Genomic DNA, 107071 nt, shown 5'->3' with positions numbered 1-107071 from the left:
GTGTGTTTGTTGGAGGGCTCCCAGCAAAGTGCCCGTCCCGGGACGGGCACTTTGCTGGGAGCTGGGGGCTCTGTTAGCGTTGCACAATACCTCGTTGACTTCTAATTGGTCATTTAGAATTCAGCTGTCAGTCAACCTTTTGCCCCGTAGAGGCTGGGCAGTGGGGCAGTAAACATTTTAAAAAGCAGAAGGAGACGAGACCCTCCAGCCACCACGGGCTTTCATGTGTTTCATGAAACCAGACACAAGCAGCTGAGAAGTGATCACAACACTTGTCCTGTCACAATATAAATCCCTAATTCAATCCCCTGCTACTTAAATGGCTATATTTAAGCAAGTCACTAAACTTGTTTGTTTAAGTTTAAGTTTATAAAATAGCAGATCTACAAGTCACAACTTGGCGCATTGGGACACGTCGTGACCTTGACGTACATCTGCTAATTTCAGCTTGCAGCACCATTGTACGACAAAGGATAATTAAATATAGTCCCAAGAGCATCATCAGCTCATAGATTAAAAAGTCATAGCTCTATATCACAAAAGTAATCATTGCTATAGAGCGTTTGTTCAGTCACTGGGGTCTCCCTGTTCTAAACAGATTTTTTTATTCCAGGTACCAATTTTATCTCCTCAGGAGAACTTCAATTTAACTTGTTTATCCTGTATGGGTTCTCTCTCCTGATTGAATAACATTGATAGGATATCCCAAACTGAAAATGTATTTTCTTATCACCAAAGAGCTGTTGAGATGGGGAGACTGAACAAACACTCTATGGCAATGATTACTATCAGAATTAAAGAAAGACATTTCACAAATAAATATCAAAATCTAAAATGCAGGTTAGTTATTGCTTGTTCTGACCACTAGATGGCGGACAGGAGGTCAGATATACCACTCTGCCAAGACAGGAACAAGTGGATGACCCTGGCTGTGAAATCACAGACAAGGAAAAGCCACAGATAGTGAAGGGGAAACGTCTTTGGCTTCTGCATGCGGTTCAGTGAAAGTGACAGTGGAAAAAAGTTGAACCAAATAAAAAAGAAGCCGCAGTACACTGTCACAGAGAAAACAGCAGTGTTTTCAGTCAGAAAAAAAACACAGAGCGGCCTGTTTCTTTATATATACAGAGTTGGAGGTGTGCCAATCTTGATAGGAGAGGAATGATGGGGATAGCTAAACCTGTGGGTGTCATATAGGTACAGTTAAAGTGTACATAGAGAGAGAGAGAGAGAGAGAGAGAGAGAGAGAGAGAGAGAGAGAGAGAGAGAGAGAGAGAGAGAGAGAGAGAGAGAGAGCACAGAGGCTGGCAGGGGGACAGAGTAGGGAGAGAGAATGCAGTAGTGTGAGGGGGGGGGGGGGGGGGGGGGGGCTAGGAGGAGTGGTTCTCTGTGCCTGCCTCTATATAGAGGAGGAGACAGGATCCGAGCCACTAGAGCCAGTGTGTGAGAGAGTGAGAGACACAGACAGACAGGCAGGCAGACAGGCAGACAGACACACAGACAGACAGACGGGCAGACAGACAGAGAAAGGAAGGGACTGACTTTCTCCAAGCCTTCTTCTTCTACCTGGGGATTGAGAGTTAATACCTGAGGAACAGCAGAGGAGACCTGAAACTTTTATTAAAAAAAATATTGACATCTTGGATTTACAGTCGAAACCCAAGGGGATCTTTTAACCTCACAACCCAAAAAGGTAAGGGAAGTTTTTGATGTCCTTTTTCTCCCTCTCTGCAGTTCTCAACTCTCCTTCCTCTGCCTTCCTCTGTCTGGATTCCTCTGTCTATGCCAGGTTCCAGGCAGGTGCAGCCTATAGCCTGCCCTGCCTGCCTGCCCCGTCACCCACCCACTGACTGGCACACTGGTGCTTTTTGTCATGTCACTACTTTAAAGAAGATCTCTCAACACATTCCAGGATTAAGAAAGACAAGAATGTATTTGGACTTCTACAACAACACTTGCCGATCACAATGTTAATTCTAGCCAAGTAAATTCCCCCCCATGTCTGTGCCAAGATGTGTTGGTACCAGTATTTATGAGGTTCATGCCAACGTCTTCTTTTATGGCACTGTGTTATGGAAATGTTTACCTTGTGGGTGTGTGTGTGTGAGCGTGTTGTGTGCGACACAACAACCCAACGCACACCGGCGTAACTGTAATTACAGTAATGGATTTGAGGTGATGTGAAACCCTGTACCCTGAATTAGAAGGCCGACCTAGAAGATTTGCACAGTAAAAAAAAATCCTGGCGCGTTACTTTAACTCAGAGAGTGTACAAAGGGAGCCAATGAAGGGTCCATTTGGTTCCCTTTGTACACTCTCTGAGCTTACAGTATTAACAGGAGGATTTCACTGTGTGTGTGCCAAAGGTTATTGAGGCTATTCCTTCTGTGCGTGTGTGCGTGTGTGTGTGTGTGTGTGTGTGTGTGTGTGTGTGTGTGTGTGTGTGTGTGTGTGTGTGTGTGTGTGTGTGTGTGTGTGTGTGTGTGTGTGTGTGTTGTGCGCTGATAACACATCAGGAGGGCTAATCCGTTGCTCTCACCTGTGTTTGTTGTGTGGTGGCGTGTGTGCGTGTGCCACTGCCAGTGTGGCACTCAGGATGTTTACTGTTAAGGTGTCCAGTGGCACACCTGTATACAGTATTCTACAGCAGTGGTTCTCAACCAGTGGTCCGGGGACCACCAGTGGTCCTTGAGGGGTTTACCAGGTGGTCCCCAGCTAAATGATGGAGAGTTGGTAACCAAATGGAGCCTTAATAGTCTAGATCTTTAACTCTTTGAGAGCGTAAAATGAAACCAAATGGACCCTTACGGGTCCATTTGGTTTCATTTTACGCTCTCAAGAGTTTAATTATTGTTAAACATCTGCATTACTTAATTAAAGAATTGTTATTTTGATCAACGTTTGCCTGTCATCTCTCCTATGGTACCAACATCAATACAGCATGGAATTGTGTATATAAGTTTTGGGTCTGAGAGTCTAAATCTCATCAAACGGTGGCTCCTTGGCTCTAATGCCGAATAAATAATGGACCTTGATATGAAAAGGGTTGAAAACCACTGTTCTACAGTATTAAGTGGTACAGTATCCTATTCTATAGTATAAATATCTCAGAACTGTGGAGTTTTGTTCCTTTATGCTCTTTCTTGGGGGGTTAGTCTGTTCTTGTTATGGTTTTGCTGTTGCTATGCGATAGGACTGTGGTGTTATTAGCTCTTTGAGTCTTTTATGGAAGATTCGTCTGTTTGTTGTTTAGTTTTTTTACTCTGATGTTCTAATGTCCAGTTAATGGCAAGGCTGTCATACACCGCTCTGCACTGTTACTGTGACTACATCTACTTTTATTGTTTTGCCTTCATCTGTCCTCCAGTGTCTCCTTCTTTACTGTTGTAACTGTCATTAATGACTGATTAAAGGTCTATCTATCTACAGTACTCTACAGTATTCTGTGATACAATATTCTACAGTTTTAAGTGGTACAGTATTGTACAGTTTCATGTGGTATAGGGTACAGTATTGTACAGTTTCATGTGGTATAGGGTACAGTATTGTACAGTTTCATGTGGTATAGGGTACAGTATTGTACAGTTTTATGTGGTATAGGGTACAGTATTGTACAGTTTCATGTGGTATAGGGTACAGTATTGTACAGTTTTGTGTGGTATAGGGTACAGTATTGTACAGTTTTGTGTGGTATAGGGTACAGTATTGTACAGTTTTGTGTGGTATAGGGTACAGTATTGTACAGTTTTATGTGGTATAGGGTACAGTATTGTACAGTTTTGTGTGGTATAGGGTACAGTATTGTACAGTTTTGTGTGGTATAGGGTACAGTATTGTACAGTTTTATGTGGTATAGGGTACAGTATTGTACAGTTTTGTGTGGTATAGGGTACATGTTACAGTATTGTACAGTTTTATGTGGTATATAGGGTACAGTATTGTACAGTTTTGTGTGGTATAGGGTACAGTATTGTACAGTTTCATGTGGTATAGGCTACACGCTACAGTGTTGTACAGTTTTGTGTGGTGCTTTGGCTTACCCCATGGGGGCCTTGAATGTGAGGTTGAGGTGAGAAGCACTCTGTGTTGATAATGTTCAAGGACTGTGCTCTTCTAGAATGATCCACTGAGTCACTGCCGTGCAGACTTTTTATCTGCTGTCCAGAGACACAAAGCACTGTTACAGAGTTCAGCTCTTCTTCTCACAGACTCAACGAGTGGCTCTGCAGATAGCTGTGAGAGAGGGAGAGAGTAGAGGTAGAATTCATTTTTTTTTTAAATATACTTTATTTACATTTTTTGTCAAATAGTACACAACAATGCACAACACCAAATATTTTTTTTCTATCGATTAGTCACCCCATGGAGACTTGAATTCATGTTTTTTTCTTTGTTTTCATCAAAGCCAATAATTTGATGACCAGCGGACCGGTAGGAGACACTGCCGGTCATCAAATTATTGGCTTAGGAATGCGACAAAAACAAACAAATGAACAAAATTCAATCTCCATGGGGTGACTAATCAATAGAAAAAAAGTCATTTTGGGGGTGAACTATCCCTTTGACAATACATACAGAAAGAAGAACAACTAGACAAAAAGGAACAAAAGACACAAAAGAAAGACACATGGGTGGGATGGATGACCATCAGAAAGCAGATATAGTTAAGAGTCTATTAGTGAAAGAAGCACCATAGCAGCCAGATATCCAGGTCACACACTCAACTATTGTCAAGCAATGCCAGGAATGGCATCCCCATTTTTTGGAACTATTAGCTTGTGTATTCTGTCCGTCATGACGGATCTGTTCCATCTGAGCAATGGAGAGCATCTCCTTGAGCCATCTCTTGAAACATGTAGAGGTAGAATTCTGACCGTGCATGCGTCTGCTTGTGTGTGTGCGTGTATGTGTGTGCACGTGTATGCGTGTGTGTGTGTGTGTGTGTGTGTGTGTGTGTGTGTGTGTGTGTGTGTGTGTGTGTGTGTGTGTGTGTGTGTGTGTGTGTGTGTGTGTGTGTGTGTGTGTGTGTGACATACTGTATAGGGTGGGTTCATCTGTCCTGTGAGCAGCTGTCTGTCTGCAACACTGATGATGAGCCATATGGCACAGCCTGTGTGGACAGTAAAATCTGTGCTGTTCATTTAACTCTGACAACGTACTGATGTAACCAAATGGACCCGTAAGGGTCCATTTGGTTACATCAGTACGTTGCCAGAGTTACAGATGGCTAAATGAACACTGAGGATTTTACTGTGTGTGTAATGCAATCATTGTTGTATAATCTAGTTTCATATGGATGCTCAGAAGGAGCGGGGACACCATGTGCATTATGTATTGAGGACCATATGCATTCAAATCCGGACCCTTATGGGTTAACTTTTTATAGTTTCACAGTTAAAGCTGCAATCCAGAACTTTTATTTTAATGAACATTTTATTCTAACCAATCACTATGGTGGAGTATGTTAGTACAACATACATGTGTCCTTGCTTACTGTAAATCGCTCTGGATTAAGAGCGTCTGCTAAACTGTAAACCGTAAACATAACTAGTACATGTGCAGTGCTTGGAGGTGGTAGGGTAGGACACCTACTGGTTGAAGTACTACTGCCTGAAGCTCATACGCGTAATTTATTCCGTGGGCCAAGCAGGGATTTTTGTCTTGGAAGAGCGGTGGACGTTTTGGTTCAAATAGAAGGATGGGAAACTTACAGATTGCAGCTTTAATTTAACATTAAATGTTAGCACATAATTATTATGACCTATTCAATATTGTAATATTTCCCATATAAAGTGCAAAATAGTGAATCATTTAAATTGATACCTTTACTGAACATTTGTACAGGGTGTTAGTATGGCTGTACATTGAACAACGTGCTTTATATATCTCATAACAACTCTGTCGTGTGGAAAATGTCGAAAATAGCAAAAGTAGCAGATGTACAAGCTCAAGCTATGTGTGACGCTGTAGTATGATCAAGTAGGGCGTTAATGTACGAATAAACACTAAAGTTTTATTCTAGGTGTAGTTGGAAGATGTTTTTTTTTTTTACAATAATGACATGCACAAAATAGGGCTGCCAGGTTGAAATTATTCATTTTCTAACATTCCTCTCCTTTCCAATTGGCAACCCCAGACCCCTGGTGAGCTGTCTGTGTGGCCTCTACTGTTTACTGTTGACATGATAAACATTAATGGTGCTCAATGAGGAACTGCTGTTGACAGCCAGTGTTGTCATCAACACTTGGTTAATGTCACTGAGGTGTTAGTTAGTTACACCATTGGTTCTCAAAGTGGAGTCTGGGGACCCCCAAGGGTACCTGGGGGTCCCCAGCAAGACTAATTAATATGGCGTCACAATCATTTTAACCACTTTAACCATATTTTTTACTTACTGGTTATTCAAAAATACCAGATATACAAGCTCATATCGCGTCACTTCGTGCCGCGATATGAGCTTGTAGATCTGCTATTTTTGAAAAATCTTCGCACAAAAATATTTTTTGAGACAGGGGGTCTGCAGCCAAAAAAAAACCATCATTCTGGGCGGTCCTTGACAACTCCTCCTAGAGACTGTACTGGGTGTTACGCCCCACAGTTTGACCCCCAGGCGCTAGTAGCTGGTTCTAGAGGCTATAGCTGTGCTGGATGTGTTATTGTCCTGCGCTGCTCAACAAAAACACTTCAGACCAGTCCAAAGAGAGGGACCGGCCCATGCCACCATGCGCCACTGAGCAGTGTGCATGTGTACGTGTGTGTGTGTGTGTGTGTGTGCGTACGTGCGTGCGTGTGCACATGTAGCCATGTCAACTGAAGGTGCAGTCATGTAGAGAAAACAGCACAGCAAAAGAGCTTTTTTTCCGGAGTGTGGCTTTATATGCTGCCCGACTCGAGGGTCCATTGTGTCCTGAGGTCCTGATTGGGTAATTAATAATGTTTCTATTTATGTAAGCGGTGGCCGACCCGCTCCTTTTGTTTTCCGGGCCCCTCGTCTGGGTCCCCTGTACAGTAACCTGAGCCCCCAAACACACCCACGCACGCACACACACACACACACACACACACACACACACACACACACACACACACACACACACACACACACACACACACACACACACACACACACACACACACACACACACACACACACGATGACTTGTTTGTCCTTTGTTGGCCTTCGAAAGTGAGAGTTGGGAGTTTGCACACAAACACATCACTAATCCCTGCTTTACTGCACAGTGCTATGCAGAGTGACCCTTATGGGACCTTTTTTTTACACTCTGAGAGTTAAATAAAAGCTCCAGCTTTGACTGTGTGGCCACTGAGATGAGGACAAACAAACAAAGCAGGCTGCAGAGCTGTATTCAAAGCAGGCTGCAGAGCTGTATTCAATGCACACAGGACAGACTTTTAATGTCATTCCAACACACCTACACTGCTTTGCAGTGGTGGAAAGTAATTAAGTACATGCACTTAAGTACTGTACTTAAGTAAAAATGTTTAGGCATTTGTACTTTACTTGAGTATTTCTAATTTCCAATACCTTTACTTCTACTCCACTACATCTCAGAGGCAAATATTGTACTTTTACTCCATTACTATTATTTGACCACTTTAGTTACTACAGTAGTTATACTTTGTAGATTTAGCTTACAAAACATACACACAACTTCAGCCCTTAAAACTTTGGCTATTTGAAAATAGCCGAAATACAAACTCACAACGCGTCGCATCGCGACGCGTTGTGAGCTTGCCAATACTTTTGTACTTTTACTCAAGTACATTTTGAATTCCGGACTTTTACTTGTAACAGAGTATTTCTACATTGCAGTATTGATACTTTTATTTAAGTAAATAATGTGAGTACTTTATCCACCTACACTGCTTTGGAAACCAATCCTGATGCCACTATATATGCCAATATGAAGGACTGCCCTTAATGTCTTTGTTTGTTTTTAAATCTCCAAATAGTTTTCACCCACTTTTAGCTAATACTGTACATTGAATCTAGACATCACCAGATGTATTGCTAGGAGATCTCTGATGGTCTATGGCTATGTGAGACTACATCAAGTGGTGGGGATGTTAATGCAAGTGCTATGCTATCATGCATGTCAGCAAGTGTGATCACAAGCAGAGTTGTGCAGGAGTCTTTCCGAGTATATGAAGACATACAGTAAAGCCTAATTTACATGTTGTGAATCGTAACTTGCCATGCATTGTGGGCTTGTACGTATAGATATTATCGGCATGGGACACGACACGTTGTACGATGGAGACTCAACTGAGCAGAACTCCCTCCACTTAATTCCAACTGAACACGACAATTTGTCAATTATGAACATGTATTAGTCCTGATAATTGAGGACGGTCCAAATGCAAGATCACCTTTTGCTCACTCCTCCCTCTTTCTCTCCTCTATCCCTCTTTTCTCTCCTCTCTTTTCCTCTAATCTTATCTCTATCCCTCTCTCTCTTTCTCCTTTCCTCTCTCTCTCTCTATCTGTCTGTCTGACTGTCTCTCTCTCTCAGCTGATTCTATTGATGTGTTCAGTTCACCATGCTGCCCAAGCATGGCATCACATTATATATATATATAGATAGACTCTCATTATCTGTACGCTCCCTAAATACACAGAGAGTAATTGTTCAGCGGAGGACACACACAGTGAGGAGTGTTTCTGTGTGTGCGTATGTGCGTGCATGCGTCTATGTATGTGTGTGTGTGTGTGTGTGTGTGTGTGTGTGTGTGTGTGTGTGTGTGTGTGTGTGTGTGTGTGTGTGTGTGTGTGTGTGTGTGTGTGTGTGTGTGTGTGTGTGTCTGTCCGCAGTCAGGTTTCTTTTTCAGTGTGACAGATTATCTCTGACAGCAGGAAGTTACTTAGTTTCCTGTCAGTGTGATAGCATTCTAATCTTGGATGATAATGTCACCTCTCATGTGTTATCCTAATTACCCTGACCGGTCCCCTAGCGTCCCTCTATTCTGGAGAACATGTCATCTACAAGCTGACATGTAGAGGGACAAAAGGACATTCATCATGCATGAGACCTGCCACATTAACTGTATAAAAGTCCCGTCCATCGGCTGGTTGTTATGTCACTGTAGCACGCTGAGTGCTATACTGTGGGGTCTCGCCGACACAAATGATAAGACTTGTTTGGTAATTAAAGCTTCTGCGCATGGCCACACACGTACATATCAGTGCTCCAGTTCCATAGGTATACTATAGGCCAGGGGTCTTCAACGTTTTCAGGCCAAGGACCCCCTAGCTGAGAGAGAGATGAAGCAGGGACCCCCTACTCTATATTGTATAAAATTGTGTTTCAGATTATTAATTTTTAGCGGTGCCAACCGCTCTACACTTGACTTTGTCCGTATGTCCGTCCGTCCGTATCAGCACGGGATGATGAGCACGGGATTTTACACAGCTATAACTCCAGTTTGCAGCATGCCACCAAGTCCAAATATGGTATGTGGACTTAGACCACCAATAGGGACGGGCATGAATTGCTGAAGTTATCACAGCGGGGTCCAGGGACCCCCGCGTATGTTCTGTTCGTCCGCCCGTTTAGGGCACGGGATTTAAAACAGCTATAACTCCAGGTTGAAGCCTGCCACCAAGTCCTAATTTGGTATGTGGACTTACACCACCAATAGGGACGAGCATGAATTTCTGAAGTTATCACAGCGGGGTCCAGGGACCCCCCGCGTATGTTATGTCCGTCCGCCCGTTTAGGGCACGGGATTTAAAACAGCTATAACTCCAGTTTGCAGCATGCCACCAAGTCCAAATTTGGTATGTGGACTTAGACCACCAATAGGGACCAGCATGAATTGCTGAAGCCCCGCCCCCTCTGTCTTCCCATTGGCTGGCCTTTAAACAGCCATAACTCACGTTCGCAGCATGCTACGGAGTACAAATTTTGTGCATGGACTAAAACCACCAATAGGGACAAACTGTAATTACTTAAGCCCCGCCCCCTCTGTCTGCCCATTGGCTGGGCTTTAAACAGCCATTATTCCAGTTTGCAGCATGCTACCAAGTACAAATTTGGTAAGTGGACTCAGACCACCAATAGGGACGAACTGAAATGAGTTACGCCCCGCCCCAAAGGCACCGCTTCCTTCACACAGGGTGTGATTTTTTTTACTTAGTCTGCTGTTTTTCCCCTCTACACCTATAGCCTCTTTGCCGAAAATAGCAGACCTACAAGCTCTCAACGCCTCGCACTGCTAATGTTTCCCTCTGAAAATTAATTTTATGGTTCAAGTGGTTAATGTAAAAAAACTAAATCCTATCACACAAAAATTTGGCGGACCCCCTATAGTAGCTCTGAGGACCCCCTTGGGGTCCCGGACCCCCTGTTGAAGACCCCTGCTATAGGCTATGTGCAGCAGTGTTGCCAGATGGTAAATGTTGAATTATCGTACAGGAGGCTTAACATTATCGTATTTGAAAGAAAACTATCGTACACAGCCAAAAAAAGAGAAATCACACGTCGTGTAAAAATGTAATTTCACAAAACATTGTGTATTTAGTGTAAGAAACAACCTTGTTTGAGGCTCCTACAGTACGTGACAAAAACGCATCACTTTATGCTGCGTGGAAGCAGGCAACCTCCTGGACCTTACACAAATAAAAGTCTGAAACTGGACTGGAAAGACGCGACCGGTGTTTTTAATGCCTCCAAGTACAGATCTAGGGTCAGATTTACTGATTTCCTGAGTTATTTTCAAAAGCCAAATCGGCAGCCAGCTCGGGAATTTAGTAAATTCACACCCTTTTTTGTGATATGGCAAAATGATCGTACATTTGGGCATTTTTGGGTATTGATCGTACAGAGGGTAACATTATCCTACAAATACGATAATTATCAAACATCTGGTAACACTGATGTGTAGCCAAGTCTTGCTGGGACTTGCATTGTTGAGCCCAGCTCTCTCTCTGCTGGCATCATTCTCTGATGGTGTGTGTGCGTGCAAGCGTGCGTGCGTGCGTGACACATGTGTGCGTGTGTGTGTGTGTGTGTGTGTGTGTGTGTGTGTGTAGCTCTGAGCCCAGGTACAACATGCTACTATAAAGGGGAGAGCACAATTAGACAATTGGAAACACTTGCTAATCATTTAACACACTGGCATTGCTCCCAGGAGTCACTCGCCCCATCTCTCTCTCTCTCTACCCACAGCAGTGAGAGTTCACAGAAATGCTTCCTCACTCCCTTCATAGATGCATTTCCAGACAACGTCACACCGATAAGAACCAGCATGCGCGCGCAGGTCGGGGCCAACAGAACCCGACCTCTCATTAGATGCAATGTAAAAGTGGTCACAGCCTCACGTGTAAAAATGCATTCCATCAAACTTTCAGATGCTGTTTTCCTCCCATTGTTAGTTAGTTAAAGTTTATTTCGGTCATAACTCATAAACCATACACACATATGGCATTTTGTACAATAAAAGACAAAACAATTAAAAACAAAAACAAAGCAGCACAAAACTGCAAGTGTGGAAGAAGGAGGTTTAGGATGGATGTAAGGATGTTTACTGTGATCTCTGCCTCTTGAAATATATGCCGTGGTTTATGTTGGGTCAACTTGTGTGTAAACAATTATAGCGATTCTCAAAGCAGTTGTCCCCCAAACCCCACGTCCAGTCGCAGAGGGAGCGCTCTATGATCACGGCACCAGAGCCTGCTTGATCACGCAGCTCAAACCTAAGTTATACTCCGCCGTGCAAAGGTGTTGCGTGCAGAGAACGGCAGAGAATAGCAGACCTCCAAGCTCACAACGGTCGCATCCGCGACGCGTTGTGAGCTTGTATGTCAGCTGTTCTCGGCGCACAATACCGTTGCGAGGTGAAGTACATAATTATGTCTCCTGGCTGGTAAGACGCCAACACACAGAGGAGGTTGAATGAACTGAAACCAGCGCTCGCCAGAGTGATCCCCAAAACAACAGGTTTGGGGATCTGTTGGGAATAGATTACATGAAACGGGCACCTGTGCCTGCAGTCTCAAAGTTGGTAAACAAGAAATCTGTCTACATGCCAATGGTCAATGCACATGCGTAAGTTCAGACTGATTGATTAAACCACTGAGGAGTAAAATGGACAGACAAACAAAGGTTTCTTCAATTCATAGCAGGATATCATTTTAGCAGCAGGTCTACAGATCTTTTTTGTTTTCACCAACATGCCCAACATAGTGACACCAGGTTTAAAGTGGTTAAAAATGACCAAAAATGAAGGGAAAAAAAGGGAAAATGTGTTGCTTTATTCTTGGGAAAAGGTTTATAAAAACAACACAATAGTTGTACAAAATGAGCAAGAGGCACCCGGGGGCCAGGGACACAGATGAAAGGCCTGGCCGTGAGGCCCTGCTGGGAGCTGAAACAAGGAGCTGAAGAAGCTGCCTTTGGTCCCAAGACCTCACATGACCCGTCAGTAGATCACACACAGCATTAGAAGGACTTTGTGCTTTGTCACCACGCAGTCCTTGGGCCTGAACTGAACTTGTCTTTGTCTCTCTCTGTGTTATTGTCACTATCTAACTGCTCTCTCCTTGGCTGTTTCAAAGTGCGCTAGAGAAAAAAAAACATAAGCAGATGAACGTGTCTCCAAGAATCATGTGGATTTCTATTTGGGACCGACTGCCAGCTTAGTTTAGACTCTTCCGCTGTGCTGTGCTGCGCTGTGTGTGTGTGTGTGTGTGTGTGCGTGTGTGCGTGCGTGCGTGTGTGTGTGTGTATTACTATACTTGCGAGGACCAAGTATGGTAGAATTTGAAGAAATCTACATTGTGAGGACCGTTTTCCTGGTCCTCACAAGACAAAAGGTTGTTTTATTGTTAAACAAACATTTTTTAGACATACGTTTACAATTAGAAAAACATTCAGGTTAGGATTAAACATTTAGAGGTTAGGTTTAGGGATCGGAATTAGAGTTAAACATGATTTATACTTTGTTGCGCGCCAGTGTCATGCACCGAAAAATAACCGATCTATAAGCTCACAACGCGTCGCAGCGCGACGCGTTGTGGGCTTATAGATCTGCTGTTTTTCGGCTTTAGGCTTACAGTTAAAACTAGCAAAATATATGTATTTTTAAATTACATCCATAAAATCGCTTTCCTAAAGCGTTGATGTCCTCACAAGTATAGTAATACAAACGTGTGTGTGTGTGTGTGTGTGTGTGTGTGTGTGTGTGTGTGTGTGTGTGTGTGTGTGTGTGTGTGTGTGTGTGTGTGTGTGTGTGTGTGTGTGTGTGTGTGTGTGTGTCTCTAAGGATCAAACGGCGGGCGGTGGACAAAGTACTCATACTTCAATTACACCTCTCACCCCGGAACCTCTTTGCCTTTTCTCTCAGCGAAGTGCGAACAATTTTGACTGACTAACTGCTGGGTCTGGTGTTTTTTTTTGTGTGTCTCTTATAATATGGCTCAGCTTGTCAACTTTAACAAAACCTTTGTCATTGAACTTCAGAGGAATATCACCAGACTATACCATGTGATGTTGTCTTGTCATCCACAAATACCTGACACCTATTTCCTCTTTCTGCTGAAAGAGGACATTTCCACTGAAATTTTGCTGATTCTACACAATCAATCTTTGAATTCATCTTTAACTCATTCACTGCAAAATAAATACGTACATAAATCATCCACTGCCAGTAATTTTTTTGATTTTCTTACCTTTTCAAGTAGTCACAGAATATTTATCTCCAGTATGATCGATCCCCCATGATGGTTGCTAATCACGGAGGGTTTCACTGTGCTTCTGCGAGAAAAAAAAAGAAATACATTGTTAACCAGGAAGTGAATGGAGCCGTTGTACATCTTGGGATCACGTGATCTCCTGGTTCTGTGTGTATCTGGGGATGAAATGGTCACTTCATGTGTTAGTGAAGAGCACCATCTAGTGGAAACGCCAAAAAACACAAAAAAGTCGTCCTTGGCAGGCTGGGCCTTTGGGAAAAAATGTCATCAAAATCGCCCTTGGCAGTGAATGAGTCAATATTACGCAAAGAGGAGTTCAACATCTCAACCGTGCGTTTCACAGAAACAAGCTATTCTCTGAAACACCAATCAACCTATCTGTTGTTTCAATATTCCTCTGTACAGATTAACGATGAAGCTCACCCTGGTGTCCGTGGCAGCGTTGCTGCTCCTAGTGGTGGCAGATGGGAGTGCAGCAGACAGAGCGGTCTCGTCGAGGAGGACCAGGAGGGAGCTGGCCAGCCCGCTGCACATGAGGGGCATCCGGGACCCGTTCGGGGCCTACTGCCAGAGGAGGCCGGGCCCCTGCTGTCCCGGCAGAGACGACCTGTGCACGGTGCCCTACCTGGACACCATCTGCTACTGCGACCTGTTCTGCAACCGCACCATATCCGACTGCTGCCCCGACTTCTGGGGACACTGTCTGGGGATACCACCACCCTTCATCGGTAAGCAAGAGGGCGAGGGGGAGTGGTGCAGTGTGTGTGTGTGTGTGTGTGTGTGTGTGTGTGTGTGTGTGTGTGTGTGTGTGTGTGTGTGTGTGTGTGTGTGTGTGTGTGTGTGTGTGTGTGTGTGTGTGTGTGTGTGTTGTATGTGCAAGAGCGCCGTGTGGTTCTCAAATGTTTTCGTGTCAAGGACCCCCAAATTGATATGTATTTGGCCACGGACCCCCATCTGAAAAGGTTTTGAGCGAGGGACCGCCAGAAGAGAAGATTTATGTAAAAAGAATATGGTACAGAAAACAAAGTGAAGCGCTGTGAGCTTGTAGATCTGCTATTTTTGAATTTTGATAAAGTGGGTTGAGATGATTGTGGTGCTTGAGGTGATTGTGTGCGTTCAGGCGTGCGGGAGTGCACAGCTGGGGTTCAATTAGCATGTGTGTGTGCGCGCGTGTGTGTGTGTGTGTGTGTGTGTGTGTGTGTGTGTGTGTGTGTGTGTGTGTGTGTGTGTGTGTGTGTGTGTGTGTGTGTGTGTGTGTGTGTGTGTGTGTGTGTGTGTGTGTGTGTGTGCGTGTGTGCGCGTGTGTCAGTGCGTGTGTCAGTGCGTGTGTGTGTGTGTGTGTGTGTGTGTGCGCGTGTGTCAGTGCGTGTGTGTGCCTACATGTCTGTGCCACTGTTCATGCGTGTGCTAATGTTGTGCTGAGTGTGTGTGGGCCAGGTCTGTCACACAGGATTAAGCTCCACTCAGGTCACCATCGTCCCCCTAAAGGACAGTCTCCCACAGACAGGTCAGCAGCGTGCCACAGACACAGGCCATGCTGCATGGGACCCAACACTGAATTGCAATCACAAGTCAGGTTTTTTTTTTTTTTACACACAGAGACTCTCACTGTGTTTCAAACCCAGCAATGAATGTTCTTATGAGAGAACACTCTCAGTGGGATCTCAGCTAAGAAAATGATTAGCTTGTGGAATGGACTATGGGCTTCCCACAACTTATGCAGATAGTAAAGATTATGCCTGATTTATAGCGCTGCAACTAAGTCCCAACTACAAGTAAAAGTCCGGAATGAATAATGTACTTGAGTAAAAGTACAAACGTATTGGCATAAAAATGTACTTTAAGTACCAAAAGTAAAAGTAGTCATTATACAGAATGTCCCATTTCAAGTTTTCAAATGTATTCACAATCTTTTGAAAATAGCAGATCTACAAGCTCACAATACGACAACGGTACGTTGTCCCTACACGGTAAGATTGGGAGGGCAAAAATTAACCTTAACCTTAAAGGGACGCCACTGATTTGACTGTGTGTGTGCAGAGGTGTAAAATGTGCCAGCAGTAGCAGCAGTCCTACCTGAGAACGGAGCGGAGAGAGAACAGTAGATGTCTTATAAGCCTCAGACAGAGCAATGGAGGGAGGAGGGGGGGGGGGGGTAGAAGAGGGATGAATGGAGGTCAGGCAAAAGAATGCAGGCTATGTGAACGAGGGGGGAGAGAGTCAGCGGTGTGGCAGGAGAGAGGTCACAACAGGTATGTGCTGCCGTAGACAACAGAGGTGGCGGGCCATGCAGTGTGGGACATGTATGCACTTGCACTGCCGTACACGCTTTTTGCACACGCATGCATGCACGTGCACGCACGCACTTCAAAAAGGGGAAAGAGTTGACCTTTTTCTTTACAATACCAGCAGGTCATTTTGTCTCTCTCCTGCTTTGTTGTGCAGGAAATTACTTCTTAGAACAGTGGTTCACCACAACCTTTTCAGGCCGTGACCTCCAGAAATAATCATATTTGAACTGGGGACCCCACAAAATAATCATATTCGAACTGGGGACTCCCCAAAATTATCATATTTGAACTGGGGACTCCCCAAAATTATCATATTTGAACTGGGGACTCCCCAAAATAATCATATTTGAACTGGGGACTCCCCAAAATAATCATATTTGAACTGGGAACTCCCCAAAATAATCATATTTGAACTGGGGACTCCCCAGAATAATCATATTTGAACTGTGAACCCCCACCCTGTCAAGCACTTGGCATTGTAAGAGTTGAGACATTACATTTTGTTTGACTCGGTTCCACAGATAAATATTGTGAAAATAGCAGATACAAGCGCACAACGACTCGCAACGGGAGGCGTTGTGAGGTTGTAGATCGGCTATTTTCACAATTGTGTCCGCTTTCTTATATTAGACAATGTGGCTTTTTTTTTTTAATCAAATAGGTATTACAAAAAAGCAGATCTACAAGCACATAGCCACGCTATGAGCTTGTATATTTGCTATTTTTTTAAACAGTAGTATATTATAGTGGGTGTGCGTCGCTTGGAGCAAGCTGAGGCAAGTGGGAGCGAAGCAGAGCAGGTGAAGTGAGGTACTGTGGCACAGGGGCCAAAAACACACAGCAACACAAACAAGCTCGCAAAAATCACACAAAACTGCAGCATTAGGAGAGAGACTATTCCTTAGCTGGAGCGTCACCACAACACAGGGCTGATAAGCGTTCCAAGAGGAAAGAAGAGCAGGGTTTAAATACTGTGGAGGTTGATGAGTTGATGGCAGGCAGGTGAGAGAGACGAGGGAACCTGTAACAGGTGTGCCACGCTGGAATCTGCATGGAGCCAAGCCTACGCCCACACACACAGTCACACACGCCAACTCACTAAGACACAGATAGAAGTTTGACATATAAGTTTGACATACAAGTTATGTTGCTGCTGTTTTTTACTTTAATTGATACTGTAGGTCGGGGGTCTTCAACAGGGGGCCCGGGACCCTTACGCGGTCCTCAGAGTTACTACAGGGGGGCCGCCAAATCTTTGTGCGATGGGAACTTTTTTTTTACAATAACCACTTGAAACCTAGCCTCTTGTGAGCTTGTAGATCGGCTATTTATTTCGGCACAGAGGTTTGATCTAGAGGGAAAAAGGAGCGAACCAAGTACAGAGCCAAAGGTCAGGTTTACTAAGTATTGAAGGTTTAAGTGGTTAAATGTCTGAAATGAACAAAATAAAAACAAAGTTACACCAAAAAAAGCAGAAAGAAAGGAGAAAAAAGACAAAGACACTGACACAGACACACACAGACAAGACAAGACAGACAGACAGACAGAAACACAGAGCCACGCCGTAAAAGTCATCAAATCGTGAACTATATGAGGGTTGAACATGTGGAGGAGGCGGACTTGTGATGTCATTGATTGTATAGAGCAAACCCTTTTTATCCACCTGTTTCCTAGGCTTTTCACTGTGTCTTTTGGATCCAATGAAATCCAATGAAACCGGTCAGATGACTAATGATATCCAATGAAATCCGACAGGAAGTGGAAAACATAAGCCTAGGAAACAGGTGGATACAGTACCTACTTTGACACGTTTGTTTTAGGTTCCTTCCTTGTCGGTTTGAGTTATTTATTTTTTTGTCTGGTCACAGACTGGTAGTTTATCATGAAACAGAGCCATCCTCCAGAGGCTGAGACAGCTATGATGGGGAAAATTGGTGTCTGACAGATTGAGACATATATTATGGCCGTAAATCAAGCTGCGCCGTCTCCTACAGTACAAGGCCTCTCCCTCTACGCACCGCAAGCCTGGAAACACATGTATAAGTCTTTATAATTCATAATTCCCAGTCAGTCAGCGTATGTACGTACTATGCCCTCAATCCCGGGTGGAGTTGGTTCGGAGAACGCCCTTTTCTTGTAAATATTAATATCCCGTATCCACCGCAGTGTCAGAGTGTCGCTGGGTAAATCAAAACAGTTTACACAATCCATATTCAAGCGTGGTTTAAAAGGCAGATTGTTATCGGCCACATACCACAGGGCTCTGCTCTGTGCTGAGGCTTAACCCATTAGTGCACTGACCACATCATCAAACCAAACGTTGCTCTTTCCAATCCCTCTCTGGACATTATAAAGTATAATGACATTCCTGGACCTGGAGGTGTAGGCAGAAACACAGTGACACTTAGCACCTAATAACATTTTATAGTGACCAGTGGTGTAAAGTAACTAAGTACATTTACTTTAAAATTCTAAGTAGCCTACATTTTGAGGTATTTTGTTTTTACTTTACTGGAGTATTTCCAATGTGCAGTTCTTTAACTTCTACTCCACTACATCTCAGAGGGAAATATTATACTTTTAATCCACAACAATTATTTGAAAACTTTTTACTTTGAAGATTTTTATTATTATTACAAAACATACATTAACCACTTCAGCTCTATATACATTTCGTCCATTTGAAAATAGCCGATTATCCCTTATCCACTTAAACCCTCTAGTCTTAGTAAAACTGGACCCGAGTTGTCGCTGTACTTTTTTCCAGACCAAATCTCTGCCAAAAATAGCGTATCTACAAAGTCACACATTGAGTGACCTTGTAGATCTGCTATATTTTGGCTAATGCTCCCCCCAGAATATGGAACGCTTTGGTTCAAGTGGTTAAAAGCACGGTGAGGAGGCCCGGACCCAGGGGCGCAGCGCGGCGCGGCCCACCCACATAGAAAGCTGGCCCACCCAATCGATTTAGCAAAAAATAAATAAATAATTGATTTACATATTTATAATATTTTTTTTGATAATAAATAAAAAAAAATCAGGCAAAAATAAGAATTAAATAACATAACCCTAACCTAACCCTAACCCTAAAACTGAAATAAAGTAACCAAAAAACGGAACAAAAGTATCAAAATCCACCCAAAACCCGTGACACGCGCGCACGGGGCGGGGACAAAAAAGGGGGGAAAAAACACTAAGGAAATTAAATTCTTACCCCACGTGGTCACATTTAATTAATTTTGATTATGATGTAATGTTTAGTGTAACAAAAAGAGCACAGGGCTGTATGATTTTGTGTGGGAGCATGGGGGGACAGGGCCAGCTTTGTGGGGGCCCCCCCAGCACGGCCCCCCCCCCCACCCGGCACAGGCCCACCCATGCCATGGGCCCCATGAAGCCCTGGGTCTCGGTGGAGGCCACAAAGCAGTAGGTAAGCCGGTTAAGGGAGTGACGTGGGCCCCCGGGACGTTTTTTTTATTTTTTTTTATTTAACCTTTATTTAACCAGTAAAACACATTGAGACAGAGTCTCTTTTACAAGTGGGAATTGGCCAAGGGGCAGATTAAAAATTTCACATCTCTGCAAAAACAAACATACAAATCAGTACAACAATAATATTAATACATCCATGACTCCCAGGAACCCTAAAAACAAATCTCCCAGTGAAACTAATTAATTACTCAGCTCAACCAAGTCGGTTAACCTACCAGCAAGTTAATCCAAAATTATTACATGTAGCAATTCATAGAATTTTACCCACATGTACAATGACATAGTGTTTCTTTTTTTTTTTTTTTTTAGACATCCAAACAATTACGTTAGAACAGAAGCCAGCCTGGTGGATTATACTGGAGATCACAGTCCACTATACAACACTAGCTCTCTATGTGGGGGTCTGGGGACCCACAGGGGCCCTTGAGGTTCGTTCCAGGGGGTCCCCAAGCTAAACGATACCGATACTGTAGTTGAGAGTCAAACGGATCAAATTAACACTGAGGATTTTACACTGTACAGTAGATTGGGGTCCCGGACATAAAAGATTGTATCAAATGGGGGGGTTGTGACTCGTGGCCAAACGCATATCAAGCTGGGTCCTTGAAATTAAAAAAAACTTTGATAATCACTGACTTACCGCACGGATTCTGCACCAGTGTTGATTTTGACAGCAAATTTTGTTTTAGTTTTAGTCTAGTTTTAATCGACTAAATATCATAAGATCAAATGTATTTTGGCGGTGTCTTGATGGCGTCGTAATGGCTGATTTTACACTTGGTTGCATGCTGAAAATAGCCGATCTACCAGCTCACATTCACGCGTTGTGAGCTTGTAGATCTGTAATTTTTAGACCCACCCACGCGCAACGAAACATAAAATCACTTGTCTTTTAGTCCTACTAGATCTCTTCTATAGTGCCCCCCTAACATTGTTTGTCTAGTTTTTATTTGTTGAAGAAATTGTCAATATAGTTAGTCTTAGTTTTAGTCATCGTAGCTCAGTTTTTATGTTGTTTTTTCGTCAGTGAAAAAAGGTAGGCGACGAACATTTTTCGTCATAGTCGTCAAAATCAACACTGTTGCACACTGAATGCACACACGGACAAACCACACCATCAACAGACAGTGCAGCAAACACACACACATACAGAGACACACTTCCAGCGGCACCCATATAAAGCAGGTTACAGGTGGGGTGTGGTGGGGGGAGGCGTCAGGCCAGCGTGTGTTGGTACACGGAGGGTTTGAGTGTCTTGGAGAGGCAGACAAAGAGGAGAAGAGAGGGAGAGAGAGAGAGAGAGGAAGAGAGGGACAATACATTGAAAAGAAAGCTTGTGTATTATGTTGCCTTGGGGCGTTTATGTGTGTGTGTGTGTGTGTGTGTGTGTGTGTGTGTGTGTGTGTGTGTGTGTGTGTGTGTGTGTGTGTGTGTGTGTGTGTGTGTGTGTGTGTGTGTGTGTGTGTGTGTGTGCAGCACACGCACGCACGAACAGTGCAACCAGTTTTTTTCCGGGCTGGTTATTAACTTGCCCTTCTTGTCTTCCCTTCAGGTACTTGTGACAGAAACGGACAGCAGTTCTTTTCAGGACAGACGTTCAGAGACAACTGCAACCTTTGGTATGTCACCCATCTGTCTCCACGTCCTGCTATCCTGATGTCTGCATCAGAAGCTGTCGCCATCCTCTCTCTCTCTCTCTCTTTCTCTCTCTCTCTCGTCTCCTTGTCTTATGTCTTTTCATTTGACTAACGAGTGTGTTCTTTGGACTGCTGGCGACATAACCTTTGTGATTGGCCATCAGTTCATTTAGGCAGGGGCTTGGGCACGTGCACGGTTGCACGCACACCCACAAAATTCCACTTTGACCTGTCTTAAACACATGCACACATAAACACATGCACGCACACACACATAAACACATGCACACACACACACATAAACACATGCACGCACGCACACAAACACGCACACACACACGCACATACGTGTGCTCGCACCTGCCCCTATAACAACATTCCAGTTTGGCTTGTAAACCCAACCCCTGTTGTTTTACATTAAAGGGATAGTTCACCCCAAAAAAATACTTTTTTTCCTATCGATTAGTCACCCCATGGAGACTTGAATTCATGGATATTTTTTTGTTTTTGTCGCATTCCTAAGCCAATCATTTGATGACCAGCGGACCGGTGGGCAGCGGTTCCGGTAGGAAAGACTCTTTGTGTCTCCTATACCGGAACGGCTGCCAGTCATCAAATTATTGTCTGGAATAGACCCCTTAACAGACGACGTCACACTGATAAGAACCAGTATGCGACTATGCACGGGCAGGCCGGCACCAAATGAACCCTATTCTGTCGTGTCTCGCTAGGACGCGCCTCACTAGCCAACACACAAGAGGAGGTTGAATGAACTGAAACCAGCGAAACCCCGAAACAATATGTTGGGAATTGATTGCATGAAACAATCACCTGTGCGTCCAGAATTCAATATGAAAAAGTGCATTCAAGTCTCCATGGGCTGACTAAATCCATAGAAAAAAGGTTATTTTGGGGGTGAACTATCCCTTTAACGACTCTGGGTGGGTGGGTGGTGGTGTTACAGTATTGCACAGTAAGCATGGTGGGTGGTGTTACAGTATGTACAGTATGTGGGAGGTGTTACAGTATGTACAGTATGTGGGTGGTGTTACAGTATGTACAGTATGGTATGGTACCTCTGTGACGGTAGACACATTCCTCAGAACTCCCCTGACTCTTCTCCTCCTCCCAGCTACCGTCTGTTTATCCTTTACAGCTATGTGTCACACACGCACACACACACACACACACACACACACACACACACACACACACACACACACACACACACACACACACACACACACACACACACACACACACACACACACACACACACACACACACACACACACACACACACACACACACACACACACACACACACACACACACACACACACACACACACACACAGAGCAGGGGGAGGTTGAGAAAATGAAAAAGTGCCAGGCTGGTTTTTGCCAGACACAGTGTTTGCGTAGGTCTTAGGACCGTGATCACAGTGGATTAACTCTATCCCTGGAGCCCCTGAGAATAATATTACCCTCATAGCCATGAATAACTTGGCTGTGGAAGGAGGAGGGGCGGGGCTTGATCTGAATGTTCAGCGATGATGAGAGAGAGGGCAGCAACACAAATATGGCTTAAAGGATCAACCCGGTTATTTTGCTTAATAATAACGTAATCACGATTATCGATGATGTTTTTACGACGCCGTCTATAAGAGGGAGCGCGTCTGTGTGTCCAGAGCTAATTTCACCAACCGCTGCATCGATGGATGTGGAGAGATCAGGTGGCTTGCACAATGTTCTGGTTATTAACCCTTGTGTGATGGTGAGACACGAGGGCAAGGTGCAACCGCCGAGCAAATAAGATGCATCAAGTGTCAAGTTGCACGATTACATAATAAAGTGCAGCGCAAAAACACAATTTTGGATGACTTTTGATTAATTTTGCGGCGCAGTCGGTAGCGCTGTCGCCTCACAGCTAAAAGGTCCTGGGTTTGATTCCCGCCGGGGACGCTGTGGGCGCTGGGGGCATGTTCTCTCCTCCACGTCATCAGTGCCCATACCCTAGGTGGGGTTGGCCAAAGGGCCTTTCTGTGTGGAGTTTGCATGTTCTCCCCGTGTCCCCTAGGGTAGGTAACCTCACAAAAACATGCAGTAATCCTGGTCTCTATATCACCTCCCCCGGGAATAACGTGTTCCTTCCACGCGCTACGTCCTACCGGGGAAAGTCCCCGCCTGTCAGGTGATAAGAAGCAGCCTGCTCACTCCTCATGCATTGAAGGAAGCATGAGCTCAGTTTGGGACTCTCCTCAGGCTGGCAGAGGGAGAGTAGCGCCCAGGATTACAGTTTAGGCAATTGGCACCCGGTGGAAAAAAAGATAGGGAAGCGGAAGGCCATCCGTTCGACCCTCGGCTCTCCCAGTCTACACGTCGAAGTGTCCCTGAGCAAGACATATAAACCCTGACAGCTCAAACCCTTCATTTCCCCTCCGCCAGGGACCAGTAAATACGACCATTCCCTAGATTTGGACATTTTGATGAAGTCAGTTGGGATGTTTCTAGATATTGCTCCTAGGTGAGAACGATGCTTTATAGTCGTCTCTTGGAAGGGACGATTACCGCTCGTCAGGAAGTGAGGAGACAGGGTCTGGTTTGTGTCTCTGGACTCATTTTGTGCTGCTCGTTTTTTTCCGAGGCGAGTGACACGGAGCCGTCCTCACCAACTGTGTCCATGTCAGTGTTCATTTTGACAGCAAATTTTGATATAGTTTTAGTCATATTTTAGTCATCTGAAATGTTTGTTTTTGTCTATTTAAAAAAAAATCTACACTTGATTTTGTCAATATATTTGGTCTTAGTTTTTAGGGGGTTTTTTTCTGTGAAAAAATGGAGTTGACGAACATTTTTCTTCATACTGTCAGTCGACAAAATCAACACTGTACCATGTCTTAGTAAAAACATTACTGGCTAACCCTCAGCCGAATGGGAGCACAATGCGAGTCTCCCGGGCTTCCAAACTGTGGTTACAAAAGTTGCAAAGGTTACGCTGCTCAAAATAGACTCTCTGGCGCCTGTACACAAAATGTGACTCAAAGTGTAAACATTGACCAGTTTTATAGGTTAATTTTATACACAGAGTTAAATGAACACTCTGGATTTCGTTGTTGTAAAGGGTCATTTTCACAGGGTTAAAGGAATAGTTCACCCAAAAAATGATCTATTTTCTATCAATTACACACCCCATGAAGCCTTGGATTTGTGGAGATTATTTTGTTTTTGACGCATTCCTGAGCCAATAATTTGATGACGGGTGTATTTCCGGTAGGTCACTTTGTGACTCTGATTTTGATAGAAAATAAGTAATGTTTTGGGTGAACTATACCTTTAAAGTGAACTGAAATGAATGTATATCATACGTCCGCAGATAGCCACTTGGTTTCTGACCTGAGGGTGACGCCGTGTCTAAATACAGTACATTTGATTGGCTGACACACCGAGCAGCAGAGTGCCTTGTGTAGCCTATCTCTCTGAGACTCTGAGGGCAGTGGGGGAGGGGGAGGGGGGGTGATAATGGCTGTTGTCCATTATTTTCAGGACAGAGGTGGCAAAGATGAAGATAACGGGGGTATTCCTGTAGTAGTCCCACAGAGACTATAGTGAGAGGAAGTGGATGGAGGGAGTGAGAGGAAGTCAGCTGAATGAATGAAATCCTGGGAGAGAGGAAGTTGCATTCCACACCTGTCCTCCAAAACTGTTTCTCACTCCCCTGACATTTTGGCCGTGTGTTTGTGTGGCTTTCCCCCGTGCACCCCTAGCACGTGTGTGTGTGTGTGTGTGTGTGTGTGTGTGTGTGTGTGTGTGTGTGTGTGTGTGTGTGTACTGTATGAGTGCGTACGTACAGTATGTGATTGTGTCTGCGTGTGTGTGCAGTGGTGTGAAGTAACTAATTACATTTACTCAAGTACTGTACTTAAGTCAAATTTTGAGGTCCTTTTACTTTACTGGATTATTTCCAATTGTCTATAGTTTTACTTCTACTCCACTACACCTCAAAGACAAATATTGTACTTTTACAAATATAAATGATTGCATATAAAACATTACCCACTTTAGCCCTATTCTATACCTACTGTAGACTATTTGAAAATAGCCTACAGACGCGTTGTGAGCTTGATCATCTGCTATTTTAAGACATGTTAGTACTTTTACTTTTGGTGCTTTAAGTACACTTTGATACCAATACTTTTGTACTTTTACTCAATTCAATTTTGAATTCCGGACTTTTACTTGTAACAGAGTACTTCTACATGGCAGTGTTGATACTTTTACTTTAAGTAAAACATTTGAGTACTTTTTCCACCACTCTGAGTGTGTGTGTGTGGGTGTGTGTGTGTGTGTGTGTGTGTGTGTGTGTGTGTGTGTGTGTGTGTGTGTGTGTGTGTGTGTGTGTGTGTGTGTGTGTGTGTGTGTGTGTGTGTGTGTGTGTGTGTGTGTGTGTGTGTGTGTATGTGCGCTTGTGTGTGTGTGTGTGTGTGTGCGCGTGCTTGCGTGCGCGCGCACATGCACGCGCGTGTGTAAACACACAGGCACGTAGGCGAGTGTTGACTCTAAATCTCATTCGTACATCCTTACAATATTTATTTTCATGCTACCGCTATAAGCTCGCTGGTTGTTTGTCTTGGCACGTCCGAAGCTGAAACCCCTTCGACCTCCGCTGGTCGCCGCCGCGATCCATCTGCATTAGTCTGCTGCTGCTGAGTGGATCCCTTCTATCTGGATCTCTGTAGTCTTGTCAATCTGACGACGACGATAGCCCTGAAGCATGACTCCTCCGATCAGCGCCGCTCAATTAGGCCTGACCCCGGCCGGCTGATGAGGGACACAGATACGGGGGCCGTCAGTCATAGAGTGATAAACGGCCCGTCCTGTGGTCGCTCTCCCCTCCCGGCGCGTCTCCTTGAAGACAGAGACCCGTGGAGGTTAAGCAAACACACAGTCCCTGCATGGTATAAATAGCCTGCAGTGTTCTGGGACATCGGGAACACCGCTCCACCTCCCGCTGTCAAACAAATGAGCCACCAGCACCATGCACGGGCTCTGGTCTGTCTTCATGGGCACGTCGAAAGCTATTTTAAATGAAGAAGGCTACTTTATCTTATCTTTATCTTAATCTGGACACGACAGGTTAAATGCAGATTGTACGTATGTGCAAATGTGCAGTGATATCCCGAAACAACTAGACAACAACTAAAACCAGCCCCTAAATGCCTGATTCAAAGCCCATGACCCCAACCTGAATCTTGTAGACAAACATTAGCTACACCCTTCTCTCAATGGGGACCAGAAACAGTGGTGGAAGAAGTGCTCAGATATGTTACTTAAGTAAAAGTAGCAATACCACAATATAAAAATACAACTGTTACAAGTAAAAGGCCTGTGTTCAAAATGTTAAAGTACAAAAGTATTGGCATCAAAATATACTTAAAGTACCCAAAAGTAAAAGTACTAAAATGTTTGAAAATAGCAGATCTACAAGCTCACGACAGAACAAAAGTGTTACTATTTTTGTGGGGACTTTTGTTCCGTGCAATAGTCCAAAACAAGACACTCACTCATAGTTATTCTCTAATGTCCCGTGTGTGTGTGTGTGTGTGTGTGTGTGTGTGTGTGTGTGTGTTGTGTGCGTGTGTGCGTGTTGTGTGCGTGTGCGTGTGCGTGTGTGTGTGTGTGTGTGTGTGTGTTGTGTGTGTGTGTTGTGTGCGTGTGCGTGTGTGCGTGTGTGTGCTATTCTGACACTCACAGTCCTCAGTCTCTCTCAGTACGGGGGCTGCTGGGTGGGGAAGCAGTGCTTCCGTAATGAAACGAGAGGCAGCTCCCTCTCCTCTCCTCTCCCTCCAGAGCCTCTCCTCTCCTCTCCCTCCAGAGCCTCCCGGTAGCTGGTGGGTTCGGCCCCCGTTACTGCTTCTTATCTTTTCCTCCCACGTGTCTTGGCTGACCTCACTGATTTCAGCCAGAGAGAAGCCTAGGCTATACAGCACAACGGGCAGCGTGCAATCGACATGGACAACATGTTGCAGCTAAAACCAGTTTCAGTATATAAACTAGAAAATGTGCTCCTCGGAGCACAGGTCTCCGCCAGGTCAGGTAGGTTATTGTGGGCCAGCAATGTTCGGAATTCGCCAATCAGGATGGAATATGAAAAATCAGACGGATCTGTCTTGATCACTTGACTATAGAGATAATGGGTACCGATTTCCGTGATGTTTGGACAAAATTTGTAGGAGTAATATAGTAATTGTAGGAGTAATATATTCACAATGTGAAAAGGGTGGCATTTGTTCCTCAACGTAGTGTGAATGTGCTTGCAAAGTTTCACATCAGACACTGCATTCATGATTTGAGGCATTTTGTTCAAAACGGGCCACTCCTGCAAACTTTAGATGTCACTCTTAGCCAATCAGGATGGAAAATGAAAAAAAACAAACAGATCCGTCTCGGCCATGCCTTTCGGCCTGGTGGAGACAATTACGATCGCCATCAGTTTCTTCAGCCAAGCTGGTTACGCTTTCGGACAGAAGAAATATGCCCTGGGAAACGTCTCGAGCAGAAGGCTATGCCCATTGATATCTAACCCATGCACTTGTGGTGTCGTTAACGATTGGTTATAATCATAAATGCGTGCATTAAGTGTTTGTGTATGTTTTGTTTACTTCCCCGGCTGTCTGTGTGAGAGGATGCGGCTGTGATAAGCCTGGCAGTCTTTTGTCTGGCTGACAGCTGCCTGCCATCTCTCACTCAATGAGATCTTGTTGGCGTGCTGATAACCATCTCATCCCACGGATCTCCAATATGGCGCCTCTTGCTTTACACTTAGCTATATCTCACTGCCTGAAGCACCTACACTATACTGTCTCCTGGTACATTTGGCAAGAGTCCTACTCAGTGGTGGAAAAAGTACTCACATTTTGTACTGTACTTACTGTAAGTAAAAGTACCAATACCACATTATAGAAATACTCTGTCACAAGTAAAAGTCCGGAATTCAAAATTTACTTGATTAAAAGTACAAAAGTATCTGCATTCAAATATACTTAAGTACTGAAAGTAAAAGTTCTCATTTTGCAGAATGTCCCATTTCACAAGTCTCCAAATGTATAATGTAATGTAAAATAGCAGATCTACAAGCTTGTAGATCGGCTATTTTCAAATAGCCTATTGTAGGCATAGGGCTGAAGTGGTTAATGCATGTTTTGTTTTAAAAAGTAACTAAAGTTTTCGAATAATTGTACAATATTTGCCTCTGAGATGTGGTGGAGTAGAAGTAAAAGTATCGAAAAGGGGAAATACTCCAGTAAAGAAAAGAAAATCCTCAAATTTGTACTTAAGTACAGTACTTGAAGTGCATGTATTTAGTTACTTTGCACCACTGGTCCTGCTGCATCTGGTGCACTATGCAGCTCAGGCGGGGCCAAAAGTGGAGGCCTCTCTGTGACTCTGTGCGTCGCTTTGTGGCTCCAAACTAGACATAGATACCAGTATGTCACCGTCCTTCTATGTAGAAGATGAAGAGTTAGTCTTTTTTTATTAGGTGCCAACTGCTCAGCTATTTGCAAACCCTTTGGCAAGCAAAAGGCGACACGTCCGTGAGCACGGCATTGTGAAAGGCGAGCCTGTCTTATAACGTGCCAGTTCATTGTTAGAGGAGACTGTTGATGTATGGTTGATGTCATTAGCTATGTGTGGTGTAAACAGCCATATCCACCTCATAAACATGAGCTACTCTCTCCGCTGAGCGTGTGCGGTCGGCATGTCACGACCACACGATACAATAGGAGATTGTGTGTGTGCGCGACTGCGCGCGTGCGTGCGTGTGCGTGTGTGTGTGCGCACGTGTGTGTACAGTGGTGGGAAAAGTACTCACATTTTTAAAGTAAAAGCATCAATACTGAAATGTAGAAATACTCTGTTACAAGTAAAAGTCCGGAATTTTTAATTTACTTGAGTAAAAGTACAAAAGTATTGGTATCAAAATGTACTTAATGTACCAAAAGCAAAAGCACTCATTATGCAGAATGTCCCATTTCACTAGTTTTCAAATGTATAAATATCCTTTGAAAATAGCAGATCTGCAAGCTCACAACGCCTCGCATTGCGACACATTGTGAGCCAAATATGCGTTGAAGAGCCAAATATGCACTCACTCACACGGGCTTGAATGTTGGACAGAGACAAACACGCGGACACGCTCGCTGGTGTCACGGAGTCAAAGGGCAGAGGGTGAGAGAGGGAGTGAAATATGAAGGCAGTGAGAGTGTTGGTGGGAGGCCATATTTCACATGCTCTGTCACACTTTCCCTATTAGAGAGGGAGTCCTAAGTTAACACACACACACACACACACACACACACACACACACACACACACACACACACACACACACACACACACACACACACACACACACACACACACACACAACACAACACAACACAACACAACAGAAATCAGAAATCACCGCCACGACGTAAACCACGTCCATTACGTCCTTGGCAGTGAATGAGTTAAGGGTCCATTTGTACACTCTCAGAGTTACAGACCTGTAAGGGTCCATTTGGAACACCCTCAAGGAACCCTGAGAGGTCCCTGGACACCACTTCTGTATACTACTATACCAAGAGAGATTGTTGCATTTCTACATTGGTACAGATCCCAATCAGACACAAGAGAGAAGACCAGTAAATTCCCATCAATGGACAAGGGAATATATACAGGGGTGCACATAACTGGTGCGCAGGTGCGCATGCGCACCCAAAATAAAAAATGCGCACCACATCAGGCGACGCGAGGCGCTTTTGCGCACCAACAGCTGGGACAGGAATCTCCAAGCTTTTATTTTTTAGCAAAACTAAAAAATAAAAGCCTGGAGATCGAGGCTAGGAATTTACTTCCTGAAGCCACACTCACACAATCACTCTAAAGCACCCGTCGGCCCCATGTACAGCCATTCGGTACAGGGGGAGAGATATGACTCGCGTCGCGGCCGTCGCCTCGCATTGCCTCGCTGGCTGCGTGCAGCAGCGGCTGTTAGAGGCACTCGTCACCGATGATGAACGCACCGTAATGGTGCAAAATATGCCGTGAACGTCCCAATCTGGCGGATAAAATTAGCGCAGCAGCAGAGGGCACCAACCTTGGGGGCTTTATCTAACAGCGTGAGAAAAAAAAACGGCGAAAATAGGCGGAATTTAGAAGCAGAGCGTCCTTTTTTTCCCCCCCCCCCCCCCGTTGACAAAACTGTCCAGTGGGCACCGTGCTGAACCCCCCCCCCCCCCCCCCGTTGACAAAACTGTCCGGGCTACCCCCCCCCCCCCCCCCCCCGTTGACAAAACGGGACGGGCGCCATGCGCACCAAGTCACATGTCCAGGTGCTCTTCTGCGTACCAGACCGAAAAAGTTATGTGCACCCCTGAATATATATATATAATAGAATGTGAACAAAACATCATCATGACAGAACTTAGTGTTTTCTGGAAAGTTTTAGGTTTTGGAATTTCAGCCCATGTGAAGAGGGGCTGTGGCTCGTAGGCACCATCACTGTGTTCTGATCTGGACATGCCGTTGCCTGTGCACCTCCTGAGGGGAGGGGAGAGAGGGTCAGAGGTCACCGTCCGTTTCCTCCAATCAGAGGCATCGGGCGGGAGCGCCCTGGGGCAAGGCGGTCATGGGTCTGGCTCTCTGCCAGGACCGCAGGATGATGGAGGGGTGTGTGTGTGTGTGCGTGTGAGCCATAGAACGTGAAATATTATGGACAGTGTCACGCCATTGGTTTCTACAGCCTATTTTGCAGCGATTTCAAGTCCGCCATCTTTCTATATCTGATTAATATCCGGTCCGAAATGCGATCGGAAATTTCACTCGCTAGAACCAGTAGAAACGCTAGAAACATACCCTACTTTATCATTAACTTAAAAACAAATGGGACCATAATTTTCCATACGCCTATCATGGTGATTGAAAGAAGACTTTAAACTAGCGACTGGAAGCATATAGTATTTATGACAACTAGACCATACCCGGTCGACGCATCCGTGGGGGGATATGCGCACATGATCTGGCAACCCGGGAGGAAGTTCGTCCCATAGCTGGGCAGCCCTGTAACCATGGCGACATTTTTTGACACAAAAGCGCTAATAAGAAGCTGAGATTTGATGAAAGTGAAAAACGGGCTTCACAGTTAAGTTCAGATGGTAATGGTCAATGGCTGTGTGCAAAATCAGAGCAATTGGTCCAGCCACTGAGGAGAACCGGGTAGCTTCACCTACTCACCTACTCAAGACGGTTACTAGAATTATAGTAGGATGTTTATTAAGGTAATACAATCAAGTGTAAAGTTAGGCTAAAAACCCATCCGCTTAATAGAGCCTCATTGCTTCTGACACCAGCAGGGGTGAAACAGCGAGACTATAGGCCATTCATATGACCTGTCACACTTCCTATTTAGCCTCAATTTACAATCCGGATGCTAGCCCCTTGGTGTGAGTGTGTGCATGCCAGCATGGGTACTTGTATTACTATCCATATGGGGACCAAAAGTCCCCGCAAAGACAGTAAAGACAGTAAAGACAGTAAAGACCTTTTGGGGACTGTTGCGGCTGATAACAATCCCAATGAAAGATCACCCGGCAGACTAAGCCTATGGGAGATTTAACACTGTATGACGCCCATTAAAAGATTCAGGTCCAAACAAATGCTCAAGTTTAAAATGTTTACTGAGTCACCAATTATTACAATTTCCAATAAATAAATATGTAATAAATATGTGCACCAAATAACTTAAACAGTGAGCAAGTAACAAAAGTGGTCTACAAGATATAACTCTCCCAGCTCACCCCGCCTCCATGGTCAAATCAGCCTTAGAGTGAGCAGGTGAATGCCATTATTTATAGACGCTGAGGCCACCCACACAGCGACCCTCCCACCACCAAGGTGCCAATGCGGTGCCTACATCAATCACAACCAATAACCCACTCTCGTGCACATTTGGCTCCCACAGGGACAATGTCATTTTCATGGCTAAGAAAGCTTTTCAGAGCTATGCTTACAATTACTAAAAGTGTGTAGTTAGGGTTAAATATTGCATTTTTAACATAAATTCCCCATGGGGATATAAATACAAATACATTGTGTGCGCGCACATGCGCATGTGTGTGTGCATGCGTGTTTGCGTGTGCGTACATGCGTGTGTGTGTGTGCGTGCCTGCGTGTGTATGGAGGATCCGGTCAGCATGGACGGACTGGGAGTACATAGTAAAGTACATTGGCATGTGACCAGAGGAATCCCCATGCATGGAGGAATGTAACTTGGCAATGATTATGTGTATTGTACATCCCATCCACTGACTGTGACCAAAGGAGAATGTGACCTCCTGGATGCTCTGTGCATTATTTTTGGGTAAATCCTGTGGGACAGGATCTCCGCTCTGCACAGTTGACCTCTAGCGTGCTCGCCCAACGTTACGGTGTGTTTCCAATAAAATACGTGTTTTTAATTTTTATGGAGTGGCTCTGTAGGAGGCAGGCCGCCTAGAAGAGGGTCTGTCTGTCTGTCTGTCTGTCTGTCTGTGCAACCCGATCGCCAGAGGAAACGTTCTCATTGAACGTTTTTCAGCGTTTCTCAAAATCCGTGCATAGACTACTGGAAAACCACAAATTCCGTGCATAGCCGCCTCGCATCTCCCCCATTGTGACTAAACCATTTCGGAGCCGCGCAGTCTCAAGGGAATTGTCGCTTTGTGAAGGACCACCGAGCGCGCTAAAGCGCGCGAGTTGCCGTCCTGAACATAGCGACATTCCCTTGAGCCTACTCAGCGGCGTTTGAGTTACGTACCGATAGGCACAGAATCGTAAATTTTGTTGTGGGGACTGCTCTACTTCCTGTTTTTTCCGGGTTGCGACTGGTTACGCCCACCGTGGGACTCCCCGTACATATGCACGGAATTTGGGGGTTTCTAGGCGACTATGCACGGAATGACGTGCACAAATCCGTGCAATGTATACTAATTCTCTGGCGATCAGGCTGGTCTGTGTCTAATCTCATCTGCGGCACATTTCTTACTGCCAGTATACACTCCATGCATTAACACATTAAATCCAGGAACGCATCATGTGTCATTTTAAGATTTCTTTGGCTATTAAAACATAGCAGATCTACAAGCTCATTGTGCCACGCTATGAGCTTGTAGATCTGCTATTTTTGAAAAATCGTGAAAATGTGTGCAAATCTTTGAATATAATATATTTTAAAGCGAACATTTGTAAAATGTTTTGTTCCAGGGACCCCCTAGAAGCAAAGATTTGAGTTACAAATGTTAGCTTAAAAATATATATATATATATATTCAAAGATTTGCCCAACGATTAAAAAAAAATTGCTGATCTATAAGCTCATAGCACGGCACTCTGTGCCGCGCTATGAGCTTGTATATCTGCTATTTTTTGAATAGCCAAAGAAATCTGAAAATGACACACAGATGCGTTCCCGGTCTTAATGGGTTAATGCAACTCGAACTGCCCCGAGTTGGCAGCGGCAGGCTTCACGCCACTCGGTGCATATTGCGAACCCTCGCTCGCCGAAAGCCTCGCCGCTCGGTTAGCACCTCATGGCGCAGGGCTCGCGGCGCAGGGCTCGCGCCGCAGGGCTCGCGCCGCAGGGCTCGCGCCGCAGGGCTCGCGGCGCAGGGCTCGCGGCGCAGGGCTCGCGGCGCAGGGCTCGCGGCACAGGGCTCGTGGCACAGGGCTCAAGACCACGGCTGATGGTGCACCTGTCTTGCAATGTTGAGATCCAACCAAAATCAGAAACGTACAATGTCAACGTTTCTTCTTTGGCCATTGGGTTGCATATAAATGTTCATTTTTTTAGACCCCCCCCCCCTCCCCCCCTTACCACAGTGCCTCATCATCATCACAATGAGCGAATTCTCTATATTTTGCAACGCGTCCAAGTCAAACATCTCAAACGTCATCATTAATATCCTGCTCACTTATCTCCTACATCAGATCCTTGACTCCTTAATTTGTAGAGCTCTAAAAATGGACAGTATTTAGCATTCCTCATCCTTAAATGGCCTGATGTACTCCCCTTCACTTCTCATTCTTTCTCCCTTTTCCTCGTTCACCCCCCCCCCCCCCCGCTCTGCCTTTCTCTCTCTCCGTCCTCCTTGCCAGCCGTTATTCTGTCGGTTTTATTTCCTCCTCGGGGGGAATTCCACAGCCTTGCATCGCTTTGTTGTTCTCCTCTTCCCGAGACGACACTTCTGTTATGTGTTTGACATCGAAACATTTTTGCATTAACAAGGAAATTCCCTCTATTACTGTTTCTCTGACATGCCGTTACATTACTCTGAGACGTGAACATTCATCAACTTTAACGTGAACCTTCTTTCCTCTCCCCCTATCTCTCTCTCTGTCTGTTTTCTCTCTCGCTCTCTCTCTCTCTCTCTCTCCATCTACAGTACATGTGGAACCACAGGGCGATGGGAGTGTGACCAGTACGCCTGCCTAATGGAGAGCGACATGATTCAAGCTGTCAACAGAGGAAGCTATGGGTAACTCTTCTCTGTTCCTCTCACGTACACAGCTATCACAGCCATTTATACACGCACGCACGCACGCACGCACGCACGCACACACACACACACACACACACACACACACACACACACACACACACACACACACACACACACACACACACACACACACACACACACACACACACACACACACACACACACACACACACACACACACACACACACACACACACACACACACACACACACACTCTTCCCTATCACTTTCACTGGCCGTCCAGCGTACAATACTCAAATGTATTTCAACACACCCTGACACCTACCTAAAGCTCTTTACAACACCTACTTACATATACCTCTCCTCTCCCCTCCCCTCCCAGGTGGAGGGCAGCTAACTACAGTCAGTTCTATGGGATGACACTAGACGATGGCATCCGTTATCGTCTGGGCACACAGAGGCCGTCTAGAGCCATCATGAACATGAATGAGATCCAGGTTGGTACTGTAAGAACCTCGACAGGAAATGCTTTAGACTAACAGAGGTGCTTCATAGAATGCATTGAATGCCCACTGTATCCTCCATGATGGAAGAAACTCCTGTTTTTCACAGTGGGATGTGTTTGACTGGGTATCAGACAACAATACTTAGCCCTGTGTTGAGTTTTGCAGGTCTTAGAGTCCTAATAGAAGGCACAGAGAAAGCTTCACAATTTGGGATTCATACAAGGAGATCCTTGCTTACTGTCTTGGCATTTTTCACATACTATATTAGTACTGTACGTTAAAAAGAAAAAGTTATATTGTAGCAGATTCAGATGCAGAATGCTGTGTTCCATGTTTTAAAACAAACCAGCATTTGGTTTGTAAATGATTTAATAATTTCCCGCAGTTCATCATTTTTATGTTTCCAAAATTCATATGACACAGTCCTGGGAAAATAATGTCATCACCTTATCATCACCTTTCATCAGACTTTTAATCAAAATAAGACCACATTGTGGAATTGTGGTGGAATTTTTGGTATAATTAATGCATAATTATATACTTTTCATTCAGTGTTGAAAAGGCACTGGAATAAATCAGCTTATCTGTCTGGAATCAGTGTGAGATTTGAAGCATTTTAACCAGAGAAGGGAACCCTCTTTCTGGGTGTGCTATGAGACATCTGCGGTGGGGATCTGTGTGTGTGTTGTTGGGTGGTTTAGGTGGGGGGCGGGGGGTGGGTGTGGGTAAGGAGAGGTGGATGTGTGTGTGTTGTTGGGTGGTTTAGGAGAGGGTTGGTGAAGATAAAAAGAGGGTGTTTCTCTGCAGGTGAGAACTCGGACCGGGTCTTGGTTTTTTGTGTGGCTGTTTTCAGTGGTGGAAAGAGTACTCGCATTTTTTACTTCAGTATATTTGAATGCGAATACTTTTGTACTTTTACTCAAGTACATTTTGAATACCGGACTTTTACTTTTAACAATCGGCTTTTAACGATCGGCTATTTACATTTTTGTCGACAAAATCAACTGTAGATTTAGTCAACTATAACTATAGACAAAAACTAAAACATTTCAGATGACTGAAAAGACTACGACTCAAACTAAATCAACGTTTGCTGTCAAAATCAACACTGCATTTTTTACCTTTGCATAAGCCTGCAAGGTCGTCAAGGCCAGGGCAACGTGCTACCTTATGAGTGGTTAAAGGAAAACCTGTTCGTCACACAACAAGAGAGGGTCTGATCAGAGACATTTTTGGGTTAATTATCGGGGCATTGATGTGTGTGTGTGTGTGTGTGTGTGTGTGTGTGTGTGTGTGTGTGTGTGTGTGTGTGTGTGTGTGTGTGTGTGTGTGCGTGCGTGTGTGCTGTTGTATGTCGGTATGTGATGCTGTATCTCCTCTGTCTATGTTTACATACGGTGCAGACAGATTATATAAGACGGAACCAAAACATCAGACGGATGGAGGGAGGGATAGAGTGATGGAATGAGGTGTGTGTGTGTGTGTGTGTGTGTGTGTGTGTGTGTGTGTGTGTGTGTGTGTGTGTGTGTGTGTGTGTGTGTGTGTGTGTGTGGGGGGGGGGGGATAATAAAGAGCCGTCTCTTCCTCGCACTACAAAGCGTTTCCTGTTCGGAACACATTTCTACCCTCATCAACCCACATTCCACCATATGTAACACACACACACACACACACACACACACACACACACACACACACACACACACACACACTTCCATCAGCGTGTCCATACCTGTACCAGGAGCAAGATCACAGCCCTACTCAGCTCATTCATAAATCACACACACACACGCACACACATGCACGTGCGCACGCACGCGCGCAGCCACATGCACACACACAGTTTTGCTCTCTCACTCTTTCACTTTCTGTCTGTCTGTCTGTCTGTCTGTCTGCCTGTCTGTCGTCTCTCTGTAAGCTCAGTGTCGGCTCATAAACTGCGGTTAATTACTGATCCTTCTCCCCACGCCTGAAGGGAAATATGATAACAATAACAAATAGAGATGATCTCCCAGCTCAGCTATCTATCCTACTGAGGGCAGGCTGTCACATACCGACAAACGTAATGTTTTCACACAGCCTATGAGAAAAGCTGCTGTCTGCACCCGCACCGGATGCCATGTTATACGGAACGATAAGATACGGCTTCAGTTTGAGATGATTTTTGGTCCAGCTGCCCTATTTTCCCAAGGGATGCTCAACCAATCAGAGAGAGCTTATCTCACCTCTCTGTCCTTATCAGCCCCCATGAGCCAGACCACCTTAACCCCTCTGCCATCAGCACCCCCAAGAAAGACTCATCTCAATGCACTCAATGGGACATTATCACCTTTAATCAGACTATTGATTGGTGAGATACTGACCTACCGGCGGGGCTCAGTCCCCAAAGATGATTTACGATTCCGTGCCTATCAGTACATAACTCGGAGTCGGCTCAAGTGAACGTCGCAACGTTTGGCACGGCAACTTGCTCGCTTGTGTAGCTCAGAGTTACTATAGGGGGTCCGCCAAACCTTTGTGTGATGGTTTTTTTACATTTACCACTTGAACCCTAAAATTATTTTTCTGAGGGGAACATTAGCCGAAAATAGCAGATCTACAAGCTCTCAACGCCTCGCGCTGCGAGGCGTTGAGAGCTTGTAGATCGGCTATTTTTGGCAAAGAGACTAGGTGTAGAGGGAAAAAATAGCAGACTAAGTAAAAAAACTTTAATCTGAAACAATTTTATACAATATAGAGTAGGGGGTCCCTGCTTCATCTCTCTATCAGCTAGGGGGTCCTTGGCCCTGAAAACGTTGAAGACCCCTGCTCTAGTACGCTTGAGACGGCACGGTCCAAAGCTACACTTTATACAAAACACCTACTCTGTAAGTCAGTATCTCACCAATCAATGGTCTGATTAAATGTGGGTAGGTCAGTATCTCACCTACTCAGACCAATCAATAGTCTGATTAAATCTGATAATGTCCCATTCAGTGCATTGACAGCACCAATACGATTATTGTTAAAGGAGACAGAACAATTATACATTTCTGATGCACGCGTACGCGCGCACACACACACACACACACACACACACACACACACACACACACACACACACACACACACACACACACACACACACACACACACACACACACACACACGCACACACACACACACACAAAAAGTACTCACATTCTTTACTCAAGTAAAAGTATCAATTAAGCAATATAGAAATACTCTGTTACAAGTAAAAGTCCGGACTTAAAAATGCACTTCGGTAAAAGTACAAAAGTATTGGCATCAAAATATACCAAAAGTAAAAGTACTCAAATGTTTGAAAATCGCAGATCTACAAGCTCACAACGCATCGCGATGTGACGCGTTGTGATCTTGTTGGCAATTTTTTTTGCACACGCACAGCTGGAATGTCAACTTCTCCCCTATTTTATGTTTTAACCGCCTCAGACAGTCTCACTAGGTCAAGTATGGGCGAGAGGCAATAAGGCAAGACGTGTCACCAGCGCACGGACTCTGACCTCCCACAACAATACATCATGTCACCTGGCCCACATTCCTGGGAGACGTATCAGGTGGCCGCGTGCGTCTGAGAGAGTCTCACAGAGAGAATAGCTGAGGCATTAACAGCATGGAATGCAGGCCAGGCACAGTGAATGCAGAGTGCAGTAGTCAGTTACAGTAGATATATATTTATATATATATATATATATACACACCATAATATACTCAGTTACGAGTCCTTTCGCTTCCATTATCAGAGTTAATCAGAGCACTATGAGTTAATGATTAACATTGAGGATTTGTACTCTATAAAAATATTGGACGCTTGTAATCTGTAATCACACTTTAGTGGGAGTACAGTATGAGGTCCGAGGCAAATATTGTACTTTTACTCCACTACAATTATTTGAAAACTTTAGTTACTAGATGCTTTGTAGATTATTATATTACAGAACATACATTACCCACTTCAGCCCTATATACATTACCGGCATTTGAAAATAGCCGATCTACAAGCTCACGATGGGTCGCGATGTGACGCATTGTGAGCTTGCAGATCTGCTATTTTCAAAAGATTTTTAGACATTTTATATATTTGAAAACTGAAATGGGACATCCTGCATAATGAGTACTTTCTACTTTTGGTACTCTAAGTACATTTTGATAGCAATACTTTCGTACGTTTACCGGACTTACTTACTTGAAACAAAGTATTTCTACATTGCAGTATTGATACTTGTCACGATAAGGCTCAGGAGCATGTACTGTAAAAGGACCCAAGCACAGAAACACACAGGAAACCAATAATTGATGTTGAGACAAAACTGTACTTAAACATGTACAACAGAGGTACACCTCATGGGGCAATAAAACGGCAGCTAAGGCACTCATACACTAGCCTCGATCTTCAGGCTTTTATTGTTTAGTTTTGCTAAAAAATAAAAGCCTGGACCAGCGCGTCGGTGTACCCGGTATACGAAGTATTTCATTCCCCAACCAACCATGGTGCAGTGGGCGTCGCTCGTAATGTTGTGTTGACGGGGCGGGGGCTGACGGACAGATCGGTGAACCAATGGGATCAGGCACATTTTCTCCGTGCTGATTTTAAACCCGCCCCTCTATACACGAAAGCAGGAAGGCTATAGTGCAGCCTACACACACACTGACTGAAACTAAGTCACAAAGTGAACAGGCAACTCAACCATACACTGAGACCCACTAAATCAGTAGTTCTCAAACTGGGGTCCGGGGACCTCCAGGGGTCCTTATAGGGGTTCCAGGGGGTCCAGGCAAGGTCACAACAACAAGGCAAAAACAGGTCACACAGGACAGGACAGGACAGGACAGGTCAGGACAGGTCAGGGCATAAATGTCAAGGGGAGGGCCCACAGGGCAGGGGGCGGAGCTCCTGTAGGCCATTATGGTGACAGGCTGTTTATCTGAGACAGAACACAACCTATTACTGTCAGTGGTGGAAAAAAGTACTCACACGTTACTTAAGTAAAAGTATCAATACTGCAATATAGGAATACTCTGTTACAAGTAAAAGTCCTGAGTTCAAAATTTACTTGAGTAAAAGTACAAAAGTATTGATATCAAAATGTACTTAAAGTACCAAAAGTATAAGTACTCATTTTGCAGAAGGTCGCATTTCAAAAGTTTTCAAATGTTTCAAATGTGTAAAAATATTTTTGAAAATAGCAGATCTACAAGCTCACAATGCATTGTGAGCTTGTAGATCGGCTATTTTCAAATGGCTGAAATGTATACAGGGCTGAAGTGGTTACTGTATGTTTTGTAATAATAATCAAAATCTACAAAGTAGCTGGTATCTAAAGTTTTCAAATAATTGTAGTGGAGTAAAAGTACTCTTGAAAGAGTGGTTAGATGTTTTGTCTCCCACATGGGAGGATGCAGGGTTCAAAATCCTGGCTGGGTGGGGGCATGATGATCATGTTTTAGTCATTGGAGCGGTAGCCATTACCAAATGATGTGCTACTGTATCAGGGAATCATCACAATCAGAATGATTTCATTCATCAAATAGGAAGGAATTTCACTCTGTGTTCACTGCAGTGGACATTTACACAGGACAATATAGACGGATAAAAATAGACGATTAACACATTGAGACCTGAAGCCGATTCTACATGTCTCCTAAATCTCAACAGTTTTCTGAAAAACGTTTGTTTCTATATCAGTGGTGCTCAATCTTCAAGGGGGATAAGGACCCCCAAAATTATATGTATTTGGCCGTGGACCCCCATCAAAATATTTTGTTACAGGGACCCCCCAGAAGCAAAGATTTTAGTTAAAAATGTTCGCTTTAAAAATGTATATATTCAAAGATTTGCACACATTTTCACGAATTTTCAAAAATAGCAGATCTACAAGCTCGTAGCGCGGCACTCGGTGCCGCGCTATGAGCTTGTATATCTGCTATTTTTGAATAGCCCAAAGTGTAAAATAATGCTTTTTAGCTCAATCTAAAAATGACACAGTTCCAGGTCTTAATGGGTCAAAACAATATTGACAAATGCACCGAATCCATTAGTAATGGATGAATATATGAATGAATAAATATTATTGCACTCTTGTTTGACATAGATGACGAATAGAAGTAAATAAAAGTAGAAACAAAGTAGGTTATGGAAGTTGCAAATGAATATGGATGATATCATGTGCATTATTGCACATTGTTTACTGTATAGATGACACATAGAGGATAAGAACTGTTGAAACAATATAGGCTATGGAAGGGGCATTATGATATGAATATTAATGATATGTATGTACATTATTGCACTTTTTAACAAATATTTACACAGGAGAAGTAGCAGCCGTAAACAGTGAAATCCTCAGTGTTATCCATGTGTAACTCTGATAATGTACAAGAGGAACCAAATGGAACCGCAAGAGTCCATTTGGTTCCACTTGTGCATTATCAGAGTGACATTATCACCGATTATTTCACTGTATATACTGTATCCTATACAGTATACATGGATGAGCCCTGAGAGTCGGTCCACAGGGCTCAGTGTGTGTGTGTCCATATTAGGCATGTGTGCATTGGCTCTCACAGTCAGTGTTGCCAAATTTTGCGAGAGTTATAAGCAACCAGGTCTATAAAAAACAAGCCCAAAAGAAGTGACTACGTGAGCACTTTAAGCCTATATACTGTACCGTACATCGGCTATCAGAAAATAGCAGATCTACAAGCTCAGAACGCGTCGCATCGTGGCGCGTTCTGAGCTTGTCGATCTGCTATTTTCAACAAACAAAATCTGCTGGCACAAAATATTTTCAGACGGGGAATACGTGGACAAACGCATGTTCATTTGGAGGTCCTTGACATGAAAATGGTTGAGAACCACTGGTTTAAACAACATTTAGGAAAGCAATCCTAAATAAGCAACAACACTTTAGAAACAAGCCCAAAAAACCCGCAACCCACCACTACCAATATTTACCAGCCTCTTTACAGAAAAAAACAAGCTCAGAGCCGCTTATAAATAAGCGGACCTGGCATCGCTGCTCGCAGTGACGGAGCCAAGCGGTCTCATGGTCTCGCAGAGGAGAAGAATTCTGTCCGTCTGTCCCACAGCCCTGGTGAGACTGACTGACACCGGGCCAAATGCCCCTAATCGCCTGTAAATAAGTCCCTCTCCAACCGGAACGCCGCTTTGGCACACTTATATACGCCACAATGCTGCTGCTCCTTACACAAAAAAAATCCACTACATCTCAGAGGCAAACATTGTACAGTACTTTTGCTCCACTATAATTATTTGAAAACGTTTGTTACTAGTTACTCTGCAGATATAAATTATTACATTATAAAACATACATTAACCACTTTAGCCCTGTTTTACACCTGGGCTATTTGAAAATAGCCGATCTACAAGCTCAGCTTGTAGATCTGCTATTTTCTAACATTTTAGTACTTTTACTTTTGGTACTTTTAAATACATTTTGATGCCAATACTTTTGTACTTTTACTCAAGTCAATGTTGAATTGTGGACTTTTACTTGTTACAGAGTATTTCTATATTGCAATATTGGTACTTTTACTTAAGTAAAAAGAATTTTAGTACTTTTTCCACCACTGGCAAACGATGCCACCTCTTGGCACAACGGGCACGGCTGAATTGCCAAGTGCCGCTGCCGCGCGAGGGGCCGTTTGGCGGTCTGAACTGTGTCTTTGGCAGCGTGGTGTGTTTTACTATAGATCCGTCAGTTAATGGACGTGATTGCTTTTTTCTCTTTTGTTCAGAGCTGGCCTGGAATTTCATTATTTTACCTCTTGGCCTTTGGTGTTGTTGTCGATTCCTTTGAGAGCACAAAGGCCAAATGCCAGGGCAATACATAAGGCCATCAAATAAAACAAGGAATTTAAATCGACGGAAATAGGATGACTATGATGCTTCTCCATCATGCTGTTCTGTACTTGTTTCCTTCTTCTCCTGTAACCTGTTCAAAACTGTCTTTGGCGCTTGAATTTCCCCCGCGGGATCAATAAAGGTTTTAGTTTTAGTCATGTTTTTGTCACCTGAAATGTTTTAGTTTTTATCTAGTTTTAGTCGACTAAATATCATAAGATTATAGTCGACTAAATCTACAGTTGATTTAGTCGACTAAAATGTATTTTGCCGGTGCGTTGATGGCGTCGTAATGGCTGATTTTACGCTTGGCTGCATGCTGAAAATAGTCGATTGTTGGGAGCTTGTAGATCTGCTAATCTCAGAGCGCAACCAAACATAAAATGACTTGTCTTCTAGTTCTACTGGATCTCTTCTCCACTATAGTCCCTCCCTAACATTTTAGTCTAGTTTTTATTTGTCGACATTGTCAATATATTTAGTCTTAGTTTCAGTGATCATAGCTTAGTTTTTATTTAGTTTTCGTCATAGTTTTAGTCGACGAAATCAACACTGATCTTATCTTATCTTTTATGAATAGAATTTAACGATTAAGGAGGATTTGATTGTTGTATACGTAGTGTGAAATAAATACCAAAATAGGCCAAAGTGAGCGGGTTCACATCAGCAGCCACGGCCACATTCCTGCGCTGGCACGCTATCTCCATTTTTCACATATTGAAACAATGTACACAAACCTGCCTGCATGATAAAGCTCAAGGTAGCTTGTGTTCTTTTTCCACTGTGCCAGCTTGTTAGCTCCACACCAAAACAGGATTTAATCTCACACTGTCTAGTTCAACATTCTTTTTGTTCTTTTTGTTCAGTTATTTTGTAAGCATTCAGCTCCAACAAGGGTTGGCTGTTGTAGCTGAATCATAAGAAACGTTTTTTGTTTAGTTTTTTTGTGGCAGATTTACAGTACGTGCCCATTTTCTGACCTTGTGAAGAAGCAGTACGTGTGTGAACAACACATGGAGATAATGAATTGAAGGATTATTTTTTATTTTAAAACCTTGATCCACAGCACATTCTGGGGGGAGCATTAGCCAAGAAATAGCAAGTCTTGAGGGTTTAAAACGTTAAAGGAGTAGTTCACCCAACAAATGACTTATTTTCTATCAATTACACATCCCATGAAGCATTGATTTTTTTGTTTTTGTCGCATTCCTAAACCAATACTTTGATTACTGGCGTAAAGATGCTAGTGTGTCCGGTAGGAGACTCAAAGGAGTCTCTTTGAGTCTCCTACCGGAAATACAACCGGTCATCAAATTATTGGCCCAGGAATGCGACAAAAACAAAAAAAATCTCCATGAATTCAATGCTTCATGGGGTGTGTAATTGATAGTAAATAAGTCGTATTTTGGGTGAACTACTCCTTTAATATATAGTAGAACTGTCAGTGGAAAAATAATGCGTCGCATCGATTCCGAACTTTTACTTGTAACAGAGTACTTTTTCCACCACTGATTTTAGTTCCTTGGATGACATAGCATAGACCAGGGGTCTTCAACAGGGGGTCCGGGACCCCTAGGGGGTCCTCAGAGTTACTACAGGGGGTCCGCCAAATCTTTGTGTGATGTGATTTCTTTTTTTTACCTTAACCACATGAACCCTAGCATCCCTTTTCTGAGGAGAACTTAAGCCAAAAAAGCGTTGTGAGCTTGTAGATCGGCATTTTTTTGGCAAAGAGGTGTTTGGTGTAGGGGGAAATAAAGAGCAGACCAAGTAAACAAAAAAAGTTAAATCTGAAACACAATTTGATACAATTTAGAGGGGGTCCCTCCCTGCTTCATCTCTCTCTCAGCTAGGGGGTCTTTGGCCTGAAAACGTTAAAGACCCCTGGCATAGACAAATGTATTTGACAGCTGGTTAGCTAACATTATGTTTAACATTAATGTCACAGACATCAGGCTATAATATTTGTCAGACATGTCACACGTCTTAGCCAGCGGGGCAGTGGCATTATGATGTTGAGTTATACTTGTGTTATCTACTATACCTACTATACTATATGTTATCAAACTGTGTGTTACTTCATCTCAGTCAACCTCCTCTTATCAAAAGTTGACCCTGTCACAGCTCTGCAGCATTGGCACATCAGGATGAGTTAGATTAAGTCTCCTGGGTGCAGGAGCGTAGCACCAAATTCTGGGCCCTGGGGACAAAGATTCACTGTGGGCCCCCCTATGATTTGTTTTCTTAAAAAAATACCCCAAAAATATGTTTTTCTTTTTTTTAGCCCCCCCTTACCTGGGGCCCTAGTAACTCAGTCCGACTTACCCCCCGTGACACCCCTGCCTGGGTGGTCCATGCTATATTTGTGTCAACCTATCATCATAAATATAGACCAGTTCAAAGCCATACTGACTAATGGTTGTGTGTGCAGGTGTCACTTGATGTTGCCCAATAAGAATTAAAGGAATAGTTCACCCCAAAAATGACTTATTTTCTATCAATTACACACCCCATTGAAGCATTTTAGCTTTTGACGCATTCCTGAGCCAATAATTTGATGACCAGGTGTATTTCCGGTAGGAGACTTTAAGAGACTCCTTTGAGTCTACTACCGGATACATTAGCATCTTTCCGCCGGTCATCAAATTATTGGCTCAGGAATGCGACAAAAACAACAAAAATCTACATGAATTCAATGCTTCAATCCTTTTTTGGGTGAACTACTCCCTTAAGAATCTCAACAAAAGATGCTCTGGGCCACATCAGGACAGATCATATTTTGAGGTGCATGAGGCCAAACTGAAGGGGCATGGCATGGCGGTCACTCTTGCCCTCATGGTTCAGAGCATTGTTCAATGTTTGCTAGTGGAATTATATGCTCATAGTGACCATGGAATTGCGACCTCTTCATGCTCTCTCTCTGTCTCCCTCACCCTTTGTCCAGATGAACATGGACCCCCAGAACGACCGCCTGCCCCTCCACTTCAACGCAGTGGAGAAGTGGCCGGGTAAGATCCACGAACCTCTGGACCAGGGCAACTGCGCTGCCTCCTGGGCCTTCTCCACCGCAGGTGAGTCTCAGAGGAACAACACAGGGTATAAAAAACTAGAGGAAAAGAGAGAACTCTATGAAGACGTGGTACCAAATATATATGATGTATATATATTTCTGGAAAATACAGTATGTGAACATTAGGACTAAAGTCTTAAGAGTATAAATGCCTCACTAGCAGCCCCTACAGGCCGTGCTGCTCTTTGACCGTACCACCGTTAATAATCACATATTAAATCAATCAATCAATCTCACTAGTGCTATTAGCAGCAAAACTTGAGGGGGGTATTATTATATATATAACACAATCTCTAAAGTAAAATAAAATGAAGTGCCATAATTAAGAAGTTGTAAAGTGACTTAAAACGGATAACACACGGAAACGTTGTCCTGAGGGTGGCGCTGTACTGTACTTGGTCTGCTCTTTTCCCCTCTACACCAAACCTCTTTGCCAAAAATATCAGATGCGAGGCGTTGTGAGCTTGTAGATCTGCTATTTTTGGCTAAAGTTCTCCTCAAAATATGGATGCAAGGTTTCAAGTGGTTAATGTAAAAAAAGTTCCTATAGCACACAAAGATGCAGTAACTCTGAGGACCACCTAGGGGTCCCGGCGGACCCCCTGTTGATGACCCCTGTACTACAGTATGTATAATATGCGTTTCTGTGTTTCTCTGCACTATATAGCGGTGGCGTCAGACCGAATCTCCATCCAGTCCATGGGTCACATGACCCCACAGCTCTCCCCGCAGAACCTCATATCCTGTGACACGCGCAACCAGGGCGGCTGCGCCGGGGGACGCATCGACGGAGCCTGGTGGTTCCTCCGCCGCAGAGGGTAGGGGGGACACATTTCACTGTGACACCCACAGACGCTTACAATGTGCAAACAAAAAACAATTGTAAATGCTAGTTTTTTTTTTTACCAAAACATGGATTTGGACCATTTTGGTAGTTTTTTTTAGTTTTGCTCATAATGATGTGAACTGGGTGCAGACGTGCATTGTCATCGGTTTGGCTGAGGGGGGATAGTCTTCCGGGAATGTACAACTGTACCAGAAAACTCGAGAAAAATGCAGTGTCTTAAGAATGGATTGTTATTGATTTCTACTGGGCAAAATGACAGCGGGGAACATCAGATCTATAGCATTATTTATTCAACAAATGCGTTTTCCATCGCTGTAGCTTACATCATTTATTCATGGACAACAGAAAGCTCAGACTCAAGCAAACATACTGTAGGCTACAGTAAAAAGTGTTTTTTTGTGCCATCTTGAGTAGGCCTAAGTCCCTGTTTTTTGATTGACTGATGTACTTTATTTAGTAAGACATGAGAACAACAGTACATGGAAGTACAAATTCACAATACAAGGTCTACTAAACTGGAAGACTCATTAAAGCACTGAGCTTGTTTCAAATGAGTTCCCCACGCACACAAATCATGATGACATATAAGAGACAGACAGATATACACACTACTATAGAATGTCATACATACAATCAGTTTACAGGTTACTGGTATGAAGAGTGAAAAATATGTACAAAAGAAGAAGGAGAGAGGGGGGGGGGGGGGTAGGGGGGTGGGGTAGGTTAGGACTTGGACAGGGGCCATTTATCAATTGCAGCCTCCTGAAGGTGTATCTTTATGGCAGTTTTGAAAGTGAGTAGGGTTTTACACTCCTTTACTCCTTTTGGTAGGGCATTCCACATTTTTGATGAATAGCATGAGAACGAGTTCATTCCCTTTGTTGAGCCAAATCTGTGTTGAACATGATTTGTGGAGCCGCCTCTGGTGTTATGATCATGGACTTCATTTACATTTTGGAAGTATTTAGACAAATACAGGGAGATCCCAATGTTGTGGCGTATCTTGAAGACCAGGCCCATAGCAAGTTGCTGTACTCTGTCCTCAACCCTAAGCCAACCAATCCTAGCAAAATGAGCATGGGTTAGATGGGTTTTGTGATTGAGGCCAAGTAGTAGCCTTACAAGTTTGTTTTGGGATGTTTGGAGCCTTGTTTTTAAGGCCTTGGAGGTGTTGTGATACCACGAAGTGCATGCATAATCATAATGACCTTGTATGAGGGCCCCTGCAAGAATCTTCAGAGTATTCTTACTGACTAGACGATCAATCCTCCACAAATAGCGTGTTGTCTGTCTGTTTCAATACATCATAATCTACCCAGAAACTTCGGATACTTGTAGCATAATGTTGCTGTCAAGCGGAAACCTTTGGTACGTCCAAAACTGTTACTTTTCAGGAAACGAACAAAAGAACCTGTGTTCTAGTGAATCCAATGTAGTTTAGTCACACGCTCTTGTTAATACTTTCATTGGTTAAATATTTGTAAAACCCACAGACGGACGTAACCACTTTGAACTTGGCTTCCGTATTTTGAGCTTTTCATTATAGGCAAAAAAAACAAAACATTGACATACAAGGAAGTACAAAATAGGGCATTCATTTATGAAAAGAAATAAATATATATACCAGTGTTGATTTCGTTGACTAAAACTATGACGAAAAATGTACGTTGACTACCTTTTTTCACTGACGAAAAAGAAATAAAAACTAAGCTATGATGACTAAAACTATGACTAAACATATTGACAATTTCGTCAACAAATGAAGATGAAAATCTAGTCATTTTATGTTTGGTTGCGCTAAGGTGTTGCGCTCTGAAAATAGCCGATCTACAGTGAGCTTGTAGATCTGCTATTTTCAGCTAAATACATTTTAGCCGACCAAATCAACTGTAGTTGACCATAATCTTATATTTTAGTCGACTAAAACTAGACAAAAACTAAAACTGGAATGTTATTCAAAAGACTATGACTAAAACTAAATCAAAATTTGCTGTCAAAATCAACACTGATATACATTGAGATACAAGGTTTCTGCCTAATAGCGATGATAACTAATGTTCCTCTGTTCTTCCCCCCTCCCCCCTCCCCCAGTGTGGTGACGGACGACTGCTACCCGTTCCTGCCCCCCCAGCAGACCCCCGCGGACGTGGGCCGCTGTATGATGCAGAGTCGCTCGGTGGGCCGGGGCAAGAGACAGGCCACGCAGCGCTGTCCCAACACACACAACTACCACAACGATATCTACCAGAGTACACCCCCATACAGACTGTCCTCTAATGTATGTACACACACACACACACACACACACACACACACACACACACACACACACACACACACACACACACACACACACACACACACACACACACACACACACACACACACACACACACACACACACACACACACACACACACACACTGTACAAACAAACTATCACAATGGCATCTATCAGTCCATATTGTCATACAGCAGTGTGGACTGCCTGTATGACAATATCCAATGCATGTACTGTACACACACACACACACACATATATTAAAGACGCACATGCAGTATACTGTAACAAACACACACACACACACACACACACACACGCACACGCACACACACACACACACACACACACACACACACACACACACACACACACGGACATCAGCTCTAACCCCTGCTTGCTAAACATGCTCCTTAATCTGCCATAACCTCAGCATGCCTTCCTTTGCAGTCTGCTGGAACATAAGCCCTCTCACGTGTCTCTGTCTGCCTCAGTGTGCGTTTTCCTCCTGCACACATGCATACCTGACCGCCGTGTGAACGGCCATCGGAATCCTACATGGATTAACCCATGAAGACCGGGAACGCATCTGTGTGTCATTTTTAGATTTCTTTGGCTATTCAAAAATAGCAGATCTGCTATTTTTTGAAAAAGCGTGAACATTTGTGAAAATATTTGAATATATATATTTTTTTTAAGCGAACATTTTTAACTAAAATCTTTGCTTCTGGGGATTCTACAAATGTCTTCTAAATCCTAATTCAATTTTTTTGGTTGAAAAAACGTATGTTGCTATAATATCAGTGGTTTTCAAACTTTTTTCATGTCAAGGACCACCTATCTCAAAATATTTTGTCCCAGGGACCCCCACCAGAAGCAAAGATTTGAGTTAAAGATGTATATATATATTCAAAGATTTGCACACATTTTCAAGATTTCTTTTCAAAAATAGCAGATCAAGCTCTTTTTTAATAGCCAAAGACATGTTAAAATGACACAGATGCGTTCCCGGTCTTAATGGGTTAACATGAGTCAAGTGCTCCTGGACAGCACTTCCTTTAGGGAGCCGTGCATGCGGCTAAGGTCATAGGTCAAGTGGCCGTACAGTTATGTTATATCTGCGTGTTTAACTGTGTTAACATGGTCCATATGGGCACTGAAAATATTTGGACGGATTTGTCCAAAGATTTGTCCAAAACTGTGATGTTATCAAACATAAACATATGAGACACGGTGTACATTTACCACTACCACAAGTAAATAAATGAATGTATTTACTGTACTTCAGTGTGAGCTGAAGCAGGGATGAAATATATTCCCCAACCGACCAAAGAAGCGAAATCCTCTATGGACGGTGTCAATACTTAACCCAATCAATCCGGGAACGCATCCGTGTCATTTTAAGATTTCTTTGGCTATTCAAAAATAGCAGATATACAAGCTCATAGCGCGGCACCGAGTGCCTTGTAGATCTGCTATTTTTGAAAAATCTTGAAAATGTGTGCAAATCTTTGAATATATATACTTTTTAAAGCCAACATTTGTCAAACAAAAGAGCAAAAGCGCACACCAGTAGTAAGGAGGTGCTGACCACTGGAAATATAAACTAAAAAAGGAAAAAGAGAGGTCGCACAGACTCGCAGCCACGATGCAATAAACTTTTTTATTTATAAGTTACCAACGTTTCGACATATTATGTCTTCATCAGGGTATATGATACCCTGACCTCAAATCTTTGCTTCTGGGAAGGGGGGGGGGACAAAACATTTTGAGATGGGGTTCCGCGGACAAATACATATCTAAATCCTAGCAGTATGTTGCTGAATCAGTGGTGCTCCAACTTTTCCATGTCAAGGACCCCCAAAATGATATGCATTTGGCCGTGGACCCTCCCATCTCAAGATATGTTGTTCCAGGGACCCCCCAAAAGCACAGATCGGAGTTATAAATGTTCACTTTAAAACATATATATTAAATGATTTGCACAAATCTTTTCAGAAAATTGCAGATCTACAAGCTCGTAGCACGGCACTCAGTGGCGCGCTATGAGCTTGTAGATCTGCAATTTTTTTAATAGCCAAATAAATCTTAAAATGACACAGACGCGTTCCCGGTCTAAACGGATTAACATGGTCCATGCGAGGCTAGTTTACCACGAGTAATTTGAACGGGCAAAACAACCCACTGGAGTAACAAAATCACATTCACATGATGTCAGGTACTTTTAAAGTTAGCTCGCCTTCAGCATACCTAAGAGAGGTTGCTGGATTTCTGAGTCATCTCACAATCAACAGGAAACATGAGATGGTGATGAGCGGAAACCTGCTTTTATTGAGGATTCCACATATTTACAAAAGGAAAGTGCTCAAACGGAAGCAAAGCAATCTACGGCGCCAACTCGAAAAAAATAAAATAAAACAATCCGACCTAATCTTATTCTTGATATCCCATCTGCTACCTGACTAAGCCAACACAAAACAAAACAACGACAACCTAATCCTAAACCTAACTACACTACGCCAATCTACAACCCACAATATAACTGACATCTCACATTATTTTGTTCCAGGGACCCCTAGAAGCAAAGACTTGAGTTAAAAAAGTTTGCTTTAAAACTATATATATTCACCTGTTTCCTAGGCTGTGTGTGCATCACTTCCTGTCGATTTGATCCAATGAAATCCAATGAAACTGGTCAGATGACCAATGAAATCGACAGGAAGTGATGCCCACACAGCTTAGGAAACAGTAGGTGAATATATTAAAAAATGTGCACACATTTTCACGATTTTTGAATAGCCAAAGTATAAAATAATGCTTTTTTAGCTCAAATCTAAAATGACACACAGATGCTTCCCCTGTCTTAATGGGTTAAACAAGTACAAGCAGCGAAATGTTGTGACAGACGCTCAGTAAAACCCAGAGAATGAACTGTAGGCCTCCTATACTGCATTAAGAGCAGCATCTATTCTACGGCATAATACATTTAGTAATGTGGTGCTAAATACATATATCAATATGTAAAAAAAACAAAAAAACACTCCCCTTAAGAGAGAAATCTAATTAGCTGAAAAGTGTAGCCACGCGACTTCACAATTCAATAATATGGCACATTAAGGGCAGCTATATTTAGCTCTCCACTGAACTCAACGAGGCAACGTGATCAAAGTTCACCTGAATGAATTAGTTTATCCTCCATTATTCCAGCTGGATTGATGTGTAACACAGCAGAGCGGGGTGGGTGGGGGTTAGCTAACTCACTCACTCACCACCCTAAATACTCTAGATAAGAGTCAGTGTCCCATAACAATCTCTTTAAACCATTAAGACCGGGAACGCATCTGTGTCACTTTAGATTTATTTTGGCTATGAGCTTGTAAATCTGCAATTTTTTAAAGCAAATTGTGAAAATGTGTGCAAATCTTTGAATATATAAAGTTTTTACTTAAATCTTTGCTTCTGGGGGTCCCTGGAACAAAATATTTTGAGATGGGGACGGAGGGAGTCCACAGACCCCCATCATTTTGGGGGTCCTTGTCATGAAAAAAGTTTGAGAACCATGATATACAGCAACATAAGTTGTAAAAAAGAAACTATTAGGATTTAGAAGACATTTGTAGAATCCCCAGAAGCAAAGATTTAAGTTAAAAATGTTCCCTTTAAAAACATATATTCAAAGATTTGCACACATTTTCACGATTTTTCAAAAAGAAACATCAGATATATAAGCTTGTAGCGCAGCACTCGGCGCCGCGCTACGAGCTTGTAAATCTGCTATTTTTGAATAGATAAGATAATGGTTAAAGTGGTTAAAATCTAACATGACAGATGCTTTTCCGGATTGAATAAGTTCACTGTTTCCAGACACATGGCTCTGCACGGCCTGCAGCCACTTATTGTATTGTTTTCTCATCCTATATTCAAGCATGTCGGTGTGTGTCGGCCACCGTCTGTCATTGAAAATAACCGATCTACAAGCTCACAACATGTCGCATCGCATCAGCGATGGGAGCTTTGTTGATCGGCTATTGTCTCCCATGCAACACTGTCACATTACGACGTATAAATCAGGCTTAATGCTTCTAAAATAAATCATTACTGTCTGTGTTCCATCTTCTCGCGGTCTGTGAAGCTAATAATCTATACATTAAGGATGGGGGGGGGCGGGGCCGGGGGCCCCGGGGGGGTTCCACTTTACTGTCCTCTTATCTGTCCATCTGTCCATCTCTGCTTCCTTCACTGGTAAATCTCTCTCCTCTCCTTCTCTCTCCCAGGACAAGGAGATCATGAAAGAGATTATGGATAATGGCCCCGTGCAAGGTAAGATGACGTGTGTGTGTGTGTGTGTGTGTGTGTGTGTGTGTGTGTGTGTGTGTGTGTGTGTGTGTGTGTGTGAGTGAGAGAGAGAGAGTTTCTCCTGTGATTAATGTTTAATTGGAGGAGAGTGTTACTTTTTAACCACATAAGCCCAACTATATACATGGTTGTATGATGCGACAGTTAGCCGAAATAGCAGATCTACAAGCTCACAACATGTCACGATGTGGCATTTTAACTATTTTTGAAGTCTTTGAAGGTTACAAAAAAATGTGTGTCTATACATAACATGCCCAAAATAGATCTGGAAAATAGAGCAGTAAAACACTATAATAGACCCTGGAGGCCAGGGAAAAGTGCAGTCTTTCATGGAGCCCCGCATGCAGACATGCATGAACCCGCCCGTCATCTCTTAGGGTCCTAGGATTGACCTCTGACCCGCTGTGCTGGTCAGAAGTGAAACCTGGTGCTTGTCCTCCTGACTCCACTCACCCTGCATTACTGGCAGTGGTGTAAAGCAACTAAGTATGTTTACTCAAGTACTGTACTTCAGTACAATTTTGAGGTATTTTTTACTTTACTGCAATAGTTCCAATTTTCAGTACTTCTACTCCACTACATCTCAGAGGCAAATATTGTACCTTTACTCCACTACAATTATTTGAAAATAGCCGATCTACAAGCTCACAATGCAGCGCATTGTGAGCTTGTAGATCTGCTATTTTCAAAAAATATATATACATCTCTATTATACATTTGGCGAGCCTGTGTGTGTCGGTTATCAGTGTCCCCTGAATTTGGTTATCGCCATTGTTTTGTTATACAACACAACAAGAACAACAACGTCACATTTCAGTTCAACACTGCTCCACAACGTGCTTGGTTCATTTAGCCATTGTTTGGTCTACTTCTCAATGCTCACTATACAATTGCCTCTTTGGAGCATATTTATTTTCTTTCAACAATATTTCCACCCCCTGGGAACCACACCGGAAAGGAACACCGTTCAGCGTTAGCAACAGTTAGCCGAAATGGCTGATACAAACATAAACATTTGCTACTTACTATGTCTTCGTAGCCACCCTGCTCATGTCCATATTCCCACCCCAGCCACTTTTATATGTCCGTTCTTTTTCTGTCCTACATATCCCAAAGCTAACTTTATTCACCACGTCACACTGTTATAAAGACTCAGTTTAACCCAGGTGTTGTGAGAGAAACAAGCATCCAGGTCTATGAAATAGCACAGTGTTGCCATGTCTGCTAATTATAAGCGACTTTGGCCTATACTTTTATAAAATGGTCTCTCTCACACTGTGAGGTGGTCAGGTGGATGTGCGATGCGAAGTGGACGCTACATCACGCTAGATGTGAGGGCCCGAACTTCTAGTTTTATGCATTCGAAAACTTGTGAAATGGGACATTCTGCACAATGAGTACGTACTTTATACTTTTGTACTTTTACTCAAGTCAATTTTTAATGCCGGACTTTTACTTGTAACAGAGTATTTCTACACTGCATTATTGATACTTTTACTTAAGTAAAAAAATGTTGTACTTTTTCCACCACTGATTACTTGCAGCCAGCCTACCTCTCTGACCTGTGTTCAACACGTGTGTGCATACAGTAGCCTACATGCATCATGCACGTGTGTGTGTGTGTGTGTGTGTGTGTGTGTGTGTGTGTGTGTGTGTGTGTGTGTGTGTGTGTGTGTGTGTGTGTGTGTGTGTGTGTGTGACTGTGTGTGTGTGTGTGTGTGTGTGTGTGTGTGTGTGTGTGTGCGCGCGCGCTTGCACATGTAGCTGTTTTCTATGAGTCGGTGCCAGCCTCTTGTTATATTGTTCAGCACAGGAAACTATTGGCCTCGTGTCAACTTTCCTTTCGTTCTTAGGATGTGTGTGTGTGTCTGTTTGTGTGTGTGTTTATGTGTGTGTATGTACTGTATACTTTGTGTGCTGATAGTAGTTCTGAGAAGGGAGGTCCAGTTGGCAGCTGACTCTAGCTTCTCTGCAGGTATACAGGCTGCAAACGGAGGGAACTCCTCGCCTTGATATCCGCTAGATTGTTATGGGAGAAGTCACAGGGAGTTCAGACACACACGCACACGCGCACACGCACACGCACACACTTAAATACTTGTGAGTGCTGGTGTCGTGCACCCAAGATAGCTGTGCGATAGCATCACATGACACATGAAGTAAATGGCCTGTGTTCAAAATGTTACTTGACTAAAAGTACAAAAGTATTGGAATCAAAATATACTAAAGTACCAAAAGTAAAAGTACAAAAATGTTTGAAAATAGCAGATCTACAAGCTCACAACGTGTCGCATTGTGAGCTTGTAGATCGGCAATTTTCCCCTAGGTACAGTATAAAACGCCTAAGGTGGTTAATGTATGTTTTATAAAATAATAATTTATATCTGCAAAGTAACTAGGAACTAAAGTTTTCAAATAATTGTAGTGGAGTAAAAGTATAATATTTGCCCCCGAGATGTAGTGGAGTAGAAGTAAAAGTATAGATAGTATAGATAATTGTAAATACTCCAGTAAAGTAAAAGTACCGCAAAATTGTACTTCAATACAGTACTTGAGTAAATGTACTTTGTTACTTTGCACCACTGGGTGTTACTCAGGGGGCTCATCGTGCGTTGACGTGGCGAGATGAGGAAATTGCTTTTAGATGAATCGGCCATTTAGTCAAGATGGTTATCTTGCATCCATTGCTGAGTCATGACTCTGTTAGCATGGAGCGCTACAATGTGCAGGTGTGGAGTTGTTGTTGTAGCATGCGTGTACTTATATTGTGTGCGTGCGCGCGCGTGCGTTTGTGTGTATATTCAGGTGTTAGCTTGGAATTTTGGCGCCCCGTAACAACACGGGACCCCTAACATTTAACCACCTTCAAAAATCACAATATGTACAGTGTAAACAGTGGCCCCTTTGCACTCTAGTGTGTGCGTGTGCGTGTGCGTGCGTGCGTGTGTGTGTGGGGGGGGGGGGGGGGGGTTGCACTCACTTACACTTGCGCACATGCTTTCGTACGTGCGTGCGTGTTTGAGCGAGACGTGTTTGTCTGCTCACATGCTCAGTTACATCCGGGGGTGCATTGTGTTTGTATCGGATGTGTATTATTGCATTGGTTCTCAAAGTGGGGTCCGGGGACCCCCAGGGGTCCTTGAGGGAGTTCCAGGGGGTCGCCAGCTAAATGATGGATAGTTACTGTAGGAACCAAATGGACCCTTATGGGTCTGTAACTCTGACAGTGTACAAATGGAACCAAATGACCCGAAAGGGTCCATTTTGTGGACTCTCAGAGTTAAATCAACATTGATTTTACAATATAAATTGGGGTCCCAGAGATAAAAATACCTTTAAATGGGGGTCCGTAGCCTAATGCATGTCAAACTATGGGGGGTCCTTGTAAATTGAAATGGTTGAGAATCACTGCTATAGAGCCGTAAAAATCTTCTCTTATGGGGGTCCCTGGCATATCTTTGCAAATGGGGTCTGTAGGCTAATACGTGTCAATTTGGGGGTCCTTGACATGAAAAGGTTTGAGAACCACTGTATCATTGTATCTGGGGTGTGTGTTAATAATTTGCGTGTGTGTGTGTGTGTGTTCTTCCCACAGCGATCATGGAGGTGCACGAGGACTTCTTCGTCTACCAGAGTGGGATCTACAAACACACAGACGTGAGCCTCCCCAAGCCTCCGCACTACCGGAAACACGGCACCCACTCCGTCAGGATCACCGGGTAAGAGACGGCACTATTATGTCACATTATTTCTTGTTCCCCCGTGGTCTTGTTGTGATTCGTTATGCCACAGAAATGAGAGGCTTGTCTATATTAACCCTGGAAGTATTCACCTTATTCCTAGTGGCTAAGGACATATTGCTGATTTTCATTTGTTTCCCCCACGGTGTTATCCATTGTAATTCAATAACATTTCACTTTTAAATATTTCGAATGCATAAAAAAGAACATTTGTGCTTACAACTGCTCGCAATGTAAAATAGGGTAAACAATAAACATGCCCAGTGTACCTGGATGAAAGACAACGGAATCAAATACCTTTTAGGGTACAGAGTTCTTTAGATTTAGGGATTGAAAAATCCATATTGGATTACCTCTGATCATCTTGGACTCCTGCTTACTTTTTACTCTGTTGGACGGCGATGTCGCGCATGCCGAAAACAGCAAATCACCACGACGTGTGAGCTTGTAGATCTGCTATTTTAGGCATGCAACGCCATAATACGACAAAGTACCAATCAGACCTCACTTACAGTACGTTTTAACAGCGGGCGACTCTCCGGACGATCGCCTGACGACATCGTCCAAAAGATAAATAAAATCCATCTTTTCAGATCGACATCGCCCCGCCGCCCACTTCGCCTCATCGCCCAGCTATCGCCAGTAGTTGCCGGCTCTCATAGACATATAATGCACTTCCGGAGAATACTATCCTGAATCCCCCGCTGTTAGAGCTCATGAGGCGCTATAGAGGTGTGATGGAGTGCTGGATATACTGTACTCTGGACTGTTTTACCTCTACCTCTGTGTGTGTGTGTGTGTGTGTGTGTGTGTGTGTGTGTGTGTGTGTGTGTGTGTGTGTGTGTGTGTGTGTGTGTGTGTGTGTGTGTGTGTGTGTGTGTGTGTGTGTTTGTGTGAGCAAGCAAGCACCCCTCCCAGTCTGTCGCTGTGCGAGACACGCCTTGTCTCCACTCTTCCTCTGTCGATCCAGACGCGGGCCCCCAACACACACACACACACACACACACACACACACACACACACACACACACACACACCTCCCCCCGTTGCAGTAACCAGGAGGGCGACCACAAATATGCAGCCTTGCAGAAGACAGACACACCTGGATCACCTGCCCCCGCCCAACCCCCCCCCCCCCCCCACCGCCACCCAACCTCCCCCTCTCTCTCCCTCTCTCTCTCTCACTCTCTCTCTCTCTCTCTCCTTGATTGCCCCCTTTCTCTCGCTCCCAGCACCCCCATCATGTTATCGTTTGTTTTTCCTCCCGTCAAAGATATGTTCTGTTTGCGTATCAAACCCCCGTGTAAAGTAACCCAAACAACCCCCTTATCCCCCCTAACCCCTGCCTCAACAGCCCCTCCGTAAGCTCCGCTCCGCTCCACCCCCCCCCCCCGACACAGAATTTATCTCCAGAGTAGACAGCGTTCGCTCTCCGTCGTCACTCGCCAATCAGTCGTCTAGTCGTTCACCTACTCCTCCCCTAAATGCCTCTGACCCCCCCCCTCTAGGCTCAGCCAGGTGGGGGTGAGCGGCGTTGTCTGCAGTGAGATGTGTGAGAATAGAATAGAATAGAATAGAATAGTTAATAATTGTTATTGGCATCAATAAAAGACAAACGCCAACGTGAATCTAATCACAAAAACGCTAAGCTTATTTCCACACAAAAACACTCAACGCCCAACCTAAGACAGAACAACAGTGCAAAAAGACAAGAAAAATACTAACATTTAAATAGTTAAAACAATTAAAACAAACACAGCGTGTAGAGGGAATTGCTCAGGTAGCCTACAGAGCAGTGGTTCTCTCCAGGTTCTTATGTGTTGCACCAGGAATACGGCAGTGGCGTGCTCAAACCCAAGACTTAAAGGGTGACAGGCAGCTCTGCTAAAACACAACAGAGGCGCGGCGTCTTAAAGCGGACTTGAGCCACGAGAGGCGAGCGAGCCGCTAGGCGAACGTTGCGAAGTCCGCTTCAGCCAACTCAGCACCATTCGCGTTACGTAACTCATCGTGACTCACCCCCCCCCTTCTTCCCCCTCGTCAACATGTGCCATGGCGGGAAACCCTCCGAGATGTCAAACATTTGACGTCCGGTCAAATCTGTCCCCAAGCCGCCAGCTGTCTTGGGAGTGAGAATGCGTTGCCTAACGCCAGCCAGGATTCAGGCATAGATTGGATAGATCAGTGGTTCTCAACCTGTGGGTCGAGACCCACAGGAGGGTCCCCACATGATTTTGGGGGGGTGGACCCGGTCCCCAGATGACAACAGTAAAGTCACAATTTGAGGACTTTTAATACCTAAAAGGATTACTGCATCAAAAGTAACCGACAAACTATACTGTAAAAACTGGTCAAACATTGTCCAAATTGTCAAATAATAGGCTATAAGAAAGAGGCAAACACTTTGAAAATAACAGATCTACAAGCTCACAACGAGGCGTTGTGTGCTTGTAGATATGCTATTTTCACGATATTTATCTGTGGAACCGAGTCAAACTAAATGTAATGCCTCAACTCCTACAATTCCATGTGCTTATCAGGGTGGGGTGGGGTCCCCAGTTCAAATATGATTATTTTGGGGGGTCACGGCCTGAAAAGGTTGAGAACCACTGTGATAGATGGATGGAGTGAGTGAGTGAGTGAGTGAGGGGAGGACGGTAGCAGAGAGAGAGGGGGGGGGCACAGTTTCAGCCATGCTAAAACCTGACGGCCGCAGCCGGCGGTGTGTTTGCACAGGCCAAATCCCGCCGCGGTGCGCTCCTTTAAGCCGGGACCCTGGGAAAGTTTGTGGAGCGGGCATTGAGGTCCAGTGTGGTGGAAACGGCATTGTCTGGCCCGCTGATCCCCGCCGCACCGGACAGAGGGAGAGGGGCTCAAGCCCCCCCGGAGAGGAGGTCAGGGGTGGGGCGTCGGTGTGTGTGTCTGTGTGTGTGTGTGGGGGGGGGGGGTTTGGGGGTTGAGGGGCGAGGGCGGGGCACCCGCGGGGCGGTGGTATGTTCGTCATTGTCCCCGGGTGAGCATGTGAGCTGATTGGAGAGGTGATAAGAGATCCGCGGTGGTGCGATTGTGTCTGCCTTCTGTCCATATGAATAAACAGGCATGCGGGCAGGCGGGCACAGACACACACACACACACACACACACTCACACACACACACACACACACACACACATCTTTGTGGACATACAAACGCAATGCAATGGTAAAGTGTCAGTTCGGAAACCCACCGTGCTCTGGTCAGTTTAGCGTTTGTTTCTTTGTGACAGTGACCTCTGACCCTAGCCAGGAAACTTGCTGAGCCAATAAGGAGCCTCGCTGGCTGAGCGTTGGCACTGCGGTGGCGGCGGCTGGCAAGCCGCTGAAACCCCCGTCGCTCTCTCTTTCCCAGCATTCCTTTCTTTTCTAAAAAAGATAACAAGCGATTTGGGCACTGGGAGGCTCTTGGGAAACCGAAAAGGCCCCCGGAGCGAAACAAACAGGATGGGAACTGGCCTGAGGTGGATCATTCTGGGCAGAGCCAGCAGAAAATGTCAAAAAAAAAAAACTTGCCCGCTGCCAGCTGAGACCAAAGTGCAAGGCATGATGGGTATTTATAGTCCTCTCGGCCAAGGCTTCCTGAGAACAAGGCGGGCGAAGGCGTCTGCTAAAGATAGGGCTCTAAGTTAAGGTGCAGTGTGTGTGTGCGTGTGCGTGTGCGTGTGCGTGTGCGTGTGCGTGTGTGTGTGTGTGAGAGTGTGCGTGTGTGTGTGTGCGCGCGTGTGCGCGTGCGTGTTTGTACTGTGTGTGTGTGTGGGGGGGGGGGGCAAAGGTCCCCACATAGTATAATTTGAGAAGTAATTGTCCACTCATTGGGTAGACAATTTTCCTGATCCAGATCTGCTATTGAGTGATCGGCCTCCATAGTGTCCAAGTGTCTGGCAATAGGAGATTTAATATCCTTGCGTCTAATGGCACTCATGTGTTCTATAATGCGTGTGCGGACTGGTCTGGATGTTTTGCCTACAGTACATACTGGAGATTACACTTACAGGAAATCATGTAGATTACATTGGAAGAACTACAATTGACAAATTGTCTGATGGTGTATTGTTTGTTAGTGACTGCACTTTTAAATGCGTTAATTTTCTTGGAGTATTTACAAGCTACACAGCAAAGACAGGGGGGGGGGGGTACTGTATGTATAGCAGTCTGCTTTCACCATATAGTCTCTGATGCTTCGAGATCTATAATGGGAGAAAAGAGGAGGCTCAGTTTTGGCACCTTCAGGATCAGCTGACAAATCATGCCAGTGTTCTCCATGATACTACGTACATCATTGCTCAATGGATTGTATAGGTAGGCACATGAATGTTCCCGTTTGGTCTGCACAACCTGGTTCTGGTTGTTCAATTTAGTTAAAGAAGGGTCAAGCCACTGACAAAAATTCCGTACATGATATCTCTCAAAATATTATTTCTCAAAATCTGATTGACTGCTACAAATTTGTTTTAGTCTAAGGAATTGAGAGTATGACAAGACTCTCTTCAAAGCAGGGGGGAGCAGCGCTTACAGTTAGGAAAAAAATATTCATTGGGGTTAAGGTTGAGGTTAGGCATTTATAGGTTAGGTTTAAGGGTTAGGGTTAGTAATGTCCAAGTATAGTAATACAAACATGCATGCGTGCATGTGAGTGTGCATGTGAATGTGCATGCGTGTGAGCTAGAGGTTTCATCCTGAATGCTGTAGTGTGATGATGAGTGTGAGGCGGTGTCCACTTCCTCCATGACCATCCCTCCTCTTCCTGTTTCTCATCTGGAGAGAGGAAGTGGTAGAGGAAGTGGTAGAGGAAAAGGGGCATTCCGCGTCCCGAAGATTGATTAGAATGATTCAAAAGGAACGGTACAGGGTTGGCACGTGTGTCCCGGCCATATATAGCTACTCAGGATGTTGTTAACAGGATGAAAGCAGTTTTTTTCCACTGGAACCCCCCTTATAGCGTCTTCCTCTCTTGTTCCTATAACCAGCCAATGCCAAATATCTCTGAGGAGAACACATACTGGGGTGTTTACATGCTCAGTGGAACATATGTGCACCATATATCATAAATCAGGTTCAGGGCACCTCATAGGCGCCAACAGTTTGCACGCACACTTACACAGTGGACAAACATTTGTGTAAGCATGTTAACAGTTAGTATAACAGTTTAAAAAATTAAAATAAAACTGTTTATAATATTTAATATTTATTTTTGCTGTACTAAAGAAAGCAGAAAATATTTTAAATATCGTTGAAGAAGAAAAGAAGTAGGAAAGTAAGATAAACTCTGACAAGGTATAATGTTATTGGCCGTCCGTCCTTGAAGGGTGATATTATGAGTGTGGACAGACGTGGATGTAAACTGCAGCTGGGTGGCAGAGTAAAACAGCTGCTATGTAGTCTTTCTAGTTGTCTATATTTGGTGTGTAACACGGTTTCTCCTCTGTGCTCAGATGGGGCGAGGAGAGAAGCTATGATGGATCGCTGAAAAAATATTGGGTAAGATCTTTTTTTGTTCCTTTATGAAATCCATTATGTCTCATTTCACATGATGAGCTGATATAAATGTCATTGTCCTTTTTTCTGTTTTTTAATCCATACATTTGAAAATGTCTTCCCCACAGATTGCCGCCAACTCCTGGGGAAAGAACTGGGGCGAGGGCGGCTACTTCCGCATCGCCCGGGGAGAGAACGAGTGTGAGATCGAGGCGTTTGTGATCGGCGTGTGGGGCCGGGTGACCATGGAGGACATGCACAGCAAACACCAACACCATCACCGCCGACGCAAGTAGAGCCGCCATGGCCGTGGACATTAAACCCCCGAACCGCTGCCCCCCCCCCACGACTCTTGACCCTCTGAGTCCCTTCACTATACCCCAGAAGAAGAACCACGTCACTGGCCCCAGAGAGCTTCAACTCCAGCCACCTCATCCACTGTGCCGGCAGGAGGGGCGGGGGTGTGACAACAAAATGACCCGTGGAACCCTAATTCCCTCTCTTGTCACGTCACTCTGGGTGACCCGAAGCATCTACCCTCAAAACCTCTTTCCCTGCCCCGCTTTAGGGGAACAAGCACCCCCCCCCCCCCCCCCTTTTACTCCCCCGCCCCAGATCACCCCCCCCCCCCCCACTCCATAACTCAAGGCTCATGGCGCTACAAACAACCAATAATTGCCTCGTCTGGCATGACAGTGCCACATCAGGCACCTCAGGACTCGACTGTTCCAAAGACCACACTTCCCAGAATCCTCAGCGTACCGTACTGGTGAAGGCGTGCCGCTCACGTCACATAGTTTGGCGTGAGCACAGAAAGCGTAGCTTCATGCCGATCCTTTCCTTCACCGTTCTGCCCTTAAAACGTCAAGCTGAATATTTACTTCTCTCTCTTTTAAATCTGTGTTCCAGTTTGCTGGATCTGAATCCAGAGGGATAGATTGGAGGACAGGGAATCAGAGAGGCAGATTTATGTAGACACCAAATAAGGCCATTTCCCTTTCACACAGTCACAGTGAAGCGAGCCTTATATGTTATACACACATGCACACATTTATTCTGTTCTTAGGGAAGACAGTAGTAGCTACAGACAGTATAGTTGCTCACACATTCCAATAAAGTAGAACCTTACACTGGAAACCGGTAGGGGGTTATTAGGTTGGGAGGGTGCTTTGGGGATGGTATGGCTATATAGTGTTTTGTGTGATACCACCGCCCTGCAAAGTGATTAAAGAGATACATTCTTAAAAATACTTTGAGCGTTGAGGCCATTTCCAGGGCTAATGCACCGTCAATAGCAGAGTGTTTCAGTTACAGTTTGAGAATTTGATCAATAAAACCATGGATATGCGTAGATTTTGTCTACCACGTGTTAATATTAGTAAAAGGAATCATCAGCCGCCAGTTGATGAAGTGAAATTAAATCAAGTCTAATTACATGTGCATCAATGAAATACGTGTCACTGGGCCTTTGAGCCGGAGTAGCATTTGAATTACATTTGCTGCAGATATTAGCATTAACATTCCTTTAGGTTAGTGGAGCTCAACTCGCTAGGGAACTACAGTAAAGGATGTCACAACCCAAACCATGTAACGTGATGTAATGCAACGTAAGGTTGTTGTTAGTCAGTGACACTGAGAATGTTTCCCGGCCAAACGTTTGGGTCAAGAGAAGACCCATCGGTCGAGAAACAATGCTTTACCCTAGATGCCGCCTGAAAACTCACTATGAAAACCCATGAATTAATGTTCGAAATGACCATGCTGTCAAGCTTCCCGACCCTACTGTATACCATCTCAATTTTTAGAGAAAAAAATATTAAGGAGAGTTTAAAGTGTTGAAAAGATTGTAAGCAATTTATTAAATGCCTTAAAGAAACAGTGCAGTTGCTTGGCCACTGAGAAAGATAGTGTCTAGTAGTCTTAATCTATTCCATTTTGTGTATACTAAGTTACATGTATGAGCTGAAGATGTTATTTTTTTGTTGCTGTTGTATTTTACTCTTTATTTTTCTTGTTTTGAGATATATTATGTAGTATCTTTCATAACACACTTATCAGTCTGTCTGCTCAAATGCTTTAAAGGGTGCTGCGAAGGTGCTAAATAAGTGAGCATATGACTTTACAAATGGCTGCCTATTGGGAGGATGGGGAGGGGGAGGAGGAGGGCGGGTGATTATGCTGCCAAAGTCTGTTCAATGCTCCACTGTTGCAGTGTCTTTGATTTGATGAACAGTTAACATGATTGTACTTACTAACATGTAAGCTCCTTCCTGCGAAGGGCCAGACCACAGCTTCAGTGTTGACAAGCAACAAAGTATTGACACTAAACTCTGTGTCTAGCTCACCTGGTTGCTTTATTTTTTTTTTGTTTTGTTTCTCACAACTTAAATTGATTTCATCTGCCATTTGCCTCTCCCCTCTCAATTTCACTTAATCAATGCCGATCGACTGGTTTCCAGTTCAGTTTCCAGTCCAGAGCTCACTTTAAATTAGAATATATATACTGTACATAATGTTGTGAACAATCGGCTTCAATGACATGCTGTTGTGGTTCAACTGTAACTTCCCAAGGTCCCCGTAGTAGTCAGTCAGAAAGGTTCCCACGCCTGCACCTCCAGGAGGTGCAGAGGTATGTGGACATGAAAGCCAAGACGTGTGTTCTGGATGAACAAGCAATGTGCAAGTGTGCTGGAGCGGCTGTAGACGGACGGGGGAACGGCTAACGCATGTCCTTAGCCGTGTGGTGGTGCATTGACCCCTGCACTCACCGCACTCACTAAAAACTAGGCATTTCACCTGGACAGACAGTAGCAGGATGTAGCAGCTGCACGCTTCTTCTGAACAACAAGGCAGTGAGGCCTCGAGGGTCAGGAGACGCACCCTGAGCTCGCCGCCATGCGGGCGAGCGCCCACAGGAAACAGCCGATGGCCTCGCGCGTCAACAGCCGCACCGTCCGAGTTGCATACGACACAAAAGATTTCTGGGAATCAGTTATAATCGATTGCATAAGTAGTTGAATATTGATATGAAACATAATGTTTGGTTCATAAACCTCAACATTCAACGCTTAGCTTTGCTTGAAAAGGTAAACCCGATGCAAGGTGACGAGAATGCGCGGCAGGTACACAACCGCCCTGTGTGTGACGGATGATGTAAGGGGCATTACAAGGCCAAACAGCTAGTTTTTAGGGAGTCATGTACTCTCACTCCAAAGGGAGAGAGGCCATCACTAGAGTGACACATCAGGGTGAGAGGTAGGCTATCAGGTAAAGAAGGTGTGGAGGTGCAGAAAGTAAAGTATGACGTAGCAGGTGATGGAGGGGTACATTGTCGCCTGGAACCGGTTATTATATAAAAACTATACAGACGTGTGCACAGCCTGTATCTTGTTTATGCTAAGTACAATTGCTGCTGTAACAATGAATAACTCCAATTCAACTCAAGTTTTCAATCGAGGCTCCACAACAGATTAATCTTTGAGTAATCTTGCATCGTAGTTGCTGCTTTAACCAGTGGAGCTGGGAAGTATTTAGCACGATTCCTCTAGATTCATTTCCATGACCAATATCAACTTCCATAGATATGATTGATGTCAATCCTCCCTTACGTTTCGGTGTACCTCTGCCCATTTATTGTGATTTACGCCTGTAAATAATCTTTTACATTTAGCGGAACATTTTACCCCAAGCCCACCCATGCAGTCATGCAGAAAGAACTGTCCTTATACGGATATGCCAGTAATACACAGAGTGGATCAATGGCGAGAGAGAGAGAGAGAGAGAGAGAGAGAGACGTGAGTGGGCTATAGTCACGCCGCACAGAGTTGGGATTTCACCAAAGACGGCATCTTTTCGGTGTCTGTTATTCCATTCACTCCCAGGATGTTCACTCCATTTGATTCATGTTCACTTTACGTGCTGTTCTTCAGGACCATGTCCATTCAGGTTCACCATCAGCTTTCCATAATTTGCTGTAGATGACATTGAATGTACGGACGGGGTGTGAAACGTGCTTCCCCGTTTTGTGGAAATTACACTCCAGGACTTGTTTTAGTGCATAATACATTATTTTAACCGATCTGTGTGGTTAGAGTGTGTTATCACAATACTGTATAACTAGCACATCAGCAGTGGTGAGAGGTGGTCTTTCAACCCAGTACATCTACTAGTTAACAATGTCAATAAAGTTATTTGAAGCAGACGGAGCACCGGATTGGACGTTACTGTAGGTGCGCCGCCGTCTTTATTGTAGTTCAGACATGCAATTACCTCTCTCCCCCTTGGGAGACGGAGACAATGGACATAACACTTAATGCACCTCTCTCAGTCAAGGTATGCTTCAAAAAACACCTGCCCTTCAAAAACAAACAAACAAACAAATAAAAAGCTGCAGCAGAGCTCCCCCAGTCCGAAGCGGTGTATTTAAAGTAAATAAAGAACCACTCCATATTCAGTGACATGTAGACTTTATTTATGACAAGATGTGTAAATTATATTCTTTTATTCTGCTCTGTGTCCCGTGCAATGTTTTATTATCTCCCTTGTCTCTCATATTGTGTGCACTAAATGCAAAAACCACGCTAGTGTTCATCTGTGTGGCACAATAAAGTCTTTCCCAACAAAAAAACTAAAGTGCCTCAGTGTCATTATTTTCATCCCTGGAATAAGAGCTAAAAGATGTGCAGTTTAATCACTCAGATGTTTTTGATTCCGGAAAACAGGAAGATGTCTGTTGCTGATACGCCTAAGTTATACTTATTTGTGTCGCACACTGAAAATAGGTGATCTACAAGCTTACAACTCGTCGTAATATAAATTATCAGGTACACATGAAATGGATTTTGGTATGGTAACCTGAGGGGGGGGGGGGCAGAATCAGGGGACCAGACAGGAGGGCGGGGGTGGACCTGGGGATAGGGTGAGTGGAGGGGGGGTGGGCCGTAGTGCCCCGGGGCGCCATAGGAGCCCTGCTGTGTCAGCTAGCTCACTCTTCCGTTGCTGAGAGCAATAACTCTGACCATCAGTCGGGGAAGCGGAGCAATGGGGTGAACCTACGCATTCATTCAGGATTAAGCAGCACACGCACGCACGCACGCACGCACGCACGCAACGATGACTGCCAAAGTCGCATGGATTATAGGATGTTTCCTCATGAATAAAACATTGTTTTAACACATCTGTATGGTAGAGTATGTTAATAAAATACAACTAGCACATCAGGTTGACACAATGTCAACCTGAACTTTATTGAAGTTTGGAAATGGTTACGATTAGATCTCTTCGTCAGGAGAGGGAAACAACAAACATAAAACCTACAGATTGTATCTTCTGGGGCCAGCCATAGCTGATTGAGAGTAGTGAGACCACCTGGGAAACAAAAGGTCCTCGGTTCGGGTCCTGGCCCCGGTCTGTGTGTCGAGGTGTCCTTGAACAAGACGCTCGATCAACCCCTAACTGCTACCCGGGCACTGTTAGTGCTTTGTCTTTCCAAAAATACAAATACTCAAGTAAAGTACAAAAACTCCAAAAGTTGCTTAAGTACATGTACATCTACTTTGTTACTGTCCACCACTGCCTGTCTTGGCTCAGGTAATTTCTCCGTCCCAAGTTGTCATATTTCACCGATTGGCTACTTCATCGCTTGGCTACTTTGCATCCGATGCTGACGTTGTCTGTGCCCTTTCGTGTCAGCCATGTTGACGCAGAGGGTATGATCATTTACTTTAGTGTGCCTTTTGGTTAGCCTATTGTTCATTTAACGTACTGTAGGAGGAAAAAATAATATGTTTTCTAAAATGGAAATATTCAACTAAAGGAAGATTTTGCCCAAATATTTCACTTCAATAAAGTCACTCGATTGGTCGGTTGATCAGTCTAAATTTTGTAAAACACAAAGTGGAGAGCTTATCATGAAGAATTACGTATTAGTTTCACATGTCATGTGCATTTATAGAAATCTCTTGTGTGTTGGTGCATGTATAGTCTCGCGTGGCCAGACTGTTGCCTCACACAATTTTCAATTGCTTCCTGGCATACAGTCTGGAGCACGGAAGCTCTGTTGATGATTAAGGGGAAAAGCGGATCCCCCCCCACACACACACACACACCCGTTTCATCTTTACAGTCACGCAAATGTATCCTAATATAAATCAAAATCATCTAAGCATATATAGCCTGCTGATTTGTAGAAATGGAAATTAAAAAATAAAATGTAAAGATATTTAGAAAAAAATATATTTTAGTGAATGGAAATGACAAACCGATGCCAGCCTCCTGCCTCGGATTTCGGGAGGTGTAGTTCCAGACTCTATATAGCATTTGGAGATTGTGGAATAGTCGTCTGAATAGGCGAGACTATAGTGCATGCACATCCAGATGTGCTGAGCATCTGTTCCAGTCTGGAGGCAGGAGGAGGCCCGCTGGTTTGAGGTGAGAATAATTGCAGGTCTACAGAATCATAGTACAGAAAGAAAAAAGTCTTAGTGAAGTGTTACATATTTCAACGAGCTCTGACACCCAAAAGCTACCAGGTGTTTTCACTGACAGTAATGGTGGACACAATGGTGATAGACGAAGACAATAACAGCAGGGAAACCCTGGCGTGTCTGGAGCCGTTTTTGACTTTTTAAGATCATTCTTGAGAATTGTTTTGGCAATTTCTGCTTTGTTAATGGAGTGACAGGAAGGGAGACATGCGAAACATGTCTGGAATCTGATTCAAACTCCCAAGGAGGAGCATGTGGTCTGTCACTAACGGGCAGAGCCACTGTGTGTCCATGACCTCACATTCCTGCCTCAGACCAATGAATCATTGATAAAACTGTAAAACTGGTGGAGTATAACCCGATGCTAAACTATGCACACAATTAATTACACTCAACTGATCATAGATTTATGAAAGAACAAAAAGAAAATCTACAAAATTGTGTGCACGCCTGGGCAGAATGTGTGTGTGTGTGTGTGTGTGTGTGTGTGTGTGTGTGTGTGTGTGCGTGCGTGCGTGCGTGCGTGCGTGCGTGCGTGCGTGCGTGCGTGCGTGCGTGCGTGCGTGCGTGCGTGCGTGCATGCGTGCATGCGTGTGTGCATTCTTCTTCAGACTGAACCAAGGAAAAGAGCAGGACTTTGATCAGTACATTGCTAAACACACTTTTTGCTTCATTTCCTGTAATCCCAGACTAACATTCACACACCCAACTACTGTTTTACAAAACAGTTGAACTTTACTTCCTGAACCCCCCTGCCGCGCACACACACACACACACACACACACACACACACACACACACACACACACACACACACACACACACACACACACACACACACACACACACACACACACACACACACGGTTCATATGAGGCTGGTACATTTCTTATACCTCATATTATACCAATATGGGCAGAATATGTGCCTAATCTCTAGTAGCAAGCAATGGATTTTGAAAGGCAGGCCTGCTGTAATTTATTTTGGTGAAACTCTTTACCAGGCTCACATGAAAAGTCTCATTGTATTTGACAGAGGCCTCTTAGAGAAGTTTTATGGCAGGTTTTGAAAGAATCCGGTGGAAAGGGACACAATGTTGGTGAGTTTATCTCATGTCAGCAGACATGGGGACCAAGTATGGAAACTTGGACAGAGGGACACGTCCACTGACTTGCTGTTTACATTTCTCTCATTGTTTGTGCGTCACCAGTGGACCAAGTATTCATGAGCTCACTGGCAGTGGTTCCAGCTGATGGTGACTCTCACAGACACAACACCATGGAGGAAGTTCTGATTAAAGAATCCAAAGCACTGGAACAAACACGCATCAGCATATAAAAAAAACTCCACCCTGCTCCCACGGACGAGGAATTCTCCATCTCAAGGACATTCTGTTTAATTGCTTCCCCGGCTAAAGAGTATTCCTGCATTGGATTGGAGGAATACACACACTTACACACACCCATAAAAATAAATATGTCAAATATTTATACCCTGCATGCCCATACAAACAACATATCTTGTTCTACATCTATTTATTTTTGAAACAACATTAACTATCTTGTCAGTGCAGCCTACTGATCATTTCCTCCATGTTTGCTTGAAAATATGGCCATCCATTCTCGACTTATCTTGCTAAGAAACAAACAAACAAAAAGGTAAACAAATGGATTTCCATATGCAGTTATGTAGGCTATAAGTCCATTCCCCACCATATATACACAGAATATACAAAACCTCTCCCCAAGGACACTCTTTAGATTATCAGTGAAACTGAGGCTGTCCTGCTGTAGACAATGTAAGCATTATCCAGTGTGTATGTTTAGGGAAGGATGGAATATTTCACTTATCTTCAACTCTTATGCATTCATTGCTGACTGAGTAATCACATTAGCTCAGGGACATTAACCGTAGATTTGTCTTTTGTTGGTTTAGTGCTGACCTCTACTGGTGGCATGGGGGAATTAAATGCATTACAACTATTTGAAGAGGAACTTTATTGGAAACTCATATTAACATTTCCTTTCACATAGGCTATTGTTGCGGAGGCAAAACTCTATGCAACACCATACTGCAAACACCAATGGTTTATTTGTTGTGTTTTCGGTAACAAGATCTTAATTTTAATCAAAATAACAGTGTGCAGGCCTGGAATTGAATCATTTTATGGGCAAGGCACTTGCCTTTGGTGGTGTACATTCTTTGAGGGAACAAAGACTAAATGCCAGGGCAGGAAGGCCATATAAAACAATGATTTTAAGTCCAAAGAAATATCTACATTTATATGTGAATATATATAAATATATATGTAAATAATAAAGCTGTTTATTTCACAAAATGTATTGGGATACACAAATGACTAAAATCAGAAAGACACCAACGTCTACAAATATACATTGTCAATTTAGGCAAATTAGGAGACTTTAGGAGATTTTTTCTGAATTGTTCAGTTGTGTAAGTGATGGACGGGGTCACTGTTGTAGAGCCAAGAAAATAAAGAAATAATCTACATAGAGAGAGGTGTTTCCACCCAAGCCGATAATATAAAACAATACCTGTACATCCACCCTGTCACAATTCACAACCTAGTAAATGTATACTATACCCTGTCACAACCCACCATCTACTAGAATACATATACTGCACCCTGTCACAACTCACCATCTACTAGAATACATATACTGCACCCTGTCACAACCCACCATCTACTAGAATACATATACTGCACCCTGTCACAACTCACCACCTATAGTATACATACTGCACCCTGTCACAACTCACCATCTACTAGTATACTACACCCGTCTTCACGACTTCAACAACAACACAACATGCAGCCTATTATATGTACTGTATTCTGCTTTTCGACAGCCTCAACAGCACAACACAACACAGCCTAGTATACACATACTGTACCGTACTGTCTCACAACTCACAGACACAACACAACACAACACAACACAACACAACAGACACACTGTACTGTAGATTCACATCAGCCTTCAATTCCAGAGCCAGAAACAATCACTGATTATTTTGTCATCCCCACCCTGTCATTGGGTCCTAATATGACAACAATAGAACATGAATCACAATGAATGACAACAATACAGCAATAGTTTGAATCACATACACATACAACACACTCAGCAGCAGCAAAGAAAAGAAAGAAAAAAAGCAGGTTCCTAACCTGAGATGTCTTCTTCTTGGCTTCACCAGCTGTGTAAGTGATGGTCAGGGTCAAGCTTTGGATCTCATGGACTCATTGACCCCTCTCTCTCTAGGTCATCCTCTCCAGTCATCTCCATACAGTACATATGTACATCTCACCAGTACTTTCCTCCCTTGCATCTTTCATTAGTACATCCATGTAGGTGTGTGTGGTATGGATGGATGCATCCATGCCCATGCAAGGCTGCATGCAACACATAAAGGGAGTAGCCTACTCTTTAATCTTCAGGTCCTTATAACCTTTTCTTATAACTTTACACAGTAACCTTTCTCATACATTTAGAGCAGTAACCATTTCTTATAACTTTAGACAGTAACCTTTCTTATAACTTTAGACAGTAACCTTTTATTATAACTTTAGACAGTCTCTTGTGACCAACATGACACTAAGCTTCTGCACCTTCACTTGCTGCTTGCTGCTTGATTGCTTAATGCAAAAGTCCTGTGTGAATCCCATTCACATGAGAGCAGACCCAGAGACACAGAACGTGACTTTGACACTTAAAAATTAAAAGTATTACAACAACTTGATACAGAAGACATAATGTATACATAAATGTGACTTAAAATAACTTCTTAATTATGAACTTGGACTTTTAAAATTATTATATAACTTATAAACAATGACAGCAGTTACAAGTACACTGGCCGTATGTCACTGATCGCATGACCCCAACAATCAATTCTCTGGTTCTAGGCCACATAGAAGGGGGGGGGGACTTTTTTTTCCTATTTCTACACAACAGCTCTAAGGTATATTATGACATGGTTCAATGTTGAAAATTAGTGGTATTCCCCATTAAGTGGTTAATGAGAGATTGGTCTGTACTTCAGTTTCCACTAGATGGCAGCAGGGTCTTTTTTTATGACAGGTTGTAGCAGTATATACAGTAGAAACATTGTATCAGTCAGTTGATAAGGTCCCCTACTTCAGTGGTTCTCAAAGTGGGGTCAGGGGACCCCCAGTGGTCCATGACAGGGTTCCAGAGGGTCCCCAGCAAAATGGGGAACACTTTAACTCTATTTTATACTTCAGATAATACAAAATAGCCAGTGCATTGCAATGCAACATGTTGTGAGCTTGTAGATCGGCTACTTTTGAAAAATGGAAAATTGCAATTTGGGGGTCCTTGATATGAAAATGTCTGAGACCACCTGCTCTACTTTATCACTTTGTTAGTAAAGAGCTGATGCTCTTTATTCAGAGGGACTTACAGGTGAGGGTTTAATAACTATGAGCTTTCATACAAGGACACCGTCAACAACACAACATAACATTGTTATAATATACCATTTTTACAAGTATAAGGACCAGAGCATCTTTAAGCACCTTACTGGCCTGTTCATTTAAAAAATAATACACATATCTGTCCTTTTGCATTTTTCCATAGCCTACCAGTTACACATAATATCTAACCACAACTGAAACACACACACATGCACACGCACACTTTATATTCTTTGGCCCTGCATGTTACATCACAGTCAAACACAGCTCATTAAAACATATTCAATTTCACTGAGTAAAATAATAAAAGTGAAATGACACAAACCAGCTCTATTCCATGGATATATTAATGCTATTAAAGCAGCTATAACTGTATTTAACTATAAACTCACCTGAATAATCCTGTCATTTTGAAAGAAAACAACGCAGTTTGTTGGTGTGAAGATAATTAACTTCTCTTCCAAGTCTGTCACAGACGTGGTTTAGTATTTTAAACTCCCTGACAACACTGACAACTGTATTCACTGTACGTCCATGTTGTGTAATGTAACGTTACATTATATGTTTTTTATGTCACAGTTTCAATTACAAATATAAAGGAGTTTGTATATCAAACAGCTGTTTGTCTCTTGCAGGTGTGGGGGAGCCGTTATAGAGCTCATCGGTCATTATCCAGAAATAATGACCGATGACTGACCAATCAGAATCAAGCATTCAACCAAGCCGTGTAATAACTTTGGTTAAAATAAGTGTTAAATATCTCTATATTCTGATAGTACTCATTATTATAGAGTGTTTGTTCAGTAACAGGAGTCTCCATGTCTCTCCAGCTCTTTATTAAACAGAAAAGTATTTGTCTGGTCGGAATACCAATATTATCCAATCAGGATAGAAAACTCAGTCAGGATACAGATTAAACAAGTGAAAGTAGAAGTGAAGACACAAAGAAATGAACAGATAGACAATTGGAACTGGAACACTATAAAACAATATGCTGATAAATGGGTACTCTCTCCTGATTGGCTGAAATTGTGTCACCTACCTGAAAATGTCTTCTCTTTTTATTAAAGAGCTGGAGAGACGGGGAGACCCCTGTTACTGAACAAAAACTCTATAGCGATGACTACTATCAGAATCTAATGCTTTAACCTTTTAACAAGAAAAATTCATTCCTGCCCTAAATGTAATTCCTGGGGACGCCACTGGTCTGATGCTGTCTCCCTCTAATCTCTCAACACAGATTGGGCCAATCCTTCTGTTTATGTAGGCCCAAATGTAAAGGCCACCTGCAACAGAGAGAGGGCACTGTTGTTCAGTCATATAAAGAGGTAATAGTTACTGTGTAGATTACAGAACATGTGGCTTTTACAATCTAGCTTTTAGGAAAATTCTAGCTGAATAGATTTCAACAGGCGGTATTGGGCTTCAATTGGTCCACCGCTCTAGAACGGCTGTCTCAAACAGAGCACAAAAAGTGTCTTTCATAGAATAATACGGTGTCAATTAATTTATTTGGTCCTGACTTTATTAGAAGGAAAACAACCGGGAACCAAAACGCTAAATATATGCGTTCTATCAGAGTAAAGTCAAATGCAAATCTGCAACATAATGTAGATAAACTTTAAGAATACCACAGAGTCTGTTGTTGTTTCATCTGCCCAGGTTCAGATTAGGATATCATTGTGGTTAATGTTTAGAGAGTAGAGTGTCTGTGGGTTCTCTCCGTCCTTACCTGCAGTTAAGGGCATGAACCCAGGAAGCAAAAATAGTATGAGGATGACTTGTTGGTGTCGTGGGGACTCGGACTGACTTGGTTCGGCAATGAAGAAGCTTGTGAAGATCGCGGGTACAAAAAGAGTGCAAGCTGAGAGAGGTGGGAGATGGGAAGATACAAGATTATAATTAATCGTGCAGATATGTGTGTGTGTGTGTGTCTGTCTGTCGGTCTGTCGGTCTGTCGGTCTGTCGGTGTGTGTGTGTGTGTGTGTGTGTGTATGTGTGTGTGTGTGTGTGTGTGTGTGTGTGTGTGTGTGTGTGTGTGTGTGTGTGTGTGTGTGCGCGCGCACGCATGCACAGTAAAACAAATGTATCCCCAGTGTCAATGTAACTCTAATAGTGTGGAAATGGACCTCTAACTCAGAGTCAGGTTCCTTTACATTTGTACAGTCAGAGTTATATTAACATGGATGCTGTGTGAAAACTCACAGGAAACAAGGAACATAGTCCCTGCAGCCAACAGACTTCCTCCCTTGCAGGACCAGGAGTGTTTATAGGACACGATGGCAGCGATGATGCCAGGAAAACATGTCACGGCCGTCAGGGAAAAGACGATTTGGAGATTAAAGGAGAATGATGTTGGAAACCCAAAAGCAAGGACTGTAAAAAGAGAGGTGTAGAACATTTAATACCAATACATTTTAGCATGAATGATTGTATTGATTCTGTCAGTCTAATCTCAAGTAATGCCTCATTATACATTTAAAACATAATTCTAAAACTGATAGTCCCATTCCTTGCTTCCAAGTGGCTGAATCTCATGCTAAACTACTTGATAATATACACCTAGAGACATGACACTTGAGTTTCACACTGCCCTGAACTTTCTCTGAAAAGGGTCTAAAAACTTTTGACAGTTGTTCCCCTGATTCACACCTTATTTTGCGCTCAATGGGCCGGATTCACTAAGCAATTTACGCCCATATTTGATCTTACCGGCATTTACAACAATTCCTACAATAACAACAGTGCCAAACCTCAAAAACAATATGTATGTGCCCAACATTTGTCAACACATATGTAAAAAAGAAAACATGTATTGCTTGTAGCCTATGCATAATATAGACATGCTGCACATTCCACCGCTTTTTATTTATTTTGTAATGTAGGCTATCAGTTGCATTTAGAGCTGAATTATTAGGTCCCTCAGTGTGTTTGCCAGTGTCGGCCGAATCAGCCAAAGTTTCACGTAATGATGAAAATAGACTATCATGACTTAATGTCACTGAGGCGCAGTGTCCGCGCAGTATTCATTTATAATACTGTAGGCTACTGTATATTGATCACATGAACGCCACACAATAGCCTAATAAGTCTTAACATCTCATGAGGAAACAGTGGATAAAAGCTGTGTCCAGAATAGATCGATTCCCCATTCCGACGTACTGTAGGACAGTGATATATTAATCAGTATACATTTATATACTGTATACATTGAAAATAGACGATCTACAAGCCAATCTGCAAGCAAATTGAAAATAGCAGATCTACAAACTCACAACGTGTCGCGATGCAACGCGTTGTGAGCTTGTAGATCTGCTACTTAGAAAAGAAAATCTTGAAATAAAATGTGAATGTTTGGAAGATTTTTGAAACATTGTAACAATAAAAATCTGGTACGGGTTCTGGCACAAAACATTTTCAGATGGGAGTTATAGGGACGACTAGCCTACATATTAATTTGGGGGTCCATGACACGAAAATATTTGAGAACCACCGGTCAAAATAATAAAAAGATTGTGAAGCAAGCCCAAATAAGCAACTAGACTTTAGAAACAAGCCCAATAAACTGCAACCCGCATCTACCAATATTTACAAGCAACTTCTCAGAAAAATAAGCCCAAAGTCGCTTATAATAAGTGGACATGGAAACACTGTTTAGCACGGTGAAGTTGAAGTTGGATATTTCATTTGCTGTTGCCTTTTAAATGAACTTCTCGGGAACGAGCTTGAGATTTTACAGCCGTCCAGATTCATCATGACATATTTGATTTGATTTGGCTGTCATCTGAAAAATTGTACAACGGGATAAACTGTTCTTTCAGTAACATTCGAGTTGCCACAAGTGAAACACTGCACCACTTTACACACATCCATGCACAATGGATGCAAATGATACCATTAACTATAACAATGACGCATCTCCAGGCGGTTTGAGGTGTGAATACCTGCACTGCTTGGGGGGAGAGTGGGTGAGAGCGGTCAATCTAGCCGAAGATTAATGTCCGGGATGGTGTCAATTTCATATTTAGAAAACGTTTCAGATGGAGATCATTTGGATTGAATATTTAGGAAAAGTCATGGAAGGGGAACCTTCTGAGACCTTACTGAGCAAAGCTAATTGACTCAATCTCAAAATTGTCCAGGCTGACCGCTCTGACACGTGTGTTAACTAATGCAAGTCTACTTTATAAAGACAACATGAAATGGCATTTTCACAGTATTTTAATGTAAGTATTGTGATGTAGCGCTGCCATGGCTGAATGGGTAGAGGCTGCCTGTAAAACAAAGGGTCACAGGTTCAATTCCTGGCCCCGGCTAAACTGACTGGCCACGAATGGTGATCGGAAGCTATAGTGGCAGCCTAAGTAGAATACTAGAATCTGTTGTGTAGATGAAGTACAACATTTGGCAAACCTTTGTCTTGAGGAGTTTCTGGAGTTTGAAATCTGCCATTATAAGCAACAAAATAAAGAGATACATTATGATATCCACAATCCCTCAGAACTCTGCTCAACTGTTTCCAATGCTCATTTGTTAATTGCATGGGCCTCTCTCTCTCATGTTCAGTCTTATCTATTGCATTTTGCATATTGTATATTGAAAGAAAAAAAAGGTAATGTGGTATATTACTTTGTTACACATGAAAGTAATATTATTACTTAATGTAATGATAAACATAATGTGTTCCTCACATCACTGCTTATCCTGAGAGGAAATACTTTATAGCATCATGTACTGTAACTGAATGGTGGGTCTTACCTACAACTAACACCGAAAAGCCGAACGTCACGAAGCCTAAGGATAGACCCCATCCCATGAAGCAGCGGAGATAACGGGGAGATAACTGGGGGCACATCTTCCGCCAACAGGAAGAGATACTGGAGATAATGGGTGGATTAACAAGTGAAATGCATGAGGTGCACAGTTTTGAACAAAATAAGCATCATCTGAAAAAGAAAATAGTTTATGACAAGCGTATTGTGGTTCTGCATGACTACTGTGTGGGCAGTCAATGCCATACATTAGTAAAATCCCAAACTGCCAGGGACGTGCACAGATAGACGTCTTCTTGGTGCATGGTGCTAGGGCACCTGCCCTTTGCCCTCTTGACCAGAAGTGCCCCCCCTAGGGGGTCCTCAGAGTTACTACAGGGGGTCCGCCAAATCTTTATGTGATATGATTTTTCTTTTTACCATAACCACTCGAAACCTAGCATCCCTTTTCTGAGGAGAACTCGCAGCGCGATGCGTTGTGGGCTTGTAGATCGGCTATTTTTGGCAAAGAGGTATAGGTGTAGAGGGAAAAAACAGCAGACCAAGTAAACAAAAAATTATAATTTACTTGAGCACCTGCCCCTCAAAATGTCTGTGCACGCCACTGCAAACTGCCACAAGTATTCTTGTGTAGTACATTTGAAACAAATACATAGAGCCAGCATATAAGACAAATTGATCAAATGAATGAAACATCAAGCAGGTATTGAACGAGGCACCAGAAATTACAATTAACAATTTAGGCATTTAGCAGACACTCTTAATTTTTAACAATTTCTTTTTTCTCTTTTTTTTTTTAAACGTAGATTCTTGTTTTTGGCACTCAATGTGTAAACACGAGGTAATACATCAAATGCATAGAAATAGTAATCTAGGATCACATGTAAACCAAGAACCTATCATCAGTCTAAACAGTATAATATATATTAAAAAAAATATCTGCACATTGAAACTATACACACACTATATAGGATGCCAGGTCTACAAATTAACCTGGCATCTGTCTACATAACATGCTATTTAAATTTTGCATAAGCCTGCCAGGTCGCCAAGGTTAGGGCAAGTGCTACGACAAGTGCATACGGGCTAAGGTGGAGTCTTCGGATTACGACCATTTATACTATTCTCACAGAATATCCTTGATTGATATTGTGTTGATGTTGGACTTGGGATATACACAGTTAAAGGGATATTTCACTTTTTCAAAAATCGTCTACTCAGGCTTTTGTGAGCCCCCCAGACAGTTTTTAAGTTGCTTGACACGACCCCCTTCATACAAACCCATTGTAACTTCAAACTCAATTTTAATCATGTTAGATTCATCGAAAACACCCGTCCTTGGTTCTGAAGTTTGAAGTTCCAACAGGTTTCTATAGGAAGGGGTCGTGTCTGCTAAAATGAATATCAAATATCTAAATACTGAATCAAGGAACTTAAAAACTGTCTGGGTGCTCCCAAAAGCCTGAGTAGACGATAAAATGACCCATTTTTTTGTTTAAAGTGAAATATCCCTTTAACTCTACTCTACCACCACTTAGTGTCTAATGTAATCAGGGTTGTGATTAGTTGGTGCAACGTACTGAAGGGTGTGTCATCAGTTACAGAGTCAGTGAGTGGACGTCAGCCGTCGTGTGTAAATATTACATGCAGGAGTCTGGTTAATAAAAACACCTAAGTAACAGCATGTCTTCGTCATAATTAATTGTACATATTGTACAAGACAAGACAGTATGCACACTGTTCAAAAACATATTCAGGTTACACAATATGACGTTTTAGAGACATAAAGAGGTTGGCTGCTGTAATTCATCTTTGATAAGTAACCAATAGAGTAGGAGCAGTAACTCTGGCATATCTGTCCACATCATTACAACAACTGTGCCGTTCCAACACAGGAGTGGACCTTACCTTGTATCTTTTGGTGGGGAAATTACACCTCCTGTAGATACAACACATGAGGAATGGGAAATCATGTGTCATACATATTTTTGATACTTCATACCATTTGGCTAATTGACTTCCAAATTGTGTGTGTGTGTGTGTGTGTGTGTGTGTGTGTGTGTGTGTGTGTGTGTGTGTGTGTGTGTGTGTGTGTGTGTGTGTGTGTGTGTGTGTGTGTGTGTGTGTGTGTGTGTGTGTGTGTGTGTGTGTGTGTGTGTGTGTGTGTGTCTGTGTGTGTGTGTGAAAATACGGACTTGGTTTTGGGGGTAGCAGAAGGGACTTTAGATTTTTGTCGATAACCACATTTGTTGTGGGACGGGCTGGGTCGTTGATTTATATATTGTTTTGTGGGACGGGTTGGGGCGGGTTGGGCTCCGTGGCGGGTTGGGCTCTGTGACGTGGCGGACGGGGCGGGTTAAGAAAAAAAGTTCTACAATAATGATATAATAATAATGGTTTTAAGAATATGATTGTGTTTAGTGACTGCAATGAAAACAATTGGAATGGGATTCAACAGTAAAGGGCCGTCGTTCACACCAAGCACTATAACTATAAAGATAGCAGTTTTAAAAAGCTCTTTCCAACTTGTGGATGGCAGATCCACACCAAAACTATAACAAAGACAATGGTGTACGATATACAACCGTAGTTATAGTGCTTGGTGTGAACGACCCTTAAGTAATGCTATAATATGCAGTATATGGATTATGTAGGTAATTTAAAATTTCCATATATTTTTTATTTTCTTTTGTAAAGCTACAAGGATTCACAAGGGAAGGGAAGTGTGGAAGCGTAGAAATCTTTTTAGTAAAAACCTCTCTTGATCTACCTTCACTTCTCTTGGGTTCTGACACTGCATGTGAAAACTTCTCCACCAGATCCTTCCTGTCGATCTGCTCCAGACCCATCATGATGTACTTCAGACTGTCAGCGCCATAGGTTTGCTTTATCTTCTTACTGGTGTCCAACCTGTCAAGTTTATCCAGCTCTGGATAGGGGATCTGTTTAGGGAGCCGTTCATCCTCAGAAAAAAAATCCTTGAGCTCTTTTAATTCTGTATCTTGCACATGCTTCAGAATATCTTTGATGTTGACTTGTTGTGTAGTTGCCATGGTTGATCCCTGGTACAAACAGAGATCACAGACGGTAAGACTGACTTATCAGCATCATTCTCTTCAGATGTCAAAAGAAGTAAGAAACAGCTGGTGAAGACAACTCAACTTTCATGAAACCGAGTCATGGCTCGGAAGATAAATTCATCCATGATAGTTGATAAATTCCTGCTTAATCCCCAATCTAGGTTTCGGGAAACAGGCCCTGGCCAGGATTTGGTAAAAATAGATTGAATCTGAAGGGGAATACTCCTGGTAAAATAAAGGTGAAAAAGAAAAAGATACTTACATCAGGATCGGCACTCGTCATAAGAGGGTCACTCATGAAAGGTCCTGGGCCGTCTTGTGGGACATGGTGGGGGGTTTGGACTGTAGGTGGGGGGTCTGTAAGGGAGCAAAACAATAAAACATAAAAGCTACTAAACTAGTGTAATATGATCGCCTTTTCGTATAGAGATATAAAATGTAAAAATGCTTTACTGATAATTACATGATTGGATCGTGTGTGTGTGTGTGTGTGTGTGTGTGTGTGTGTGTGTGTGTGTGTGTGTGTCTGTGCGTGCGTGGTGCGCGTGTGCGCACGTGCGTGTGAGTGTGATGGGAGTATATCATAGTAACTCCCATATCATGATGATACATTTGGGAAGGGTGATTTGGAGTTTTCTGGTAAACCTGGGAGGGATTCCCTACATTTGAATACTGCTAATTTCAATTCCATATGTCCTTACCTTTGTGAGCTCCTACCAGCAGCTCCTTCTCCACCCCCAACCCAGGGCCCTGTGGAGAGAGAGTTCTGTTGAGTCCCCATACAATGGTCTTAAGACCCCTACACACTGTACGATATTTGACCCGATTTCACTGTCGGGGATATTTTTTGGTGTTCGCCGACAAAACCACCGATCTCAGTCAAGATCGGGCGCTCCTAGGCGAGGTGTTGATCGTGCAGTGTGTAAGGTACTCCAAGAAGATCCACCCGATAAAGTGCGGTCGGCGAGATGTTCCTGACAACTTTTAGGTTTCAAACATGTTGGATATTCGGGTCTGTCGGCCCCGATCTAGAGCCACGCTACAGCCAATGAGAGCACATTACATAGAACCGCAATATTACAGTCCAGACAGTATTAAGTTAAACATTATAAAACAGATTGAGAGAGTGAGCGAGCCTGCTCAAGGATGGGGCTGTTTATTATTTGGAAGGAATAGGGCTTGCAGACAGAGAGAGAGCCGTGTGTGTGTGTGTGTGTGTGTGTGTGTGTGTGTGTGTGTGTGTGTGTGTGTGTGTGTGTGTGTGTGTGTGTGTGTGTGACGCACGTATGTATCTCTGAACAGTATTGCCAGATTTTGCGAGAGAAATAAGCAACCAGGTCTATGAAAACAAGCCCAACAAAAGCGACTAGGCCGCATGAGCACTTTTTTTTTTTTTTTATCCCACGATTTTTGTAACCCATTTTTTTCACCCGGTGCCAATTTCCTAAGTGATCCTGGGCGCTACACCAGCCCTACACCAGCGCTATGCCAGTCCCCCACAGCCTGGGGAGGCCAGGGCCGAGCTCATGCTTCCTTCAGTGCATGAGAGCCAACTGACCTTCTTCTCACCTGACAGGGGGGAGTTTCCCTGGTAGGACGTAGCGCGTGGAAGGAACACGTTATTCCAACCAGCTCCCTTCCCCTCCATCAGGCGCCCCGGCTGTCATGGGGGAGGCGGTATAGTGACCAGGATTACTACATGTTTTTGTGAGGGTATCAACTACCCTGGGAGACACGGGGAGAACATGCAAACTCCACACAGAGTAGGCATGAGCACTTTAAACCTATATACAAATAAAATAGCCGATCTACAAGCTCAAAACGTGTCGCAGCTATTTTCAAAGAAGTAAAAAACAACTAATTAAGAAACAAGGCCAAATAAGCAACTACACTTTGGAAATAAGCTTTTAAAAAAACGCAACCACCAATATCTTTTACAAGCAACTCGCTTATAATAAGCAGACACGGCAACACTGCTTCTGATCTGAATCGCACCGTGGTTGACTTTTTGAAACGTTTGTTTCAGAGAGGGAGAGAAAGAGGCTCAGGGGTAGAGTTTTAGTAGGGGTGGCCGAGGTAGAGTTTTAGTAGGGGGTTTTAGTAGGGGTGGCAGTGGATCAGGGGTAGAGTGGCCGGGTAGAGTCAACTGGAAACCGTAAGGTTCCCAGTTCGATCCCGGGTTGGGGCGCTCCCCCAGAGTTAGTGTCGAAGTGTCCTTGAGCAAGACGCTGAACCCCTAATTGCTCCCGATGAGCAGGTTGGTGCCTTGCATGGTTTCCTCCGCCATCAGTGTATGAACATGTGTGCTGTGAATGGGTGAATGTAATGCACAATCTATGTAAAGTGCATTGGATAAAAGCGCTATACAAATGCACCATTTTATTTACCATTTTGTTTTATGTTCATTTTACATTTTATTATACATAGATTTTTATATTGCTGTTTTATGTTTATTTTATGTAATGTTTTTATGCTGCTGTCTTGGCCAGGACTCCTTGGTAAAATATGGAATGGGAATACAGGTGAAAAATAAAAACTTACATGAGGGCCGTCACTCGTCATAAGAGGGTCGGTCGTGGAAGGATCTGGGCCGTCTTGTGGGTCATGGTGGGGGGGTTGGACCGTGGGTGGGGGGTCTGTAAAGTGAAGGGAGCAAAACAAAACATAAAAGCTATTAAAAGAAAAGAAAGAAAGAGAAACAAGAGCGAACCATGTATTCAGTACCATTCGGTTTAGCCGCTATAGACAATTCATATTTTTCCTATCCTTTATAGTTGTGTAGGCTACATGAGAGAACATTAAACATAGGCTATTAAGTGTATATTAGCCTATAAAATGACTAAATACAAATACAAATACATGTAAACGAGCATTCATTAAATATGATACCTTCTTGCAGCAGATCAAACATACATCCAGCACCATAGTGTAGCAGGGAATCACACACCGGTTTGTTTATACAAGCAGCCAATGAATGTGTCGCAGGCTATGACGCATATTTTAGTTGACAGAAATGTTGAAACTTTTAGTCTATTCTACAAACTTTTACAATATTGGAGAACGGTAAAATGTATGTGTAATGTTTGGCCTACTACAGCAACGATAAATGACAATTAAAAATAAAATATTATATTTTTGTTTTAAAAATGTCCATATATTTTTTATTTAATTTTGTAAAGCTACAAGGATTCACAAGGGAAGGGAAGTGTGGAAGCGTAGAAAGCTTTTTAGTAAAAACTTCTCTTGATCTACCGTCACTTCTCTTGGGTGCTGACACTGCATGTGAAAATTTCTCCACCAGATCCTTCCTGCCGATCTTCTCCAGACCCTCCATGAAGTACTTCAGACTGTCAGCTCCATAGGTCTTCTGTATCTTCTTACTTGTGTCCAACCTGTCAAGTTTATCCAGCTCTGGAAAGGGGATCTGTTTAGGGAGCCCTTCATACTCAGAAAAAAAATCCTTGAGCTCTTTTAATTCCGCATCTTCCAACTGCTTCAGAATGTCTTTGATGTTGACTTTTTGTGTAGTTGCCATGGTTGATCCCTGGTACAAACAGAGAACACAAAAGGAAACACTGACTTATCAGCATCATTCTCTTGGATGTGAAAAGATGTAAGAAACAGCAGGTGAAGAGCACAACCAAGGTAATACTCTCTCTCTCTCTCTCTCTCTCTCTCTCTCTCTCTCTGCCAGATCAGGTAGGTTAGTGTGGGCCAGCAAAGTTCGGAATTCACCGATCAGGCTGGAATGTGACGGATCGGACGGATCCGTCTTGATCACTTGAGTGAAGAGATAATATGTGCATGATGTTTGGACAATATTTGTTGGAGTAATATAATTATTTTGGGGGCAAAAATCTGCCTTCTGGTGTTGCTATAATAGGGCAATGTTGAAAGGGTGGCATCTGTTCCTCAACGTAGTGCGAATGTGCGTGCAAAGTTTCACAGTGCGTTCGTGATTTGCGGCATTTTGTTCAAAACAGGCCACTCCGGCAAACTTTAGATGTCAATCTTAGCCAATTAGGATGAAATAGTGCACACTGCGTTCATGATTTGAGGAATTTTGTTCAAAACGGACCTATCCTGCAAACTTTGGAAGCCAATGTTAGCCAAGTAGGATTGAATAGAACCTCTGCCCCACATTTTTCAGATGGTTTTATATTGCTCCTACATATTTTGTCCAAAAACACGCAAATCGGTACACAGTATCTCTATAGTCATGTGATCAACACGGATTTGTCCGATTTTCCATATTCCATCCTGATTGGCTAAGATTGTCTTCCAAAGTTTGCAGGATTGGTTCATTTTGAACAAAATGCCTCAAATCAAGAAGGCAGCATGCGAGCATTGGCCTTTTATAGCGCCACCAGCAGGTCTAATTTAGCAAACCACATTTTTGGAACAAAATGAATGCAGTGTCCGATTGCCATGAAAGGAGAAAGAAGAAATTTCACATTGGCCTATTATAGCGCCACCAGGAGGCCATAATAACCTACCTGACCTGGCGGAGACTTGTGGTCCGAGGAGCACTTTTTCTACTTATACATGGATCTTTATATTGCTGTTTTATATTTATGTTTGTTAAACTTTGTTTGCTTCTGGGGCCTGTTTCATGAAAGCGGAATGAAATCATCCTGGATGTAAAGGCAAATCCAGGTTTGACAAGCCTGCTCAGTTTGTTCCACTAACGCCAAGCCAGGCTGAGAAGGAGCGACTTTGTTGAGCCAGGCTGAATGCACGTTCACGTATTCCTTTAAAAGCACAGATTTACTGATCCTGAAGCGCTTACAAGGAAGTAAGCTTATACAAGAAATACTGCTGTAGCCTAATAAAAGAGAGAGAGATTGCTTGCAATAGTGGAGAGACTGAATGTTTAAGTACCCCCAAAATATAGGTTACATTTAACCACTACTCTTAACTTAAAATTCATAATGAAATTATCATATGAATAAATATAATATCATCATATAATAACAATTCTTAATACTGTGTAAGAATAATATTAATATGTTATATAACAATCAGTAACAGCAACATTTAGTAAAGTATTCATTTTTACAAAAAATAGAAAATAAACGGGATGTAGGCCTATTTGATTCACTTTAACCAATTGAACCCCAGCAAACCTATTCGGTGGGAACGCTCACCAAAAATAGCCGATCTACAAGCTTACATGCGTGGCGTTGCGACGCGTTGTGAGCTTGTAGATCGGCTAGATTGGCTGTAGGTGTAGGCCTAAAGTGAAAAAAGAGCTTGACTAATTGAGGGTTTAAGTGGTTCAGATTAAACTATTATGTTTCCTAAATTATTGAATTGCATGATTTGAAAAATAAAAGGACAAACGATCAAGCTTTAAAGATCAAGCCTAGTTTGTATAAATTTGAAAAGATCACTCCAACATGCACAGTAATTAAATTCAAGTGACATCTCCACGACGGTCAATATTATACTTACTGTAAACTATCATGGTCTGGACCAGGCCAATCTGGGAACCCATCGTCAAATAAAAAGGAAAAACATCCTCCTCTGCTGTTTTTCAGAGATTAGGACCAGGCTAACTTCACAGCTAAATTTCCATGGTAACTAATCTAGCATTGCTTTCATGAAACCGAGTCATGGATAAACATATCCATGTTTACTGGCTAAATTAATCTGGCAAGATAACTCAGCTTTCATGAAACCGATTCATGGCTAATCCAACATAAATTCATCCATGACAGTTGATAAATTCCTGCTTAATCCCCAATCTAGGTTTCGGGAAACAGGCCCTGGCCAGGATTTGGTAAAAATAGATTGAATCTGAAGGGGAATACTCCTGGTAAAATAAAGGTGAAAAAGAAAAAGACACTTACATCAGGACTGGCACTCGGCATAAGAGGGTCAGTCATGAAAGGTTCTGGGCCGTCTTGAGGGCCATGGTGGGGGCTTTGGACTGTGGGTAGGGGGTCTGTAAGGGAGCAAAACAATAAAACATAAAAGCTATTACTATTACTAAACTAGTATAATATGATCGCTTTTTGGTATAGAGATGTAAAAATGCTTTACTGATACTTACATGATTGGATCGTGTGTGCGTGTGTGGTGTGCGTGTGCGCACGTGCGTGTGAGTGTGATGGGAGTATATCATAATTACTCCCATATCATGATGATACATTTGGGAAGGGGGATTTGGAGTTTTCTGGTAAACCTGGGAGGGATGCCCTACATTTGAATTCCATATGGCCTTACCTTTGTGAGCTACCAGCAGCTCCTTCTCCAACCCCAACCGAGGGTCCTGTGGAGAGAGAGTTCTGTTGAGTCCCCATACAATGGTCTTAATAAAGACATAAAAACAAAAATAACCTAAACATACAGACAGTTAAAATACAATAGAACAATTTATAGTTAAAATGTTGGCATTCATCAGAAGCTCTTCTTGGGGCGACATACAAAGTGCCAGCTTAGTGCTAGAATCTAAGTATCTAGGGTGAAAGGTAGGCTAACCATCAAAGCTACTGTAGAATATTTGTAAATAACATACTTTCCAAATAACATACTTAGCAGTTGTGGACAAGCAAACAGCATACATACATCTAAATAGAATACAACAGAATACCCCTTCCCACGAGATATCCTCTGAGGAAGCAGATAAAACATCAACTTCATCATTATCATGCACATTGCAGGTGATTGCATTTTCCTTTTGAACCATTCTTTCCTTTTCTATATTCCTTGAGGATATATGGCATTTAAAGGTTTGACCAGTGCAGTTTTCAAGGATTATATTCTGACCTGGGATAGGTCCTGGATGGCCAGCAGAGGGTGTTTCCTATGAAGCTCAGTGGACTGACAGACAGAGCATAGGTCAGACTAAGGACGCATTGTACACTTAAACCTGGTCCACATAACACGTTTTGTGTACGGGTTCATGGAATAACACTGCTGTATCACATGAACAATTTCCGTACATTATTGCTTTGTCTGTTATTCCACAAACCTTTCTTTGGTGAAACTGCTTTTAATGTGTCTCTGTTGTGAATATTATACAATGCTCTTTCCTCTACCTAACTTTCCTTTACCTAACTCCTCGTATGCAGTTTCACATCACTGACATAATGAAAAAGTAATTGGCTTTCTTTACGTTAAATGTGCAACCTGTCCTGGATGGAAGTGCTGAGGTGCAGTGCTTCTTAACCTTATTTCCTCTCCCCTTGTCACCCTAACGTTTCTTGGTAAAACGCTAGCCTAGAACTGTTTGCGATGTTTGCAGAAATGACAGTTATCTACAAGATTCATCTACCAGCCTTCATGTAAATCGGGGAGGCTATAGCGCCCCGTGCGGGAGGCCATTTGCACCCGTGGTGAAACCCTGACGACGTTGCTCAATTTGGGTCTCTGGAAAGCCACAGCACATCCTCCCATCAGCACATCTGTCTGACAATCCAGGATGTGGCAAAGGGGCCCAGCCGATGTCTTCGATTATCTCATCTGATGAACTTTTGCACTTCACTCACTTACACATACAGGCATAATTTATTTGTGTAATAGCTACGCCCATACGAGACCGCCTCAGTGGGCTGTCCAACACTAAATTCTGTCAATGTATATATGTGACTGCTTGTCTTTCAATAAATGAGAACATGTTAACTTGGACGCTTTTTTGAGACTTAATGTGTTCCCGATGCATCGCTCTTCTTCTATGCTGCTATAACTGAAACATCACCTTGTGTTTTCCTATGAACTTCTCTCATCCACATCATCTGACCAGACTTTGAATGACCTAGAGAATAAAATCATTACAGTCTCCAATCCTCATCTTGATGTGAGTTACATAAAACCATACTCTCTTATCAGCATGCAGGGTTTTAAAAAGATAATCATGGACTATTTTGTCACTGTACTGCTACTGAACACTGCTACATCATCATGTACCTTTCTTGTTTATTGTTAATTTTACATTTTGTTATACATGGATTTTTATATTGCTGTTTTATGTTTATTTTATGTAATGTTTTTATGCTGCTGTCTTGGCCAGGACTCCTTGGTAAAATATGGAATGGGAATACAGGTGAAAAATAAAAACTTACATGAGGGCTGTCACTCATCATAAGAGGGTCGGTCGTGGAAGGATCTGGGCTGTCTTGTGGGCCATGGTGGGGGGGTTGGACAGTGGGTGGGGGGTCTGTAAAGTGAAGGGAGCAAAACAAAACAAAAGCTATTAAAGTTGCACTATGTAACTTTCCTCTTCTACCCCGGATTTTAACCTGGTTTCCTGAGGGAGTGCTGACATTTTTACAATTGAGCTAATAGAGCCTGCCTGCTTGCTCAGGGGATACATTCAATCTAGACCAAATTACCGTATTAACATACTCTACCATACAGATTGGAGAAAATGAGTGTACAGAATATGATCACCATCTAATATAGACATGATGAGTGTGTGTGTGTGTGTGTGTGTGTGTGTGTGTGTGTGTGTGTGTGTGTGTGTGTGTGTGTGTGTGTGTGTGTGTGTGTGTTAAATTCGGTTAAATTCGGTCAGGAAAACTTTTATATAATTTAAAGTACTGAAAATATTTGTCTTTAAAAGTAAATCATCTTATATCAAATTGCTGTATTGTTTGCAAAATGCATTTACATAACAATGTAACTCTAATGAATGCTATGACTAGCTTGCAGAACCACCATTAATTCACTACTAAGCAAAGGCCTCGAACAAAGAACTTAAAAAAAATGTTTTTTTTATGTAGCCAGGTGGAAACAATGACCACAATGGAAGCAAGCCCTCAGGCTTTTGTGTTATCCTTTCAGCATTATTGTATAATTGTACCTCTGTACTTTTTGCAAACTTACTAAAGTATTCAATCAATGAATCAATCAAAATGTTCCACCAAAAAAACACTAGATGGCAGTGCACCCTTTTGGGTATTCCCAGAGTCAGGAGTGCCTCAGTAGAAACAGCATTAGCTTATCTTACTGTCACTGCCTATTATGTTGAGGAGTCGTTATGATTCTCAAAAAAAAAGTGATTGTGTTCACATGTGTTCAGCACTTGGAGTAAGGAGCGGAGTGTCTCCTTTCGTCCTGCATGTCAGGAGGTTGTGCTGAAGGAAGTTGATGACATGTGCATCAAAGTGAGCAAAAATATCATGTTGAGAGTACATATATACAGTATGTTGAGTCATTTCATATTAATGTACCACATGTTTACTGTTCTTAAGACAATTACTTACGCTTCAAATCTTGGAGTAGAAACTGCTCATTTTCCTCAAGACCTTTGTAGAATATTTCTTTGGCTTTTGTCCCACTGGCATGCAGGAGCTCATAGATTTCCCTCATCTTCTCCATAGAGGTGGGCTTAGACCTCACATTACTGAAGCCCTCATGGGTGATGACACCCTCAGCAAGGAGCAGATCCAGGATGGAGTCGACCATCTTCACTCTCTTAATCAGGTCAACCCGGTGTTGGTCAACAAAGTGACTTGCTGAAGCTAAGGGGAATGACAGTTGAGTTGCGGGTGAGACTATGGGCGAAACATTAAAATTAGAAAAAGATAAAAGACGCGCATAGCTGGACCTATAGGCTGGGTGCTGGATCAAAAGTTCAACATGCAGTCAAAATAAATGAAATCCGAACACCAGTATAATATTCGAACGGTTTGTTACAGATATTCTTGTTCTTGTATGTATATGAAAACATTTGAGGTGGGAAATGGGCAATGAGCTGGTCTTTAAACAAATAAATAGAATCTTAGATCTGTTCCACTATGCTGTAGGACATAATGTACATACTGTTTGAACACAGAATGTGAAGCACGTCCTAATGCATATCTAACTAATATTAAGAAACACCAACTCAAAATCAGCAATGAAAACTATTTGTATGGGATTCAATCACGGCCACATTATGGGCCGAAGGGCCTTCAACATTTTCCAAGGCCCCCTCACACCTCACACCTTGGGCCTGTTCAGTCATGTATACCGTGCACTGTTCAGTGTTGTGGAAGTGACGCCACCCATTTCACTCGATTTCCCTAACCCTAACCCTAACCCTAACCTAGGGTTAGGTTAGGGTTATGTTATTTAATTCATATTTTTGCCTGATTTTACTGATTTATTATTAAAAAAAAGACTAAATAATGCTGCGCACATATATTATATATAATTTGCACAATTCCCAGAATTTCCCAGCATAACATTTGGGAAGGCTTAGCCTACCCTAGCCTTCGTTACCCGCCGCCTATGTGCCTGTCCATAGATTTCCAGTATATATTAAAGATAATATTAAAAATATATATAAATAACATATCGCTTAGTCAAGGGGTCAGCAACCTTAAATATCAAAAGAGCCATTTTGGACCCCAAAAACAAAATCTGTCTGGAGCTTCAAACATATTTGAGCCTTATAATGAAGGCAACACGGGCTATTAAGTGTATATTAGCCTATAAAATGACTAAATACAAATACATGTAAACAAGCATTCATTAAATATGATAACTTCTTGCAACAGATCAAACATACTGCTGTATGTCCAGCAGCATTGGCAGTGAAAGGAAACAACTCTCTTTCTTTGCATTTGGAATCCATAGTGTAGCAGGGAATCACACACTGGTTTGTTTACACAAAGACGCCAATTAATGTGTCAACTAAATGTTTTAGTTGACAGAAAAGTTTAAACTTTTTATTTATCCTACAAACTTTTACAATATTGGAGAACGTAAAAATGTATGTGTCATGTTTGGCCTACTACAGCAACGATACATGAAAATGAAAAATTAATATATCTTTTTTTTAAATAAAAAATCTTTTTTGGAAAGCTACCGGGATTCACTAGGGAAGGGGAGTGTGGAAGTGTAGAAAGCTTTTTTTTTGTAAAAACTAGAATGGTGCAATTTTGGGAAATTGCAAGTGAGGTTATATGGGTCAGAAAAGTGGGACAGCAATACTTAACGTATAATAATAATAATAATAATGCTTTCATATCAGCAAAATCAGTCAATATCCTAAAGTGACCATGAATTGTTGCTACAACACCACACACACACACACACACACACACACACACACACACACACACACACACACACACACACACACACAAACCCATGTTTAACTTCTCTTGATCTACCTTCACTTCTCTTGGGTGCTGACACTGCATGTGAAAACTTCTCCACCAGGTCCTTCCTGTCGATCTGCTCCAGACCCTCCATGAAGTACTTCAGACTGTCAGCTCCATAGGTCTTCTGTATCTTCTTACTTGTGTCCAACCTGTCAAGTTTATCCAGCTCTGGAAAGGGGATCTGTTTAGGGAGCTCTTCATCCTCAGAAAAAAAATCCTTGAGCTCTTTTAATTCTGCATCTTCCAACTGCTTCAGAATGTCTTTGATGTTGACTTTTTGTGTAGTTGCCATGGTTGATCCCTGGTACAAACAGAGAAAACAGAAGGAAATACTGACTTATCAGCATCATTCTCTTCGGTCGGATGTGAAAAGATGTAAGAAACAGCAGGTGCAGACCACAACCAAGGTAATTCTCTCTCTCTCTCTCTCTCTCTCTCTCTCTCTCTCTCTCTCTCTCTCTCTCTCTCTCTCTCTCTCTCTCTCTCTCTCTCTCTCTCTCTCTCTCTCTCTCTCTCTCACACATTGTCCACATGAGAGAGAGTGATACACAGCATTAAGAAAAATGTAATGAAAACAATGTAATATGACACAAAACAGTCAGCCGTCCATTAGTTCACAGTTGTATTGAAACGTGCGTGTGAACCACAGTGATAACTACAAAGATATATGACCCGATCCCATAAAATATTACCGGCCAATTGAAAAGCTCTATGAGGAGACTGCCCTCAACTCCAAATGTTCAGAAATTATCTCATATCAGGGCATTTTTTCCTTGGAGTGCATTACCTGGCGGTTAGCTGTATCATTCATGGGATGTTCTTTATATATTATTTTACTTCAATATTGCCCAGTGGAAACTAACTGTTGGAATTGTCAGTGCTCTGGGAGACTGACTGCTGAATTGTACGAGGTGTTGGGGGCGTGTGCACCCCATGTGCACACATGGGGTGTTCACTGCCTGCCTCCTGTGAATCATTACAAAAATGTTCTGCCTACCGGGTTGCCAGATCATGTGCGCATATCCCCCCACGGATGCGTCGACCGGGTATGGACTAGTATCTTTAATTTGGAGAATACATGTCAAATAGCTCTGTTCCTAAGCATAGCCTATACTAGAGGATGTAGAGTTTTCAATACAACATGACATCTGGATAACGCAAGAGGCAAGTAGAAAGAAATATTGGTTTTGGAATTTGGCTATTGAGTCGAACCTGATCGATTGCTCCATCCTCACATGTAATCCTCGCCTCCCCTCCTCCTCGCTTTGACGCTGGGCTAAGGCGCGAGTGGAGGACGCAAGGATGGAAATTAGGTTTCATTTGACCATACATTCTAGCTCTTTTTTTGTCATTCACTTTCCACCGTAGTCAGGGGATATTAAAAAAAGGTCTTCACCAATGTGTTTGTAAAGGTGTTTAGTAAGACATCTCACAAAGACTGAAATTCAGCTGCTGAAAGTTGGGGTACCCTTAACCTTATGCGGGAAACAGTTACAAAATGTAATTCGGCTTTAAGTAGCATGACTGCTGAGACATTTGAGATTGTGTAAATTGAAATAAACAAATAAAGCTACCGTTTAATTACATGCATGCAGCAATATGTCTTTTTACACAAATGGTTTGCGATGACCTGGAAAAGTGTCTATGGACGTTTTTAGCCCAGGCAGTGTTTTCTTTGTGCAAACAAATGTTTGCAATGGATTCAGAATCATGAAAAACCCCTAGTTTGACCCCTCACATGCTACTTACAGCAGGATTACATTTTGTAATTTTTTCCCGCATAAGGTTAAGGGTACCCCAACTTTCAGCAGCTGTCACAGATTACCCTAGGGAAACTGAATGTCAGTCTTTGTGAGATGTGTTACTGGACACCTTTACAAACACATTGGTGAAGACATTTCTTGGTAAGGGCGCACTCCCAAGGCATTTTTTTTTTACCTCTGGGGCGGAATCTGCCAATGCTTTGTCAATGCAAAAGCGTGCATTCATGGTCTTGCGCATTTTTTCCAAGAATCCATGCATTTGCATTGACAAAGCATTGGCAGATTCCGCCCCAGAGGTAAAATAAAAGTGTGGTGGGACTGTGCCCTATGGAATTTACTCACAGATTGGACATTTTTCTGATAATATTCCCTGACTACTGATACAAACTGAAAAAATGAATGTCATGTCCCTCTTTTTATGTTTTACTTTACTTTTTTGGTAAATTCAGTTGAAGTTCCACAGTGTAACTGTGTATAGCTCTTTGCCATCTTGACTCTCACATGAGAGAGAGAGAGAGTTGTGAGTGTGTGTTTGAGAGAGAGAGAGAGAGAGAGAGAGAGAGAGTTGTGAGTGTGTGTTTGAGAGAGAGAGAGAGAGCGAGGGGGGACATAGAGAGAGAGAGAGAGGGTCACGTGTGGGAGGGTATGCTGTATGTATGTGTGCAAACACACCATGTTAATTTTGTATTCTTGAAGTGTGCTGTAAACACTGTGACAATTTAATTTATCTATGCAAACTGAGCCAGGGGTAGGGCTCGATAAGCATTATGCTTCTCCCTGTCCCCTTATTTTTCGGCATCTTGGACACCTTTTTATGTCAAATGGACTGGACAACATGTGCCTTGGACTTTTTGAGATTGTGCCTTGTTTTAAATGCACTGATGTACATTACACAGACATGTATTTTGTTGTCCAAAAGTGTTGAAAATAAAATGAACTGAAGTTAGGTTATTGGATCAGAAGTTTGGTTTTTGTCGTTGTTTTTCCACTGCACATACTAGCATGTGAAAACACCTTTGCAAACACCTTTGCAGTAGAACAGGAAAGCATGAGAGAGGATGTTGTTACAGTCACAGAGAATGCCGCAGACACACACACACACACACACACACACACACACACACACACACACACACACACACACACACACACACACACACACACACACACACACACACACACACACACACACACACACACACAGTCTCGGTCGGCTATTTTCACAATGTTTGCCCCTTTCTTACGTAACATTTGACAATTTGGTGTTAAAAAGGTCTTAAAAGTCATTGAATTGTCACTTTAGAAATGTACATATATCCTGTATGTTGGTGTGCTTTCTGTTGATGCACATTAATCATCTGGGGACCCCACACATACAGTGATCTCCAACATGCCTCAGCAAATACTGAGTCATTCACATCCCTAATGTTTATATTTCAGGATTGTGAGACCCTCATTACAACATGTATGATGAGAGTCATCCATATTGTAATAACATATTAATAGCTGTAATTCAGTAATTCAGTAATGGGTGCAAAGCAGCATGCAGATGTTGATCAACTCGCTCAACCAGAGACACAGTGAATAAAAGATTGCCTTCCCTGCATGGCTATTTTACTACTCAGACACCCAAGCACTATTCATGTTCAGTACACCGATTATAAAAGTACTGTGATTGAAGAAAAATAATCACTTTGTTAAAGATTTTGAAAATTGTATAATTTAGGTTTTCTTGCATTTAAATGAGACAAGCAGTTCATGATGGGCCATGACCCAACTGTATCCTACCAAACTGCTAAAAATGTATTTAAAACATAATTTAAAAAAAATATTTAATTTGTTATTTCATTACCTTAGAAGAAGTTGTAGGTTGTAGAGTGAAATGATGACAGCAGCTTAATAGAGACTTTCTTTTTGTCTGTCTGACAGGATGTTAATCAGAAATCCCCCTATGTAGTTTACAGGAAGTGTTGCCATTACAAAGAAGGCATGGGGTGCTGCTAATATTAGGCTGGCATATCATTTATGCCCACTAGTAGGCTACCTTGCACCTTACTGTATATTAAGCTCTTGGTGATACAGTATGTGGTGTATAAGACTGTGACTATGTTGTGTTGTTGATGTAAAACTGTGACTATGTTGGGTTGTTGATATAGAACTGTGATGGGGATAAAGATGACCGCCTCTTCGTGAAAAATCAGGATCTTGTGAAACTAAATTAGAAACATAATCATCAAGCTGGCAGGCCAAATTACAAGCCCAAGGCCAAGACCAAGGCATAAAACGTCCCCTTCAGGACGGGCGACTGTTGAAACCCAAGGCCTGTCAGTGCTCCAACTCAATGTTGAGGCCGGGCCTCAACTGTCAACACACAGACTGGGGTTTACAACCACACAACACCAGATGGTATGATGCTGAGCCACAGGTCCTCCAACCCTGATGCACTACTGCTGTTCCACCTCAAAAAGCCTCCAAGTTCGTGAAGGGTTCACAGACTGGGCAAAAAGGGGTTAAAAAAACTCACCCCACAACATCATTTCGAGCATGTCTGACATCGTCAAACTAGTGAATCCTGAGGCAAGGCTCTTACAGGCACAAACTTGTGGATGAACGATCAATGCCCCACAGAGATTAACACGGAAATGTACTCACATCTTTAAAAAATCATAAAGTTTCCTTATTTGTGGAAGTAAGGAAACTTCATAATCAGTGAAACGTAGTCATGCATATTCTACACTTTCAAGTAAAGGTTTACATACAGTATACAACAAGGTTTACATAATATGTAGCTCACACAAAACAGTTTGGTAAACAAAATATGCCGGCGGATCTGTGACCACAAAGCAGGTGCCATTTGACCTGTTCCCGGCTACATACTGTATAGATCACGTGACAACAGGTAACTGTTCAAGTCAAGTGCTGCATGGACCGGTACTTACTGCCTCTGTATCAGTTGCGTGTGCAGCATGGGGGACACCTCTCCATCACGCCTCGCTCCAGGCCCCTCTCGGATGTGTGTAGACTGTACCTCACCCGGCGAGGTATCACCTCTCCTCTGTCTCTGTCTGTGTCCATATTTGAATGAGTCCGCTCCTCCATTCATTCGGGGAGTCCTCCGCCCTGCCCCGCTCGCACTGGCTGCTAATGACGTGCTCCGTGGCCGGATTGGCAGAGGGATCCACGCTTGCAAGGAGCACAACACCTAATAAATTAAAACAAATGATACTCAAAACATGCAATGAAATAACACATAACACTCAATTTGTCCAAAGAATATATAGGAATGAAAAATGCAACTGTATAAAATACTACACAACACTCATAATTAAACATAAACATAAACAGGGAGGATAGATTGGCCTTTTTATCAATTGAAATGATGATTTGGATTACTTCATGGATGCGCAAGGCTCGTATGGTGAGTAGCCTATCCCACAGTAGGCAACTCGAACAGAAATGACAGGCTCCCAATTTTGTCTGAATCATTCTAGCTATTTAATATATTGTATTGATTATTAGTTGTTTTAATTAACATTAAATATGAAAGATGTGATACACCAAAATAGTCTAAATACAGATAACCTTGTGCCCATGCCCTAAGCACTCTGAAGTAGTTATCTTTATAATTCTCAAATGCCTCTCAAATGATTTAAGCATGTACATGCTCATGTGTTTGTTGTTGAAAGAGACATCAAGCCATAGGCATTTTTCTTTGCATCATTGTAGCCGTCTGTGTCGGCTCTCAGGCACATTCAGCAACTTTTTTTTTCACACTTTCCAACCGACTTCTCTCCTGACTTCATTCGACTGCCAGTCTAGTAGTCGGTTTGTTGGAGAGCTACCTTTAGGGTTTTGAGGATTTATTTTATTATGTTTTAACAGTGATTAGAGGCCTCTGTAACAGGTTATTTATTATTAAAGACAGGATAGAACCGACAACTGTCTCAGTTGTCAGTTCTATCCTGGTTTGCATTCACCCCAGAAAATAACAGACAGACAGGCAGGCAGACACACATAAACAGTCACTGAATATTTGCCATTGCCACCCAGGGTTCCAAATTACACTGACCCTGAGTGTACAAATGGAACTGTGCGGGTCCAGTTGGTTCCATTTGTACACTCTCAGAGTTATGGGGTTAAAAGGTTTGAGAACCACTGTGCTACACTAAATGGAGCAGAGCCTTAATGAGTAGAACTGGTAAGACCTGTGAAGGAAGTAAGGAAAAGGCCCATTTTTTTCCAATATAGCTGCTGTGCATAGAGCCTATTGCATTGAGAAGATTAATATTGTAAAGGACTGGCCCAATAGGCGGCTGGAAACAGCACAGAGTCAGGTGTAAATTGCAAGTGCTTTTATTCATTCCAAGTGTACAGGTTAAGGGCATCAGCAGCAGAATGTGGCATGGTGGTCAGCAGCTCCACCATGTCCTTGTCCTACAACTAAACTGAGTATGTTTGTTTCTGGCAGCCTTTTATACTCAGCTGAGCCAATCAGTGTGAGTCAATCAGTGTGGGTTCAACCATGTTGCAGGTTACTCCAAACATGCAACAAATCTAACCCACACATTCCATTAAAACATCTGAATCAATAATCCTGGCAAAACATCTAACTTAAGTACCCTATGGCAAAACAAACATTATCACATTATTAGCAGCTTCCAATTTACAACGCAAAACCCCCCTCTCTCTTCTACTGTGGTCCAGTCCACCCATATATGGTGCTCGGGCACCCTGGGGACTCTTTTGCCCGAACACCCTGGAACAGACAGACATAAGCAGTATTAAAATCACAATCCAACATCACATATATATTGTCAAATTATATTGCACTAAAACATATTGCACATTCCTCTTATGATCAAATATCCTACTGTCAATTATACTGTGCAAAGGAGTAAAGTGCAAATTAGTGTCAATTATCAGTAACGGAGGACCTCTTCGTTACATTTCCCTCCGCCTCTCCAAGCTCCTCAATCTTCATGGATGCGGGAGAGACAGTCAGCCACGACATTGGACTTCCCTGACCGGTAGCGGACAGTAAAGTCATATGGCTGTAGAGAGAGGTACCAACCCGCGATGCGCATGTTTGCATCCTTCATGCGATTCAGCCACTGCAGCGCACGATGGTCAGTCTCTAGGAAGAAGTGTCGTCCCAGTAGATAGTATCTGAGGGTGTCAATGGCCCACTTCATCGCCAAACACTCCTTCTCCACTGTCGAATACCTGGTCTCTCTATCCTCCAGCTTACGACTCAGGAATGCCACTGGCTTCATCTCCCCATCCACCTCCTGCAGCAGCACCGCTCCCAGGCCCACTCCAGAAGCATCTGTCTGCAAGGTGAATGGCTTTTCGAAGTCTGGACTGTGAAGGACTGGATGGGTGCAGATTGCTTCCTTGAGGTCTTTGAATGCTCTTTCACACTCATCAGTCCAGCGCACTTTAGTGGGGAATGAGTCTCTCGTGAGGTCTGTAAGCACTGCTGATCTCTCTGCATAATGGGGAATGAATTTTCTGTACCACCCTACGAGGCCAACAAAACCTCTCACCTTCTTCTTGGTGGTTGGAACAGGGAAGGAACGGATGGCTTCAACTTTGCCAACCTGTGGCCTGATCTTGCCATACCCAATGACAAACCCCAGGTACTGCACTTCTCTCTGGGCAACAGCACACTTTCGAGGGTTGATGGTTAGCCCAGCTGCCCGGATGTGTTGCAGGACCTGTTGCACGTGGCCCACATGCTCCTCCCAGGACTGGCTGAAGATCACTACATCATCCAGGTATGCTGCAGAGAACTCAGACACATCCCTCAGTACATGGTCCATTAGTCTTTGAAATGTGGCAGGTGCTCCATGGAGCCCAAATGGCATAACACGAAACTGGTACATACCAAATGGTGTCTTGAATGCTGTCAGTTCTTTACTGTCTGGTGCCAAGGCCAGCTGCCAGTAACCTTTGCTCAAGTCCAAAGTGGTGATGTACCTCGCTCTGCCGACCCGCTCCAACATGTCATCAATCCGCGGCATTGGATAGGGATCAAAGGCAGATACAGAGTTAAGGTACCTAAAGTCAATACAAAAACGTAATGCACCATCTTTTTTTGGCACCAGAACAACAGGACTGCACCACTCACTGACGGAGACCTCAATTATTCCCCACTCCAACATCGACTGGATCTCGTTCTTCAGTTCGGGGACCAGCCGTTCAGGAATCCTGTAACTCCTCTGACGGGCTGGAGCCTCCCTCTTCAGACGAATCTTGTGCTGTACGAGAGAGGTAAAACCTGGTGTCTCCCGGAACAGCTCTGTGTCCAGGAGGGCTTTGATGTCCTCCTGTTGAGTAAGTGACAGATGGGACAAATCCACTGGAGTGGACTCAGCTGCACTGGTGGGCAAAAACTTCTCGTTCACCTCCTCATCTTGGACTGCCCGTGCAAACAGCATCTGCACTGGCTCTGGTCGAACCTGGAATTCCTTCAACAAATTCACATGGAAAGTCTGATATTTTTTTTTCCGCTCTGGCATATGAAGTTCATAAGTGACATTACCCACTTGTCTAGTGATTTCATATGGTCCATGCCATTTGGTAAGCAACTTGCTGTCACTGGTAGGAAGCAACAAAAGTACCTGCTGACCAGAGCTGAAGACCCGCTCTCTGGCCTTCTGGTCATACCATGTCTTTTGGTGTTGTTGCGCCACCCTCATGTTCTCCTGTGCCATTGCCGACATCTGCTCCAGCCTCTCCCTCATTTTGACCACATAGGCCACCACGTTTTCCCCCTCTGGTTCGGACTTTTCCCAATAGTCTTTCAGTAGGTCCAGTGGCCCCCTCACTTGCCTACCATAGAGTAGTTCGAAAGGGGAAAAACCGGTTGACGCTTGTGGCACCTCTCTGTAGGCGAACAGCAGGTATGGCAGCCATTGATCCCAGTCAGCACCTGTGCTGGAGACAAACCTGCGCAGCATGTTTTTCAGTGTCTGGTTGTATCGTTCCACAAGCCCGTCCGTTTGGGGGTGGTACGGGGTGGTCTTAATACCCTTTACACCTAACAACTGGTAAACTTGCTGCAGCAGTTTAGACAAAAAATTTGTTCCACAATCTGTCAAAATCTCTTTGGCTATGCCTACTCTGGAGAATAGTTGTAAAAGGCAATTTGACACCTGCCTGGCCTTGATTGACCTAAGGGGAAAAGCTTCAGGGTACCGTGTTGCATAGTCACATACAACCAATATGTAACGATTACCTGATGAGCTCTTCTCTAATGGCCCCACAATATCCATAGCTATTCTCTCAAAAGGTGTTCCAATGATTGGCAGTGGTTGTAATTGAGCACGTGCTACCCCCCTCCCTGAGGTCAGCTGGCATTTCCCACAGGAGCTACAGAACTGATGAATTTGAGTATACATGCCTGGCCAGACAAAGTGACTAACAATCCTACACAGTGTTTTGTGGGATGCCATGTGTCCTGCCCATGGAATTGAGTGGCCCCATTCCATTACTTTTTGTCCAAACTGCTGCGGTAGTGCTAAGGCCTCACGCTCTCCTTTTCTCTGGTAGAGTATTCCACCCTTTATGATATAGGTAGCCTCTTCAAGACAGCCTACCCTGCCCTGCTTAACTCCCTCTATCTCAGTCACCTTCTCAAACCAAGGTTTTAAAGTGGAGTCCTCTCTTTGCAGTCTCTCCTTGCTCGATGTTCATGGACCGGAACCTTCTGCGGTAAGTATCAGCTGTTATCTCATACTTTGACAAAATAGCTTCTTTCACTTTGGTGTAGCTGTCAGAGTCGTTAATATCCATTAAGACATATGCACTACGTGCTTTACCGGTAAGTAGTGGAACAAGGCGAATAGCCCACTCGTCTCTGTGCCACCGGCATACAAGGGCTATTCGCTCAAATGTGGTCAAGAAATGTTCAATGTCATCATCTGGAGATAATGGAAGTAACCTGGGTTCCCTGTGGAGGGGCGGCTCCCTGTGGGCTCCAGCACCACGATCCCTACTGGCCTCCCCATCATAGTTTTCATCCTCATCATCCTCTGTGTGCTGCTTACGTTCAGGCCCCGGGCTTTCTCCCATGTCATTGACCTGCAGCTGGAGCTGCTGGAACTGATGCTGCATACTCTTCCATCTCTGCTCCTGTCGAGAGTATTCCCTCTCCACCTGCTGGTCTCTGGTCTTCTGTGTCCGGACTAGAGTTCTCACCATATCCGTGAGCTCCTCCAGCCCTCCCCCCGGCTTAGCCGCTGCCATGGCCCCCGGGTCGGCTGATGAGTCCACCACAGCATTCTCTGGTGCCTCCTGACCGGAATCCTTCTTCGCAGGCTTTGGTGCCATGACCTCTGTGCTGTGGTGTGGGCCCCAACTTCTGACACCAATTGTAAAGGACTGGCCCAATAGGCGGCTGGAAACAGCACAGAGTCAGGTGTAAATTGCAACCAAAGTGCTTTTATTCATTCCAAGTGTACAGGTTAAGGGCATCAGCAGCAGAATGTGGCATGGTGGTCAGCAGCTCCACCATGTCCTTGTCCTACAACTAAACTGAGTATGTTTGTTTCTGGCAGCCTTTTATACTCAGCTGAGCCAATCAGTGTGAGTCAATCAGTGTGGGTTCAACCATGTTGCAGGTTACTCCAAACATGCAACAAATCTAACCCACACATTCCATTAAAACATCTGAATCAATAATCCTGGCAAAACATCTAACTTAAGTACCCTATGGCAAAACAAACATTATCACATTATTAGCAGCTTCCAATTTACAACGCAAAACCCCCCTCTCTCTTCTACTGTGGTCCAGTCCACCCATATATGGTGCTCGGGCACCCTGGGGACTCTTTTGCCCGAACACCCTGGAACAGACAGACATAAGCAGTATTAAAATCACAATCCAACATCACATATATATTGTCAAATTATATTGCACTAAAACATATTGCACATTCCTCTTATGATCAAATATCCTACTGTCAATTATACTGTGCAAAGGAGTAAAGTGCAAATTAGTGTCAATTATCAGTAACGGAGGACCTCTTCGTTACAAATATCTTCAGGCCAAGCACTGAGGTATAATGTTTGAGGTATATGAGGTATGGTTTATTAATTAGTTCCATTCCCCACCATGTATACACAGAATATACCAAACCTCTCCCCAAGGACTCTCTTTAGATTATCAGTGAAACTGTGTGTAGGTTTATGGAAGGATGGGATATTTCACTTATCTTCAACTCTTATGCATTCATTCCTGACTGAGTATTCATAGCTCAGGTAACAGTAACAGTAAATGTGTTGGTTTAGTGCTGACCTCTACTGGTGGCATGGGGGAATTACATGCACTACTAAAACTATTTGAATGGGAACTTTATTGTAAACTGTGTCATAGTAACATTTCCTTTCACATAGGCTATTGTTGCGGCAAAACTCTATGCAACACCATACTGCAAAGACCAATGGTTTATTTGTTGTGTTTTCGGTAACAAGATCTTCTTCAAAATAACATAAGTGTGCAGTGACCAGGCCTGGAATTTCATCATTTTATGGGCAAGGCACTTGCCCTTGGTGGTGTACATTTTTTGAGAGAACAAAGGCTAAATGCCAGGGCAGGAAGGCCATGTAAAACAATGATTTTAAGTCCAAAGAAATATCTAAATTTATTTATATGTGAATATATATACATATATACTGTATGTAAATAATAAAGCTGTTTATTTCACAAAATGTATTGGGGTTCAGATTTCAGAATCTCAAAAAGACACCAACGTCTACAAATATATATTGTCAATTTACAATTTAGGCAAATTAGCGTACTCTCTTAGTCCAGAGTAACGTACAGTAAGTAAGTTAAACACAAGGTAATACATAAAATGCATAGAAACAGTAATCTAGGATCATAGGTAAACCAAGAACCTACAGTATCATCAGTCTAAACAGTATAATGTCAAAAATAAATAATCTATAGGATGCCAGGTCTACAAATGAACCTGGCATCTGTCTACAATACATAACATGCTATCTGAATTACATGTTAGCCTTTGCATAAGCCTGCAAGGTCTTCAAGGCTAGGGCGAGTGCATCTGGGGCAGTGCAGGGGGGCATCAAGGCCACTGTGGCCTCAGGGCAGATCCTTTTTTAGGGTCAAAAGGCCAAACTGAGGGGCAACGACGGACATGGTCAACTTACTACCTTCAACGACACAATACAAACAGCCTAGTATACTTAGCCCCTTTCGGGACCCTGTTTACCTTTTCTGTATTTGGGAAGGCGGTATCCAGGGTCCCTTGTCGCTCAAAGGACTCTCTCTCGAAGTCGCGGGTACCACTGTCTGGTCTCGGGCTAATAGCTCGTCGCTTAGAAGTTGCAGAGATTTCTCAAAGGTACCAAAAAGAGCAATAGCAGCGTGCGGTTAATCTGCATTAATGCGCTCGGATCGGCGATGCCGTTTAACATTTTTAATAATTTAGTAAAACTTAAGCTCCTCTCTCCCATGTCCCGCCTCCCCGCGTTGTGATTGTCATGCAAGCATGTAGGAGCTCGCCAATCAGAGGCAGTACCGTAGGACCATAGAGGTATGCGTAGGACGCGCAGCTTGTCAGTCACCGCGGGGAGGGGGGAGACCAGACAGTGGCGACTTCGATTGAGAGTGCTTTGAGCGACAAGGGACCCTGGATACCGCCTTCCCAAATATAAAAAAGGTAAACAGGGTCCCGAAAGGGGCTATAGTATACTATAGGTATACCCACAACTCTTTAATAATAACAACAACACAACAAATACACATCATTCACATCAGCCTTCAATTCCAGAGTCACAAAATGTCAGTGAACATGTTTCATTGCCACCCAGTCAGAGTCCTAATATGACAACAATAGCTTGAATCACATTAGTAGATTTAGTACACAACATACACACTAGTGTAACATACACTACACAACATACAACACAAGCAGTAGATTTAGTACACAACATACAACACAAGCAGTAGATTTAGTACACAACATACAACACAAGCAGTAGATTTAGTACACAACATACACACTAGTGTAACATACACTACACAACATACAACACAAGCAGTATATTTAGTACACAACATACAACACAAGCAGCAGCAGCAAAAAAAAAAAGGCCTTGAGACGTCTTTTATTTTTTCTGAATTGTTCAGTCGTGTAATCTAAATAGACAGAGGTGTTTCCACCCAAGCCAATAATATGAAACAACACCTGTACATCCACCCTGTCACAAGTTCAACTCACCATCTACTAGTATACTGCACCCGTCTTCACGACTTCAACAACAACACAACATACAGCATATTATATGTATACTGTATTACTGTATTCTCTGTTCTTTTCAACGGCCTCAACAGCACAACACAACACAGCCTAGTATACACATACTGTACCGTACTGTCTCACAACTCACAGACACAACACAACAGACACACTGTACTGTAGATTCACATCAGCTTTCAATTCCAGAGCCAGAAACAGTCACTGATTATTTTGTCATTGCCACCCTATCATTGGGTCCTAATATGACAACAATAGAACATGAATCACAATGAATGACATCAATACAGCAACAGTTTGAATCACATACACATACAACACAAGCAGCAGCAGCAAAGAAAAGAAAAGAAAGAAAACGGGTTCCTACCCTGAGATGTCTTCTTCTTGGCTTCACCAGCTGTGTAAGTGATGGTCAGGGTCAAGCTTTGGAACTCATGGATTAAACTCATTGACCCCCCCTCTCTCTGGATCATCCTCTATCCTCCATACATCTGGTTAGCTCACCAGTACTTTTCTCCCTTGCATCTTTCTTCAGTACATCCATGTAGGTGTGTGTGGGATGCCCTCGTGATCAATGCCCATAGCACAAGCTTGCTGGCTGGGAGCTCCCAGTGTCGATGGCTGACTGATGGTGACTGGCCAGCCTCATTCTCCTGGCTGTTATCTTCTCAAGGGACCATTCTGGTGTGGCGCCCATCCAGGGACTTCTATAGGCTATAGGGTCCAGCATTCACAGCCGTATAGGAGAACAGACGCTACAGTTGCTGAGACTTTGAGCTTGTTATATGTTATACTGTCCATGCCATTCTGAGCCCTCCATGCAAGTGATTTCCTCATTTTAAGGTCTTACTCTGTTGTGTTGACCCATGAGCCCATGAGGTCATCACTGTGGCTCTTGTACCCGTGTACCTGGCTGCTATGGTCCGGAGTGGTTTGGGAGGAACACCATAAGCCTTGAGTATCAGAAAGAAAGAAAGAAACCTTGTTGGCTGCATGCAACACATAAAGAGAGTAGCCTACTCTTTAGTCTTCAGGTCCTTATAACCTTTTCTTATAACTTCAGACAGTAACCTTTTCTTATAACTTCAGACAGTAACCTTTTCTAATAACTTTAGACAGTAACCTTTATTATAACTTTAGACAGTCTCTTGTGACCAACATGACACTAAGCTTCTGCACCCTCACTTGCTGCTTGCTGCTTGATTGCTTAATGCAAAAGTCCTGTGCGAACCCCATTCACATGAGAGCAAACCACAGATA

General features: G+C 43.2%; 2 protein-coding genes across 2 annotated transcripts; one reads left to right on the top strand and one right to left on the bottom strand.

The window, feature by feature from the left end:
- Positions 1 to 1457: 1457 nt before the first annotated feature.
- On the top strand, positions 1458 to 64777 carry tinagl1 (tubulointerstitial nephritis antigen-like 1). The gene is made up of 12 exons (XM_084081025.1): positions 1458 to 1693; positions 14120 to 14442; positions 21050 to 21116; positions 34596 to 34688; positions 35057 to 35171; positions 46010 to 46136; positions 46803 to 46953; positions 49074 to 49260; positions 53538 to 53583; positions 57215 to 57338; positions 62828 to 62873; positions 62999 to 64777. The coding sequence occupies exons 2-12, from the start codon at positions 14127 to 14129 to the stop codon at positions 63164 to 63166; spliced, it is 1440 nt and encodes a 479-aa protein (XP_083937151.1). The 5' UTR covers positions 1458 to 1693; positions 14120 to 14126; the 3' UTR covers positions 63167 to 64777.
- A 9837-nt stretch (positions 64778 to 74614) lies between these two features.
- On the bottom strand, positions 74615 to 97629 carry LOC311061808 (uncharacterized protein; the record flags this gene model as incomplete). Its single annotated transcript, XM_084080505.1, has 18 exons — positions 74615 to 75101; positions 75548 to 75679; positions 76021 to 76191; positions 78574 to 78692; positions 80496 to 80526; positions 81358 to 81649; positions 81930 to 82024; positions 82369 to 82417; positions 84209 to 84303; positions 84920 to 85211; positions 87520 to 87614; positions 87896 to 87941; positions 88439 to 88492; positions 89734 to 89828; positions 90952 to 91134; positions 92773 to 93064; positions 93976 to 94039; positions 97466 to 97629. The coding sequence occupies 18 exons, from the start codon at positions 97627 to 97629 to the stop codon at positions 74968 to 74970; spliced, it is 2403 nt and encodes an 800-aa protein (XP_083936631.1). The 3' UTR covers positions 74615 to 74967.
- Between the last annotated feature and the right edge of the window lie 9442 nt (positions 97630 to 107071).

This window comes from Gymnoscopelus microlampas (assembly GCF_963454915.1).
Source record: "Gymnoscopelus microlampas genome assembly, chromosome: 15".
Classification (NCBI taxonomy): domain Eukaryota; kingdom Metazoa; phylum Chordata; class Actinopteri; order Myctophiformes; family Myctophidae; genus Gymnoscopelus; species Gymnoscopelus microlampas.
This window is presented reverse-complemented; position numbering and strand designations above follow the sequence as displayed.

What these genes read in the sequence shown, in the direction of transcription:
- tinagl1 (XM_084081025.1), top strand. Translation starts at nt 14,127, where the DNA reads ATGAAGCTCACCCTGGTGTCCGTGGCAGCGTTGCTGCTCCTAGTGGTG. An exon ending in GATACCACCACCCTTCATCG is followed by an intron (nt 14,443 to 21,049) that starts GTAAGCAAGAGG and finishes TCTTCCCTTCAG; the next exon opens with GTACTTGTGACAGAAACGGA. An exon ending in CTGGGCCTTCTCCACCGCAG is followed by an intron (nt 46,137 to 46,802) that starts GTGAGTCTCAGA and finishes TGCACTATATAG; the next exon opens with CGGTGGCGTCAGACCGAATC.